The sequence below is a fragment of the Tiliqua scincoides genome, chromosome 5, assembly GCF_035046505.1.
Source record: "Tiliqua scincoides isolate rTilSci1 chromosome 5, rTilSci1.hap2, whole genome shotgun sequence".
Classification (NCBI taxonomy): Eukaryota; Metazoa; Chordata; class Lepidosauria; order Squamata; family Scincidae; genus Tiliqua; species Tiliqua scincoides.
Genome location: NC_089825.1, coordinates 14,279,667 through 14,419,430, shown reverse-complemented (window position 1 = coordinate 14,419,430; position 139,764 = coordinate 14,279,667). Strand labels below are relative to the sequence as shown.

At 43.5% G+C, this 139,764-nt stretch overlaps 2 protein-coding genes across 4 annotated transcripts; both read left to right on the top strand.

The window, feature by feature from the left end:
- The first annotated feature begins 20,861 nt into the window (after window positions 1–20,861).
- Window positions 20,862–126,217, top strand: CCNY (cyclin Y). Of its 3 annotated transcripts, none has more exons than XM_066628646.1 (10): window positions 20,862–21,452; window positions 85,514–85,588; window positions 90,910–90,944; window positions 101,835–101,935; window positions 107,425–107,460; window positions 110,554–110,611; window positions 110,749–110,868; window positions 118,004–118,170; window positions 119,120–119,282; window positions 122,350–126,217. In XM_066628646.1, the coding sequence occupies exons 1-10, from the start codon at window positions 21,299–21,301 to the stop codon at window positions 122,464–122,466; spliced, it is 1,026 nt and encodes a 341-aa protein (XP_066484743.1). In that variant the 5' UTR covers window positions 20,862–21,298; the 3' UTR covers window positions 122,467–126,217. The 3 variants fall into 3 exon arrangements, with proteins under 3 accessions (XP_066484743.1, XP_066484744.1, XP_066484745.1); XM_066628647.1 differs by lacking the exon at window positions 122,350–126,217 and adding an exon at window positions 122,129–122,313; XM_066628648.1 differs by lacking the exon at window positions 20,862–21,452 and adding an exon at window positions 85,330–85,397.
- Window positions 126,218–132,786: 6,569 nt separating this feature from the next.
- On the top strand, window positions 132,787–137,012 carry GJD4 (gap junction protein delta 4). The gene is made up of 2 exons (XM_066627538.1): window positions 132,787–132,850; window positions 135,838–137,012. The coding sequence occupies exons 1-2, from the start codon at window positions 132,787–132,789 to the stop codon at window positions 137,010–137,012; spliced, it is 1,239 nt and encodes a 412-aa protein (XP_066483635.1).
- Window positions 137,013–139,764: the final 2,752 nt, after the last annotated feature.

Sequence of the window (139,764 nt, the reverse complement as noted above, 5' to 3'; positions counted from 1 at the left end):
AACCAGGGATGTGTGTGACAGGTGAGGCAGAACTGCCCTACCAGCGTCCTTCAAAAAGTGCCACTACCGCCATGCAAGGTGTGCAAGCACTCACAACCCTCGTGCTCTGATCAGTGGCTGGGTTGTGAGTGCGGGTTGTGAGTGCTTGCATGTTTACAGCCATGGTGGTGGTGGCACTTTTTGAAAGACTCCAGTGGGGTACTTGTGCCTAACCTACCACCCCCACACTGCATGTCCCCATGTATAACAGTATTTATAGGCTGTTTTTCCCCAGTGTACTTGATCTCTGCTGGTTACAATTCTAAATTGTGTAAAATTATAGCAAGAAACTTCAAAGCAGTGGAGTTCCTGAGGGTCCCGGGGCCACCCCCTGTTTTCCATCCCCCCACACTCCCTTTTCCGCCCCCCGCCCCTGACCTGGAAGTAATTGCGGTGACGTCATTGTTACTGCAATTACTTCCATGCAGCTACCTCCTCCATTCCCCCTTTGGGAAAAACGGGGAACAAATGAGGAAGCCAAGGCCCCAATGGAGACTTCGAGCAGTGCGGAGGTCTCCTTTGGAGCGGTTTGGGGTTGCTGGAAGCTCGCCTGTCTTGGGCACTGCTTCCAGCAGCCCCAGACCGCTTGGGTGGAGATTTCCGCACCATGTACAAGCGGCATGGAAGGCGCTGTTGGGGCCCAGGAAGCGGCATGTGCTTCCTCCGGAGGAGGCGCGCACCGCTTCCCTTCCACCTCAGATGCGGAGGAGGGGTGCCCAGGATTGCTCCTGGAGAGGCAGCGTGAAGTTGCTTCTCCAGCAGCAATCGAACACCGGACTGGTATGGCCCATTTGCCCCTCCTCCTTTATAGGAGGAGAGGAAAGTGGCGCCCTAGAGCATCAGCGTGACGGGAGTACAACCTCCGGATACTGCTGGCACTGTATCACTGCCGGAGAGGTAGCAGCTGGTTGCCTCTCTAGCAGTGATCCTGGGTGCCCCATCTCTGTCGGGAGAAGGCTTTTCTTCAAGGGACAGAAGCCAGCAGAGCTGCCGAATTCTCTCCCTTTAAAGAAAAAGTCATATCGGCGGTGGGGGGGTGAGGCTTGAGGAGGTGCCCCCAGAGGGTCAGCGACCAAAGCATTTGCCCGCCTGCCCCCCTCCAGGTATGCCACTGCTTCAAAGCCTATTAGAAACACCACTGCCCCCGAGAACCTGTATGCTAAGTTGCAAAGGGATTTGGAGACCATGTGTCTTAAACCAAGTGTCTGCTGAAATGGGGTGGCGAAGGCATGTCCAGTCATGCGAGAGGGCAGACAAGCCTCAGTGTGGGAGGGAGGGCCACTGTGGAGAAGGCCCTGTGAGCTGAGCAGGGGGTGGGATAAAGAGCTGCCCCTCCTCTAGATCTACTGCACAGGCAAGTGTATTCAGGAGATGGTCAATGATGTTAGGAGAGCAACTGCATGTGAGCAGAGCCTCCCTGTGTGCTCAGAAAGACCCAACAAAGAGGGTCAAAAGCACTTAGGTGCTTGTGGGTGGCTCTCTCCTGCCTGGATAGACTTCTTTTGGAGGTTTCTTGTGTTGCTCTTTCTGGCTTTATAACAATGACTGCAGTTTTCTCTTTCATTACCAAGGGAATTATTTAATAAACGTTAAATGCCAGAATGGCAGGTTCTGACCCTCCTGAAAAGGAAAAAAAAGCAAAATAGCTCCTGTTGACAGAGGGATCTTTAGCTGGTTGCAAGCTAGCACTGACGCAGAGAGCAGGAACATTCCTTCTTAAAGCATAGCCTGGGAGAGAAGGAGAGCTTCTAATCAGAATAGTGATTTCCTGTACAGACGACCCTCATCATTCATGGGTTTGGCATCTGCAGATTTGATCAACTGTGGGTGTTGTGTTCCACCCCCTCCCCCCAGTGGAGGGCCCACTGGGACCCTTCAAACTCAACTGGGGCTGTGCTCTAGTCAGGTCTGGAGGGTTTTCTGAGGCCCAGAGAGGCAGTGCATGACCATGTGTTGACTCTCCAGGGCTCAGAACACTGCCCAGAGGGGTTTAAAGTGAACTTCCAGTTTTTGTTAAACTCTTCCAGGCAGTATTCTGAGGCCTCTGCAGGCCTCAGAAGGGCTTCAGACACAACCAGAACCTAGTTCCAGTCACATTTGAAGGCTCCAGGTGGCCCCGAAAACCATGGATTTGAACTTCTGCGGTTTTCCTTATGAACGGGAAGAGAACCCCCATGGATGACAACATCTGTGAGCAGACATCACGACAGACAAAACGACATCACATAAATGAGCAGAAATCAAAACTAGTGTAGATCAAAAATACCTTTTCAACAGGGTCAGTGCAAATGCAGTGAGAAATATCAATATTTCTGATTGATATTGTGCTTGTGCTTGTGTCTGGCTTGTGGTGGATGAATGTCTGCAATGTGTGTTTTGCACACTGGGGGGGGGGTGGGACTCTGTTCAGGGAAGGAATTCAAGGAGGGGGAGGGGAGCTGCTGTGGCCCAAAGTGCTTTTATCCCATTTCAGCTGGAATGGTGACTGTGCTTGCTTCTGCCTCAGGAGGACCAGGGCAGGGTGGCCCGTGCCTTACTGCCCAATCCTATCCCCTTCCCCATTAGAGCACACAGCTGTGCCTATAGAGTCTGTGCTTCATGCTGTGGTGGTGGTGGTGGGGGGGAGCAATAAGACAGCCTGCAGGAGCCTGGTAGGCTGCCCATTTGTCCTGAGTCTCCTCAGACATATGCCAGCCATTTTGTATGTCTGAGGAGGGGGAAATGGTGGGGCAGCCTGGGAAAGAGGGGGTAGGAGTCTGATGCAGCAAGCCGTCACTGGGATCCACCCTCTCCATCACCCCCCCTGCTCCCAAACTCCCCCTCCCCTCCCCCTCCCTATGCACAACATGCCTCTGCAGCTAACTGGCACAAGTGGAGACCTCTGGAGCTGCTGCTGCTGCATGCACTGTGCCACTAACCTGCTTGTGGCAGCAGTGGCCAGGCAGCACACAACAGCAGCCTGACTTTCATGCCACTGGAAAGTGCCTTGTGTTGCTGGAACATGTGTTCCAGCAGCAAATGTGAAGTGCTAGGAATCCCCCTTGGCCCCAGCTCTTCTGTGGATTTGTTGATTGAACACTTTATGTTGATTGAACATTTTAATTCCGACAATTCCACTGCTCATTCCTGTGACTTCTCTCTTTCTTAGCAGAGGTTCAGCAGCAGCCAAGTTCCAGCAGTACCAGTGGAGCAAGCAAAGGAGCCTGAGGAAGAGAAGTTTGTGGGCATTTCACCCTGTGGCGTAGCTAAGTCATTTGACACCCAGGGCCCATAAATTTTGGACATCCCCCATACAGCAAACTTGTTTAATCAGTCAATCAATTTATATTTTTCACATTTTTATACCACCCTTCCTCTAAGGCAGCAGTCCTCAAACTCCCTGCAAGTTTGAGAACCGTTGGCCTAACCTATCAAGTTTCATGAACCATCCAAAATTTGGTCATGATCCACTGGTGAGTCTCAGACCCACAGTTTGAGAACCACTGCTCTAAGGAGCTCAGGGTAGTATGCATAGTTCCTCCCCTCCTCTTGTTCTCACAACAATCCTGTGAGGTAAGTGTGCCTGAGAGACAGTAATAGTTATGACATTGAATTAATAATATGAATAAGAAGAATGAAGAAATGAATAATAATAATAATGGCCAGAAAATAAATGCAGTGAATATTTCCCCACAAGCAATGGATGAGCATCAGTGCCCTCCCCTGCTATTGCTCCCCTGGCACATAGTACTCAGTGACATACTTCCTCTACATCTGGAGGTTCAATGTAGCCATCATGGTCAATAACCACTGATAGACTGTAGTCCACTATGAATGTTTGGAATCCACTTTAAAAGTCATCTAAGCCAGTGACTGGCAACACCCAACCTTCCCACCAGTGGCATCGCTAGGGTTGGTGTCACCTGGTTTGGTAACTCATGGTGTCACCCCCATTAACTTTATCTATAGAACCGTACAGGTCACCCAACCAATCAGTAACAAAAAAAAAAAAAGTGGCCTACTTGATGACTCTCACACAACTGAATGAGTTTATTAGCTCTGATGTGTGGAAAAGAGAGCTGACTCATAATAACATCTTATTGGTTCCATACTGTGTCTTAATAACACCTCATTAGCTCTCCGAACACTCAGGCTCACTGGTCGGTTTTGAGTTAAGGAAATCCACTTTTTATGACATAAGGCAACTGTTTCCTTTTCTGGTTATTTGGCTATAGCTTTTCATAGAATTCAGATATTTCAAAGCAGTTTATTTCATTCTGCATTATACATGTTGAATAATATATAACTTGATGGTATTATTCCTAAAAACCATGATTTTGACAATTTTGGTCACTAGTGGGTGTCACCCCCCGAGGCGTCACCTTACTAACACCTTATTGGTTCCATGCTGTCTCATAATAACATCTCATTGGCTCTTTTCTGGTTTTTGGGCCATAACTTTGGATAAAATGGAGCTATTTCACTCTGGATTATTTCATTGCATTCTGCTGTAAATTACACATTGAATGGTATATAACTTAATGATATTATTCGTAACAACCACAATTTTGAAGATTTTGGTCACAAGTGGCGTCATACACCCCCGAGGGTGGTCCACCCCCACACCCCACTAGCTACACCATTGGTAGCCTCTTTTGATGATCATGCAGCCTCTCTCTAGTCCTGCTTGTTTTCTTAACAATTAAGAATCTTAAGGAAGAAAAAAGAGGAAACGTTCAGGGAGTAAGCTGCCTCAAGAAGAGGAAGAATATATGGATTAAAAACAGAATGAACAACAGAATGAAGAAGAAGAAAGAAAAACAGAGAGGGGCCAAGAAATTTGAGAGATTCAGGAAGAAAAAGAAAAAGAAGTGGAAGAAGCAGTGGGAGGAGTAAAAAGGAGCACTGATAAGACAGAGAACAAAACAAGCACTAAGACAGAAAGTTAAAATGGCTGAACAATAAGTAGAAATTTTTTTTAAAATCATATTAAGTCAAAATAGATGTAAATGAAAATTTGAAATATAAATATTGTGAAAATTAAGTGGTATTAAGATAAATAAGGGTTATTTTTTAAAAGAATTGTAATTGGAGATTTTTTTTTTTAGTTGTGATATTAGAAACTAAGAATCAGATAAGAGATTTTATTTTAGATCAGGGGTGCTCACACTTTTTTGGCTCAAGAGCTACTTTGAAACCCAGCAAGGCCCGGAGATCTACCAGAGTATTTTTTACAATGTTCGTGCCATCATAACATATAACATTTATGTGTACAATGTATGTTGGTGTACCTTGAGCCCCACTGAGTATAACAGGACTTACTCCTGAGTAGACATGCCTAGGATTAGGCTGTGAGGCTGCAATCCTAGCCACACTTACCTGGGAGTAAGCCCCATTGAGTACAATGGGCCTTACTCCCAGTGTTTCCTCCCAGAGGCACCTGAAGGGGGGGTCGGCACTCCGCAATCTACTCATTTTGCCTCGCGATCTACCGGTAGATCGCGATCCACCTATTGAGCACCCCTGTTTTAGATGTTAGTTTAGTGGCAAGAAGAGTGTATAAGTAAAAATTTGAAGCCTTTTTATGATTGGATAGATATGGAAAATGATATGGAAAATGATATATAACATGTTACAAGAGACATTGAAGTGTGTAATACCATTGTAATTGAAGGTATTCCTTTTAGATGTGATATTAGATATTAAGAATTAGATAAGAAAGATTTTATTTTAGAGATTAGATCAGTGGTAAGAAGTGCGTATAAGTAAAAATTTGAAGCCTTTTTATGATGAGATAGATACGGTTAGAGAAAAAATATTGATTGTTTAATTAAACTATTAACCAGTGGATTAATCCATATGATAATCTTTTTATTGATGAATAATTTTGTTTGGTTTAATGTAATCGATGGCCACCACCTTGTGTGTAACCTATGTAGTCCTAACCCTAAGTCTATCCAATTTTCCTTACCTGTATCTGTAATAAATAAATAAAACATTATATATTAAAAACAACAACAAAGTACCTTTCAAAAGCTGAAAGCATTTTAGAAAGCAACTTCTTTTCAACATTCAGTATTTTATATTAGCTGAGGCAAGCTAACAGACATAGAGCGCAATCCTAACCCATATCCCAGCACTGACCAACCGCAATGCAGGCCCAAGGTAAGGTAACAAACATGCCCTTACCTTCAGGAGGCGCCCCTTGATTGCCTCCCACTGCAGGATGCAGTGCATGCTACATTGGCACAGCAATGTCAATGCTTGAAAGTTGGTTAGGATTGCGCCCTGACTCTGTGTTGGACAACGTATTCACAGACAGTATTTATTATTCACAGCTTTGGAGCCCAACTTTCCACGACTGTCCCAGCCACCCTGGCTGAGATGAGATGAATCTAGATGCCACAGAGTCAGATGCTGGATGTGCAGCTGGGAGTGCCCTGGAGCCTCTGTCTGCCTTCTGTGCTGCCCTTCTAGGTCCATCTTCTGCAGTCTCTGGAGGGGGGTGCTTCTTCCCAGGGGGAAATGACCCCACAATGTCACTTGGACAAGTATTGGCACTTGTGGAGTTGCTAACTTCCCCACATGCCTTTGAAATCTGTACTTCACATGCAGTCATTTCTAGGACTTTCCTACCCCTGAGCTATGTCCTCTAACTACAAACTCCAGCCCAGGAGAGGGCAAGTGCCCAGTAGGGAAACTTGCCAGGAGATGGTGAGGAGTAGGGGGCCCCGGGTGGTCACTAGCCTGCTTTTCAGTCACCACCCATCACCACAGCAAAGGGAGTCCTGCTTACTGCCCAGTCCCCAGGTACCAGGGGGAGGGAATGGGAGCCACTGCACACACGTTTTCCACAGCATGAAGGAGCACATCATTTTGGGGGCAGGGGCAGGGTCACAGGGCTTTTACCCCCCAAAAGCTGGAGCTAAGACTGCTACTATGGGCTTTTTGGCATCTGCTGCAAGGATCATATCTGTCTGTGCTGCTATGTAGTTGTCTTGAACATATTGTGTTACTTTGTTTTTTGGTTTTCATAATTCTGTCATTAGCCACTTTGCATTATTCATAAGAACAGCAGAATATCATTTTTAAAATAATAAAAACATCTAGTTTGTCCAGACTCTAATTCTGGTGGGAGAGCCTGACTTCCTGTATTGTGAGAGAAGAATATGAACATCAGACCCGTTGGATCAGACCAAAGGCCCATCTAGTCCACTTCCTGTATCCCACAGTGGTCCACTTGAGGAAAGGTTACAGTGTTTGGGCCTCTTCAGCCCAGAAAGGAAGCGCCTGAGGGGGGGACATGGTTTGTATGGGATCTTGGACATCAGGGAGACCCTGTTTCTAGACGAGTGCAGAGAGATTTGCACTTTGCTGACTCTCACCCAGCACTGGATTCTTAGCTCAAAACAAAAGGTGTCTCTAAAATTGGGCCTGCTGTAGATATTGGCTCAGTGGCGTCACTAGGATTCGAGTCACCTGGTGCGGGAGGCCTGTGCGTCACCCCATGTAGTGGGCAGGGCAACGCCCCAGGTGGATGTGGTGATGTACCATTGTCCCACCCCCACTGGGTTTTTGGCTGTACCTTTTGTTATAACATGAATATTTCAATGTGGTTTGTTTCATTGCATTCTGCATGAAATTACGCATTGATTGATATATAACATGATGGGATTATTCCTCCAATCTCTGATTTTAGTGATTTTGAAACTTGTAGAGTCTCTCACCCCCCTCCCCCGTGTCAATTTAGTAACACCTTATTGCAGCAGTTCTCAAACTGTTAGCATTGGGACCCACTTTTTAGAATGACAATCTGTCCAGGACCCATTGGAAGTGATGTTATGGCCAGAAGTGACATCATCAAGCAAATTAAAATAAATAATTATAAATAATTAAATTAAAATAAAAGAAACAATTACATAAGGGGGAAACAATCCCGTTCCACCAAGTGAATCTACTCTGAAGTAAGTTCTATTGTGGTTGATGGGGCTTACTCTCAGGAAAGTGTGGGTAGGATTGCAGCCTGTGAGCCCAATTCTATGCATGTCTACTCAGAAGTAAGTCCCATAGTGGTCAATAGAGCTTACTGTGTAGTCTGCCAGCAATAACCCCCTCCCCCCCCAAGAATCAGTGAGCTCTTCAGCCCTCCCAGTGCCCAGCTTATAGTTCTTTTATTTCAGGCACATCAAGATAAAGAACCTCCTGGCTTTGCAAGTGCAAAATAGAAAACTTTCCCCTTACCAGTTCAAGCCTCTTTTTTGTCCTTTTTAGGGGGGGGGGGAGGCTGCCTTCTGGAGCATTTGTTGCATTCCAGCTCCATCAGATCAGGACCATTCTGGTGTCCTCACATTCCCCTTTGCCTGGCCTGATCACCAGGTGATCTGCCTACTTGCCCAAGTCTGATCACCCAAGTCTGCCTACTCGCAAGTAAACGTGACCGTGAAGCTGCTTCACTTTCCATAGGGCTCAATATACTGCAGCTGGGAAGGAGGGACCTCCTTCTCCCTTTTGTGTTTTTGGGGACTGCATTCATTGGATCAGGACCATTCTGTCGTCCTTGGAGTCCTCTCAACCTGCCCTTTCCGACGGACAATGGCAAGTATGCCTACTCACGTGTAAACGCGCAATATGGCTCACTTTCACATTCCATAGGGCTCCATGCAGTTTTTCTTTCCAATTTTTTGGCCATAGCTTTTGAAGGAAAGGAGCGATTTCAATTCTGTTTTTTGCATTGCACTCCGCTGGCCATTCCACATCCAACAGTGTATGGCATGATGGGGTAGCTCCTGAAGCCGCAATGTTAGCACGTCACCCCCCCAGGCGCGTCACCCCCGGCGTGTCACCCGGTGCGGCCCGCACCCCCCGCACCTCCCTAGTGATGCCAGTGTGGGTGGCCCCCTCCAAATACAGGAGCCTGTCATGCAGGCCCTGCTGGTGGCCCAGGATGGTGGGGGGTCCCGACGCAGCCCCCGGAAGCTGGCATACAGCCAGACACCCATGCCACTACCTGTGGGACAGAGAGAGGACACCGGTTAAGTAGACATCCTGTCATTTGCTCACCGTCCACCCCATTCCCTCTGCACAATTACAAAACAGCTATGCACTGGCCACTCAGAGGTACAAGGGGATGTGTCTGGGTTCATGTCTGGGACCCAGGGCTGTGCAGGGAGACATGGCCTGGAAACAGGGGGCATATGCTGGCCTGGGACGGCACTGCAGGTGCCAGTTGGCGGCGACGGCGGGCTGAGTGCCCCGCTGGTGGCTGCTCTCCCTCTCCTGCAGCTGCTGTGATTGCAGCATCCACCTGTGCCATGGCTCCTGTGAGGGAACACTGCATCTCAGGGGCCTGGTACCACTGCTCCGGCCCTCAATACCCACCCACATCTTGGCCCATCCCACATTGGCGGGGCCTCCCACATGCTGTGGGTGAATCACAGGGGGAGCATGACATGCCTGGACAGCAGGCCTCTTGCAGTACTGGCAGAGCTACCCGGCATGCAGCCAAGCCACCCATGGGGCGGGGCCCTGGCATCCCTGGTATGACCAAGACTACCACCATGCACCCCCACCAACAGTGGGGTGCCCATAGTTACAGTGCCCACATACAGTCCCAACAGTAGCCATGGGTCAGGAAGCACTCTAGGGCACAGGGGTGCCATTTCAGATATTGGGGAGAGATTTCAGTTAGAAACCAAATTATCTGCAAAGCTTAAGATATACTCTTGTTATATTCAAGGCAAAATGAACTTTTATTTTTAATGTTAGACTTGATGCTACCACGGTATGTGACTGTATTTGGGGAAATGTTACAGATCTGTACTTTTAACAGGATACTATGTGTGTGATAATCTACATCAAGCCTTCTCAAACTGGGGTGTCATGACTCCCCAGACTGAGGGGCCTGGCTTCTGCCCCCTTAAGGGGCAGGGGGAGGCAGCGACGAAATCCCCAGGATCGTGTCACTAAGGGGGCTGCAGGGACTGGCATGTACTTACCAGTCCCTGCTGCAGCCCCCCAGGGGTGTGGGGAGCCCTGTGCGACCATCTGCAGGGCTCCCCAGTCTCCAGAAGTGAAAGTGCTCCACTTCTGGTTTTTCCTCATCCAGCATTTAACAACTTGTGTCACTGCAAACAGGCACACCTGGCTAGGAGGACGTAGCTTATGGGCCTATCAGAAGGAGCACTGCATGGCATGAGACTAATGGTGCCCTACTGAGGCAGTCCACCCATCTAACTACACCCACACACCCCCTCATTGCTGTATTGTTTGCACCCACTGATGTGGCTGTTGGTATGCTGCTCCTCTTGTCCCTGCCCACCATATACCATGGCAGCAGGGGACAGGGGGCTCATGATAACTAAGGAGCACCCCCCTCCTTGAAGTTCAAGAAGTCACAGCATGAGGTATCCTCTGCCGTAGGAGATATCCTCTGTATCCTCTGTTCCTTCGTAAGTGGGTGGATGAGGAGGTGCAAGTTGCTGCTGTTTTTCACTTCTCCATTGTTCCCTATGGGGTTATTCTTACCTACACCAGCTCTGTTGTCAGCATAGTGTTTTTCCAGCATCAGGGGCATGTCCATTGTCTGAAGGGAGGTTAGGATAAGGCATGTATCAGCTGGTCCCTTCCATGTTACACCCCATTCTCCTCCATGGGAGCTCTGCAGATGGCTGCAGAGCTGTCATTGCAGCAGCATATGTGGAGATATGCTGGCATGTCTCGAGGTTTGGATTGGGCCATTATTGTGGCATAAGGTTTCACAAGGTGCCACAACTCTCCTTGCTGTTTTTGTTACCACAGCCTTACACAGCTACTTCTCTGAAATTTGTCTTAATGGAAATGGAATCTAGTTTTCTCAGAACCTGATGGCCCCTTCCACCTTCTTCTCTGATATCAGTATATCACCAGTGTCAGGGCAGCAGGGGAGGATAGCCCTTGCTTTCCTGATAGCAGAGTGGCACAGGAGCGAAGGGAGACAGCACAAGAAGCAGGCGATCCCAAACAGAGCCAAAGAAGCAGATATAGGCTTGTTTGTTGAGGAAGCATGTATTGGTAAAGGAGCAGGCAGAAGAGTAGTCAGTCAAACGGTCCAGAAGTCAGGGATAGAGAGAGACACAGTCACGATAAACACAGTCCAAGACACAGAACAAACCAGCAGCACGACACGCAGAAACTCCACCACAGCAACCCACGCCTGGAGTCTGTTCTTGCCCCCATATATACTGGGGCCAGCCATTCAGAGCAGGGCAACCTCATAGTCACAAGACAGTCTTGTGACCCACTCTGATTGGCTGTCCAGTGGTGCATTGCACCTGTCCACCATAGCCTACATGACTCTGCACACATCTTCCCAGGTCACATGGCTCCCACCTAACACAGGTGCAGTTGATTGCTAATCACACACATATACAGTAGGGCTGTTCCTTTACTTGCATTTCATACCAGGCCTGGACACCAAGGCCCCTCCTGCCACATCCTGGCTTACAACAATTCAGGACCTGGGATGCGAAAGGCCTGACAACCAGGCTTATAAATATAACTCTGCTTAATGAAAACTGGTTCACATCTTTTTTATCTGTCTCAAAATATTCCCCACTGAATGCAATATTGCTCAGTTCCTGGCTGTGTGCTTCATTATGAGAATAGGCTGTTTCACAGTGAATTTCTGGGCCCAGTTCAAAGAGCTAGGCAGCTGTTGTACGCCACCTAGTGTTCAGCCTGGCAAAAAGGGATTGCCCAAATAATGAGTCTGATTATCATGCTGTCAAAGTTACTTGCAATCATTAATTAAAACATTGTTGAAGACCAACAAAAATTGCTTTAGGTATTCAAGGCATTAGGACCATTTTAGTTAATAAAAGTATTACCTCAATATTACTTTGGATTTCTTCCAACAGGTCAACATAGGTATCTACATCTTTTTTTACTAAAATGAAACAGTTTGTAAATCATAATATCTTCCTTAAAAAAATGAACACATCAAGAATTAAAAGCAACAGGACAAAATTGAAATGTTATTGTCTAAAGCAGCCATTTTCAACCACTGTGCTGTGGCACACTGGTGTGCCGTGAGTGGTCCACAGGTGTGCCACAGGAATTTGGGGAAAAGTCATTTATTAATAGGGCCAATGGGAGATGTGAGCCCCCACTGACAGCATGGTGTGCCTTGTCAATTGTCAAAAATCTGGTGGTGTGACCATTTTAGCGCCTTGCCAGTGTGCCGTGAGATGGAAAAGGTTGACAAGCACTGGTCTAAAGAATTTCTTGATGGCGTTAGAAACAGCTTAGATAGAAACCACACTAGGCTGATTGGCAATAGGAATTTGGATCTTTTCTGCAGTAGTGATCCAAACTACAATGTTAGTCAGGACCAACTTATTTGATCGTTAACCAAGCATACAATTTATAGCCCTTTTCCCATCCAAAAATCCTTCCTCCGTTTGCTATTGGCTGAGTTACTAAGAGGTTACATCCTTTCCGACCGCCTGTAACATATAGCTCCTTGATATGTCCCCCTCCCCAGTACATACATTGTATGATAATGCAAATGACCTAGGGCCCAATCCTATCCAACTTTCCAGCACTGGTGCAACCGTGATGCAGATCCAAGGTAAGGGAACAAATGTTCCCATACCTTGAGGAGGCATCTGTGACTACCTCCCCACCAAAGGATGCATTGTATGCTCCATTGGCACAGCTGCACCGACACTGGAAAATTGGATAGGCTTGGGTCCCTACTTGGCTAAGCAAGGGTGTAGAAGTACATATTCATTTACTAATTAAGCATGCATATTAAAGGCTTAAACTTTTACTGACCTTCACCACTTTTTTCTTGGATCTAGGGCAGGGGTCTCCAAACCCCGGCCTGGGGGCCAGATGCAGCCCGCAACAAGCCTCTTTCCAGCCCACAGCCAACCTCTTGTCCCCTGAAAGCCTCTGGCCCACTCAACTGAACATGACCAGAACTGTGCTCTGATTGTGTCTGGAGGGCCTTCTGAGGGCCACAGAGGTTGAATAAATGAGCCCATTCATTCATTTAGTCACTCATTTATGTTCCATCTCTAATTTATTTATTTAAATTTTATATTTAAATTTTTTTCTGGCCCTCCACACCACGCCAGATATTTGATGTGGCCCTCTGGCCAAAAAGTTTGGAGACCCCTGATCTAGGGGAAAGCATCTCGTTTTATCTATTACTGTCCTCCAGTTTCTTCCTTTATTTATAGTTTCAGCTGCCTTCAGCTGTCTATCGTCTAATAAATTTTACAAAGCAATCTAACTAACTTGTTGCTCTAAGGTTAGTAGCTTCTGCCCCAAATCATGACCTCTGTCCCTCTCAATCCTTCCTTTTTCTTTTTATCCTGATTTGGGGCATATTGCTGGATTTTCTTTAAACTTAGCTACCGTTAGGGTGGTTGCAGGTACCTGGGGGGGCAATCGAAGTAGAAACAGGGAAGTCCCTTGTACTTTGGAGAGTATGCCTGTCCCATCAATGTCACAGCACCGAATTTGTTGGCGGTGTGCTACTCTGCCACTGGGAGGTTCCTTACAATGTCCTTCAACAGCTGCAAGGCCAGGCTAAAAGTAGGCAGTTGCATAACTGTGCAAAAAGCCTGTGGCATCTGACCATGTTAAGAGTGCATCTTTACTCATTAGCAGGATCTGGGGGTTTTGAAGCCGGCATGCCTTTCCAGATCTTCAGTTGAGAGCTATGAAACCACTTTCTCCAAGGTTGGCCTCCTTTTTCCTCTTGGAGCTCAATTTGATAGACACTGGAGCTGGCTCTATTGATAATAAAACAGGGACCATCCCAAAAGTTTTCTTCTTAGTGGAGAACTTAACGATACATCACTGGTTGTGCTGTCTCCTATACAAATGGATTTTTCATCCATCCGAGACGCTTGTCCATACTTTGCTGAACTACTCCTAGCTGTGTTGCCAGTTGTTTGTTTACTATAGCTATCTGTGCTACTAACTCTTGGACCCATGCATCAGTAACAACTTTATTTTCCCACTGTGAAGGGAGCTCTTCTCCTAACCACCAGCTTTCAGGCATGCGCATCTGCCTACCTGTCATCACTTCAAAGGAGTGAAGCCATGAACTATTTTGGACCCTCTTAAATCTATTAAAATTAAAGGGAGTTTGTCATCCCAGTCCTTTCCACTAGCAGAGATTTGTTTTCTCAGTGCCTCTTTTAAGGTCCTATCAGCTCTCTTAAGCTGACCACTTGATTGAGGATGGCCGGCTATAAGAACAGCCCCACTGGATCCATGCCCACTGGATCAGGCCATGCCATCCAGTCCAGCCTCCTGCATCTCACAGCGGCCCACCAAATGCCTCAGGGAGCACACCTGATAACAAGAGACCTGCATCCTGGTGCCCTCCCTTGCATCTGGCATTCTGACATAGCCCATTTCTAAAATCAGGAGGTTGCACATACACATCATGGCTTGTAACCCATAATGGATTTTTCCTCCAGAAACTTTTCCAACCCCCTTTTAAAGGCATCCAGGTCAGATGCCATCACCACATCCTGCGGAAAGGAGTTCCACAGACCAACAACATGCTGAGTAAAGAAATATTTTCTTTTGTCTGTTCTAACTCTCCCAGCATTCAATTTTAGTGGATGTCCCCTGGTTCTGGTGTTATGTGAGAGTGTAAAGAGCCTCTCCCTATCCACTCTGTCCATCCCCTGCATAATTTTGTATGTTTCAATCATGTCCCCCCTCAGGCGTCTCTTTTCTAGACTGAAGAGGCCCAAACGCCATAGCCTTTCCTCATAAGGAAGGTGCCCCAGCCCCAGTAATCATCTTAGTCACTCTTGTTTGCACCTTTTCCATTTCCACTATGTCCTTTTTGAGATGTGGTGACCAGAACTGAACACAATACTCCAGGTGTGGCCTTACCATCAATTTGTACAATGGCATTACAATATTAGCCATTTTGTTCTCAATACCTTTTCTAATTATCCCAAGCATAGAATTGGCCTTCTTTGCTGCTGCCGCACATTGGGTCGACACTTTTATCGAGCTGTCCACCACCACCCCAAGATCTCTCTCCTGATCTGTCACAGACAGCTCAGAACCCATTAGCCTATATGTGAAGTTTTGATTTTTTTGCCCCAATGTGCATGACTTTACACTTACTTACATTGAAACACATCTGCCATTTTGCTACCCATTCTGCCAGTTTGGAGAGATCCTTCTGGAGCTCCTCACAATCACGTCTGGTCTTCACCACTTGGAAAAGTTTGGTGTTATCTGCAAACTTAGCCACCTCACTGCTCACTCCTGTCTCCAGGTCATTGAAGTCCAGGTCATATACTCCAGGGTATATGAAACTTCTGCTGGATTCCCAAGCCTTTACACATCTCTTGCATTATTTCTCCAACAAAATGACTTCCTACACCTGAGTCAATTATGCGTGGCAATTCATGGCAAGAGAAAACTATTTGGAAGAGTTGTTTTGCTGTCACTGTGGCAGTATTGATTCTTGTGGGGATGGCCTCTAGCCACTTTGAAAAGGAGTCTATAATTGTAAGGTAGTATTTATTTCCACGTTAGTAGTGGGTAAGGGACCAATGTAATCTGTTTGTATTGATACAAATAGACCATGGGCCATCTATTCTCTGCTGCTGTAGTGGGTCTTTTGGCTCTGCCGATCAGCATTTACCATAGCACATGCAAGACAGTTATCGCACCTTCTGTCTATAACTACTCTCGTGTGTGGCCACCATCTGGTGTCCTTTACTTGATCATACGTGGCTGCTTTGCATTTATGGCCTTGCTCATGTACAAAGCAGATCGGTTCATCTTGCACATTAAGTGGGATGATCCAGAATCGGTTCCTAGAGGCATCTATTGCCCACCAGACATTTTCCTTTTCTTCTATTTTGTATTTGCCTGTGAGATTTTTTCCTATTGCAGCTAGGCTCTGAATCCCCCCATCTCTTTCCTGCAACGTACTCAAATCTAAAGTGGGGACTCTAGAACCCAAGGCTTTGGCACCGTGACTATCAGGGCAACTGGTTCTGATGGTTCCAGATAATTAGGTTATCCTAATATCCTGAGGTGATGCAAATCTGAATAGACCCTTTGGGGCCGCTGCAGTGCAACACGGGATAAGGAGAAGTGATTCCCCTTGCCTTCAGCTGTGCTGCTTTTGGCCCAAACTTGTGCTGGATACAGCGCAGGCACGCCAGCCTGCCTGTTTCCAGCAAATCAGGATTGGGCTGTAAGTTTCCAAACTGCTTTCACAGGCTCTCCAGAGGCGACATGTGTGGAGGGCATATGGTGGGGCTGAGGACCTGATCTTCAGGTAAGTGAATCCACGGATACAGCATTGTCTGATGTTGTTGTTGTTGTTGTTGTTGTTGTTGTTATTAACAGTATTTATATACCGCTTTTCAACTAAAAGTTCACAAAGCGGTTTACAGAGAAAAATCAAATAACTAAATGGCTCCCTGTCCCAAAAGGGCTCACAATCTAAAAAGATGCAAAAAGAACACCAGCAGACAGCCACTCGAAAAGACACTGTTGGGGTGAGGTGGGCCAGTTACTCTCCCCCTGCTAAATAAAAGAGGAGCACCCACTTGAAAAAGTGCCTCTTACCCAATTAGCAGGGGACATTTCTATTAATTTGGAAATTTAAAAAAAAGGGAAATAAGAATTTAAAATGATAGTTATTCTATACGAGAGTAGAGTAACAGGGTCCATTTTGTGTAGGGGGCTGGACAAAAATTATGTTTCTGTTTCTACCCATCTCCTTGCCTTTCTAAACTGGGCTGGTTTTCTGCATGCCTCGCATCGGGGAAAGCACCACAGAGTATCTTCTGAGGCCTAAACACTGGCAGAGGCCTGCCAGTACCTGTAGCTTACCCACACCCATGACCTCTAAGGACAATACAAATCAATGTACTTTAGCTCAGGCAGGTGGCCTATGTGCCATGGAGAAGCAAGGCAAGGCACTGCTGAGCTTTACTGAAATCTTGTTGCCTGGTTTTCTTTTTATCCACTGTTCATTTTTGGGTTCCTGCCCCATCATTAGTGAGGAAATTGCCCAGCCATGGTAGCTCAGTAGGTTGCCGCAGAGGTAGATAGAATCAGGCTGGGGTTAATGGGCAGCACCAAGGGGGAGAAAAAGCAACAGCAGTTCTATTACTGGGGTCTCCCTGCGGGACGAATTGGGGTTCCCCAAGGGCCACAAATGGCCCCCAGGCCAGGGTTTGCCCACCCTTGACTTGCTTTCCATCATTTTTGTAGATATGAAAGATCCAGAACAGATTTTTGTGGGACATATACCAAATGCAGAAGGTTGCAATGGAAAAAAGAAATCGTCTGAAGAGGCCGGCAACAGGGTCCGCACCAATAGAATGCGGTGGCTCAAACCAGCCACGCGGTCATTCCAGGAGATTGTGGAACTTGTCCTCCTTGAACACTATCTCTCACCTGCCGCAGGCTGCTCGCACTTCAGTGTGATTTTTGTAGATCCAGAGGATTTTGTAGATTTTTGTGGGATCTTTACCTGATCCAGAAAAAGGCGATGGAAGCGAGAAATCATTGAAACAGGCTTGAAAAGCACTTATTTCATGGAACAGAAAAATAATCAGTTCAAAGCATTATTTTTAATGGTTTCTCTAGGAGTTACTGCATATTCAGAGATTTCCAATCTTATCCAGAGTAAATTTCCCCCCTGTCCATGGATGAATATATTGTGATTTTTTTAAAAAAAATTTTTTCCCTCTGTCCATTGTTGAATATATTATCAATTTACAAACAACACATTTACCAATAAAGTTGAATGTTAATTGAAAATGGTTATATTTGCAACTTAGGGCACAATCCAAACTTGCACTGGAACAGGCAAGCCAGGAGGCTTGCGCTGTATCCAGCGCAGGTTTGTGGCAAGAAGCAGCTCAGCCAGAGGTAAGGTGAAACTCTTCCCCTTACCCCTGGGTAAGGGCTGCTGGCCCCAATGGGTCGCCTTGGACTTACACCACTTCCGGAGGTGCCACAAGTTCGAGGAGAGCGGAGGGGCTTCACACATTTTTTTGACACCTTTTCAGACACATTGGACACTTTCCATTCTAGTGGGAGCCTCAGGATGATGGTGCTCATTTTGTGCCATGATTTCCTATATTTCAAAGGTTTTAGGGAGACTTGGAAGTGTGTTTGGCTTTCTGTATTACTGTCTCCAGCTGCCGATGCTTTGCAGATGGGCAGACCTGGGCTCCAAAGACTTTTCCAGCTGTCTCCACCTTCCCCCACCCTGTTTCGCCTCTCCCTGTCCCCATTCTGCTTGCCCATCACCACCCTCCCCCACTCTGTTTCACCCCTCAGCCTTTGCAAAGAACAGTCCCCTGTGCCTGAGAGGTGCCACTAGTACCACTAAAACTTTTGTGAACCCCCTTGGGGAGGTCGTTAACCCAAAGGAAAAGGCATGGTACTGAAAGTGCAAGGATTTGTAGGAGAACCTCAGGTACCTTCTATGATTTTACAGAATTGGTTCAACCACTTTTGATCTAGGATTCCATGCATCTTTCCATTCCGCTTCAGTACTAGAAAGAACACCGAGTAAACCCTGGTATCTCTCTAGGCAGAGGAAACTGCCTCTATTGCCCCAATATGAAGTAGATGATTTATGGCTGTTAGCATTGCTGCATGTTTGTTTGCATCCTTAAGTTTGGGATCTGCCAGAACCTGTCCCTTTGTTTCCTTACAAATTCCAAGGAATAGTCTTTGGAGACATGTCTGCAGGAACCATGCTGTTGTACCAGTTTCGCACATAATCCTGAAGCCTACCTGCACCCTGTGTGAGGAACCCCCAGGTGTGGCATCATGCCGACCTGTCTCCAGCTCCATTCTCTGCACTGGAAGAATGGGAATGCTGGAACTTTCTGTGGAAGTTGTCAGATTTGTACCACTTGAGTCTGAATTTGGATGGCTCTCTGCTCCTTCTTGCAAGAAGAAAGGGGCGAAAGCTCTGGTGGGCTTCCCTGTCTTGGAAGTTGTGGGAAGTGCTTTGCATTTGTCCTTGTTTCAATAAGAGCAAGGTCTAATGCTTGTCTAAGGGCACAATCCTAACCCCTTATGTCAGTGCTTTCCAGCACTGGCATAGCGGTGCCAATGGGATGTGTGCTGCATCCTGCAGTTGGGTGTCACTCATGGAGGACTCCTCAAAGTAAGGTAAAGTTTGTTCCCTTACCTCAGAGCTGCATTGCCCTTATGTCAGTGCTGGAAAGCACTGGAAAGCAGCAGAGTGCTGGAAAGCAGCAGAGCGGGGGGGAGACTGCTGCTGCAGGGCGCTGCTTCTCCGCCAGCCTCCCAACCCTGTTTCCTTGACCCCTTAAGTTTATTAGCATCTCTAGGCTCTTTGGAATAACTTGGTCTGGCTTGACTCTGAGCTGGCTTCAGAAGACATGTTGGCTCTTTTTTAAAAACAAATTTTTAAAAATATATTACCACACTGAACAGATGAAGAATAATCATCTGGCTGTCCAATGGACCATTTATGAGGGAAAAACAGAGGCTGGGCAAAAAGAGAGGGGAAAAACATACCCCTTACTGAGTTACTCATTGCAAGAGGGATCTGAAGGCCTTAGGAGTGGATCTCAACAAGTGGGAAACCCTGGCCTCTGAGCGGCCCGCTTGGAGGCAGGCTGTGCAACATGGCCTTTCCCAGTTTGAAGAGACACTTGGCCAACAGTCTGAGGCTAAGAGGCAAAGAAGGAAGGCCCATAGCCAGGGAGACAGGCCAGGGACAGACTGCACTTGCTCCCAGTGTGGAAGGGATTGTCACTCCCGAATCGGCCTTTTCAGCCACACTAGACGCTGTTCCAGAACCACCTTTCAGAGCGCGATACCAGAGTCTTTCGAGACTGAAGGTTGCCAACTAGTCATTGCATATGAGATAAATGTTGACCTCTGAGGTACAAAATGGTGCCCACTGAGGTAAAAAACAGAGCCAATGTTTGTGATTGTTGGGCAGGCTGTGGGCGCGCTCATGGAGAGTCCTGCCTGATCCCCCCCCCAATCGTGCCTGGCGGTCCAGCGGTTGGCCTCTGTTTCTCAAACCTGATGCCACCTCAGAGAGGCGCGGAAAAACAGCCCATGCTTGTGAGCGTTGGGCAGGCTCTGGCATGCTAATAGAGAGTCCTGCCTGATTGGCCCTGACACTGCAAGAGTGCCTGGTGATTGAGGGGTCTGCCGCTGACCCCCAAACCTGCCGCCACCCTGATGAGAGTGATCTGGGAGGCTCTGCTGCCAGGGATGGAACCCAAAGGGTCTCTGCATGCAAAACAAATGCTTTAGCACCGAGCCCACCTGTGAGAGCCCACCGCCAGGCAGGCAGTGTGAGAGCCCAATTCTAGGCATGTCTACTCAGAGGTAATGGGGCTTACTCCCAGGAAAGTGTGGACAGGATTGCAGCCTGAGAGCCCAATCCTAGGTACGTCTACTCAAAGGTCAAAGGTAAGTCCTCTTAGAGTCAATGGGGCTTACTCCCAGGAAGTGTGGAGGGAGCCCAATCCTTGGCATGCCTACTCAGAGGTAAGTCCTCTTGGAGTCAGTGTGGCTTACTCCCAGGAAAGTGTGGACAGGATTGCAGCCTGAGAGCCCAGTCCTAGGCATGTCTACTCAAAGGTAAGTCCTCTTGGAGTCAGCGGGGCTTCCTCCCAGGAAAGTGCGGACAGGACTGGGCTGCGAGTCTGCAGCAGAGCGGGGGGAGGCTGCTGCCGCCGGGCGCTGCTTCTCCGCCAGCCTCCCAACCCTGTTTCCTTCCAGGGCGGCAGCAGGAAGAGGAGGCGCCGCCGCCGCCGCCGCCTCCTCCTCCTCCTCCCAGGCAGCGCTGCAAGGGGCGCTGGAGTCCCCGCTCGCACCTCGCCCGCGCAGCCGGGTGCCCTCTTCGGCCCGGCCGCAGCAGGGGCGGCCCGCTCCCACCCACTTGAACCGGAACCGCTCCTGCGAGGGCCGCCTCGGGTGCTGCTCGCTGGGGCAGAGGCTGCGGTGCCGCCGCCTCCTCCTCCTCCTGGGCGCGGGGCGATGGGGCTGCAGCAGGGGCGTTGCAGAGCTGCGTGCCCGGGCAGCAGCGCCAGCCGCAGCCGGGGGATGAGCGAGCCGCGCGGGGGCTTGCAGGAGCAGCTGGGCAGCGGAGGGGCAGCCGGCGAGCGGGCGTAACCGCCGCCCAGCCAGCCAGCCCAGCCCTCCTCCGTGCGCGTCGTTCCCGGCCGGCGATGGCTCCCCTCCGCCTGCGCTGGTGACTGCTGCAGCCGCCCCCCGCCCGGCGATGGGGAACACGACCTCCTGCTGCGTGTCGTCCAGCCCCAAGCTGCGCAGGAATGCCCACTCCCGGCTGGAGTCCTACCGCCCCGACGCCGAGCTCAGCAGGGACGACACCGGCTGCAACCTGCAGCACATCAGCGACCGCGAGAACCTTGAGGGTGAGCGGGGGAGGCGTCGGAACGGGGCCCTTGGCTCGGTTAGGAGCCCAGTCCTGGCATGCCTAAGTCCCATTAGAGTCCATGGGCTTACTCCCAAGTAAGGTGGATAGGACTACACCCTTGGAGCCCATGACTACTCAGAAGTAAGTTCCATTGGAGTCATTGGGGCTTACTTCCAGGTATGTGTGGGTAGGGCTGCACCCTTAGACCTCAAGTCTATGCATGACTACTCAGAAGCAAGTCCTATTAGAGCCAATGGGGCTTACTCCCAGGTATGTGTGGACAGGACTTGTACCCTTAGAGCCCATGCATGTCTAAGTAAGTGCCATTATGGTCAATGAGGCTTACTCCTAGGTAAGTGTGGGTAGGATTGTAGCCTAAAGCCTTCTGAGCATGTTTGCTGGGAAGCCTACCTGGGCTTCCTGGCTGGGTCTTTTCCCTTAGTGCCTTGATAGGGCTGTAGCCAGAGTGTGGCAGAAGGATGTGGAGTGGCAAGAATGCCTCTGAGCATGTGTGGGGTGTGTGTTTTAGTGTCCACACCTTGGACCGGCCCCGCCTTTGAGGCCTAGGGAAGAGGCCTGCGTCATCTGGCTGCTTTTCAGCTTCCATTAGAAGTAAAACATAAAAATAATAATAAAAGAACGATGGAGTCACAAGAGTGCATCTGAGCATGTGGAGCGTGTGTGTTTTGGTGTCCGCATGCCTTGGGCTAGCCCCGTCTTTGAGACGCAGGGACGAGGCCTGCATCAGTTGGCCACTTTTCAGCTTCCGTTAAAGTAAAACACAATAATAATAATAATAATAAAGGATTCACCTTTGGCTTAGTTGAGTCTCAGAGCTTGGGCCACCACCCTCATCTTCTTGGGGACTTTGTCCAGAAGTACATTTTGGTGCCCTTCCACCATGTGTCCCTCTGACTTGATCAGAGGTTGCCATGGAGGCCCAGGGCCTTTTCTTGCTTTCAGGCCTGCCCAGCCAGGAGTTTGCCACCATATGAAACCAAGGCCACCCTTTCACTTTGAGAGCTAGTGGGTTTGTGGCTCTGTTTCCTCTGAGCTGGAAACGTGATTGGCTTCATCCTTAGTTGTGAGTTGTATGGTGGAGCACTGGCTGGGCGAGTAGACTTTCTGAGGCAGTTGCCATCTAGCAGAGCCTATTTATCCTGGGCTTCAACTCTGTAGCACAGTGATTTTCAATTGATGTGCCACAGTGCACTGGCATGCTGCAGGTGTGTCGTGGGAGAAGGGTAGTGAATTAATAGGGCCATTGGCAGTGTGTCTTGTCAATTCTGATGCTGTGCCCTGACAAAAAGAATGATGGAGTCACAAGAGTGCCTCTGAGCATGTGTTTTAGTGCCTTGTCAGTGTGCTGTGAGGTGAAAAAGCCTGAAAATCATTGCTGTAATATGTCAGTCCTACCCTGCTTCATAAAAAGATAAAAATACTATCTTTATACTCATGGCTGCTTAAGGAGTCAAGGGAAGCATCTTCTTTCCCACATAGGCCAAAGGGGAAGAGAAATCTTTTCCAGTATGTGGTTAAGTGGATGGTTATTAGTGGGATTAGACACCCCACAGAAGCACTCCCTGCATACTTGCCTTTCTGTTAGAGAGGGATTCCCCATTCCCAGTAGAATACTTCCTCTCTTAATAGAGTAAGGGAAGGTCTTGCTCTCTGCAGTTCATAAGGAGACACAGTTTAGTATGTGTGCTTTACATGGTGGTAGGAGATGAAGATGAGAGGAATGTTCCTCTTTTGTAGTCTCAAGAGTGGTTCAGCCTTTGTTTTTCTCAAAGAGAACTCCTACATACCTCAGCCAGGTGTTCTACCTGGATGTGGCAATATGCAAAAATAGTTGTTAACCTCCTGCTCTGAGCTCACATACAGGTAACACCAGTGCTATTCTGCTGTAGGAGCTGATGACACTGATGTCCACCTGAAATTCCTGTTTGTGCAGATGCACATATTAAGTGTTTAGATGTTAGCACATCCATGTGGAAGGCCACCTTCCGGGGGTGATCTTGAACACTTTTCCCAAAGAGCTTTTTGGAGGTCACTCTGTTGGGCTATGGAGATGACCACACATACTTAAGAGGGGAAGGCCTCCTCCAGCAATTCCTTGTCTCTGCAAATCATTCACTTTCTTTTTATTCCCAGGCAACAATATTTCTCACAGTCTTGAGTTATGGGGCTTATTCTAACATGAAAATCTAGCTTCTTCTCTTTTTATAATGTGTATATCTGTGGAGTATCTGTATATGATAGAGTCCTTCACTTTTTACAGGTCCCTCTTTTTGTCAGTTCCTTAGCATACTGATATTTGACTTAAATTAAGAATTTATTTCAGATTCAGAAACAACTGATGGTCTGTAAGAGATCTGATTGTTATCATGGAATAATTGTTGTCATGTTAACAGTACAGAACAAAATCTTCCTTACCATAACACTTTGTTAGCAACTTTAGAAAGTCATAGATAATGAGTTGTGTTTCTAGGCTCCGTGGCTCCCAGAGCTGAGAGATGTCATGAAGCCACATTGCACCCCCTGCGCCTATGCTGTCAGCCCCCCCCCAGGTGTGTGTTTAGCCTTTGCAACTGAAAATGGCTCCATTTGGAGCTGTATTATTAATATTAATATTAATATTAATATTAATATTAATATTAATATTAATATTAATATTAACAGTATTTATATACCGCTTTTCAACTAAAAGTTCACAAAGTGGTTTACAGAGAAAAATCAAATAACTAAATGGCTCCCTGTCCCAAAAGGGCTCACAATCTAAAAATGCAAAAGAATACCAGCAGACAGCCACCAGAACAGACACTGCTGGGGTGAGATGGGCCAGTTACTCTCCTCCTGCTAAAAAAAGGAGCACCCACTTGAAAAAGTGCCTCTTACCCAATTAGCAGGGGTTCGAAGCAGGGGTATGAAGACGAATGGTGGCAGGAGGGCCAATTTTGTGGCATTTGTAGTGTGAGCAAGTTCAAGTGTGGTCACCTCCCCTCAGTGGAGCTGGCGGAAAACCACCACCCTGCCGCGAGGCGCAATATACTCCCCTGGCCCCACCTCAGCTATGCCACTCTGATAGGTTTCTCCTGTGAACATTCTGATGCCTTCTGTAATACCAGTTGACAAGACACTAGTGTAATTATATTTATGTTGGAGAGTTCTTTGAAAACTGGAGTTAATCTTGACCCGGCTGTTATGTCAAGTGCTTGTTTTTTGCACTAGCTAGTCGGAAAATTCAGTCCATTCTTTTTAAAAGCATTTCAAAGTGTGTATCTAATACAAATTGTTGCTGAAGTATACCAGAATGAAGCAGCCATCTTTATCGTATGTTATGTTTTATTTTAACATTTTTCCTTATGTGATTATGGAAATACTGAGTGCATTTGTGTTTCTAAATAGTACTGTATATAGCAGGGGTCTCCAAACATTTTGGACAGGGGGCTGCATCAAATATCTGGCATGGTGTGGAGGGCTGGGAAAAAAATTTAAATGTAAAATTTCAATAAATAAATTAGAGAGGGAACATAGATGAGCGACTAAAAGAATGAATGGGCTCATTTATTCAACCTTTCTGGCCCTCAGAAGACCCTCCAGACACAATCAGAGCACAATTCTGGTCATGTTCAGCTGAGTGGGCCAGAGGCTTTCAGAAGACAAGAGGTTGGCCACGGGCTGGAAAGAGGCGGGCTGTGGGCCGCATCTGGCCCCCGGGCCGGGATTTGGAGATCCCTGGTATATATAGACATTAGATAAAGCTTTTTGCTTTTTAATTCTGATTAGTTTTTATAAAAGTAATACTTTTTGGAATTGAGACTTCTGTTTTTAGTAGCCTTTAGGAAAAAATTGTGGTAATACAGCAAGCACATCTAGATTTTGAGGAATATCCATGTCCATGTTGGCAACCTTCAGTCTCGAAAGACTGTGGTATCGCGCTCTGAAAGGTGGTTCTGGAACAGAGTCTAGTGTGGCTGAAAAGGCCGATTCAGGAGTGGCAGTCCCTTCCACACCGGAAGCAAGTGCAGTCTGTCCCTGGTCTGTCTCCCTGGCTATGGGCCTTCCTTCTTTGCCTCTTTGCCTCAGCCTGTTAGCCAAGTGTCTCCTCAAACTGGGAAAGGCCATGCTGCACAGCCTGAATGAACCAATAGTTGACCTTGGAGAAATTAATTCTTATGTTGCAACATCAGAGATATCTAAATTAGCAGTGAGTTCATCTTTAGATATTTTTCCATTACTGTGTCATAGCTATGTTTATATTGATATGTTCAGGGATTTGAAATGTGTATTTATTCTGGATCTATATGCAGTGAAGTGACAGTTCTGAAATTTGTGTGAATCTTGTCTTGTAAAATAACTTACGCAAGTTCCATTTACTATCTTATTAAAAGCATATACATAGTAGCCTGTTAAAAGGACACATCTGTAACATTTCCCCAAATGCAGTCACATACCGTGGTAGCATCAAGTCTAATATATTAATAATAAAATGAATGGGGACCCACCTGAAATTGGCTTGCAACCCACAGCTTGAGAAACACTGTTCTAGATTGTTTCTGTGCGAGATTATTCACCCCAGTGGACAAGCAATGTAAAATTTAAAAAAAAAGTGGAAAAAACAGATAGAAAGCAATGTTGATTTTTGTTTCACTTGAATGGCACAATATCACAGGAAGATTTCCTGGTTATGTAATAAGGTTTTAAAGATGTCACTGTTTCTTTTGTTTTGCTAATGCAGTGCATTTTTTCAGTATATCTGGTACAAATAGACTTGTTTGGGTACAGCACCAAAATGCTTGATGATTGTAAAATAAACTGAAAGAAAAGTTAATCTTTGATTGTGAAACAGGTATTTGAAGTGTGTACTGCTGAGCATCTGTTGTTCTGAGAACCATTGGCTATTCCCTGGTTTGGGGATGAAAGACTGGTAATAGAATACAGTAACATAATTCCTCTTCTTTAGACAGTCACTTGAAAGGATTGTTGAGGGATGGGGAATGTTCTATATTGCAATTGTTAGATTTCCTTAAGAGGAGCTGAATCATAGCATAGATTCCTACACAATCCCATAAAGGAGGAATTTGTCAAACAGTGTCTGAGAGTGATAGACTGCTTGACTAGAGCAGTCCAAGTTCAGGAAATGGAAAATTTACTACATTTTCTCTCTTACACTGAAGTGATGCTTCCCATAATTAAGACCTGTAGTGTTGAGTCTAACGAATGGTTGTGCTGGACAAATGCAAGCATGCTATGCCTTTTGCTAATGGCCACTATTATATAAATTCCCTTAATTAGGGGATGAATGCTTTTAAAAACTGACTAAAGCATCCTCTGATCCTTCAGAATGCTTTCACTGCATGATCCTATCAGTTGCAGCACTGGTAAATTAGCATTTAAGGTCAGAAACAGTGATTCCTGCACTACTGTGATGTCATTACCTGTGGTGCTAACACTGATATCAGAAGTGTATCCAGGAAGTTGTAACCATAAGCAGTGCCAGATGTGTTGCTTGTGGTGTCAGCTGGAAACCTTTCTTAGCACTAGAATTTGAACTTTCAGATTCCTTCTCCTTCACTCTGTTGTGATGATGTATTAATGCTGCTAGAGCTTTCACTTCAATTCCAGATCAGAAAACCATATCTCATACAAATGTGCCGCTAATAAAATTTGTTCCACCCTTCTTTTTTATGGCATGTCAGTCTTGTGCTAAGTTTTCTGTACATATTAGATGGACCCTTTACAATGGATTGTTATTCAAAATTATTTATTTGCTAGACCAGACAGTTTATTTTCTTTTACCTGGGAACCTTTTTAGATCAAGGGCAGAATTGTATAGGTATGTTTAGATGTACCGGACTGGATGCAAAAATATGTTTTAAAGTAGCAGGCATATAATTAATAATCCCCATGCAAGCTTTTTTTAGTCCTTGCAGGGTATACCTAAAGCACAAAAAAAAAAAAAGTCAGATTGTATTGGAACGTATGCAGTTGCCTCATATTTTAGGAGCAGTTGACTTGCACTCATTCTACTTCATGTGGTTGGCCAATCAAACCAAAAAACAAACAAAAAATTCAGCAGTTTAAATAGTGCAAGTGGTTCCTCCTGCCATTCCACTTACTAAATATGTGTATGAGTGTGAATGTATGATAGCAGAATGAAGCTGCTGTACCCTCCATCAATCTCATTTCCCGCCTGTGTCTTGTAATTTTTTAAGGAGACATTATTTCCTAGATGTAAGGGATTTTCAAGAGAATTCTGAGTATACACAATTTTAGCTTTATACACCTACTCTAGACCTAACCCTGGTGTAAGGTGAGGGGTGACTGCATTTCATATTGTTGTTAAGGGCATAACATATTGCCAGTCAAGATTTTTGTAGTCTTTGGAAGTGCTGATACAGTGGTTATAAAATATTAACCTTTAGACATGGAAGAAAAACTGATTAAGGGAGTGACTTCCTCTTCTGCAAATCTGAGTCATTTTATTGTCTGGTATTTGTTTCTTTGGAGGTGACTTAATTGATGATTTCCAGCCATAATAAAAAATACTGTCAGGGATTCTGTCAGAGATCTGGACTGGACACAAGAAAGAGTAAAGTTGTTAACCTATATGCATACATGGAGAACATGGTAAAATATTTGGAAATGTATAGTTCAAACTTGTTTCATACAGCAGGCTAAATAGCTGAGGGCTGGAAGTGGTGTCATTAAACAGGAAGAGAAATTTTTAAGTTGGTGATGGCCAGAAATAAGCACTTTGTTCTCACGTAGCTTCAAATGACAGAAGAGAAAATATGCAAATCGTGATCATTTTTCAACATATGGGAGATTATCTCATGCTTAATTATCTCACTGGCTGCCCTTTCAGCTTCACCTCTTCAGCTCAGATGTTCCTTCACAGCTCAGCAGCTGAGAGATGCTTTATGAAATGACGCCTTGGCAAAAGCAGCACTGCTGAAAAAGTGGCCCGTGCGATAATTGGGCCCTTCCAGCACCTCAGCAGCATCTCCATTTGTCACACTTCTTGGTCGGTTCCTTTATCCAAAGCATTCCTTGCCTTTTGAGGTCGCCTGCTGTCTCTCCCTTGCACAGCCACAGCAGAAGTGGCGCTGCGGAAAGGATGGCGCTGGGAGAGCCCGATTATCTCGTGGGCTGGATAGAGAGCTTCTGTGGACTGTATTTAGCCTGCAGGCTTTATGTTTGACATCCCTGGTAAAGTTAATCTTGCTTTGGTTATGCCCATGTTGAGGTTTACAACTGTTATTAGGCAGAGCATCCTGCCTATGATGGGCCTGCAGGTCCTGCAACAATGGCACTGCCTGAACAGTAGTTTTGCTGGACATATCATGTTTCCTTCTGAATGTTGTAACCAGTTTCAGAAACATTTTGCACATTTTTGGGGGTAATAATATGTTTTTGAAACTGTTGGATTCAGTACTTGCTGTGATAGATTGGTGCTGCCTGCTAATATCACCACTCTCTTTTCCTCTATAAAAGACCAAGGAAAATTCTGTGTGTCCATTATATGTAGATGTGCTATTAACTGTTTATTGGCTTGTTGGAAAAGGTACAAACTGCATCTTTGAGTGTTCTGAGCAGTGAAAATGGTGTTGTTTATTGGCATATTGTGTTACAGTACAGTTGTAATCGAGGTACTTAAATACACATGATGTTTCAAATGCATAATAAAGTCTTTAAAAGAAACTGCTACTGTGGAAACTCCTGTAACTTTCACATTTTGATTAGCATATATTGCAGCTTACATCTGAACACCAGTGCAAAGTAACTTCATGGGCTACTGATGATCTTGATTGTAGCAATGTTTACACAACCCTTGCTAGAAGGTTGAAAGCCCTTCTCCAGCCTAAATTTTGCTGGCACTTGTATTGGGAGCAGCAATAAAGGGAAACATGATTGAAATACTGCTCTGTTTAAAAAGAGGATTACAGACCTCTAGCTCTTGTTCACCAAGTGTGTGTGTGAGAATAAGTGAGCCACTAAATGATTACTTAATGAGTTATGCCCCTGTTTACACTGATGTAGATGGTGCAAAACAGATTATGGTGGCATGAAATTGCACCTGCCAGTTAGTGGGAGTTTGCAGTGAACAGGGAAGTTGAAGGGGGTAGCAAATTAATACCAGACCAAAGTTCATGGTTTCCCCTTGTGTATTACTGACTCAGCAATTCATAAGTCTGGTTTCTGTTAGCAAATTATTGTTGCATTCCTGAGACCCCTTTGCAGTTTCCATGTCATGAGTAACAGAATGTGCATTGCCACTTTCTGCTCTTATGTGTCAGTACTGGAAAAGTTTACTGTAGATCAGGGGTGTGCAAAGTTTTTGGCAGGAGGGCTGCATCATCCCTCTGACACTGTGTCGGGGGCCAGGGGAAAAAGAATTAATTTACATTTAAAATTTGAATAAATTTACATAAGTTTACACAAATGAATATATTAAAGATTAACTTATATGAATGAATGAAGGTCTTGCAATAGCTCAAGGCTTGTAAACGGCCTGGCCCAAAGCAAAGCCAGCCTTTCCTTTGCTGCCACTGCTGCACCACAGACATGAAACAGCAAGCAGTGGAGGGAGCTCTCATCCCACAGCTCACGTGAGAGGTCAAACAGTTTCCCTCAAGGTGAAAGCAGCTGAAAGCCCGGGCCAGTGCAGGCTCCAACAAATCTCCAGAGGGCCAGAGGCTCATTGGAGACTGGGGGCTCCCTGAGGGCCGCATTGGGAGTCCTCGAGGGCTGCAAGTGGCCCCAGGGCCGGGGTTTGGGCACCCCTGCTGTAAATGCTTGTGCACACAACTCTGTGTTGCTGCATCAAACTTCCTTGGTAAGTCAGAGTAAAATGCTAGCAGGATTCTGTGACTTGAAAGGCCCATTTTAAATTTGAAATCAAATAGCTAATTCAGTTTCTGGATAACTTCTTCTGTTAGAGAATGGCGATGCCTTCACCTGGCTGTTGTGTTTGTGGGTGGATGTGTAGAGAAAGAAAATCACAGTAGATTCTCCTTGATTTGTGTTAATATGTGAGCTTGCAGACATAGATTAAAGTGTATAGTATTCAATTTGCAGTGTTGAACATTTGCATTTTGCTCTGAGCAAGGTTATTGGCAATGAGAATGTAAAGAAAGCTAAACTGACATTTCGTTTCCTTTATGTTGGAATATTTTTTTAAAGTAGGAATAACTATCCTTTGAGAGTTCCAGTGGCAGATCCAGTGTTCTTCTCCTTTTTCTCTCCCCCCCCCCCCACAACTGAGAGCTGATAGAGACAGATGGCTGTAACCTAGCAACTCTAGTTTTGATGGTGGCTTTAATTGACCAAGATGAGGGATTTTTGCATTTATTGCAGCTCCCTATCTTTCTACATGGCCTCTGGTTCCAGTCTTTCTTGCACAGTGATTTATTATGTCCCATTCAGTGCTGTCCTTCACTCTCCCAGTTCTCCATTAACCATTTCATATACTTCACATTTTTTTTTACCAAACTTGCTAAATTAATGAACCCAAATTCACTCTACTGGGCACATTATATTCCTGGTGCAAGGATTACATGAAAGGAACTCGGTTTTCTTTTTCTTTGCTTGTTCTTCTTGTGCTGGTGTTCAATTTGGTCTAGACATGCCATGGATGTGACATTGAAGGGTCATTTTGCTGTTGTCCATATGTGGGCAGTTTCACTTTTACTTGTGGTGTTCTGCTAAATTGAACTGTCTAATATTGTGGAAGATTGTGCTGGTACTGATGTCTCTCTAATGTATATATTGGAAGCTGCTTTATATTGCACGATATCATTGTTCGGTTCAGAGAGGAATACCAACGGTGGCTGTCCATGGTTTTTCCTCGATTGTCTTCTCCTATGTGAACCTGTCTCTGCTAAAGAGACTTTACATTCTGCCAACATCTGATGTGTGTGTGATGGGAATGCGAGAGAGGACTTTCCTCATGGTCGTGCCCAGGTCATGGAATTCCCATCTGTGGGAAGCACACCTCACTCTTTGTTGACTTTTCTCCATCATTAAGACCTTTAAGTTCTAGTGTATCTGCTGTGTAACTGCTTTTATGAGCTTTCCAGTACCAGCAGTTAATCCTTATAGTACTCCTGTAATGCTCCTGTGCATTTAAAAAAAGGCCTCTGTTAATGTATGCAGTGGTGACTAATAGATAGTAGAGAGCAATCGTTTTTAGTACATTTTATGAAAAAATTTTTAAAAGTTGCAGTGTATGAGTTTCCTTTTCTGCTCTTGCTGTGCTAAGGCCTTTTAGAATGGCATTTGTGGCCTTTTCTCTTTCATCTTTGAGCATCTCACTATATGCACATGTGCTTTCCCTTTCTTGTTTAAATGAAAATGAGATAACTGGGGTACCTGCAAGATGGAAATTTTTGTCAGTTATACAGCATCAGGAATTGCATAGTGAAATAAAGACTGACTTCCCTGAGCACCAGCTCTCTGTTTGCTAAATGTGGTAGTCTGTCCTTTGGCCCTAATGGTAATTTCTATTTCTCCCTTTACTACAGAATGGTGTTTAGCACACATGGGCACTAAATAGATGTTCAATAACAATAGTCTCAAGGCCCAAAGTACAGATATGTCCCATAATGTGAACAATTGGTTGTTACAAGGACAGAGAAAAACTTTAGTTTTATGGAGATATTTGTTCAGTGTGGGAATGCACAAAGTTACTGCATTATGTGTTTCTGATTTAACACTTCTACAGCAAAGCATCACTTTTAGTTACATGTTGCTTTTGGCAGGAGATGTTTTTGTTTGTTGGGTTACTCTGGTCAGCCAGGACTAAAATAAATACATGACTCTGTTTGTCTTCATAGTACTTAATTGTACTAAGACGAAAGAACATTGTCTCTATTCAAAAGAGAGGCTTTCTGTCTTGGGCACATTCAAGGAATTGTGTATTTATTTAGACTTTAGGGTAGTTCTTGTAAACTGACCATTTTTTCCCTTCTGTTCCAGGGTGACACTACCTGGGACTTTTCATTCTTATGAATTTTTCCTTCTAATATGTGAAATAGTGTTGTTTAAAACACAGTATCTACTTTCAGAAAGCTGAATGCAATTCTTTGCTTTATACAAGGCTGCATACTGTTTGGATGGTAGCTTTTGGAACCAGTGTTATTTCACACCACAAGTGAGAACTCTACTTGTGCAATCCACTTAGTTTTACTGTACATTCGTTTCAGTGAAGATTGCCTCGTGAATTATATCTTTTAATCTGAGTGTGCCGGCACAACTTCAAGTCTTGCTGGAGATGATTGCTGACCTCCTTTAATGTTTTCAGTCAGTGAGGCACGTTAAAATTGAGACTTCCCATCTGCTCATTTAGTCTTAATTTTTCCTTAGAGGTATGTTAAGTGTATGATAAGACTTTTATGTTCATGCTTTGATGTTTTTCTTCTGTATGATTCTGACTAAAGCAAGAAATAACTAACAATAAATAAACCTTATCGGTCAATTATACTAAGTGGGCTTGAGGGAAATAAGTTTTTGTTTTGTATTTGATTGGGATCATGGAGTTTTGATTAAACATTTTCCTTGCTGTAGTTTTGTCCTTGCATTTTAAGAGAATGATCAAGAGTGTGATGCTTGATAGTGTCCTTCAGTGTATTCTGGGAGAAATCCAGAGGGATATCACCTTTGCAAGCCCATTTGAAATGTATAGGATTGTGCCAAATAGGGTGTTGTCAGTGCATGGCTCCACTTCCTAACTGTTCCTTAGAGATACTGTTTGTTCTGGTTTCTTTTTGGTGCACCAAATAATACTAAGGCTGCCCTAACTCAGCAGATTCTATATGATATGCATAAGTTCTAGTTCTGCATTGTTCAAGATTCTGTGCCTTGACAGTTCATAGTTGTTAGGTGCTGGTTCTCAAGAGCAGGAATTACCTTGAGGCAGGAAGGATGGTTGTTTTGCATTACAGTCGGGAGCCTGGTACCTGCCTTTAAGCAACAAGTTGCCCGCAATGAGAAAAAGTAGCAGAAATGTGAGCCTGATATTGGTCAGTGTTGTGGGATTGCCCCTCTTATGTCACTTGATCACCTGGTCCGAAGTATTCTGGGCTGTTGTGCAAGTGGCCCAGCTTGATACATCTGCCGTTCTCTCCTCCTGCAAACCCAGTCGACAGGGCATCAGTGCATAATCTGCAGAGCCCCAGGTGCAGCATCTGATGGCAATATTGTTCTGTGATACTTGCAGCAAGCATGAGGGTTGGTTCTGGCCCTGCTACCTGCTGCTAACAGCTGCAGTTCTCCATAAGTTTTATTTTATTTATTTGTTCAGCCAAAGGGGAAAAAATCAACTGTGGCATGGAGAAAATGGCAGAATTTTGTTCTCGCTGTGCTACATGCTTTTTCTTCTCTTCTGTGTCAAGAGGCATAACTTTGTATGACTGTCAAAACAAGCCTCTTGTGGAAAATTGCCCAAGTAGCCTGTGCTTCTTCCTGTGTTTACCTGCTGTTAAGAAAGTCCGTCCTTCCCCTTGCAGCCGTTCCAACAAACAGCTCCCTGTAAATCATGCTGTATTAATTCAGCCTCACTTGGTCTACCTGCTAAAAGGTGTTCAAGTGTAGCCAGATGAATAACTTGCCTTTGCTTGACAGGAGCTGGTAGAAATTGCTTCCACTACCAAAGAAGTAGTGTGAACCTTAGTTGACCCCTTCTTGGTGCTAGAAATGGAGATTGCAATGCCTTTATCTTGTTGAAGCAGTTGCGGAAGGTATAGGCAGGAGAATTAAAACATTTAGGCAATGTCTACTACCTCATGACTGTAGTTGCCATCTAAGCCTCTAGCAAAAACCACAGCAATGAACGGGTTCTCAACAAGTATTTGATTTCTGTGAAATTGTTAGGGCTTCAGTCTGGTATCAAACTAAACCATGTGTTTTTAAATACTGGTTTATAAAGAGTGATTAGCCGGGGGGGGGGGGGCGGAGAGCACGGAATGTGTGGATAGCAAGTGTGGAAACTGTTCTTTTATTAATGGGTTGCTTCTCAACAGTTGGTCTCCTGACAAGAAGTTCCCCATGGTCCCCCTCCCACCAACCAGGTTCTGATACTGGCAGTGTGCCTGGGTGGGGGCAGGCTTCAAGGCGGCAAGCCACAGGTAGAAGATAATTGACTGTCCCATCCCCCCTCCACTTTTGCTCATTTGGACAGAACACATTGTGTATGATTGTGGCAGTTGCCACAAAGACTTACGGCTGTCTTTGTCATGTCTCATGTGGCCCTGACTTTGAGCCCATGTTGAAGTAAAATGAACTTAGCATGCACAATTCTTTTTGTGAAATAAGAGGACTGATTTTTCTCCTTAGTACTATTGTGGCGTTAGCCTTGATTCAGCATTGGTAGCTGGGTAATTCTACAAGGTGTAGAGCAGTGATTTTCAACCTTTTTCATCGCAGGGCACACTGACAAGGCACTAAAATGGTCAAGGCACACCACCAGGTTTTTGACAATTGACAAGGCACACCGTGTTGCCAGTGGGGGTTCACATCTCCCATTGGTTCTATTAATAAATTACCTTCCCCAAATTCCTGTGGCACACCTGTGGACCACTCATGGCACACCAGTGTGCCACAGCACAGTGGTTGAAAATGGCTGGTGTAGAGGCTTGTGCTACTTGCATGCAAAAAGCCTGTTTATTGGAGAATGGTCCTAGCTGAGATGTAGAACACATGCTTTGCATCTATACATTTCCACATTAAATTCCATTTCAAGGATCTTATGTGGCAGAATTTGGAGACCTCCGACCATGACCCAGGAGAGTTGCTGCCAGAGTAAACAAAGTTAGGTTAGGTTAGGTTCATGTTCTGATTCTGCATCAGGGAACTTCATAGTTGATTCAGTTTTCCCAATTGCAGTCCCTTTCCCTAATTCTGGGCTGTGTCTGGTCAGTTTCACTATGAAGAAAAAAAGTAGGAAGAGGGAAAAGAAGAAAATATTGCTGAATGGTAGTTAATTTTTAACCAAGAAGGGTATTCTTAATCTTTGTCCTGAAGAAGTGCAACATATTTTCTTTTCAATATCATTTTTGTGCTGCTGCAGCTAAATAGCTTTTGCTGTGTTTTAATCCTGTAAAAGCTACAGACTGGTTCATTCATGTGTGTTCGTTGTTTGAGGACCACAGCATTAAGTGATGCACGTATGAAGGGGCCAGAGCAGGTCCAATACCACAGGTTGACATGTTCATATTGCATTTCCTCTCACACAGTGCTTCTGAATGGAGTGAGTTCATGTATTCAGTTGCAAGACATTGTGTATAGTACTTAAGCATTGCACATACACATGTAAACCAGGCCAAGACCCTATTTGAGGATATACTGTAAATAAAGTCAAATATAAAATCCTTTCCTCCCTCCTAGGCATACCCCACTCCTGCCCAAAAAAACCAACATTTTGTTCATAGAAAGTTAGGAAATGGAAACTTATGTATGCAGTAATGCTGTGGTATGTTGGTAGCGTTTCCCTCACTATTTCCAGTTGCTTAAGCAAGAAAGAATCACTTTGATCATCTTAACTTGGAGGATGTTGGCCCAGGAGACCTTTTCAGGGCTGGGAATTTCCTGCAGATGAAAATGTTAGGCTAATGCCATTGTGAATCAACTTCTTTGGCAGATAAATCTGTCATTGAGTGAAATTGCACATTTTTTTTAAAGATCACGGGGCAGCAAGGATGCTGATAAAGATAAATATGCAGCCCTTTCTCTTTTTGCTGGTTATTAGATGGAAGGCAAAGCAAAACTGAAAACAAGATTTTTTTGGCTGAAAGATGTGGGTTGGTTTGGTAATAGTTTATCATCTACTGTACCTGAATCTTAGAAGCACGACACATTTTGAGGTGGTCAGGCAGGGTCATCCTGTAGAACCCTCTCTTGTTTCTTACCATGTGGTGACTTTTTAAAGTAGCACCTCCTCGTGTAAAGGTAGAGCACATGTTCCACTCCCTTAACATTGTTTTTACTTGGTTTTTTATGCATATTTTTTTTATTGTGTTGATATTTTTGCAAGCTGCCTTGTGGTGTTTTGTTAAATATGTGGGTCATAAATTAGTAAAAATACTCCAGCCCCGGAGTCATTATCTTTGCTATTCTTGCAGGGCAGCCTGTACAACTTACCAGCCACCCAGCTTAGTGTGGCAGTGCATCGGGAAGGGGGCAGGCTTGCTGGACTTGTCACAAGAATAAGAGCTATGAGTTGCACTGTGGTTAGCATGTGTGAATTCTCCTTCCTCTCTGGCTGTTCCAGTATTTGTTCTTTTGTTCTTATTTGTAGTTTGAAAAGTACTGAGAGCTACTATGTGCATGCTTTATTTGCTGATTTTTAAAAAATGTATGCTGGGAATTAATGGATTCAGTCAGGTGAAGCTCCCAAACATGCGCCTGCATGTTTGATACTCCTCTTGCATTCTCCAATTTTCCTTTCTCATGTCTGGTCTCCTGGTACGGCACAGTTTGTCATTAAGTCCGAACTGGGAAATAGATGATTTGCCATTAAAGTGTCAGAAGGGATATCTGAGTACAGTGGGGGTGAGAGAGTTGATGGGCTCACATCTTGTTTATGTAGTGTGAAACCTTGGTTATATTCCCTTCCACAGGTTCAGTTAGGGTTTCCAGTGCACTAGAGTGGAAGGAAGTGGAGGAAATCACGCAAGGCTCAGGGAAAAACAATGAGAATGTCAAGGAATCGGTACCAAACATTTTTAGGAGCCAGACCAACCAAGGACGGAATACTTTGGCACCATAACTTCCTTGGTGCTTATTTTTATTTTTTATTTTTTTGTGGGAAGACAACATTCATGGAGGTTATGTACATCTGCCCATCTTGCTTGCTTAAGTGGAATGGGTGTTTGGCAGGACAAATGGTGGAGAGGGGCTGGGCTTTCAAGCTGAACCACATACTACTTCTAAGATTTAGAAAAGTGCTGATGATACATTTCATATGTGGAGAATGAAATTGTCAGGTATTTCCTTCTAAGTCATGGAATAACTGTCACATGAGAGCAGCAAATGAATAATGTTTAAAGAGCACTCTTCACTTTTTTTCCATTGTAATGTGGTTTTTTAATCTTCAGAATGACCTTGAGCTTAAAACCCCCTTCTTCTGATGAGAACAGTTTCAATTATCTAATGATTCTGTGCCAAGGAGAAAAAGCACTGTATGCAAAGGGCTTTAAGATGTGTCTTTACTGTGCTGTTAAGGGTGCTATAAATGTGTGCAAGTTAGGTTAGTAAATATAGTCTTCAGGGAAAGAAGATCTTAGCCAATAACAGCCAGCTATGGTAGTGGTGTACACCCTGCTGGTTCTTCATACATGATGCACAATCCAACCCTTTTGCAGCTGGTGCCAGTAAGCTACGATTTCTGTACAGAGTTCTCACCTATCAAATGTTTATGCCTAATAAAGGTTTTGTTGACTGTTGACTGGTGCCAGTAACGGTAAAGACATTGCTTGTTATGCAGTACATAAGATCTGGCACAGTCATACCAAGCACTGAAAAATGCATTAATATTGAAGTGAAACTGTGGGCAGCGTTGTTTCCCATGCCTTGATTCAGAAAATATATATATGGTCACCAGGGGTGGGATAAAATTGCTTTGATGGACTGCAGCCAAATATTCAGTAATTTAGGCTGCAATCCTATGCATGTTTACCTGAGAATAAGCTGCGCTCGGAGGACTTACTTCCTAGTATAAATATGGGAAGACAGAGGAATGTGAGAATAAAATGGAGACATAGAAATATCAGTTACTAGAATTTGTTAATTTTTCAGCTTATTTATTGCTCCGTTGCCAGCTTTGATAACATCCACTAGCCCAGTGGTTCTCACACACTTAGCACCGGGACCAACTTTTTAGAATGAGAATCTGTCAGGACCCACTGGAAGTGATGTCATGACTGGAAGTGACATCATCAAGTAGGAAAATTTTAACAATCCTAGGCTGCAAGCCTGCTCACACTTATCCCATTTATTATCATTGTTAAATAATAATAATAATAACAGTATTTATATACCGCTTTTCAACTAAATGTTCACAAAGCGGTTTACAGAGAAAAATCAAATAACTAAATGGCTCCCTGTCCCAAAAGGGCTCACAATCTAAAAAGATGCAAAAAGAATACCAGCAGACAGCCACTAAAACCGACAGTGCTGGGGTGAGGTGGGCCAGTTACTCTCCCCCTGCTAAAAAAAGGAGCACCCACTTGAAAAAGAATATACATAGTAGCCTGTTAAAAGTACAGATCTGTAACATTTTCCCAAATGCAGTCACAGACCATGGTAGCATCAAGTCTAATATATTAGAAATAAAATATTGAAATGAATGGGGACCCATCTGAAATGGCTCACGACCCACCTAGTGGGTCCTGACCACAATTTGAGAAACACTGCACTAGCCTAAAAGTGTCAGGCATTTGTGGCAGATTGTCGACCCAAAATCAGAGTGACATCACCTCTCTTCTGCTTTACAAAAACATTTTTGTGTGATCACTTGGAAGTGAGTCTTCTCTTAAATTTTAAGCTGTATCCCAGCTTCCTTCAGTATGGCTCACTAGCACAATTTGATCTCCAGCCAGTCATCCTATCCAGGGTGACCAGCCCAGCTTAGCCAACATGATTGCTGTTTCATGTGCAGATTGCAGCACATTGTTTGCCTTATGTGGTGTGATGAGTGGGCAGTTTACAAGCTTGCATTAAGTAAGCTATTCTCTGTTTCAGCAGGGCGTAGAACCTGGAATTGTTAAACAAAGCTTCAGGATCAGCAATTGCCTCTGCGTATCTGGTTGTGATTGTTACTTTTTGGCTTAGGTTTAGGATTTACATAAATCATTTGCTTAATCAAATAAGTTCACTTGCTTGCCTGTATTCAGAACTTCACATACTCCAACTGCTGGAAAAAACACAAGGAATAATGTGTTCATCTGTCTGGATGTTCGCATCCTCATTAAGGGCTTGAGCATATTGCCTCTTTCTTTTCATGCAGTCTGTATTAGCTGATTCCATAGATAACCACAGATAATGTTTAATTCTCCAGCAGGATAGATTTGCTTATTTCATTTTCTGTTCTGCATGTGTCAGTCTGTATAGATATTTGCATGATTTATGTACTCTACTATTTTTGTGCTGAGAAAAGAAACTTTTTCACAAGTTTTTTTAAAAAACTTTCTGGCATCCATGCTGAATAACAACATGTAGAATTCACAGATATTTCATTAAGGAATTTAGTGCACAGTTATTGAGACCAAGACACATCCTAAAACAGCCTGATTAGTCTCTACATGTGTACAGTTTTGGAGTTGGTTGCCATTCACAATGTGTAAGCTGATAAGATTTATCTATCATGTCCAGGCTGGCTGTGCAAAAGTGGTAAGTACTGGATACAAGAAGGCAGATTATGAGCAAAACTTTCTGGGAAGCTGAGCAAGCTTTCCAGCATTAGATAGGAATATATGTGGTGCACCTCTATTTGAGATTTGGTATAGCACACTTGGACTGGAATCCTATTTTTCTTTCCTCCTCCATGAAAACACAGTTAAATATGATCAGTTTCACACATTACATGGTATCAGTCCTCAACAGGGAGCTTTAGTCAGTCCAAGTTCCATGGCCAGTGAATAGCACTAAGAACCTGGACGTGGAGGGTAGCAGGATCATGTGTTAGCTTCTTTGTTGCTTATTCCTCTCATGATCAGAGGAGCCAATTGTTTCCCATGTGTAGAAACACCCACTCTCTAAGTGCAGTGCATTACCAGTGTGTGTGTATTCACCCATTCCTATTTTTGACTCCCTGTCTTTCTTTTTGTTTAAATTTGTAAGTTTCACAAACATATATTTTGAATGCTGTGATCTCCAAGTCCTTAGAATGCTCTAAGGCAGGGGTCTCCAAACCCCAGCCTGGGGGCCAAATGCGGCCTGCAGCAAGCCTCTTTCCAGCCCGCTGCCAACCTCTTTTCCCCTGAAAGCCTCTGGCCCACTCGACTGAACATGACCGGAACTGTGCTCTGATTGTGTCTGGAGGGTGTTCTGAGGGCCAGAGAGGTTGAATGAATGAGCCAGTTCATTCAGTTGTTCACTCATCTAAGTTCCATCTCTAATTTATTTATTTAAATTTTATATTTAAATTTTTTTTCCGGCCCTCCACACCATGCCAGATATTTGATGCGGCCCTGTGGCCAAAAAGTTTGGAGATCCCTGTTCTAAGGAATTGTGGTCCGGTGGTTGAGCTGTTGCACTCGCTGGATAGCTAAGCAGGAACAACTTGGTCATGCCTTTGGATGGGAGTCTGGAAGCCAAGTTGACAAGTTGCTATAACCGGTTGTGAGACAATGGAGTCGCTGATATGCTGCCCCAGTGAAAGACAGGTTAGCTGGCAAGAATGGATAACAGCTTGTGAACCTGCTTGGGCTTGATCTGTAGTTGGCTGTGGAAGCTTGATGGCATGAAACCAGAATAGATAACTACACCATGAAGAGAAACATCTGAAGGGTTCTATGTGAATAGAACCCCATTTGAAAAAAAAGGGGGTTTAGGCCAGCCTGCTGATGTAAGCCACCTTGCATATATGAGAGTGTCAGTGTACAAATACTGTACATATTGCAGGCATAGGCTTACTATTCATGCTATGCATTTGTAGGATTAGACCAAAAGCATTTTACATGAGCATCTGCAAATATACATCCTAGTATATAGGTATGAAAGAAACTTCAGAAGAGACACTGTGAATCAGAAAAAAAGATCATAAAGTTGGAGAGAAGCACTGTGATATTTAACTTAACAAAGCAAACTTATAAAACCAGTGATACTGTGGATTGTGATCCATTAGGACTGTGGCTCTCAAACTTTTTAGCACCGGGACCCACTTCTTAAAATAATAATCTATCAGACCCACTGGAAGTGATATCATTAAGTTGAAACTGATGTCACTTCTGGCCATGACATCATCAATTTAGGCTTTAAACCAAAGCCGTGATCTCCCATTACTCTTCATTAGATGAAGGTCCCATTACCCAGTGCGCTCGTGTTATTTTGCACAGCTTGGAATTCAGACATTCCAGCTCAAAAGTCAAAGCAGAAAACAGATTTGGATCCTTCTCCAACCATACAGCCCTCCCCCCTTTCCAGCATCCCATCTTCTTAATGGTTCAGAACAAAGCACCATAACTCTCTCCTACCGGGAGCCCACCCTGCCCAACAGCTCTGTACCCTGTATTTTCAGTTTTTTATTTTCAATGGTGGCTGAGCTAGTGCTACGTGACCCACAGTCTGAGAAGTACTCTTGGATAAGGAACACCCCCCCCCATTTCCTTTGTTACATAGACTGCTTTGTGAACTTTGTTGTTGTGTTGAAAAGTGATATATAAATATTCTTTAATAACATTTGTATGTGGGGTAGACAGAGTTGCATCGCAGAGACCTGGGTCTGAACTCCCTCTCATGTATGAGGCTCACTGGGTAGCCATGGGTCAGCCACATTTAACATTCAGCCTAGTGAATCTCATGTATAGGATGAACAGGATAAGCCTGACCTACTGTCCTGTGATTCTAAGAGGAAGCAGGGTGCTTACGTTCATGAATGTAATTCTATTATAGATATTCATTAGGTATCAGACGGTTCACCTATACTGTCTAATGTATGCTGTACAAGGTGTATTTGATCATGTTTGTTTACAGTAAGCTTCAGATTGGAAACTTAGATTCTGTTATCTTCTGTGCAATGTTCTTTCGTCATTGGGAAATATCGTGTGTGATCGCTGGTGTATAAAAGGCATTTAGGAAATTTGCCAGTCTGGTGCCCTTTCAAAGGGGGAAATATGCTGTGAACATTAGGCAGTGCCAGCCTTCTGAAGAGGGCTGCTGGTCTTTAGATGTTCAGGGAACAAATTTTAACTGTTTTGCTGCTGTGCCATACTAGTGAAACATGCGACAGTTTCTTGCCTGTAAATGGTTGTTCCTGTAATGTGGTTTCTGTGTCTGCTGGTACTTCATTTTTCATTGCAGGCTGGAATGTGGCCAAGGCTCTCTGGATATATCTTAGTTGCTGCTGGCTTTTCCTTCTCTCCCTCCCTCCTCCTCCAGTTTGTGTTGGCTTCTGAATTTCCATTTATGCTGCAGTCTCGCCACACCCTCAAAACTCATTAACTTCTGTTTAACAGTGTTTGGTTTTTAATTCCTCACCTGAGAGAAGTTAAAGTGGGGAGGCAGCAGCTGTGTGCACTCTTATTATGAGTACAAGTTAGTTAATGACAGTATTGAAGCATTGTATTTTTAATTGTGTTTTACTTGTTACACCAACTCCTGGATGTTGCTATGAGGAGCTTAGTTGTGGATCCCAGGAATATAGTTGAAATTCCTTGTTGTGCATTAAAAACAAAGCATTTAAATATTCTTGAAGATGAGTGGTAGAATGTATGGAGTGCATTGCCTGAAATGAAATAACTGAATGTAAAGCTGCTCCCCTTTTTCTATAATCTGGTTTGTGAAACTAGATGCATGCTGTGCTGCTTTTGCTCTCAGAAAACATCCCCCTTTGTTACCCTCTGGCTTCTGGAGAATTTGCTTTCGTCAATAACAGGAAGTGTGTTTCCCTTCTACTTTGCAAAGATGATAGCAGGACAGGAGGTGGCTTAATAGGGCATGGTTCAGTAAAGCATCAATTGGTACTATATTTCTTATTTTAATAGGGGAGTGCTGTGAATAGGCTTTTATAATTCAGTTCCTCTATTGGTTGAGCTTTTGTTTATGATCCTAATGTTTTAAGTGATTTATTTAATAGTGGTTCTGCAGTTCAAATAGTGTATGTAATGTGTTTTAGTGGACAAACTAGAATGTACGCTCAAATTCTTATTAAGATACAGGACACGTTTTTCCCCTGCAACCCTTATTCTCCGTCTATCAAATGTAAGTAGTAGTGAACCGGATGACCTTGTGTTTTCTGAAGGACTGTGTTTCTCTACTTCCTTAAATCTTAATAGCCCACCAGTTGCTTTCTTTGCCTTGGAAGATGCCTAAAATACAGACAGGGTCCTGTATCCATGGATTCATTTATCCACAAATTGGGTCTGCGTGCAGTCCACGTGTGCCCCCTCCAGAGACAAGGGGAGCTCTGTTCCCCTCTCCTTCAGAGGGTCCTCTGAGCCCACCAGAGGCCACAGGCAGACCTCTGGCGGATTCAGACTGGGTCCAACAGTTTAAAAAACTCAACTTCCAGTTTCCTCCATGAAACCAAAAGTAACGTCTTTAATGCCTTATAAGGTATTAAAAATGTCACTTCCAGTTTTACAGAGAAATCGGAAGTGACATCTTTCCCTGTTCTCTTTTCTGCTCACTTTGGTGGACAGTGCTGTTGAGTCACCGGAGCCTTTCAACCTTGACCTTGTGTGAGAGTCCCAATGAATGCTCTCATGCAAGGAGCTTTTTAACAGTTGTTAGGGATGTGCTGGAACCACAGCGCTGAGTTACAAGTTGAGTCCCAAGTCTACTCCCTGCTTGACTTGAGTTGTAGACAAGACATAACAGGCAGCTGTTGCAACTTGTCCAGAAGCATTTTAGAGTCATTTTGTTTTGAGTCCGAGTCTTTTCAAAAAGCAAGTCTATCTGTGAGTCAGGTGCAACTCTGCAGAAAAAACAGAGATGCTGGTGGGGGGGGTGTCAGAGTTCTCATTTAACACTGCCCTGATGTGCCATCTTATCTGCCATCAGTGATGTGCTGAAATCCTTCACTTCAACCACCCTTTGCATTTCATTGATGTAACTCAGGGGTCTCCAAACCCTGGCCTGGCGACCAGATGCAGCCTGCAGCCAGCCTCTATCCGGCCCGCGGCCAGCCTCTTGTCCCCTAAAAACCTCTGGCCCACTTGGCTGAACATGATTGGAGCTGTGCCCTGGTAGCATCCGGAAGATGTTCTAAGGGCCAGAGAGGTTGAACGAATGAGTCCATTCATTTATTCACTCAACTAAGTTCCATCTCTAATTTATTTATATAAATTGTATATTTAAATTTTTTTCCCGGCCCTCTACACCAGGGGTGTCCAAAGTTTTTGACAGGAGGGCCACATCAGCTCTCTGACACTGTGTTGGGGGCCAGGGGGAAAAATAATTAATTACATTGAAAATTTGAATAAATTTACATAAGTTTTCATAAATGAATATATTAAAGATGAACTTATATGAATGAATGAAGGTCTTGCAATAGCTCAAGGCCTATAAAAGGCCTTGCACAAAGCAAGACTGACCTTTCCTTTGCTGCCGCTGCTGCATCACAGATGTGAAAGAGCAAGCAGTGGAGGGAGCTCTCATCCCACAGCTCACATGAGAGGTCAAACAGTCGCCCTCACGCTAAGAGAAGTTGCATTGGGCCAGTGCGGGCTTCAACAAATCTCCGGAGGGCCAGAGGCTCATTGGAGACGGGGGGCTCCCTGAGGGCCGCATTGAGAGGCCACGAGGGCTGCAAGTGGCCCCCGGGCCCGGGTTTGGGCACCCCTGCTCTACACCATGCCAGATATTTGAGGCGGCCCTCTGGCCAAAAAGTTTGGAGACCCCTGATGTAACTAAACAAAAGCTCTGCTGTTTTTTTGTTTTTTTTTTGAGTAGGTGCAGCAGTGCCAAAAGTGACCAGTTCCTTACAAACCCTAGCGATGCCCGTCATTCACATCACAACACCTAATCTCACCCTCAGAAGGAGTGCTAAGCAACACATCACACAGCCCTTCCCCCTTTCCAGCATCCCGTCTTCCCACCTGTTCAGAGCAAAGCACCATGCCTCTCTCCCACTGGGAGCCCGCTTTACCCAGCGGCTCTGTACCCTGTATTTTCAATGGCAGCTGAGCTAGATACTATGCAACCCTCTGAAATTGACTTGTGACCCAGTTTGAGAAATGCTGATGTAAGCATGTAAACTTCCACTGAGCTGTGGACCCTATTTGACCTCTGGCCTCATTCTGTACTATCTGCCAGCCTCTGAATCCATACAGGTTTCACATCCCCTTCCTTCTGGAGGGAATCTGGGCTGAATTACAAGTGCCAGGGACTAAAAGAGACTGCCATAAAGACTCCTTCACTATGCGACCCTCTTTGTATCCCTCTTTGAAGGATTCCATCAAACTAATGGAGTTTCTGCTAGATCAAGAGTGTGCAAAATTTTTGGCAGGAGGGCCACATCATCTCTGACACTGTGTCGGGGGGGCGGGGAAAAAGAATTAATTTACATTTCAGATTTGAATAAATTTACATAAATGAATATATTAGAGATAGAACTTATGTGAATGAATGAAGGTCTTGGAATAGCTCAAGGACTATAAAAGGCCTTGCACAAAGCATGACCAGCCTTTCTTTTGCTGCTGCAAAACAGCAAGCAGTGGAGGGAGCCCTTGTCCTACAGCTCAGGTTGAGAGGTTGAACAGTTGGCCGTCATGCTAAGAGCAGTTGCATCAGGCCAGTGCAGGCTCTAGCAAGTCTCTGCAGAGGCTCATTGGAGACTGGGGGCTCCCTGAGGGCTGGACTAGGAGTCCTCGAGGGCCACAAGTGGCCCCAGGGCAGGGGTTTGGGCACCTCTGCATGCATGTGTAGCAGGCTAGTGAAGATGATATTGTTGGCCTAGTTATTTTCATGAAATTCAGAAAAATTCACGCTCTCATGTGCACGCAGGGTGGAGAATGGGAAGGAAATGTGGCAACAGAGCAAAGTATGGTCAGTGAACCCTGGGTTGGGTACAGGACTGCAACAGGGGCGTTTACTAGTAGAGAGAGGCTGTAGGCTGTTATGCGACAAGCAGCTGACTTGCAGCCTCAGGTCCCCATCTGTACTATGGAGATAACGGTGATATACTCCTACAGGTTTCTTGTAAAGTTTACTGAATGAATGTATATGATGCACTTTTAAACGCTCCCTCTAAACAATTTATATATACGTTGCTGCTGGGATTAGATTTTAAACATTTTGTTTTACATATTGCATACTTTATTATACGCATAGTATAGTGTGACATGGGACTACTGATGCTCTCCTATCTAGATTGCTGGTCAGGGCTGTACTTGTTTAGTTTCAGTAATGCAGTATTAGTTGTTAGATCATTCATTGGGCTTGGATCTTAGAATGCCAGGATAACTTGGTATTGGATTTCAAAAGTGGAGATTTGGGTGAGACCTGTCAACCTATTGGAGCTCCTGCTGTTTGAATCAATAATGTTTAAGTTTCTCAATAAGTTACATATGTAGAAAATAAACCATAAATTGAGTCACTTTGCAGAGGTTATTCTGGGCACCTTATTTTAGTCCTTTTGGCACTGAATTAGGATTTTATTTAGTGCTGAGATGAGCTTCCTGGTGTGCCTTTGAAATTGCTCTAGTGATTTTTAAAAAATAAGCATTCTAACTGTAATTTTAAGTACTTAGGCTTGAAGTTCTAAGAGTCTTTTTTTCAGAACTGTGATGATTCAACTTCCCTTGAATGGTTTACTGAGGTTGGCTAGGCATTGATTTAAACGCTTGAGTGTCACAATTTGAAAAATTGACCCCATTTTTGTTTCTAGATTTAATTAGGATGTCAGCTGTGCATAGCTGTTATGTCCACTGACAAAGTACATGAGGAATCATTGAAAGTGCTGGTTGGGTATCCAGCATGTCCTAAATAGATTTGCACTCCCTCTGAAGACGTAGGTGATCTGATTGGGAGTTCCCTTGGATTCTGCTTTGCTCATGGATAGAAAGGCCACAGCTGTAGCCAGGGATACTTTTGCCTAACTTTAGCTGATGTGCCTGTTGGAGAAATCATGTCATAGTAATACAGTTCCAGGTGAAACTGTAGCATGAATTTTGCTTGAAGATGCTTTTTTTTTGTAGTAGTGGGTGTGGTTTTGTGCTTTGTTCCCTGTTTTTATTTGTTCTCTGCTGCTTTTCTGTTGGTAACTTGTTTATCTGATTGTTTTATATGAATTTTATCTTGTTAGCTACTCTGATAATCTGATAAACACAGCAGAATACAAATTAGTTTGTAAATAAATTATCACATATTCCAATATGAATTTCAAAAAGTAATCCCTATTGTCCATGTGTGTAGATCCTCCTTGTTGTCTGGGTGAGGCAGTATCTGGCAGCACTCCCAGCAGAGGAGAAAGGGAAAGGTCTTTCGAAGCGTGATTGTCCAAATGGCAGGCAGTAGTTATACAAGAAGGGAACAACATAGCTGTGAGGTGTGTGAGTCAAATTTTGGCCAATGAAAGTTTTGCATTGTGTTCCTTAAACTCAGGAACTTTGGCTATCTCAGATCTATGAAAATGCAGAAGACTCTTTTCTATGCAGCTTAAATGCGGACATCGAAAAGAGTTGTTGAGGATTGTGAAGGGCCTATCTGCCTATTATAGCCACTGTGTGAATTATCTCCAGGAATCCCTTAATTTGTTCTCCACAACCTGTCACACCAAATTAATCCTGGGTTCCTTTTCATGATGGATGAATAGCAGGTGACTTCTACAAACAGTCAAATGCCAGCAATGTGCCATTGTAATCTGCCCCTAGCGCATAATACATGTTGTTGGACAGGGATGAAAGTTTTTCCTAAAACAATTCCTAACCAGTTGGCCTTTAGTAATTATCAAAAGCATTGTGTTCAGTATATGTATAACACACAACCTATTAAGATGTGTGTGTGTTTAGCAGCTGCATGGTTTTTGCCTGAGGAATTTTCCTGTCTTTTTGGCTGGGCAAGAAGATGCCAACAGAGCGTATGGGACATACAACCCCACCCCAAAAGGAGAAACAGATGCTTCTTGTCTCTTTTGACTGGTGAGTTTTCTAGAGTAACATAGAGACTTGTTCATTGCCTTATATTTGTTTTGAAGGCAACAGAAATGAGATTTACTCACTTACTGGGTAAGTGTGTAAAGGCTTGCTGCCTAAGTCTACTCACTTTACTCCTGTTTCTGTGGTGCTTATCAATATCTTGCTGAAACGTTATTTATCGGTCGTTACCATATTAAATCTGACCTTCATTATTTATGTTGTCTGCCTGTAAAGCATGATTTGAAGGTAAGATTCTGCCGCTGGTGTATAAGCTTAGTCCTCAAAATATTGAAACTGACTTGAGCTGCTCTGCGTTGCTGAGGCCTGGTCTGTTTGGCCCCCTCAGGAGGGGATGAGGACAACTCCGTTGCTCACTATGACCAGTTTGCTAGGTACTTTGGAGATAAATTTGTTTGCTTCCAGTACTACTTAGGTGGCATGTTTGCAGATCAGATTGTTGTAACCCTCACACCTACTGCTTCTAATGTTATAGATTCTTTTATCTTGTACAACCTGAAGATATGGACTGGATCCTGTGGAATATGAGGCCATCTGTGTGCCTGCTTGACTTTTGCCCAACATGGCTTATTAATTGGCCTGGGGAGAGGCTGGCCAAGTGGACAAGTAGGGTTCTAAATTCATCTTTGAAGATTATCCATGTTGCTTCTGCTGGATGTCTCAGCAATGTTGGATACTTTTGACTATGGTGCCCTCCTAGTCAGGTTGGGACTTGGATGCACTGTCCTCTGGTCCTTTCTGGCTGGCAGATTCCAGAAGGTGGTATTAGGGGACTCCTGTTCCATGGCCTGACCAGGGAATTTGTTGTCATCAATATGTGGATGACACTTAGCTCTATCTCTTTCATTTCATCAAATGATGGGGAAGCTGTAGAAGTCCTTGCTTGTGGTCAGTGGGGGACCAAGCTGAGATTAAGTTGGGACTAAACAGAGGGCCTCTTGATTTGGAGACCTGTGGTGCCGGTATTGGGCCAGCAACCAGCCGAAGCCCCACTGCAGGAACAAGTTTGCAGTTTGGGGATCCTTCTGAAATCCTCACTGCTCCTGGATGTCTAGGTGGCAGCAGTGGCCAGAGGGGCCTTTGCCAAGCTTAGGCTGGTGGCCAGCTTTGATCAGATCTAATACAGAGATCCATGCATTAGTGACATCAGGGCTTGATTACTGTAATGGACTCTATGTGAGGTTGCCCTTGAAGAGACTGCAGTTAGTGCAGAACATGAAGTCTATGTGGTCTTGGTGGCTAGGAGGTTTGACTCTGCCAGGCCTCTGTTCCTTCAGCTGCACTGGTTGCTGATTTCTTTCTGAGCCCCTTGGTGATCTGGTGCTGCTGGTAATCTTTACAGCCCTTCATGTCTTGGGATAGGGAGATGACCTGTCTCTGGAGGTCATCTAAGAGGACCCTCATGTGCTGCCATTATCTGATGGCATTGGTGGCATTAAGGGAAAGAAACTTCTCTTTTATGTACAGTTATGGAACTCCTTCCCTACTGAAGTAAGAACTTTGTTGGTCTTCTGGCAGGCACTCAAAGGTATTTTTATTCTCTACTGCTTTTACTGTGCTTTGAATGCTGAGTTTTGCTTGCAGTTTTTATGTTGATTTATTTTATACTGTTGTTGCATGCCTTGGGCCTTTTATTATAAAAGGGAAAGGTGGGAAAAAATATAGTGGTATGTTTGGAATGATCCCTTCCCTCGGATGAATAGGGTATTCTTTTTGTAGACAAACCAGAGCAATTGCATTCATGCTTCTTCCTGTGCATTCAAGAAGACTAGACATTTGCCTTCTTTTTCCCATTCTCATTTGTGCAGAAAGTAGCATTTTTACTTTAGCAACCTGAACTGGAAAGTCTGTTACAGTGCGAAAGTGTTGATCATTGGCAACAACCAATATTGCAAAAACCTGTATTTTGCTGTCATGGCTTCTGTCCAACATTGCCAGAGTATCTGATGCTGATTGGTATTTGTAGCTATGTAGCTTGATGTTTCATAAGCGATTGTTAGCACAGCTTGCTATCTTTTTTTGGGTCTGCCATATTACTGATGAGTTACTGGTATAATAATAGAATAAAGCTGTAACATTGCTATAAAACTTCAAGTGTTTATAAAGCTCTGGAAGGCAATTATGTCAGAATCTTATTAAGGAGAAAATGTAACAACTTCATAACAGAGTTAATTTGTAGTTCATAAAATACACACACACATACTTTTCCATAGGTCCTTACAAACTAATGTAACAAATTTTAAGCTATTTTTAGTAGAAAATCATGATGGTATTTTGGGGGGAGCATATAGGAGTAAGGTAATAAAGAATAATTATAACCCCCTAAAATATAATTATATGCTAGTAATATTAGGGGAATTATAATAATATGGGGTAGTGCCAAAGAGCTTCTGTAGTACTGTAGCCGATGCATAAGTATTGCTTAATCAGTGTTAAACACTTTGGGAACAAGCCACAGGATTGCACTCTCCCTCCTGTAGCCCCTGTTGGTCTCTCACCACTCTTAACTGCTATATAATACTGACACTCTTAGGGCCCAATCCTATCCAATTTTCCAGTGCCAGTGCAACCACAATGCAGCCCCAAGATAACAGAACAAACACACCCTTACCTTGAGGAGGCCTCTGTGACTGCCTCCTCACCACAGGAAGCAGTGCGTGCCCCATTGTTACAGCTGTACCGGCACTGGAAAATTGGTTAGGATTGGGCCCTAAGTCATAGTATGTAGTCATATTCAACTCTTGGCTTGGAATTCTTGCTAAAACTGATGTAATTTAACTTTGGTTAATGCCAGCAAAAGAAGGAGATGCGTTAGGTGTTGTGGAGGGGAAACCTGCAGTCCCATGACCCACTTGTAATTGGGAGTTTTGTATGTCAACCATTTCATTTGTTGCTCTCATGTTTACTGGAACCAAAAGCAAGTGATACCAGTATCTTTTGAATGTAGCCTTTAGCCTCTGTCTTTGTCTTGTTCCTAGTCTATGCCCCGTGGGTGGCATCTAGTTCACCAACACATTTTGCCGGCCCTCTGAGCTCTGTGGCATTATAACTAGATGAGCCCCTCCTCTCCTTCCTCATCTCTTCCATCCACCTACCGCTGAATGAAGCAACTGCTGAGAGAGAGAGAGAGAGAGTGCGCGCGCGCGCGCGCACACACACACACACACACACACGTTGAACCAGAGTCACACTTAAGGAAACATGACTGTGTTTCTTATTGTTCTTTTATTTAGCTTTTACAGGTCATATTTGATATGACCTGTAAAATTAGCGGCCGTATTAATGAGATTTTTTTTTCTGTCCGCCGAATGGTATTTTACTTCCCTAGAGTTTCGTTTTTAAAGGAGGTGCTGATAGAGCAACATGCTACCCCACATGAAGCAATTTCCATAGAGAAACTGTTTTCCAGTTTTGTGTGTTTGCTCCCTGAATTTGAAGCAAGAGGCTTCTTTCCCTATTACCATTTTTATTAATGTTTGCAATTCACATATTTCATCCCAGATCTCTACATAATTAGAAGCTGCAAACTTGTAGGGATTTCTGCCACTGTTAGCTGTATAAAAAACTGAGATGCTTGGCTGGAAACCACTGGCTGCTATAATATCAGTACAGATGCATTTATTGTTGTTGCTACTTTCTTTTTGTAATCTAGGGATTCAGTAAACAGCCTCTTGGTAGGAAGGGTGAAGCATCAAAATAGTTCTTAATTTGAATACTTTGTTTAATTCAAAGCACTTAATTGGTTGCCATTTTTAGGCCACTCTGGCTTTCTCTTATCCTCATAATCAGTTGGGCTGCTACAAAGCAGGTTGAAGTTGTGGAATCCATGGTGCTTTGCCAAAAGCAAATGTGCATAATGGCATTCAGGAAGGCATTATGTAGGCCAGTGTTTCTCAAACTGTGGGTCGGGACCCACTAGGTGGGTCACAAGCCAATTTCAGGTGAGTTCCCATTCATGTCAATATTTTATTTTTAATATATTAGACAATGGTACCATGGTCTGTGACTGCATTTGGGGAAATGTCACAGATCTGTACTTTTAACAGGCTGCTGTGAAGATGCTTTTAACAATGATAGTAAATGGGACCTACTCCTGGGTAAGAGAGGATAGGATTGTAGCCTAAGATTGTTAAAAATTTTCCTGCTTGAAGATGTCGCTTCTGGTCATGACATCCCTTCTGGTGGTTCCTGACAGATTCTCATTCTAAAAAGTGGGTCCTGGTGCTAATTGAGTGAGAACCACTGATGTAGGCAGATCCAGTCAAAACTGTAGAAAACTTTATCAGAATTCCAGTGGAAAATTAAGAGGCCATTCTTTGCCAGATGCCTGTTTAAAAAAAAAAGATGCTGGAAGAGAGAGGTGACAGGTTTGTTTATGGAGAAACTTGATTGTTCACACCCACGACAATTCAAAAGCAAAGAGACATTGAGGACTTTTGTAGTGATGGTTATGCCTGAGCTGTGCAGTTAGCATAATTAAGCCTTAAACTGGGTAACTGAGCCAGAAGTACAGTAAGTTCAGTACTGGGACCTGCCCCCAGGCCAAATGCGTATAGGTTTGAGCCTGAAAGGTGTTCTCAGTGTTGCTTATGAAAATATCCTCAAATATTGTATTATGAAACGTTTTTCATTTTATGGTTGATAGATCTCATGTCCAGAGATGTAATGCCTTTCCCAGATGCATTGCTTAGATCAAATAGCCTCTCCATTTTTCCCACCTCACCTCCAAAGGTGAGGCAAGTGGAGGCTGGGGAATTGGACCTTCTTTGTAGTGACACCACGATGACTTTAGAGCACTTTCCCCAAGTGCATTGAACTGGTTCCTAGGCTTTTGTTTATGTGCCAGGAGAATACTATTTTTATCTTGTGCTTCTGAATTCAATTGTCTAAAGACTGAATTTTACTCCTTTTATCTTTGTTTAATATTTTGCTGTGTTATTTCTTGCTGCTTGCTAGATTGATTAATAAGGTTTTATTTTCTAATGAAGTTTTTAAATTGCTTTTGTGAACCATTTTGAGTACCAAAATGGAAAAAGCAGGAATAGATACTTTAAGTAAATACTTGGGGTTAGACCTGGCTTCTGTGCAGTCGAGTACAAGGCAAGGCAGGAGTGGGTGGTCTGCGTACAGCAAGAGCAAGTCAGACTAACAATCGAACTGTACCTTGAAGCCTATGTACTGGTTAGAGACTGCTGCTTGACTTGCTGTGGCATATTTGCTCAAGGAGTGTCCCTTGACTGGTGTGGGTGATCTCCTTTGTTTGGCCAAAATGGATGGTGGCTCATGGGCTGCATTCCTGCTGCACATCCTTCAGGTCAGCAGTTCAAGGCCTGGAATGGGCTGGAGTTCAGATACAGGGCAGCTAAAACTACAGCAGTCTTAAAAAGGTCAATTATTGTGAGCAGTGACTTCATAAATGCAATCAGTCTCGTATTTCTATTAGGATAGAGCAGAGGTGCCCAAACCCCGGCCCGGGGGCCACTTGCAGCCCTCAGGGGGCTCCCAGTCAGGCCCGCAGAGAGCCCTCAGTCTCCAATGAGCCTCTGGCCCTCCAGAGACTTGCTGGAGCCCATGCTGGCCCAATGCAACTGCTCTCAGCATGAGGACGACTGTTCGACCTCTCACTTGAGCTGTGGGACAAGGGCTCCCTCCACTACTTGCTGTTTCACATCTGTGATGCAGCAGTGGCAGAGAAGAAAAGGCTGGCCTTGCTTTGTGCAAGGCCTTTTATTGGCCTTGAGCTACTGCAAGACCTTAATTCATTCATATAAGTTCATTACTAATAAATTCATTTATGTAAATTTATTCAAATTTTAAATGTAAATTAATTCTTTTTTTCCCCGGCCCCCGACACAGTTTCAGAGAGATGATGTGGCCCTCCTGCCAAAATGTTTGGACACCCTGGGATAGAGCAAAATAAAATGGATTACTGCGCTCCTACATGCTTCCTATTGGTTATAGTAAAACTTGCAGAGAAGAATGTTCCACAGGATTGTGCCATAAATGTTTAATAGTTTAATAAACCATAGTTTCCAATCTGTCAAGAAGGAGCAATATTAGAATGATGTAAGACCCAGTCCCTAAAGCCTTACCAGTGTATTGGGAGTGTACTCCATAACCTTCTCAAGTTACATTGCTTTCTCTCCAAGGGTAGTGATTGGCTGAGTTTCAGTGGTCATGACAATGTTTGACTTTCAGTGCACTAACTTCTATTTTCTAGGAGTAAATTGTCCTAGAATTTTGGGTTTGACTTCAGGGCTGGAACCAGTGTTTGGGGGGGGGCATGAGGAAGAGCAGCAAGCAGGCCTCCCCAGGTTGCCTCCTTGGAGCTCCCAATGAAGCAGCCTTCCTCCTCGGCAGCCCGGTCTGGCCACCAGTTGGGGAACCCTGCCCCTTCTGACCACATGGCCCGCCGTGGTCTTGCGAGACCTCGGGCAGCCAGAGTATCAGCTGGGTATGATCTCACCACCAATGCCCCACCCAGAGGGCGTTTCCCTGGTCCCCAACTTAGCTCCCCATCCCATCCCAATTTTCCAGTGCTGGTGCAGCCCTGCCAATGGGGCATGCACTGCATCCTGTGGTGGGGAGGCATTTATTGACTTTAAGAACTACAGAGTTGCTTTCAGGCATGAGTTGACCACATAATGGGGGGCTCCATCATATCAGCATTTGAACTTGCTTTCTTTTTTGAATAGCTATTGGTTCTTAATACAACAAAATGGAAAGGATTTAATGATGGTGAATTGGCTTGTCTAAAATATCAGAGCCTTGGAGGTACTTTTAGGGCTCCTTATGGCTGCTTTTAGGACTCCTTGCCTGCTCAGTCTTTCAAGCTGGAGTGCTTTGATTCATGCGTGCTCTTTTTCTGCAGAGCTCCCAGTTGGAATGCTTAAATTGTTATTGCCTCTTTGACATTTTTTCCCCACATGCTTTTGAGAATGAATCTTCTCATTAGAGACCTTTCTTGGTCATTTTGCATTAGTTAACAGCAATAAGAACACTGATGTTTCATAAGATGCATTTAATGGGAAATGATACATACAAAAAGAACTTGCTCTTACAATAATCTTAGTCATTGCTTTTTGTTTACTTATTATTCAGTACTTTTAGGCTTGTATACTGCATTTCTTCTTATAGGAAATAATAAGGATAAATCCTAGGCATTTCTTAATCAACATAATGTACAAAATTAAATTACAATTAAAAAATCAGCAGGAAGAGTTGAAAGAGATCCTTGGTGTCAGAAACCTGTTAAAGTACTATGCGCCACACTCCCCCCTGGCTTGGTAAAACTCTCTTCCTATTACCACATGTGCTCAGGCATGTGTATTATTATTATTATTATTAACAGTGTTTATATACCGCTTTTCAACTAAAAGTTCACAAAGTGGTTTACAGAGAAAAATCAAATAACTAAAGGGCTCCCTGTCCCAAAAGGGCTCACAATCTAAAAAGATGCAAATGAACACCAGCAGACAGCCACTAGAACAGACAGTGCTGGGGTGAGGTGGGCCAGTTACTCTCCCCCTGCTAAAATGTGTATGTTCTCATACATATGTAACTCAGTAGGCTTGTTTCATGAATCCTTGGACTGTTGCCTTGTGGCATAACCCAGAGGTAACTGTTAATGCAAGAGAGTCAGATGCAGGTTCAAATGCAGTAATGTTCATTGGGTGGATGAATGTACTGTAAGGAGGAGAAGCAAAATAAGAGTGAAATCAAATAATATGCTCCGTGAGTTTAAAAGTTTTGGTGCAATACACGCGCTTGCATACTGCTAAATCTAAGGGGTATTGGTACACAGGAAAAGCAGTAATATGGAGAAAACCTAACTTCCTGAAACAGAAGAAGGAAAATGGAGATTAAAAACAGAGAAGGGGGGAAGGGCAAAGAAGAAAGTGGTATGTAAATATTATATGTGGGAGTGAGGGAGTTACTCAGAGGGCAAAAGGATTGGGGGGGAAACAAAAAGGAGAAGTGGGAGGTGAAGCTTGGAGAAGGTGGAAACTTGAGTCAAGATACAAAGACATGTGACTTGACTCTAATGTGGTGGCAAGTCATGAAGAATGGCCCAGTCTCTATTTAATGAGCCAAAAATCAATTCATTTGTGGTGAATGAGCTTACTCCCTGCTCTCTAACCAATATTCCATTACCTCTGAGTGTTGCTGTTTGCCTACCACTGGTAGCATTCAAATACTCTGGAATATTTAAAACAAACATTTGAGCAAGGTTTCTTTGTTTTCAAGCATAGCCATAGGCTTGGAGCTCTGATGACCAGGAGAAATGTTATCTGCTCAGAGCTAGTCAGTATTTTTGGCTCTTAGATGAGGCTATCAGACTGGCTCTTACAGGGAAATGATGATGGGAATGATGATGGGTACTGTATTAAAAGAAGTAATGAAGAGGAACAGTTGTTGGGATTAAATTACAGCCTTGTGAAACATCAATATTAATAGAAATTATACCAAGTGACAAATGACCCAAATTTAGGAGGCAACTTTTTTTTTTTTAAGCTGCCTCTCCTTCTGCATCTTGAACTTTTCAGTGTTAGCCGTGGGTTGTATAGGGCAGGAGATGAGCTGACAGAAGGGGAGATGAGACCGAGAGAGTAGCAGTGCAGAAAAGCCAGGACTGATAAGACCAAGTTGGAGTCTAGTAATGTTACCTGAGAAAAATAAAAGTAGTTCTTTATGGTGCTGCAGTTCCACGATAAAAAGTGCACATATGCAGGCCACACTATAATACTATCCAAATCTATTAAAGTAGCACTAAGTGCTCCTTCGCCTTCCTAATAGCTAACATTGTTCTCTATTTTTCTCTTAGGCCAGGGGTCTCCAAACCCTGGCCCGGGGGCCAGATGCGGCCCGCAGCAAGTCTCTTTCCGGCCTGCAGCCAACTTCTTGTCCCCTGAAAGCCTCTGGCCCACTCAACTGAACATGACCAGAACTGTGCTGTGATTGTGTCTGGAGGGCCTTCTGAGGGCCAGAGAGGTTGAATGAATGAGCCCATTCATTTGTTTATTCATTCATCTAAGTTCCATCTCTTATTTATTTAAATTTTATATTTGAATTTTTTTTCCGGCCCTTCACACCACGCCAGATATTTGATACATGAAGTTTTAATCCCTCTGTCTTGCTGATGGGTCATGGTATGGGTCGTGCATGAGAAAGGTGCCAGAAACCAGGCTTGAATCCTTTGCTTTGGTGTTGTCTTGTGCATTCTGAACCCTGTTTTCTGCTTGAGGAAGAGTCTAGCATTTGCCCTGGACCCCTTGATTCACAGCTGGTACCGCAGTTTTCTCATTTGACTTATTTTTAAACTGTAGTTTTAATTAGCATTTATATACAGCGTTCTCTGCTGCAGCGGCATCCAAAATGTGTTGGCAAATGAGTGTATTGACAGTTAACCATTAGAAGCTTACCAAAGAAACACTTTTTCTGTCCTTAGCAGAATAATTTACTTTGTAATAAAAGTGACAGCTTCAAATGCCCAATGTTGAAGAACAATTCTGTTTTCAAACAAATGATACCTTGCCAAATGCTTTGCCAGAATTGGCTACTGCTTCCCAAAGTCAGTGCAGCGACCCCCCACTCATTCATCTCATAAGCAAACTACAGAAAGGGATGAACTATTTTACAAAGGCAAAGATAAACAGTTTGAGGCAGTGATTTTCAAGCTTTTTCATGCTACAACCCCAATAAACAAATGAAGTATGAAACTGGAGGCCCACCACTGATCCTGCCCTGTTCCTGGGACCCAATTCGCCTGCCTGCACTTACTCTGTTTCCCCCCACCTCTCGTGTCTTCACAACAACCCTGTGAGGTAGTGGCCTGAGCAGGGTCAGCCTTAGGAACTGTGGGCCAAGACAGCGAAAAGAAGCTGTGCAGGATTATATCAAGGACTCAGTTTCGATAAGGCAGTACCATTGTTGGATTGGATCCAAGCCCTTTTTTGCACAGGCTTTGAAAGGTTGCCATGGCCCCAAATGAGGCTTTGTAAAAGTATTGGGGTCACAACAAATAGGTTGAAGAACACTGGTTTAAGGAATCTACAAAAACATTTGTAAACAAAAAAAATTCAGTTGAATTGATTATTATGAAGTACTTTGAATATAGTCAGATAAGTCAGTTTGCTTATCTGCAAGGGGCAGAATTGCCCCCTACCTCTTGTTATCTGCTGCTCTGTTCTTGTTATCTGCTAATACTGTGTGGGTGCACTTGGGGTGGAGTGGGGGCTTGACAGAGCTACAAGCAGACAGGTGGATGGGGGCAAAAGAGGTTGTAGGAAGAGAAGGGGACGAAACAGTGGCCTCCTTGCGAACAGAAGGCAGTGCTGGCACTGTGCAGGGAGGAGAGGAAGAGACGCCTCTACTGTATATGACCATTGGGGGAGGGGGTTGAGGTAATCGCATCCAGCCAATTATACTCCTATTTTTTAAAATGTTGCCTGGATTGGGTTGATTTTCCACATCTAATAGGCATTGGAGGCTTCCCATTGGAGCCCGTGGAGGATCATCAGAAACATTTTGTGTCCGCTTCCAGACTTGTCCCAACTTCTTGGTCATCATCTTGAGGATTCCAGCTGAACTTTCACAACTCTCATGATAATAGGCCACTGCAAGCTCTGGGGCAGTGGCAAACCCAGGGAAGGAGCCAAGAGCCAAGGAGAAGGAAGGGTGAAGCAACCCTTTCCCCTTTATTGAACGCTGAGGCTTGTGGTTGGGCCAGCAACCTTCAAAGAGTTGAGGGATAGCCAGCGCAGGGGATGAAGAATCAGATGCTGGAGATGTCAATGAGCCCTTGCGATCTCCCAGCCCCATAGATGTCAATTTAAGATTCAGGTTCACAAAGTTCATATAGTGTTTGGTAAAGAGGGTCCCCTGGAACTTGACCCCATTTTTCCTCATAGGCTCAATGATTCAGTATCCACTAACTGGGTATCCACTGAATTTTTCAGGAACCTAACCCTAGTGGATAATGAGACCTGGCCGTACTTCTGTGTGTGCCAACAAAGTGACTGAAAGGAAATATATGCATATGGGTTAAAAGGCAAGCATTACAGTGAGGAGATTTTGAAAATAGGACAGCTTTGCAGCAGTGCGCATCAACCTTGCTGATAAAATGCCTGCTTTTTGTCTTTTCTATTTAATTTGTTGGCAGTTCCATATATATCGCACTGTGCCCTGAAAAGCACCAGAATTGTTGAAAACATCCTGTACATAATTTCCATCGGCCAGGAAGATGGCGTCCATCTGTTGTGCAGCTGTTAAGAATTCTACTTGCCATTTTCATTTTGCAAGTCTGAAATCTGCAAAATGTTGTTGCCTCATTTTTAGCAAGGCAGCATTTCTGAAGACTAGCATTTTCCCCAGAACATTTTCATGCAGAAAAATGGAGGTCTTCTCTAGTCCAGAAACCAGATAGATGTGGAGTATTTTCCTTAGTTTGTTGTTCTGTTGTGTTTCTTGGGCTGTATATTGTTAAACATGCTTTATTGTGTTTTTGTACTATGTTGACCACCTTGCATGCTTCCGAAATATACCACAAAAACCATGAGTGCTGCCTCTCCATGTGTCTGTTAATGGCCTGTTGAATAACTATCTATCCTCTTTTGACATGCCTTTCTCACCAAGGATATATTGTATTCTCTGTGCCTTTTCAGTACTGCTCAAACTTCCGACAGGTTGTAAAGATAGTTTTAATACACGTCATTTGCACTTAGAAAGGGAGGACTGTGATTTCTCACTTCTTCTTTTGTGAAGGTGTAATATTGATTCTAATCCAGAACTCTTAGCCCTTCCTCTCTCAACATACAAATCTGGAAATTTCAGTTTTGCATCCGTTGCTGTTGCTAGTTCATTTCATGCCACAATTGAATAGTTCTTGGAATGTGAGCACTTATGGTCGTTGCTGTACTCAGTGAGGTGTATCTTGGAACACTTCAAGTATGTCTTCTACATGCAGTGTTAAGAACATTTGGGCAACACACTACCAAAGTTTAGCTCCAGTGTCTATCAATCCATTATTTTGACACAAGAGCTGTGTGAATGCCTCATGTAGCATTTTGAACAGCTAGATTTCTACTTTGCCTGTAAAAAAGAAGGAATTTTCTGAATGGATGCTGGAGCTAAGCTTGTTGCAGGCTTCAGACTTCCTTCGTACTAAACGTTTTAAAAAAGTTAGTTTTTAGAGATGCAACCTCTACTTCATTTATAGAGATGCAACAGTTAAAAAATGGTTCATTTATGTTTAATAAAGCGGCCCAAGTTAAACCCAAGTGCAGTCTGGTGTCTTCGTTGGGGGGTGTAAAGGTATATAGAATGCTGGATGCAGGGGAGTGGCAGCAAGATACATGTATCTTGTGGTCTTGTGTGCTCCCTGAGGCATCTGGTGGGCCACTGTGAGATACAGGAAGCTGGACTAGATGGACCCTGGGTCTAATCTAGCAGGGGTGGTCTTATGTTCCTATGTTAATCTTTAATTAGTTATGTTCAATGATTAAAAAAGCTCTTGATTTGATTAAAAATATTTTTTGTTTTTTAAAAACTTTTAAAAAAATGTAAATATGCCTTCTAAAGATGGCAGGTGACAGACATCCCCTTCCCTCTTCTGCAGGAAGAATTGCTTTCTAAGATGCGGTCTGGTGCGATATTCATGTGCTTCATCTAAAAACAAAACATTTTGTCCTTTAAAACTCTTGTGTTAGGTCATATGCAGACTTAGGGTCCAGTCCTATCCTGTGGTCCAGCACTGATGCAGCCATGCCAATGGGGAGTGCTCTGCATCCTGCTATGGGGGGGGGAGGGGACAGTCATGGAGGCTTCTTCAAGGTAAAGGAACATTTGTTTCCTTATCTTGGACCTGCATTGTTGCTGGAAAGTTGGTTAGGATTGAGCCCTTAATTAATTGGTTAAGATGAATTTGATACTCAATCAAATAAATCTTAGGGTATGTCTTTACACCATTTATTTTGAAGAGTAAAATGAACACATCCTAGTAGAGGTCACTGGTGCAAGTTAATCTAGTGAGTCTAATGCACGCTGACCTGGGAATATTGCTCTTTGGACTTAGTGGGACTTTTCAGCAAACATGCATAGGATTAATTTATAAGAGATCTAGTAAAATAAAGAAAATGCTGCCTTACCCCATAATCCTCAAGTTTCTCTCCCCTCCCCAAGCAATCTGGGGAACCCTCCCCCCCCCATCCAAGGTCTTATTTTCCTATATGTGAAAAGCAGCAGAGTACTTCTCAAATTAGAAATACTCTTCAGGTACATATTGATTATAAATGATAAAGTGTTTCTGTATTGGAAAATGAAGGCAGGAGTGTTCTTGAAAGGGACTCTCTAATTTAGTAAAGGCCCCAAGCATATCCTCAAGCTTTCTTTGCTTACATTCAGTAACACCTTCCTTAATAGCAGGATAGCTACAGATAACAAATGCATTGCTGAGCTGGCTCTGATAACAAGCTCCTCCATGTAAACAGGTGTGTGTATTGATTAATCACAGTTTTATCAATTCACTTTTTTTCTGTGTTAGCCTGTTGTTTTTTGTAGTTGGTCTGTGCTCAGCATTGTGTAAGTAAAGGGTGCGGTCATATGACTGAGCAGAATGATCCTGCCAATGTACAAAGGGCTGTTTTACCATGGAGCCTGCATGTGACTCCATGGGTCTCATGAACAGTGCTGTCTTGCAGCTGTTTTCAGTGAGGATGAGCTGACAACAGAACACTCGTTTTTCATCTGCCTCTGATATATGAAATGGCCTGATTGCACAGTTTTGTTTGCATTCCTTTGAGGCTCGTGACCCAAAACAGGGCAGGCAAGAATCTTCTGTGGATCAGCCCTGACCCAAACTGACAAGGAGTCCCATTTTAAACACAAACCTTTCCATCCCCCTTTGTATTAGTCAGCAACTATAAAGGAGCACGTGCCAGGGGTCTTGGCCTCCTGGAGTAAAATGGACCCCACTATTATGGCAGAAGGGGGTGAGAATCCAAAAGTAAGCAAAGCATTTGGAGTGACTGTGTAGCAAAAGTAATAGTCGCTACCCTTGCAAATGCCTGCTGATAGCAAACTTCTTTAAGATGAAGCAGTTTCAGATATGTGGGCATCCCACTCCGTAAAAGATATGTGGGCTGTGCTCCCTGGCTCCAGCTTCTTGTTAAATGGAACAGTGACTGCCTTTCCACTGATCACTCATTCTCCATTGAACAGGCTGCTTTCTGGCCTAGTTACTCTGGTTTTGCCCAGGTGACTATCCTACTTTCCTGATAGTGGTACAACCTGACAGGGGAGAAAGAAAGAAAAAACGTGTGTGAATTTTCTGATAAATCTCTGTGGTTATTCGTTCGTAAAAGGATCTAGCCCATTTAACAGCAATATTGCATGGAAAGTAACCTGGTGTTTGATAGCCTTGTTAGAACCTTGTGCTGTTTGATGGCCCTATTAAAATGAGCCTTTACCAGAAAAATGTGCATCCTTCATGGCTGTTTATGAAACTGTCAAACATTGCAGAATAGATACTGAAGGAAAGCGTGCAACGATAATTCTTGCTTTTGGTCAAGCACTTGAGATTAAAGCTATTATTATTATTAACAGTATTTATATACCTTTTTTCAACAAAAGCTCACAAAGCGGTTTACAGAGAAAAATCAAATAACTAATGGCTCCCTGTCCCAAAAGGGGTCACAATCTAAAAAAATACAAAAGAGCATCAGCAGACAGCCACTAGAAAAGACACTGCTGGGGTGAGGAGGGCCAGTTACTCTTCCCTTGCTAAATAAAAAAGGAGCACCCACTTGAAAATTTGCTATTGTTTTCTAGCAGTGTTTTCTAGCTCCTTATTACAGGACTGGGCCATGCTCTTTTGTCAGGGTCCTGTCACCACTCACCCTTGTGAATGTTTGCAGAATCCAGAATAACTGGGCACAAGGAGATGAAGTAAAATGAGATTAAGAGTGTGGCTAAAGTACTTTGACGGTTCCTGCCCAGGTAAACAGCTGTTACTGACTGTGGAGAATAACCCTGAATTCGTTATTTCTATTGTAGCTTCAGTGACTGGCTTATGTTATCTGAATATCAGAGCTGTGTGTGTGGCGGGAGATAAATCAAGGTCTCTGATATCTGGCTTGCATGGTTGTGATTTAATTTGTTTTGCCCTGCTGAGTCAAGTGATCAGACACTGAATGATGTCTCTGTGTGAGAATTCCCTGCAAATTGGTCCACAGCCCTGGAAGCACACCATACTGCTAGTGGGAGGCTCACATCCCCCAATGGCCCTACTAATAAATGACCCGCCCCAAACTCCTACTCCACACCTGTGGACCATTCGTGGTACACCAGTGTGCCATGGCACCCTAGTTGAAAATTGCTGGATTACATGTTATAAACTTCCTTTGTTATAGAACGCTTATTTTCGGACCAATGTTAAGGAAGAATGATTCCTTTTTTTAGCAATGATGCACCCCACCCCTACAAACCATGACAATGTCAAAGACGTGTGCCTGTTGGGGGAGTGAGGTTAGGGAGCTTGCAGCCAGATTGTGGTTTGATGCAGTTTGTTTCTGCATGTTGCTTGCCCCCATTTTACATGAAGCTGTATCCTTTCTGGAGAAGTCTCTCAGTTTGAGTTGCTGTTTACTGTAAAATCCTTCCAAAAACAGCAAAGATGATTGGCATGAATAAGTACTCAGCTGTCGCTGAATGCTTGTGAATGGCAAAGAGATTTATCACTTCTTGACATTTAATTCTTAAGTCGTTTGATCTTCTCAGGATTAGGCTGTCATATCATGATGGTATAAAATCTGGGCCAACTCCCCTGAAGTTTTAAGTTAAAATGTGGATTCAGGTCTCTGATATCTGCATACCTTTTAGCATCCTTCTGAGGGAAGTGGTGGAGAGGAGGTACAGCAAAAGAATATGCTTATCAGCCTGCAGTCTCAAAGCTTGAATGCTGAATTGCATTCTGGGCAGAGCTATATCGTGGCGCAATATGAGGTGACATGACTGCATTCTTTCCTAATGATGGGTCAGACTCTTCAGAAGCACTTCAGGGTCAGTATGGTTTGAACAGTGAATATAGTGTTCGTTTATATAGAAACTTCCATGCATGTGCGTGGCATTTTACACTGTGGAAATAAAAAAGCCCCTAGTCTAAATTATGTGCCAAATACAGGAAAATTTGAGCTTAAAGTTAACTTATGTTCCCTCTAGCATTTCTAAATATATATGGCTCATATAACTTCTCATTGGGGTGGTAGATGGAGAATAAGCAGTGTTATGCAAGCTGCTTTTTATAGTTTGCTTTTACTCCCACTCATAAAACTGGAAGTAGGGTGTGCACTTTCCCCTCTACTGATGAGATGCATGACAAATCCCTGATGTTTAATGGATTGCTGTTGGGCCCAGAATTTATACTCTTCCTACCATTTTCTTATATAAGCATGGTAAAACTGTGTTCTTTTCCCCCCATCCACATTAGACAGCTTTTCAAACATCAGTAGTAAGCGGTTGAACTTCTCACAGATGAATCTGACAGCACATCCTCCTTGTAAGATTTTTGATACATTAACCTTCAGAATACTGTATGCGGTTTTTGGGAGTCACTCACCTAGAATATGAATCCGTAACATTGCAGGCCCCTTGTGGAATTGCTTCCGCTTCTTGGGGAATGTAATGTGTGAGAGGGACTGTATGTTTGAACTGAATTAGATTGCTTATCTGTGGTTTTAGCTGTCAATGCAGATTCCCAAATGTTTGAACTGAATTAGATTGCTTATCTGTGGTTTTTAGCTGTCAATACAGATTCCCAAACTCATTTGAACATCATTGGAATAGCTCACTAATACTAAATGAATGAGTGTCCTCTACAGATAGACTAATAAGTATTTTTTATTAGCTTTGTTTACCAAGAGGAAAGAAAAATAAAACACTCAAGGGTAGATAGATTCATTGTGATTTTTTTTCTTCCCTTATTTTGGGATAATATCCACCCTTTTAAAAAAACATAACAACAAAAACCACCAACCCCACTGAGTATCAGTAATCAACAATGCATCTATTGTCCATCCTGCTGACATGCATCTAATCTTACCAGAATTAGACAGTGATCAAGAAGAACAATAAAATCCCAGCAGTACTAGACTATTGGCAGCCAATAGTCCGACTTCAGCCCCTTTTATGCCAGCCGTTCTGATCTCATGATGGGAGTAGCTGCAGGACTGCAGTGGCTAGCAGTTTCTGAAGTCTGTAGCAGACAAGAGGTGATGGTGCAGACGGGCACTTGACTTTGTTTCCTAGAGATATAAAATGACACTTTGCAATTCCATTCTCCTCAACTGTCTGAAGTAAGGAGTTTGAGAATGAGGGTGTGTGTGTGATTCTCAGGCAATATCGTTCAGGTTTCAGCATGGATGCTCCTCTGCGTCCGCTCCTGAACTTCATTCTACTTTCTGGCTGCTCCCAGCTTAGTGGCAAACATCGTATACACATTACAGGTGAACTCTCGTTATTCATGGGGATCTGGTCCCACAACCTCTGCACCATCTTATGTACCGTGGGTACATAAGAACAGCCCCACTGCATCAGGTCATAGGCCCATCCAGTCCAGCTTTCTGTATCTCACAGCGGCCCACCAAATGCCCCAGGGAGCATACCAGATAACAAGAGACCTGCATCCTGGTGCCCTCCCTTGCACTGGCATTCTGACATAGCCCATTTCTAAAATCAAGAGGTTGCACATACACATCATGGCTTGTAACCCATAATGGATTTTTCATCCAGAAACTTGTCCAACCCCCTTCTAAAGGCATCCAGGCCAGATGCCGTCACCACATCCTGCGGCAAGGAGTTCCACAGACCGACCACATGCTGTCTGTTCTAACTCTCCCAACACTCAATTTGAGTGGATGTCCCCTGGTTCTGGTGTTATGTGAGAGTGTAAAGAGCATCTCTCTATCCAATTTATCCTTCCCATGCATAATTTTATATGTCTCAATCATGTCCCCCCTCAGGTGTCTCTTTTCTAGGCTGAAGAGGCCCAAATGCCATAGCCTTTCCTCATCAGGAAGGTGCCCCAGCCCAGTAATCATCTTAGTCGCTCTTGTTTGCACCTTTTCCATTTCCACTATGTCCTTTTTGAGATGTGGCGACCAGAACTGAACACAATACTCCAGGTGTGGCCTTACCATAGATTTGTACAACGGCATTATAATTTTAGCCGTTTTGTTCTCATTACCTTTTCTAATAATCACAAGCATAGAATTGACCTTCTTTACTGCCGCCGCACATTGGGTCGACACTTTCATCGACCTGTCCACCACCACCCCAAGATCTCTCTCCTGATCTGTCACAGACAGCCCAGAACCCATTAGTCTATATGTGAAGTTTTGATTTTTTGCCCCAATGTGCATGACTTTACACTTACTTACATTGAAACGCATCTGCCATTTTGCTGCCCACTCTGCCAGTTTGGAGAGATCCTTCTGGAGCTCCTCACAAGCACTTCTGGTCTTTGGAAAAGTTTGGTGTCGTCTGCAAACTTAGCCACCTCACTGCTCAACCCTGTCTCCAGGTCATTTATGAAGAGGTTGAAGAGCACTGGTCCCAGGACATATCCTTAGGGCACACTGCTTTTCACCTCTCTCCATTGTGAAAATTGCCCATTGACACCCACTCTTTTTCCTGGTCTTCAACCAGGTCTTAGTCCAGGAGAGGACCTGCCCTCTAATTCCCTGACTGTGGAGTTTTTTCAGTAGCCTTTGATGAGGGACTGTGTCGAACACCTTCTGAAAATCCAGATATATAATGTCCACGGATTCTCCCGCATCCACATGCCTGTTGACCTTTTCAAAGAATTCTATAAGGTTTGTGAGGCAAGACTTACCCTTACAGAAGCCATGCTGATTCTCCCTCAGCAAGGCCTGTTCGTCTGTGTGTTTTGAGATTCTATCTTTGATGAGGCATTCAACCATCTTACCCGGTATAGATGTCAGGCTGAGCGGCCTATAGTTTCCCGGGTTCCCCCTTTCCCTTTTTAAAGATTGGTATGACATTTGTTATCCTCCAGTCCTCTGGCACCGTGGCTGTTTTGAGGGACAAGTTGCATATTTTAGTCAAGAGATCTGCAACTTCATTCTTCAATTCCTTAATAACTCTTGGGTGGATGCCATCAGGGCCCGGTTACTTATTGATCTTTAATTTATCAATGAGGTCTGAAACATCTTTTTTTTCAACCTCTATCTGACTTAATTCCTTGGGTAATGAAACCTGTGGTTTAAAGCACCTTTAACCCTCTTTAGGCGAGGGGAGCATAGGTCCTCGTGCTTCCGGAGGGTCCAGGTTGAGCCATGTCTGGCTCAATATGGGTCCAGGGGATGAAAAACAGGCTCAACCTGATTGTGCAGAGATTCATGCATACAAGCGTGTGCTTGCATCCAGCTGCCCTGTGTGGAGATTGTGTAGAATAGTTCTGTGGGTCCTAATGCAACCCAGACATTATAAAGGGAATGGACCAAGGCATCTTTTACCTCATTCTCAAACTGTGCACTGGGAAATGTCACTAGAACAGTGCATGTTCTTGGAAAAACCACACTTGCCACATTGTAAAGATGATGGTGGGTGCCTACTAACTAGTAAAGCTGTTTGGGTTCACTAAGATGGGAAAATGGGTGCCCAGCAGAACCCTCAAATAGTCTCACTTCCATTTTTTTAGACTGTTAAAATAGTTGCTTTCCCTATTACGGATCTTTCAAAGCATGTAAACAAGTTGTTTTGAAGTGCTGTGGAGAACGGGGTGTTCAGTTACTTGTGAAAGCAGCCTTCTGTTCATACTCCCCTTGAAAAGTTCATTTCCGAGTTACCTTGCTAAGTACTGACTTATATAAAAGCCTCATGTCAATGACATTTATAAAAGAGACTTTAGAGAAGATTATGGATAAAGGTAAAGCATTTTTAAAAAATCAAATAAATCAGTTTTGCATAGATACGAGAAGACACGCACTGTTTCCTGCATCTGTATTTCAATATTGCTTTTGCTCAAAGAATTAAACATCTTCAAGGAAGAAAATTCTACGACAGCTATAAACAACTTCTAAGCAGCTCTTGTAAACTGCAGCTCTCAGGATTTGGTTTCACCCGTTCTGTGGACCATGAATAATTCATGTGGATGTTAAAAATACATGCTGACTGTTGGATCTGCAGTACCTTAGCCTGTTTCCAGGCTTACAGACACATGGCTAATTTATGGGTTTATTTCCTGAAGGGATGATTTGTGTTTGGCTGACAAATCGCTAGGTGCTTTGAAGATAATAAAGCTAGGAGAATGAAAGGGTACGTTACCAACTCTAATCTTTTTTCCGCAATTTTATTTTTAAAATCTTAGTTTCAGTGATTCCAGGGTATCAATTGAGTTTTTGAAATGCAAGAGAGAGTAACAGTAACACTAACAACCCCCCCCCCCAAGCTGGCACAGGCCTCACTGTGCTGGCTTTGGGTGTCAAAAATGTGCCATAATCCATGTGACATTCTCTTCAATCTCTTAAAGAAATGGTGTTGGATTTTCAGGCTTTCATCAAGAGGTCACTGAAAATGGCAATTTAAGCCAGATTGACAGAGACAAATGCGGATTTTCTTTTCTTAAGGATTTTGAGTATGGTTAACTTTCTTGCATCTTTCTAAGCCGTTCTACTGTCTTAACAGCCCTGGCTGAATGAGTGATTTTCAACATGTTTTGCTGACAATGTACCATCACACCTGACAGGAAGCATTGTCAAATCATTACCTAATGAAGATATTGAAAAGGTGATAACAGTCTATGGCAGTGATTTCCAGAGTTTTTCACTTCGAAACCCATTTCTATAAATTGTACCCCTCATATTAGCAAGATGTTTATGATTAATATAGTTGCTGCTATTTCAAATTTATAGTTTATCAACTATTGGTCCATATCTGATAATACACATTTTGCTGACCAAAAGCTAGCAGTTGGTGGGGCTTTCACAGCCAGCAAGCTGCCTGTCTTGCTGGGCTGGCAAGGCATTCTACGACAGACCTGCCTTTTCCCACTGTTATTCAATTCTTTCTCAAGTACCCCTAATGGTCCAAGTATCCCTGGGGGTATATGTACCCCAGTTTGGGAACAGCTCGTCTATGGAATTGCGCATGCCAAAAAAACAAAGTTGCAGTAGCTGAAAATGATGTGATATATTCTGCATTGATAGAAAAACGTGTGCCCAGATTTTTTCCTCTTCTGTTTTTAGGATTTTTTTTTTTGGTGAAATTCCTATATGTATTTTTCAGGCAAAACCTGTTTTTCTGTTGGAATGAAACCACAAATAGTGTCACAAAGAGAACTTTTTAAAATGGGAACCCAAGTAGTTTTGTTTCTCATTCATTTAAAAACACATGGAGGTAGTTTCTTTATAATAGGTGTGTGTAGGGACAGCACAACCTAATCTGCTGCTGGAAGTGGGGGACGGAGACAGATCAGTCACTGAGGCTAAGCACAGAACTCTTTGATTCATTAAGTGTTTATATATAGAAATATATTATATAGTCGTGCGCCACTTAACGACAGGGATGTGGACTGACATCTGTCATCAAGCGGGGCTTGATGCTATGTGAAGCCTCCAAAGGCGAGGGAAAGCTCTTCTCTCCTTGCCTCCAGAGGCTTTTCTGAGCCTCCCAGAGGCAGTGCTGGAATTGCGCAAGAGACGCGACTTCTGTTTTCCTCTGGGAAATCAGAAATCACATCTATTGTGTGATTGGGGCATTCTGAGCCTCTGGGAGCCTCAGCAAAGCCTTCTGAAGGGAGCAGAGCTCACCTTAGGTTTGGAGACTTGGGGAGGGTGTGACCTCCTGATCAGCAGCAGCCCTCACATAAAGGGCCTGTCACTGACCACAAGGTTGTTAAGGGGTGCAACCTGTACAAATTTGTATATTTGAAAAGCAATATATTAATATTTATGAATACATAGATAAATAAGGTGTTTCTGTTTGTGAATTCGTAATTGATTTAGATATTGTCAAGAGAGGAGCTTCTCTTAGCACAGATTCTCTTGGTTTAGTTGGTTGTGTTTTTTATCTTTTTTTTTCTATACTGTCAACTGCTAGCCTGGTAATTTTTGTCCTGTTGCCATGTGAGTGTATTTTGGGGGTAGGGAAGGAAAGGATGGTATTGCCCTTTCTCTAAGCATCATTTACTAATGTCCTTTTTGTGTTCTCCAGAAAAGATTGCAAATTATATTCTTGCATATTAAAGAAGCAGCTGTGTCACCATTGATATTTCCAATTCAGCTGTGCAAGTACTTTATAATTATGTTCCATGTAAGGAGTTGAAAGTGATAATCTGAACAAGGTTTGTTTTCATGTTCTGTCCTAGTTTCATAGGATAGTTTGAGTTCATAAACTCGGGTTAGAACAAGCTGTGATTGCACATTTCTACAAAATCCCCAGGTTTTCTAAACCACGGCTCACTTGCCCACTTAGCCGCACCTCCTGCCCAGCCCCTGAGGTACATTGGATGTTGTCAGTGGTACTGAGGATTCATTAAGTAGCCTGACCAGATTGAACTTCTAATGGGCATAGGACACTGGCTGCTGGCCAACCACTTGATACTGTCCATGTCAGGACTGGAAGTTTACACCATCCCTCCCTCACTTAAGAAGGGAGAGAGGGAATGCATGAGACTGAGTTTCATTAATGTTATGTGAAATAATGATTAACTTATGTCACTAGGTACACAGATGAACCAGGCACATAGATGTTTACCAAGGAAAGAAGCTCCTCACTGAACATTTAATACATGAAAGGGGTTGGAGAAATCTGCCATTGATTTCCATATTTATTTGGACTGTAGACTGCTTCGTACAGTGTCAGCACCTAAGTGCACCTAAAAAAGTGTGACTATGACAAGTTTAGCGAAAACACATACAGGTATATTTCTTGGTAGGCTGCAGTCTGTCGTGTATTGACACCCTGGGGCATCGTGAGGCACTCACTGGGGTGTCCCGGGATCACTGAATCAAGACAGCATGTTCTTCAGGAGCAACATGAAATAATAAGTTTCACCTTCCTCCATCAGAGGATGGAATTAAGCATCCTGGTAATTTTGTAGTCTTTGGTCTGTCATGTATTCACCGACCATAAAAATGCTTCCCTCCCTCTCTTGCAGGCTTGCCTAATATGTGAGTGGATTTTTCTTCTTAATTCTCTGCTTGGTAGTTTTCCACAAGGACAAATAGTGTTCTTTTGACATGTGAATGTTTCCAGGAGCAGAGTATATCCTTAAGTTAATATACTTGCCACTGCAGTACCACTGATTGGTTCTTTCCTGTTAACTTGGAATGGTTCACTTGACATTTTTCTCTGAGAGATTGACTTTCCTCATTTTAGCAGAACAGGAAAGGAATTTGCAGGCACTAGCCTTTCATTGTGCTTTCCTTGTTTTGAGCGTCGCCTATGCAGATGAATGTCTGTGGTTTGTAGGAACTAAAGTGGTATCTTGAACCAGATCGGGGGTGCTATGGTAAGCTTAGCCAAAGAACCAGTGCAATGTGTCCTGTCAGTTCACATCTGTAAGAAACCTGGTCCCTGTAAACAGTGGACAGTCGCCACTTCTCTTTTTTTGGAACTTAGTAGAATCAAGTAGCTCTTCCCCCCCCATCTGCCTAAGAATCTGCTCACCCAGTAGCTAATTCCTATGACCCTCAGTTGTGTTGTCCCTCAGCTTTTTCCCCTGACGAAACCTGTATCCTTTCTGCCTACAGAAGAAGAAAAAAGTAGTTGTGGATGTGATTTTTAGCAGAAAAACTACTGGAAAGGATGCTTTATTGGGCAAATGTAACCGATAAAACAAGAACTTATATACCATCATCCATGTACATTGTGGTTTACAAAGAATGGAGCACAGGTCACTGTCCCAAGGGACTCACACTGTTGATATTGCCACAAGGGAGAGAATTGAGCATGGGATATGGAAACAGGTGAACAGTAATGATCTTAGTCACATGTTCTAAAACTTTGTTAGGGCAGGGCATAAGGATTAAGTTGAAGGCAGGGCAGAGACTGTCTATAGTCAACCAGACCTGACTATAGTTGCTGAGACTGATAAGAATTCTGAGTGGAAGCCCCGTCCCTATCTCTGATGGCAGGAGCACCCAAGGAAAGGCCATGGATGACCTTCACAGGCTGGCAGGTTCCTTAGGATGTCCTAGGTCAGGGCAAACCTTTGGTGTGTGCTGTGAACCTTGCCCCAAGACCTGAAATGGCATTCCCTTTTTTCCATTTGAAAAGTGCCTCATTTGTTACAGGAACTTAGAAGCTGCTAGACAGCCTAATCAAATAATCTCTTCTTCCAAAACGAGTGTACATATTCTTGCCCCCTCCTTTTTTGAAACTCATTTTGTATCATTTTTAAATAAATGATGCCTAAACAAATGACAACAAACACTTGCACTTCCTATTACACACCCAGGAAAGCTCTGATGAGAATTCCTCAGAAACAGCTAGTTGCTAGGATACCCAACCGTCATTGTTTTTGTGAAGTCTTCCTCCTGTTTTTAAGGAATCTCTTCTTCCTACCTCCTTAAAAGTTACATCAAAATACCTTCCCTTCCCTCTCATTTGTTTTCCTTTGCTGCATATTTATCTTTCTACCTGCCTTTTCTGAAAACCTTGGATTGCTCAGAATTTGGCAAAGTTGGCAAAGAACTGGAGGTTATCAAGAGGCAGTTCTCCTCCTTTAAAGCCTTGGGGGCAGATTATAGAACTGGACTGTGCTGTAACCAAGTATGTTCTGTGGTTACCGAACTGAAGAAGTCCAACCAGGAAGGTTTCCTTGACAGAATTTTCCTAAAAGCAGTGTGTTTTTAAATGGGCTTAAACTTGTGCCAGTTTTGTCCAAACAAGATGAATGGTTTCTGCTTGGGCCTTAGACATGAACTTAAGGGCACAGCTGGCAGTTGGATTTGTATGCCTGTAAATTCCTTTTTTTTAAAGTTGAAACTACTTTTAATGTTCTTTATCATACTGACTCTTCTTGATATACAAGAACACTGAACATGCCTTGTGCTTCATGGCTGTCAGTGCCTAAGTAACTTACAAGGTGTCATCCCTGCCATTGTGGCCAAATAGGTTTGCCGGCTCTGTTCTACTCAATTTGCAGGTGATGATACCCCTCTCTCTATTTTGTGAAACACTTTTCCTGCCAGTTCCTTCAGATTAAGCTGTTAAGTTTCAGGAGCAGGCTTGGTTGTTTTCCAGCTATCTGGTTAGCATGTGGAGCTGACTTTCTGAATCAGACCCTTGGCCCATTTAGTCCAATATGGACTACAAGGTTTTTCTCAGGCAGAGATCTCTCATCACCTGCTATCACCTGCTACATGATCTTTTTGGCTAGGGATGCTGGTGACCAAATCTGATACCTTCTGCATTCAAAACCTGTGCTCTGCCACTGAGCTATGGTTCTGTCTTAGTTGCCTGCCCTATTAACGAGATTGGCTGTATTCCTCGTGATAATCCAGGTTTGCTATAGAGCACTTTCAACAGGGTAATGTGGCCAATTCCGGCCCTTTGATGAGTGTACCTGTGTTTGAAAGAGTTGTTTGCAACAAGTTTGAAAGAGTTTGAAAGAGTTGTTTGCAATATTTTAGATTTTACTTTTTCAGGTGTGTACTTGTAACATCTAAAGTGCACATTGGAAAAAGTACTGTGTGAGCAGGCCTTGCATCTCTGCAGAATAATTCAGCCAAGTAAAGTGGATTCTGCCCAAGCTAGAGATTCCCTTAAAGAATCTTCCCCACTCATATCCTGTTCCTTGGAGGGTTTCAGCAGCGCATTGGAGATCCTTATGAAATACATCTTTCTCCATTTTACGAACAACTTGTATGAGAGAGATTTATCACCGAGTTTAAAATGTATTGATTGCTCCTTGTCATGGAATGCATCCTTTGCTTAGATTAATGGGATATGATGCAGGAGACCTCTGCACAACTTACACTGTTCTCTCTCTGCAAAGTAGATATAGGGAACTGTGGTCTGCAGATGGGTGGGCTCTATTCACATGATATCAGGTACCACTTCAGTGTACAGCAGCGTTTCTCAAACTGAGGGTCATGAGCCACTAGGTGAGTCGTGAGCCAATTTCAGATGGGTCCCCATTCATTTTGACTTGTATTTTATTTTTAATATCTTAGACAGGGTGCTACCATGGTATGTGACTGCATTTGGAGAAATGTTGCAGATCTGTACTTTTAATTAACAATGATAGTCAATGGGGTTTATTCCCAGGTAGGTATAGATAGTGTGGGGTGTTTGGGATGTTTTTAAACAGCTCTTCTTTATTTTAAATAATTTTTTATAATTATACTTATTGTAAACTTTTAGTTTACTTAATTTGGTTTGATTTTGCTGTATAGGAGTGATAAAAATTTTCTTGCTTGATGTTGCTTCTGTCCACGACATCACTTCCAGGTTATTAATATCACTTTCATGAGTCTTGACAGATTGTCATTCTAAAAAGTGGGTCCTGGTGTTAAAAAGTTTGAGAACTACCGGTCTTACAGTGTTTTGAGTAGGGCTGGTGAAATGTGACTTCGGAACCTCACTGCTGTGGAGCCAACTGGACAAGTCACCATATGTCACTGTAGCTTGCCTTACAGGGGTGGTTGTGAGAATAAAATGAGGGGAGCCATGTGTGCTGCTTAGGGCAGGGGTGCTCACACTTTTTTGGCTCGAGAGCTACTTTGAAACCCAGCAAGGCCCGGAGATCTACCAGAGTTTTTTTTACAATGTTCGCGCCATCATAACATATAACATTTATGTGTACAATGTATGTTGGTGTACCTTGAGCCCCACTGAGTATAACAGGACTTACTCCTGAGTAAACATGCCTAGGATTAGGCTGTGAGGCTGCAATCCTAGCCACACTTACCTGGGAGTAAGCCCCATTGAGTACAATGGGCCTTACTCCCGGCGTTTCCTCCCAGAGGCACCTGAAGGGGGGGGGGTTCGGCACTCCGCGATCTACTCATTTTGCCTCACGATCTACCGGTAGATCGCGATCCACCTATTGAGCACCCCTGGCTTAGGGGAAAGGTGGGATAAGGATGAAATAAACAAGCAAACCTTATTGTATTTTCTTTGCCCTTTCTGCTCAGAGGTTGCTATGTCTGTTCAAAAGAATCATGAGATACAGTGCCTCCCACCCCAGCTTGTACCATTTCAGACTGCATCTGGGGGGCCATATGTTTGAATGCTCTTATGTTTTTAAAAAAGGAAAGTAAGTTGACTTGGCTGTAGGCTATATCTACCGAAGAAGGCAAGATTATGAAGCTTCGGTCACTTGACATTTCATAAGCAGCAATAGGGAAATGCTGAATGCAGTGACATTGTGTTATGTATCCTTCACTATGTTACCAAGGAGATGTTGGTCATGAGATGTTGGGTCATCAGCAGCCACTGCTCTGTCTATCATGGACTGTAAAACAACATAGATAATGTGAAGTCAATACCTTGTTACTGTGAAGGGAGCCTGCTGAGATCTCCAACAGTTTCAACTTTAAGTGTTCCCTTCTTAGAGAAAATATGTGGGATGGGTCTCTCTTGCATACCTCGACTGTAAGCACAAACCACTCACTGTGGATATTAAGAAGGATATGAATTTGGTAAACTGCTTGATGTATCATATCATCTCTGTGGTAGTCAGGAAGCAACTACCATCTTGGGGATCTTGGGGATCTTGGGGAGAGAGGTGGCCATAGCTGCTCAGCTCAGGTCAGCTGCATGTGCTGCCTCCCGACTTGCTGCTTTTCTTCGGCTGTGAATGAGGTGGGTGAGGCAGTGTGAGGTGGGGAGGGCTGTGAAACATGGTAGGGGGAGGTGGTGGAGCCTCCCAGCCAAACCGAGAGAAGTCTGGCTGGGAGGTGCACAGCGGAGGGAAGGCTGGCTGGAAGGTGCAGAGAGAAGGTTGACTGGGAGAAGCTGAGAGGTGTGCAGCGCTTTCCTCCGCTTGGCAAGGAGGGAGTCCAGCCTGCTCTTAGTGGGGGAGGGGTGTCCAAATGTCCCAGCCCGCATTCCTCCATCTTACCTGGGGGGAATAAGGGTGGCAGCTGCATGTTGGGGTGTATGTGTGTGAGCATGCCCCCATCTACTTTGGGGGTGAGTTGTAATCTTGCTCTGTGTGGCTGCAATCCTATCCACACTTTCCTGGGACTAAGCCCCATTGACTCAAATGGGACTTCCTTCTGAGTAGACCTACATAGACTTGGGGTCTGTGTCAGCTTAACCAAGGATCTTCACCTTTCTTCTTTTCGTCCCCCTTCAAAAAAGAAAAAAAGCCGCTCTTGATCAGTCAAGCTGACTCCAAAATTGATTAAAAAATAAACATACCCATTCCTTTTCAGCCATCCCCCTTTTTCCTCCTGCCTCCTTTTTTTTTTTTTTGGGAGGGGGGTATTTTCCACATTAGCTGTTATTATAAGACAAAAGGCACATTCCTAGCTAGGTCTGCTCAGAAGTAAGTCCTATTGTGTTCAATGGGATTTATTCCCAGGAAAGTGATTTTAGGATTGCAGCCAAACAGTCTCTGGGTCTCAGTTTGCATCAGTTTGTAGTTAGCAGATACACACAAAACAAAGTCTTCCCCTCCCCCAGCAAATTCATCACTCCCCCCCCCTTTTCCAAAACCTTCCAGGTGTGCTGCTAACAAACTCAAGACACAATCCTAACCAGGTCTACTCAGAAGTAAGTCCTATTTTGTTCAGTGGGGCTTACTCTCAGGTAAGTGTGGTTAGGATTGCAGCCTCAGAGTGCTGGCAGCTGTTTTTTGTTTCTAGTGTATAATTATAACACCTTCATCCCCATTTAGGGTTGAGCCTCCATTTGCCTGAAGATAACATCCAAAGGTCGCCAGTTCGAGGCCACCAGCACTATGCGACCTCGAAGCAGCTGACAAGCCGAGCTGAGCTATTCCATCTGCTCTGAGCTTGGGAGGATGGAGGCCAGAATGTGTGACCAGATCAAGAAAGAAACATCTGAATGTTGTGGTTTCTTGAAAGATAGAAACCTTCTTTCAAATTGTAAAAATCCCTACGGGGATTTAAATTGCCTGCCTATGTAAACCGCCTTGAATAAAGTCTAAGCAGAAATCTGAGGACCAAGAAAGGTGCTATAGAAATACCTTTATTATTATTATTATTATTATTATTATTATTATTATTATTATTATTATTATTATTATTATTATTATTATTTTGTTGTTGTTGTTGTTTGTTGTAGTAGTAGCAGTAGCAGTAGCAGTAGCAGTAGCAGTAGCAGTAGCAGTAGTAGTAGTAGTAGTAGTAATGGGGAGCCGTGGCCAATGGCCACAAGGATCAGGGGAGCTGCGGTCTGGAAAAGTTCGAGAACCACTGTTTAAAGAGAATCAAGAGACTGTCAAGTGTGTGGTCATCATAATCATCTGTAATAAGATAGTTACTGAAGAAACCGAATTAGCCTGAAAGCCCTCTGTTTGGCACTAAACTGTTGGGCTTGTCGAGGATAAATGGCATAGCTTGATCTGTGGCCTGGTGTGTAAGTGGGCAGGTACGTAAGTGGGCAGGAGCACAACTAGAACAGACATAGAACAAGCAAACAAGTGGGACCAGGACATATCCGGAGCAGAAGGGAGTGTGGGAAAGGGATTAACTGAAGGGGCAGGAGAAAGGAGAATTCAAGAAAGAGATTGTGGAGCTTAGCCTGGGAATCTGTAGTCCTTGTGTCTGAACTTTCCAGCTAAAAGTGAAGAGCTGTATCAGCTGTCCCCAGAACTAGCTCTATAAAGCTGAGAAGAACTGGGGTTGGAAAGATAACCCTCTTCTCCTCTGCAAACTTTTTTTATAGGACCCCATTAGTAATTTTACTAGAAATAGTAATATAGCCTTGCAAATGGTTGTAGCTCAGTGGTTCTGCATTTGAAAGGCCTTCAGTACAGTTCCTGGCAGCATCAACAGAAAGGGTTTGTAAAGACTCCACCTGAAACTTTGGAGAGCTGATGCTCGTCAGCATGCTGAGCTTGGTGGACCAGTGGAGTGACCCTGGTATTAAGCAGCTTCATGTGTTCAAAATACAATAAATTTAGTAGCCTACAAAAAAATCTGATTAGCTTACCATTCTTATGTTAGTACTAAAATGGCCTAAATTACAGCCCAATCCTGAGCTGCCCGGTGCATGGGGCTGCTGCAGTGCCAAAATGGCTGCCCCAGTATCTAGTGTGCAACCAGGCAGCCACTGGCAGCTCTTTGGGGGAAGGGGACTGTCATCCGCTTCCCCTGCGTAAGGGAAGCAACCTCGCAATAGGGCTACTCAATTCTGTGTCACTTCTGGAGCTGCCGCAGAGTCAATGTTGGACTGCGTGGCCTGACATGGGGCTCAGGATCTGCCCTGGAATTTCTCCTCCCCCCACACCCCCACTCATCTTTGCTGTCAGGCGGTCTGGGTAATTGCCGGCTGGCGGAATGTGGGCCCAGCACCGGCCGCTCTGGGCTAGTTCTGGTGCTGGGCCTATGGTAGGGACTCGCATACATGCCTCATGGCACCGGCAGTGAGCCAGCGCACAGGACTCTGGATCGGGCCCTAAGTGAAGCGTTTTCAGTAATGTTTTTCTAGCTAGTTTGCCAAAGCAGTTCTAACCTGTCCTACAGTGCAATCCTATGCATGTTTGTTCAGAAGTAAATCCCACTGTGTTCAGGGGGACATACTTCCAAGCATGGTATAGCAGGAGCCTCCAAACTTTTCAGTAGGAGATCCCAATGGTATACATTACACATTTTTGTGGGCAGAAAAATTCAATTTATATAGGGTGGAGCATTATCAGCATTGTTGAAAAGTCAAAATGTGGAAACCCAATTTGTTTTGCTGGTCTGGGTGAGGTTAACATTGAGTTATTTGAGGATCTAAAAGTTGCCCAGGTGGCTGAAAATTTGGGTTTTAATAATAATAATAATAATAATAATAATACAGGTATTTATATACCGCCTTTCTTGGTCGTCAGATTTCTCCTCAGACTTTAATTCAAGGCAGTTTACATAGGCAGGCTATACTAAATCCCAATAAGGATTTTTACAATTGAAGAAGGTTCTGTCTTTCAAGAACCACAACATTTCAGATGGATCTTTTATGATCTGGTATCACATTCTGGCCTCCATTTTCCTCCCACACAGGCTGACAGCTGCCAAAGAGCAGGTGGAATAACTCGGCTTGGCTGGTCAGCTGCTTCAAGGTCTCGCCATTCACGGTGCCGGTGGCCTCGAACTGGCGACCTTCGGATGTTATCTTCAGGCAAACGGAGGCTCTACCCTCTAGACCAGACCTCCTACCTCCTGTCCTGTTTTAGCGAGGCTGATACCACCCTGGCCATATGGAAAGGAGTGCAGTGGACAGAACTGCACGCGTTAACTGTCCAACTTCATGGTTGGGGAAAAAACATTTATTTTGCTGAGGGCCAGATAAAATCTTGTGGTTGGCTGGATGTGGCCCCTGGGCCATAGTTTGCAGGCCCCTAGTGTATAGGATTATATCCCTAGGTGACTAAACACTGAGTTATGTTCAAGCCTGTAAATAGTACATTTATTTTCTGCACTCAGAGCAGTGTATATGTTTTCCCCCACCCTACATTATTCTTGCGCCACCATGCGGTAGCTAAGCTGAGAGGTGTCATGGTTGTTGCTAAGTCAGTCATTCAACTTCATGACTGAGTGGGGGATTTGACCTTAGGGTCCCTGTCAAAATCTGTAACAGTTGGTCTGCAGTGGCTCTCAGAAGTGAACATTGAAGTTGCCCACAGATCAAGTTCAATCGTAGACTGAATTGCCTGGATCTGAAGGCAGCTGGTGCCTCTTTATCAGCTACTAGCACATTATGTTGTTTGTGTCCTTTCAAAGGCACATAAAATCCACTTAAAATAACAGTTGCAAAAACCTACTTAAAATAATATGTGAATACACTTAGTTCCAGGCTTAGGGATGTCCAGTTTATGGATGCCTGAATTAGAGATGGCCACATCTGTGCTTTTGCGCAACTTATCCATTCTGGTACTTTTTGCAGAGGCGCAATCGTGCTGAGCTGGGTGTTCCAACTTCCATACTTCCGACTTCAGGGCAAACCTCTGGAACAGAACCAAGATGTAACCTGGAAATTTAGTGTCAACTATTTTCTTCTTTAGAACACATAGCTGAGGGAGTGAGGCCATATCCATACCATAAACTTTTATTGGCATTAAAACAATAAATAACAATAGCAATAGCCAACACAGTGGCTGTGTTGCCGAGAGGGAAAGTCACAACAGGGACTGGTAAGGGAAGAAGGGAGGGAAACAAGGGGGGGTATAGGGTCAGGGTGGGGGTTTAGCTTGAAAACTGCGGAAAGAAATTCTGCTACTGCATTGGTAATGACCACAGAGTTGTCACCCAGGAGGACAAGTAAGGGGTCTGTAAAAATACCAGAAAAGGAAAACAGCAGAGGTTTCAAGTGTGTATCTCGGAGAGATTGGTGGGCTGGGCAACGGAATAATATATGGTCCACTGTGTCCGGTTCTAAGGAACAAAAAAGACATAATCTGCGATTGCGCGGGATGTTGGAGAATCTGCCAGAGTGAACAGCTGAGGGGAAGATATTAAATCTCGCGAGCATGAACGCTCTCCTCTTAATAGGGTTAATCAGCTTACTGAAATAGTTGAAAGGGCGACCAAGTGAGGGGAGGAGGCCAAAAAACTGGGGGGAACAGGTGGGGTTGAGATTTGAAGAGAGTTGGTTGAATTCGGATTCCCAAAGTTTAGAATTGATAATTGAGTGGGCCCTGTGGAGGTTGATGTCTGCAACGGATTCGGGGGGACAGGTCTAGCGATAAATTTGAACCACTTAGAGAGGTAAGAGTCCTTTAGTAGATCTTTTAAAAGTGACTCAGAATGAATACTTAAGTGTAGGCGGAGCCAGAACTTAAAAGTGAGGGACAATGCGGTGGTAGAGGGGAGGTGGATCCCTAGTTTGAGCATAAGGGTGGATAGTCTGATTAAGTTGGGAACCCCCAGAATTCGTCTGAGGAAGGAGGCTGCCACTTGGTCCAGATCTTGGTTCGCAGCCTCTATCCAAATGGGGGCACTGTACAGCAGTTGGGAGAGAAATAAATTGAACAAGAGAACAGCCTTGGCTGTTCAACAACTCCTTTGTTGATGGGAATTTTGTCAGATATGGTACCCAGGCCATTAAGACGAACCCTGCAAAAATTAGATGAATGGAGGTGGCGAATTAGAAAAAGAAGACGGGGATCTATCCCACAGCTGGCCAGTTTGCTCCACAGCATGGCCCTGTTAATAGAATCAGACGCTCCGCGGAGGTCTATAAAGGCCACGAAGAGTTTGGCACCATGGTGGACAGAATACTTCTCGGCCAAGTAGGAAAGCAGAAAGGCATGATTGACAGTGGGAGCACCTGGGCGGAAGCCAATTTGTTCTCTACCCGGTAGGGCTTTTGAAAAAGCCCAAGATGATAGTCTGGTGAGTAGATATTTAGAATAGAGCTTCCCTATAAAGGAAAGAAGGCTAATTGGTCTATAATTGCCCGGATGGGCAGGATCACCTTTCTTAAAGATAGGGATGAGAGTTGAGGAGAGCCAGGAATATGGGAAAAGGCCAGTTTGATTAATTAGGGTAAAAAGGTTAGATAGGGGTTCCAACCACCAAGAAGGGTTGCTGGTTAAGATTTTGCTCAGGATGTCATTGGGACTGGGAGCTTTCCTGGGTTTCAAGGTGTTAATCAACGCTGCCACCTCATCTGGGGTAACGGGTGGCCATTTTGGGAAATTTAGGGGGGTAAGGATAGAGGGTTCTCAAAAGTCAGTAGCAGAAAAAATTCCCGAGAAATAAGTTACCCAGGCGGGCGGGGGAATAGGGGGAGGAGCGTTGCTGAAGGGAGGCGAGTTGGTAAGGGTAACTAGAGACCAAAATGATTTATGATTGTTGGATAAGATTGCATCGTAAAGTCGTCACCAATTGTACTGGGCAAAAGAGTTTTTTTTCTTTTCCAGGAGAATCTGACAACGTTTCCTCAGGTGGAAATAAGATCTTAAAGAGGCAAGGGAGGGGTTATGACATACTAAAAGAAAAGACTGTCTGACTCGAGTCTTGGCTAACCAGCACTCCGAATCAAACCAAGTGGGGGCACGGTTATCAGAGTGGGAGGGAAGAGAGGTTCTGAGAAACTGGGTTAATGATTCAGAGAGGGAGTCGTAGGTTAGAATGGCCGTAGAAGGCGAGTCAGTCTCTGCCAGCATACGACTTAAATTAATAGACTCTTCCAGTCTGGTCCAGTGGTGGTAGGCATCCTCTGTCCTAAGGGACCATTTAAGACGGGGTAAGGACTGTGGTGAAGGTTTCTTGGGCGAAGTCTTAAAGAGGGGTGGGGCAAGGGATAGTTGAATGGGCAAGTGATCACTGTCAGAACGGGGGTTAACAAAGAAATCGGGGAAAAGTGGAAGGAGAGCCGGAGAGGCAAGTGTGTAATCTATAACACTTGTCCCCCTAGGTGCGAAGTGAGTAAATTCGCCTGGAATATCCCTTCCGGTAGAACCGTTGAGGATGACTGGGTTGAACTCGAGGCACAAATCAATAAGATAGGGGGCATAACTACTAATAACAAGATATTTGGAAGACCTAGAGCCCTGGAACCAGGGGGGGGGGATTTGTTCATCTAGGTCCCAGTTCATGGAGTGGGCCAGGGCAAGATTATTTGGTTCCAATCTAGTGTTAAGGTCACCCATAATTAGAAGGAAAGCTGTAGGCGTAAAGGCCAAGTATTTTTCGGCAGAGGTCTTAACCTCATTCCAAAAGACATAAGGGGAAGGGTCAGAGGGAGAAATATATATATATATATATTGAACATTACAATATTGAGCTTGCATTGGAATAAGAAGGCTTGAAAAAACTGAGATTGAGAGGGGAGGGGAGATAAGGAAAATCGAGAGGAGGAACTAATCAAGCAACATAGGCCTACACAGGGGCGACCCATTTGCTTGCATTTAAAAGCAGGGAGATGATGAGAGGTGAACCCAGGGATGGTTGGCGGGGTCAGAAACCAAGTCTCTTGCAGGAAGATAATGTCAAAGAGGGAGAGAGAGTTGATGAAATCTTGATCAAATTTCTTTTTCTCCCAGCCCGTGATGTTCCATGATACCAGCTTGAGGATAGACGTCGAGTCTAGGGAGGTCTGGGAAGTATCTAATAGTCAACAAGTAGGGTCAGCGATGGTTATGCAGTTGGTAGAGCCAAAAGGGATTCTTTCCATTGCAGAGGGGTGCGCTCTTGCAGGGGCTTCAGCTGGCGATAGAGGGGAAGAATTGGCAGAGATAAGTGACTGGCTGTAGGCTGGGAGCATCAAAGGAGGCTCCATAGAAGTGAGCAATCTTCCCCCCTAGGATTTGGAGCCTATGAGATCATAGTTCAGGGGGGGTTCAGGTTGGGTTGAGGCATCAACAAGAAGAAAAGAAACACCTTGAGAGCGCCTATCCACAATACAAGTAGGAGATAAAGGGATGCTCGGGTGAGGAGCAACAGGGGAGGAGGGAAGAGCACTCTTGTTGAAAGCAGGTTGAAAGCAGGTTATCGCAGTCAGGTGAAGTCCTCAAAGGATGACTGGAGACCACAGAGTCGAGAGTTGGCTTCGAGGTAAAAGAGCAGAGGTTAGAAGGTGGACCAGCCAGGCAGTCTGAAGAGTTCATTTGAGAGTCATTCAAGGCACCAGAATTGATGGATGCAGCCATCGGAGGGGAGGAGAAGTTGAGCAGAAGTAATCGATCCAAAGGGTGGTCATGTGGGATGGTTTTAGACGGGAGAAGGCTCACAATAGCAGTGTTCCTAAAATATCTGTGAGGAAAGATGCCTGCTCCTTCCAGTCTTCTAGCGTGTGAAAACAGCAATCTTGGAATATGGTTGGAAGTGAAATGCAACAAGAAGCAGTCTGAACGCGAGGAAGAAGCCAGTCTCTCAATCCTGAAAAGATTAATAGTAGATGGAGATTCATTCAGGAGGGTGGCCATATGGCTCTTGGCCAGCTTGATTGGGGACCAGTTAGGAATTCTTCCTTTGAAGGTAGATACTGTGATTGCTGCGCATTTGGGTTCATATATTAGCTGAGAAGTAATTTTGGGAGGAGCAGGGACATGGGGATCCTCAGATAAGGAGGTAGTAGGAATCTGGGGGGCACGAGGCTTGGGGTCAGCAAGGGTATTAGAATAAGCAGAAAGCATCATGGAAACAGTTTGGTGCAGCCCCTTTAAGAGATCGATAACATGACCGAGTTGGGAAAATATTTGAAGCATAGTTTTGGCAGTCAATAGTGAGTGCTTTGTTAACAGGTCAGATGGTTCATGGGTATTCCGTCCTCAGGAGTTCCATCGCCAGGCGATTGTAGATGTTGCTGGTTCCCCTGATGTATGTTGAAGGAAGTATTGAGCTCCAAATGAGCAGAATCAGGAAAGGGGGTGGATGGGCTCTGAGGTAGAGCAGCAGGTGATGAGGGTTGAAAAGGGGGGGGGAAGCCTCAAGTCTTAACTGCTTGATATTAGGGTAAAGCACGCCGGTGTCAGGGTTCCCACGGGAGAGTGTTCTTCCCCCCCATTAGAATAGAGAGGGTAACGCTAGGTAGTAAACAAGGAGCACCCACTCACAGTTCAGAAGTATGGCGTCTGATAAGAGCAGTCCAGCTGGCAGAAATAATGAGGCTCCCTTTTAGTTCTTATAAACAAGACAAAGTTGGTTGCAGCAGGTTCGGGAGTCGTTCCCATAATCTGATAATGTAACGGGGAAAAAATAAAACTGCGAAAGGCTTGAAAAGCAAAAGAAGGGCAATAAGGGTAGCAGAGCTCCCACTCTGGCGTCTTCTCGTCTAGGACTCCCCACATCTACTTTATTATTAAAATCTACATTTACTGAGAGAGGGGAACAAACCAAACAGAATTTAAGGGCTCAGAAGGCACCAAATGTTTTCAGGAAGAAACAGAGGGTGGAACCAGCCGAAGTAGATGTGTAAGAACAATGTGGAGTAACCTGACAACTGGAGGCAATCGAGGGAGTGAGGCTATAATTCAGTGTCTCAAGGTGATGCATTTAAATGGTTACTTAATGGATTAATGTGTTGTAAATGAAGCAGAAAATCTTTTTACTCTAAGCAGTCCTCTCTTTAATGTTCTCTACTTTCTCCCTATTCTTTCAAGATTGGAACATGGAGTTCAACCCTTCAGATCACCCACGGGCCAGCACAATATTCCTCAGCAAATCTCAAACAGATGGTATGTTGCCTGTTTTCATCTAATGTTGAAGGGAAGATTATTGGTGAAAAATAAAATGCTGTTGCATGTGTGCTTCTTACTATACCTGTGGCCCAATTGTAAGAATGTATCTGACAGCAAATAGAACGGAGGCACCTGCACTATTCCCCATCAGCTCAATATTAAAATGCATCAAAGAGTTATTCTGACACTTGTAGAGCAAACTGTCTGACATAAATGGATAGAATCAGGCTGCCTTTGACTTTATTGGAACTTATTCATGAATGCATTGGGAGTTTTTAGTTGCTGGATTTATTTCTGTTTTTTGTGGCATTAAGAAAATAATCTGCCGCTAAAGAATAGTCTTGTTTTTAAAAGTTGTGCTCCAGCAATTCAAAATGCAAGTTCCACCAAAGGGTTTGATACAATTTGATTGAAGAGAGCTCCAAACACACTTGTTCCATTTTTCAAGACGATCTGTGCAGTTGTGCACTATTGGTTCTGGGTCAGGTGATTTTACATGGTAAATGAATCACTAAATTTATTCTGCTGGATTATTTATTAGAAAATTTTACTCCAAATCTGTGTTTATCCACAATTCATCCATTTCCATTATAAAGACACAATTGACTAGTTGAGTGTTTTGTAAATGATGTACTGTATAGAATTCCCATCTATCATGATAGGATATTCTTTTATATTGACTGTGGGTTAAGTGGTCAGAATATAAGAGCCAAGATAATTGATGGAGGATGGTGTTCTCTTTAAAATGCCTATATTGATACCAAACAGTGAAATCAACTGTGGTTAGCCAATTATATATTCATGAAGGTGTTGGGGAAAAGGAGGGGAGAGAGTAGCAGAAGTACCTAATGGTTAGCATGCAAACACCCCTCCCTGCTCCCCATGTTCCCCAGCAGCTGAATGTGGCAAGAACCTTGGTAATTTCATCTGCTGCCTCCATCACAGGCTACAGAGAACAGGCAGAGGAAGACAAAACATCCCTCCCAGGATAAAACATCCCTCTGGGATTAAACATCCCTCCCAGGTTAACACTGAACTGCAGAAATTCTTATTAAAAATCAATCTGCAATAAGATGTGACAGTTCACTGACTAACCTGTGAACATGCATTAGGCAGACAGCATCAAAGTATAACTAGTTTATTAAGTCAAATGTAAAGCGGAATAACCAATATGGAGAAAGGAAGGTTGGTAGTAAATGTATATGCAGGAAATGCTCATACATGAGAAGTGCCTGAGCATAGCTGGAAAGCACAAAGAAAAGTTCTCATCAAATGGATTCATTAAGTACTCAGTAATTCCCAGCTGAAGAAGTTGGGTTAGTATTCAAAATTCTCAGCCCCCAGGCCGCCCGCCACCTGGCATCTTCAGAAGATTGCATGCTATCTCAAGTTGGGGAGTAACTAGGAAAACAGCATAGTGGTCTAGCTGGTTCAGCATTTCTCAGTGTTTGTTCTGTGCTGTACCACTTTGCATGGTTCACCCATTTGAAGTACCGCTGGAAGTAACTAGTAACTGATCATCACTTCTGGGTTGGGAGGCCAGGTGTGACATGACAAACACTAGTAAGAGGTTAAGGGCAGATGGGAGTGCTTTTGTTTTTTTGCACACAAAAAGCACACTTTAGAACTCTGCCTGCTGAGCCAAGCCTCTTACTGCTGTTTGTTGCATCACATCACTGGTCTTGCTGTCAGGTGTCTGGGCACAATTAGCCACGCGTAGCACGATTCACCTCCTCAATTACCGCTGGTGGTACCCATACCATTTGTTGAGAAACACTGAACTAGATGATCCTTAGCTTAAACTACTTGTATGGCTCAAGAAAGCCCCAGTTCTTGCCCTTGCAGGTGGGCAAGTGGGCGCTCCTCTCTGAGTCCCCAGTGAATGGGCCACTCAGGCAGCTGGCAGAGAATAAAGTCCTGTCCACTGGGAAATATGTTTCTTTGTGTTGATGATGTCATCAAGTTACAGTACCTGACTGGAGAAGTGGAATCCACCTGGCTTCTTCATCCCATCCTTTGAACTTAGACCAACACTTGCTACTCACTTGCTATCTAGTGGGCAATACAACACTATTGCTGAGCAGATTAGCTGTCCTAGATGGATGGGGAATAATGGAGTTTCCAAATGAAGAATGCTGCAGGAGGATTCCCCAGCATCTTTAGGACTTCTAACCCTGCATGGGAGCTTCTGCTGAGTTGAAAGCATCCAAAAATGCAGAATGATTGGCAAATAAATTGTTTTTTTGGGGGGAAAACAAAAAAGGGAAAAATATTCATCCCATAACACATGGAGACTATTTTAGCCAGTCTTTTAAAAATAGTGAGAGAGCACATTCTCATAGGTGAATAAGGCCTTTAACAGACAAGTGTGTGAGTGACTAAGTAAGAACTTGAATCAAGGTGCAAACATTCTTTCCGCTGGACCACACAAGCTCGTGTTATAAACAATGTCTTTAAAAAAAACCAGAGGATTCATTATCAGAAAAATTTGGAGGAATTATTCTGGTGGTACCAGTTAGTTGAATTGGAGTTATTTGCAGTCCACTGATGCTCTATCCAAATACATTTATTCCCCAAAGTTGTGGTTGATTTTCTATATCTTCATTCTTGTAGATGACATACTTTAAAAGCACAGACATCCTTCTTGTACTCATTGATCAATGGAGCTCATCATCATCGTGGTGATATATTAGTCTGGATTTTCACCTCCCTAGGAAATTAATGGTGTTTGCTTTAGAGTATCTCTTGATGAAATCAGAGGAGGGAGATTCATTTACTGTCAGTTTATTCAATTTGGAGTGTTGGGCTTGATTGATGACAGCATTCCTCCCCCCAGCTATCATGTATAAGTAGCAATCATGTTATTTCTATTAAAAGCCTTAAACAAAATGGCAACCCCATGTTGAGTTCCCTCTTGCCCCTTCATAAGGTCTAATTAGTACAATTACTTGACATCACTAAGCTTTATGTTTTTCTGACCATGTTCTGCACAATTTAAGAACTACCCCCTCCCTCATGGTCTTTCGATGAGGGCTCAAAACTTTCCTGTTTTGTCTAGCATTTGAGTGATGTTTTGTTGTCTGTCCATCTTCTGATGTCTGTAATAATACTGTAATACTAATACTAATTAATACGAATATTAATATTAATACTAATAATACTGTAATAATACTAAATAGTTGCCCCCAATTGTTCTTATTATGACTTTATTTATTGTTCCATGTACTGTACATTTTAATGTATTTGTAAGCCTTCCTGGGCACTTGCTTTGGCATGGAAAAGGCGAGATATAATTTTTTAAAATAAACGCCACTTGCATGGACAGGCATACCTGCAACAGAATGGTATCAGGACGTGAGATAAATTGTGCAAAACATTCAGGATGGAACTCAGAATGGGACTACCTTTCTGGTAGCAGTCCTGTATTTTATGTAAATACTTAGTTCTGGTCTAAAGCACACATGGAAAAAATTGTTAACACTATTTTTCAGCAACAGTTCCCTAAACTTCCTTGGAACCTGAAACCAGAGATCAGATGAAATGGGGACGACGACTTCTCCCCCGCCTGATAGTTTTTGCACACACTTCCCCCCTTCCCCTTTTAGCAATTTGTGTGAGGGAAGGAGCACAAAAATGTTCACAGAGAGTGAAAAGAATGACAACAGCATTGGGTTGCATTACCAGTTAGATTTGGCCACCTGGTGATGCAAGTAAAGCCCTTCACGTTGCCCTCAGTCTTGAAGAGGGAATTGGGGACCACAGGTGGTCAAGGGAATTAAACCTCGATAGTGTGACACAATAGGGAGCATTGGTGCATTCCCCCTTGTGTTAAATATTCCATATTAATGGAATGGGCAGGAGGTCTGGTCTAGAGGGTAGAGCCTCCATTGCCTGAAGATTAACATCCACAAGGTCGCCAGTTTGAGGCCACCGGCACCGTGCGACCTTGAAGCAGCTGGCAAGCTGCAGCTGAGCTGTTCCATATGCTCGGAGCGTGGGAGGATGGAGGCCAGAATGTTAAACCAGATCGGAGTGTAACACCTTGAATGTAGTGGTTCTTGAAAGAAAGAACCTTCTTTCAATTTGTAAAAATCCCTGCATGGATTTAATAAGCCTGCCTATGTAAACTGCCTTGAATAAAGTCTTGAATAAAGACCAAGAAAGGCGGTATATAAATACTGTATATTATTATATTATTATATTAAATATTCAGGCTAAAGGGAGGCAGTTTTTCTCTCCTGGGGACCATGTGTTTGTTGTGAGGAGACAGCTTTATAGCTAGATCTTTGCTGGTTCTTGACAGTTGTGTGAATCTCTGCAAACAAGAGTTGACTGAAATATTCCAGCTACCATAATTAGGAGTCCTGAAGAACCAAGTGTCTGACAATTCTAAAGGGCAAGACAAAGATAGGTAGCATCAGGTGGCACCCATGCTGTTGAGGTCAATTTTATTTGCCTGAACTTTTTAATGTTCTTTTAAATTACATTTCTATCCTGCCCGTCATCTGAGTTGCTTAGGATAGTGTACACGGTCCTCTCCCCTGGCTCCTTTTATTCTTACAACCCTCTAAGATAGATTGGCCTGAGGGATACTAAGATCACTGGCCCAAGATCACTGAGGGCCCAATCCTATCCAGCTTTCCTGTGCTGATGTACGTAGCTGTGCCAACAGGGTGTGTGCTACATCCTACTGTGGACAGTCCCAGAGGCCTCCTAAAGGTTAAGGTCACATTTGTTCCCTTACCTCAGGGCTATATTGCAGCTGCATCAGCACTGGAAAGTTGGATAGGCTTGGACCATGTGAAGTGGTACGGCAAAGGACAAACCTTGAGAAGTGTACACCATGCCCAAAGCTCTGGAGGCAATTTTGTGCTTTTGTTTTGGAAACCAATATTTTAATATATCTACAAAAATTATTTTACCCCTAATATGTGAAAATTAATCCATACTATTGCAGGCAGATACCTGTAGAAATCTTAATCGTGTTAAAATGGTTTTCCCTGGTCATGCTGTTCAGCTGCGTTGAAAGTTTTCTGGGTATTGGCAGCTGGCATCCAATCCAACTGAGCAGGAAGTGGGACTATCTAACTGATAAACAAGATGTATTGACATTTTGCTTCATCTTGCAAGAGTTAGCATTCCATTATTCATAAGCTGATGTATCAGCAAATGTAAACAAACAGGTTGGAGAGACTTCTTCCTTTCTCTTTGTTTCACAAAGGTGTTGTTCTGTTTCTGATGGTAGATGCTGCAAAAAATGACTTGAGATCAAATTAAATCATTTGTGACTTTTCTATATGTCTTTGTGTTTTTTGCAGTGAGAGAAAAACGCAAGAGCCTCTATATAAACCACGTAAGTGAAAAAGCTCTTTCTGGCTGCAACACGTGTGAATACACATTATAAGGCTAAAGGTCTGTTTTGCTAGGAAAGTGGTTATATCAAAGGCACTTCATTGAATTTTGGAAGTCTGTTGAATAAGCCAGAACCTGTGGTTCTTTCAGACTTAGGTAATGAGATTTGAATTCTACACTGACTTCAAGGTAGTGAATGAAACTTGTTGCATTAGACTAGGAATGCAGTATGTTTGTCCTTCCCTGTTCTTCTTTTTAGCCACATACAGGAATGGGTGACAAGGAAGAGATGACATGCCTGAAACCATACTGGACTTTATGGATTAATGGGAATTGAAATGGGTTTTCCTGTGGTCAAACTAAATCCATAGCTTTTCTTTCAGTCATTAATTCCTTTTATACCAATGATTTTTCCTGAAGATTTACACTTTTTCTGCAGTCTTTGGGCAGATATGTAGTAGTCTGTGAAAACCATTTAAAGAAACACTATACACCAGCCCTGTTGTAAACTTATGATCTTGTCATGAGAAGAGTATTGAAGGAAGACATAGCTGGAAAATGCTGACTTTTCTAGTAATTTTTCTAGGTAGAATGAAATTCTGTAACTCTGAATGAAGATGGAAATCTGTGTAAACTTTGTAACATGGGAAAACATTCTTATAAACATGTGTATATGACAAAACATGAAATAATTCATTGAATGAATACCACATTGAATGAATGAATTATACTGTACAACACTTTCTTCATTTTGTCATGCTACAGATGGGTTTTCAGAAAGACATTATAACACAGGGCTTCTACTTATCATAATTTTTCCAACTACAAAATACCAGGGATGGGAACTCGAGTCAGGTGACTTGAACTCTGACACACCCACCCACACACTGGCAGCAACCCCATTTTTTTTCCACAGCTGGCTTTTTAAAGGGGGCGACTCAAGTTCTTTAGAGTCACGTAAAGGTAACTCGGAAACTGCCCCGTTAGGACTCATTTTTGAGTCAAGTCACAGAGTGCTGTTACTCTAGGCTCAGCTTGAGTCAAGCCATGCTGGTTTTGCCCATCCCTGCAAAATACAGGTGTGCCCCTGTATCTGCAGGGGTTCCATTCTGGAAACCCCCCCCCAACAATTAAGTGAAACCACGGATATGAGTGAATGCCTCCCCCTCATCCTCCAGAGCGTAGGGGAGCTCCCCTGGAGGGCTTCCCTGGGCCTCCGAATGGCTTATAAGGCATTAAAAAGTCACTTCCGTTTTCACAGAGAAACCAAGTGATTTTTTATTTTTTTTACTGTCAGGCTTAAGCTGAGCCCAGCAGAAGACGTGGACAGATGTCCATGGCCTGGGCTCGGGATTCTCTGGAGGCTAGGGGAACAGAGCTCCCGGACTGAATCCACGAATATGGGATCAGTGGATATGGGAGCCTCCCTGTAATGTGCAAATGGAGGATAGAATTACAGTGCAATCCTCACCTGTGCTGGAACAGCCAGGCCACACTAGTCTGCACTGCATTCAGTGCAGGTTAGGTGCAGTCTGGAGGTCACCTTGAGGTAAGGGGATATTTTCCCCTTTACCATGTTTCAAGCCCCAGCCTGCCTTATGGGGCTATTTGGCTAATCCTAACAGTCAGCGTAAGGCTACAAGACCCAGAAGTGGAGGTTAGGATCTAGTGTGTGCTTCTGCTGCCAGTCCCTCCCCCTTTTCTGGGCCCGATCCGCCTCCCATTCAACTCTCCTCCACCCAAAAATGCCTCCTCCCCACTCCCTCCCGCCACCCTCTCCCACTGCTCAGCGCAAACCTACCCCGGCTGGTGCAGGGACTGAATCTGGCCCTCCCAAGCTGGTTCCCACAATGGCCCGTCTGGTTCTCAAGTTGGAGCAAATGTGCTGTAAGGCACGTTTACAACACTTGTAGCATAGGAGGCCTGCACTAGCTCAAAGCATTGGTTGGATTTCGCTGGTAGTTGTAAACAATGCCCATGTTTCTAAATTCCACTTTTCTCAGTCAAATGATGCAAGCTTAAACCTGATCTTTTGCAGTCCCCATTTCTTGTATACATTATGCAATTCCAGCAAGTGAAAATCAACTTTTTTGACAATAATGTGTGTGTTTCCTGATGTAAGATGTGGATAGTTTTGTAGATCCAGAAAAAAAGCAAATCCTTTCATATCTAAAATATTGTAAATTGAAAATCACATCTATTTTCTTTTGTCTATGTTGGAAAAAAGTCATCCCATAATGTGCATATTGTTGCATTTGTTTTTTCCCCACCCTATACATGTGTGAGGAAGCTGCTCCTTCCTCTTAAGAAAGAGAGAACTTCCTTATCATTGCATCCCCAGCCTTGACCATCTAAGGTTGACAGGTGAAAGTTAATTCTGCCTTGTGCAAGATCCATTGCTGTTTTTTTTCCAAGGAGCAGAGTTGCTCATTAAGTGGTGAATAAATAAATACCAGACCCTGCTGATGTGGGGGGTGGGGGCGGTGGGGGGAGAAGAAGCCTGAAACAAATCAAGGTAGCTGATTCAGAGAGTTGAAAGACTTAACTCAGGTTTTCTCACTGGAGCCAGAGGTGTATGACTTTTTTCTTCTCCTAGACATTTTTTTGTTTGTGGTGGTGCTTGCTTGTTATGTATGAATGTTTCTATTACTAAAGGCCCCTTTCTACCTTAAATGAGCTCAGTCTTGCACAGATATTGCTGGATCAAGCTATTCTTCTAGGTTTCAGATGGGCTAATAACAGGTATACATTAGGACATATGACACTGTTCCTATCTTTGTTACTGCGTGTAGATTCCCATCTTACATTGTGTTAACATGGGCCATGTACTCATTTAACATGTCAACCAGGTATCTGTTTCCTATAGGTAACTACTATATGAAATAATCAACTTGATTGATGCTGCTTCCAAACTAGAATTCCAATCTTTTTTGTTCTGGGGACTGATTCTGGGCCCAGTCCTATCCACCTTTCCAGTGCTGATGCAGCCGTGTCAACACGGGATATGCTCTGCATCCTGCAGTGGAGAGACAGTCACAGTCACAGCCCCCTCAGGATAAGAGAATGTTTGTTCCCTTACCTCTGGGCTACTTGTGGCTGCATCGGGGCTGGAAATTTGGATAGGATTGGGTCCTCGGTCTGTAAAAAGTTAATTTAAGCATCTTATGCATTAGGAAGTTTTATAGTCGAAACTGATACAGTGGTGTTGTTAACTGCATGGATTTTAAACACATAATCAGCAAATTAGATAGAAAGGTCACAGAATATCAATACGTCTTTGCACACGACAATGACTTTTGCTGCTAGTTTTAGGATTTTTATGGCTGCATTTATTTGTTTGACATTGGTAGTCTATTTTCAGCTGCGATTAGTGTAATAATATTGATTCAGTCAATATGTGTAACTCCATTTCAATGAATGTGAGTTGGGTTGTTCAAATGCAAATCCTTCCATTTTGAGGTATTAAACTTAGAAAACCTTGCTATACAGGTGTACCCTGGTATCAGCGGAGTCAGTATCTGTGGTTTCAGTTATCTGCAGATATTGGGGATGCCCTTTAAAACAATGGGGAAAGTGAAGGCGAGTGCTAAAAATAGCTCTGTTTACTGTAGCACAGCAAAACCGCTGTGTGTTCAGGGCTGCAGGCAGTCTTCCAAGCTGTCTGCATCCTCTTCCTCGTCAGGAAGGTTCCTCCTTTCCCCCAGTATCTCCCCAGAATGAATTGCGACCAGGAAGAGAATGCATTGCGATGCATTTTGGGGTGACATTGAGTGAAAGGAGGGTCCTCAGCATTCCTGAACATGCAGGTATTTGCTGTACCATGGTAAACAGAGGCATTTCTAGCATTTTCCTTCACTTTCCCCAGTATCCGGGTGTGTGTCCCCAGAATGGAACCCCAGTGGGTATCGGGGAATGCCCATATAGTGAAATGCTAAATATTGGTTAGCCAAATCAGAAACAATAGCTTCCTTTTCCTTAATACTGAATTCTAAGCCCCCTGAGTTGTATCCCAAGGTGGAAGGACTACTTTCCCAGGAGGGGGGAAAGAAACTTTAGGATTCAGCCCCATAAATTGCAAGTAAGAAAATGTAACCTATAAAAATCCTCCCCAAAATTTATTCACCTAATTTCTGTACAGCTGTGGGGGGATCAGGAGCATGATGCTTCCATGTACTTGCCCCTGTCATTTTGGCTCCTCTTATTTATCATGAATATAATTTATATAATCCACTTAAAACTGCACAAAGTGATTTCCAGTCCTTAACCTTGTTCAGAGAGAACCGGAAAGCATAAACAGGCATATCTAGAGGTAGTCTAATGACTCTTGGCATCACAGCCTGGGTGCTGAAGTAACTACACACAATTTGTGTGTTGGACTTCTTCCCAAACAACTAATTTTGTTTTTCTTTTCTTTTTTTTACCTTTTACCCCAAACCTGCGTACTGTCATTTAGAACTGTCCCAAGCTACTACCATTCCTTTAACTTGGCTTGCTGCAACTGTACTAACTATGTCAGCCAACTTGAGCCATTGTCCACCTTTGCTATTGTACAGAAGAAGGAAGCCTCTCCTTCCAGGTGTAGCAAGATGATTGTTTAATATGAGTATCTGTCATTTCACACCACTGTCTTCTAATGCAACAAGGGATTTTGGCAGAAAGGAGGAATTTTTCTAAATCACATTATACTGTAGATCATGTTTTCCTTGCACCTGTTTTTTAATCCTGAAGTGTTAGAAATGAGTTTCATTTTTCTTTCATACAGAGCTGACAATAGAGCTTTCAGTAAAGTACTTCTTACCATTCGCTTGCTGCTTCTTTTGATCTGTGCCTTTATTTCCACTTATTCTTTCTTTCAGTCACACTGAGAGTGAGATGTAGTCCTTTCATTGACTAAAAGATACCAGAGTGCTGGCCTTCTCAAGGAAGGCTCTCTGTGTTTCTTCCCCCCCCCCTTCACATGGACTGAACCTTTGGTTTAGTTAAGATGGGTACAACTACACTGGAGGCTGCACTGTGTCAGAAGAACTCCTTTGTATCCTGTGCACCTCGACAGCAATGTCAAAAATGCCATACAAGCCGTGGAGGAAAAATACTTCATGTTGCAGTGACAACATCCACAGAGCCCCCTGAAAGTATATTGCCAACCACCAGTCACAATGATACTCACTGCAATGTGCAATTATAACCCAGTGGATGTCTCTTCTTCAGTTCTATCTCTAACAGGGCAATAAACCAATTGCCCTGCTAAGCAGGTAATGATTCTATAACACCAATGTAACATACTAAACTGACATCCTAATAACACAAGGGGATTCTTAACTCCAAGCAAACGTCTGACCCAACCTGGTGCTTGGTTCTGGCCAGAGGCGCCCGGGTCAAACAATAGCTTATCATGGCATCTATGTTGTAGCAGTTAAATGGCCAAGACTGAATTTAGATACATCCCCAACCCCCTCTTATACTCAGTAAAACACCTCTGTAGATATGGGTAGTTTTATTTAGGAATTTAACTTGGGTAGGAGGTCTGGCTCAGTTGGTAGAGCTGACGCCTTGTATGCCTGAAGATCTGAGGCTGCCAGTTCGAAACAACCAGAAGTACCCGAGAACTGACGACACGCTGATATACTGATGAGCTGACCCTAAGTGGCAGAGAGGAGTTGCCGTCAAGTGGAGCGTGGGAGGCGAAGGGCCAGAGAGAGGCCAGACCGGGAAGGAATCCAGCTGGAAGGAGGAGTTCTATGAAAGACGAGAACTATTCAATTGTAAAAATCCCTACGGGGGTTTAGAACAGCCTGCCGATGTAAACCGCCTTGGATTAAAGTCTGAGGAGAAATCTGACGACCAAAGAAAGGCGGTATATAAATACCTGTATAAATAAAATAAATAAATAGAGATAAATAAACAGGTATTTAGACAGGTATTTAGACAGAACTCCAACAAAGCACAGACAATACACAGCAGTCTTAAAAATAATTAAAAGCTAACTCCTAACTCTCACTCATAGGTTTGCAAGGAGGAGGGAAGGCAGGCATAAGACCAATGAAGAGGACAAACCGCAGTGCAATCTCAAAGGGGCAACAGTGGGGTTTTGCTGGTACTTCAGTGCAAAAGAACAAGGCAGTGAGGAAAATGGGTTCAGTTTCAACCCATTCAAAAGCCTGTATTTGTGGGCACTGCCAGCAACACTAATTTTGGATGGGAAAGAGTTGAGGCACAAGGAGCGCAACTTGAAAATCACCACAGAACCAGAGGAGCAGACAAAACACACACCTACATGGGGTAGTTGTAGTCTTCTAGCAGCTAGCCATTCCCCATTCCCCCCCCATTCCCACACAGCCTCCTGTAGTGGGACCCAAAGATTCCAGATAGACCAGAACTGGATAGGTCCCATAGATTGGCGAGGAGTACACGTTGTGATTTCTTTTTTTTCTTAAGATAAAGTATTGTTCTGTAGCGCAGAACAAAATATCAATGCATAGTTTCACTAAAACTGTGGAAACAGGAGAGTCTTGTGGTACCTTAAAGCCTGAGAAATGTTTTGGGCCACAAGTTATTATGGACCAAAGCTGGCCTCAAACATGGTTGCTTCCTTGCATAAAGTAGATCATATTTGTGAATGACGCTGTGGCCAACAACTTGCTGCTTTGCATGTGAGCTTGTTCAGTCTCCAAGCCTTTCACATACTTCCCCCCCCCCCAAACTTACGGGTTTCGTGATACTGTCATCCGTTTCTACTCAACTTCTAGAGTTCCACATTTAGAAAGCAAAGTCTTGTCACTTACCTTGTTGTCGTTGGCATCCTTCAGTCTCGGAAGACTATGGTATCGCGCTCTGAATGATGGTTTTGGAACAGTGTCCTTTTCAGTGTGCGAAGCCTGGGTAAAGTAGGTATGGAGGATAGGCTGTTTCCCATGCAGCAAATCCCCCCTCTCCACGTCGCTGAAATGGTCCAATGGAAAGGCAGAGGCCAATACGGTTGGTTCCAGCGGCGTCGCAGGAGTTGCCAGAACGTGACTGTGTTCAGCCATGAACTGCCTCAGGGACTCCGGCTCTGGATTTTGCCTCGAGGTGGACTCCTGAAGCCTTTCCATAACGGAATGTAGCCACAAGCCAGTGAAGGTTTGGGATCAGTCTTCCTTCTCTCAGATGATCTGCCTTCCCAGGCTATGGAGTCCCATCTACCCGGTGGCTGTTTAGTCGCCTCTTACAAGTACAACCAAACTGAGGGCCTATTCTTATCCCCAGCCCCCAGGGGATTGTCCTATACCTAAAATAATGATAATCTCCTCTTAACATTAGGATAAAACTGTCAGTGGCACAGGAATTAATAATAAATAACAAACTGAGCTTCTGAACGTGTTCATCAATTCTCAATGACACTCGGGCTAACAAGCTGTTCTGATTTTGATAAGAGGCATTCTCTTGAAGATTAGAGCTGCTCAAGCATTTTAAAAAAATTGAAATGAAAGGCAGCAACAGAACAAAGCAGCAGGGGTTTGAAAGTTCAGGAAAGAGGCAGAGGTGAAACTGTGTGCCATATACCAGCAGCAGTATTCAGAGCTCCAAATTTGCTGTGGCAGAAAAGGACAGAGCACAAAATGCCCCTAGGCAGGGGTTTAAGGATTTAAGAATTTAAGTTCCTGGTCCTTTCCTTTGTGATTTGAAAGCTATCTGAAGAGGGATTGCTCCATTTTCCAAACAAGACCTTTCTCAATTTCTGTTTCATGCAACTTGATCCTCAAAAAACATCACTAATAAAAAGAAGGATGGGGTGTTTTCACCATCAGTTTATACAAGGCTTGCTGCAGTTATTGCTTGGGATTCTAAGACCCTGCCAGGCAGTAGTCTCAACCAAGAAAGCATGCCTGCTCACAAGTGTCTCCCCAGCCCCTTATTAAACTGAGAGTCACAAAGTGACTTTTGTTCAGGTTTGCTGGGTGTGGGTATCCTATGTGGTAGCAGGATCACAGCCCTGACACCTGGAGGGAGAAAGTTGTTGGCCAGGTAGAAGCTGGAAGCAAGCACCCTAATTCAGTTGGTCAAGACAGTTGGTCTTGCTTCACCCAGATGATGAAGGGTGGCCACCACTCAGGCCGGCAGAATCTTTTACTAAGAGACAAGCTGTTCAAATGGAAACAGCAGCCCTTTATGCAGAAGGCTTTATGCAGCCAGGTTGGAACTGCATTGGTCCCCTGGGTCACCCGACAGGTGCTGAGTCAGCTGGTGGGCTTGCAATACTGTCTTCACTATGCCTCTGGGGGACAAAGCAACTAAAAAGGGAAAGGTGGGGCCAGAGCCAGCCTTTAATGCTGAGACTCAGACTAGAGGGTGAGTCAAGAAGGAGGTTAGAAGGGACTTAGGGGAAGAAAGCCAGGAGGAAGAGATGGGTCAGTCCTGGTCCTCCCAGTAGTCTGAGAGAGATCAAGTAAAGATGTGGCCAGGGGTGTCAGAGGGAGCTACTCACCAGAGCCATGTTCTAACTTGTTGCGACGCTCCAGTTTGAATAGCACTGTTATATTGAATCAGAGTGTTGTCTATTTTGATCAGTATTGGCAGCACAGAATGGCAGGGTCTTTCCAGGGTTTCAGACAGTAGTGTTTACCTGAAGCCAGTGGTCTGAAACTGGTAGGGAGGGCATGAAATCCCAGGGAGAAGCATAGGATCCTACAAGGTTGGTAGGGTAGCAGGAAGTCTATTTCATTCAGCTGTGACTTGCATGGGTTGATGACTCTGAATTTTGTCCTGATAATCAGTTTTATCCAGGAGAAAATTTTACTGGGCTGTCACCACATGCTCTAGCATTTTGCCTTATAAAGAGCTGCTTAACAACTATCACCCTGTGTCAAAGTCAGAAATTAAATGGTAACATTTCTAACAAAGGATGTTCCACTGTCTCCTTTCACACAGCTGGTGCATACGTGTTCTTTCAGGAGGCATTAATCACCTCTGTTGCCCATATACCACTCACTGTATCAGTCACTGAAATAACCAGCCATGGTGGGCAAGGATAGTGTCTGCATTTTCATACCTTCTAAGGTTTGCTTAGCACTTGATGAATGTACAGCTCTGCAACTGGATCTGGTTCACAACTTGCACGTTTATCAACTGCAGCATTTGGAGAACTGTTTAGGTATGGAGAGTGCTGCCTTGGGGAATGAATTGGAGTAGATCACCTTGGTATGTTCTTACTGTTAATATGCCTGTTCTTCATCCTACTCTGTCAGTTGCTTGGTGGCTTGTTGCAATAAATGGTGTGGTGTAGTGGCAGTGAGAGCACACCTTTCTGCTTCTCATAGCCGTTCATTTCCAGGGGGGGAAAAGTCATTGGTAACAGAGAGCTGCTTTTGCCCTCTCTGAGTGTATCTGTTTCTTGTGGGGTGGGTGGGGCTGAGGATATATAGTGTGAACCTTAACTGGTAATAAATTGGACCTATGTCAGTATTCTCTCATTGATCTTTCCATACCCTTTGTGAGTTTTAAAGGAGAGAAACCCAAGAAAATCCCATGAAGAAGTCATTCCATGAAGTTGTTTAAATTTTATTTTCTAGATCAGTGGTTCCCAAAGTTCTTAGCCCCAGAACCCAGTTTTTAAAAATATGACACTCTATTAGGACCCATCTAGCTTCTGGAAACAAAAACAAAAGTTTGCAACTTACCAGCTGCTCAAGCCTTCGTTTTACCCTTCTGGAATGTTTGTTGAGTTCCACATTCATCTGACTGGGACCATTCTGGTGGCCTTGTGTTCCCCTTTGCCTGGCCTTTGAGGCATGGTTGCCTGCTCATGAGTAAACATGCACGTTGTCTTATTTTCACTTTCTATAGGGCTCAATATATTTTCCATGTAGTCAAAGCACATGGTCCATATGTAATTTGCAAATGTGACTATTGCAGTGTAAGGCTTGGCAGCTCTTCTTAGCAGTAAGTTTCATTGAGTTCAACAGGATTTACTCGTAAATAACTGTAGGTTTGCAACCTTAATGTATTAAAATTGTTTGGGGAGGAGCTGCAGCATGCAGAAGGTCCTGGATTCAACCCATGATACCTCCAGGTAGGGTAGGAAATGAATGGGGTCTGAAGCTGTGGGGGGCTATTGCTGGTCATTGTGGACCATACAGAGCTAAATGGACCAAGGCACTGACATGGTATAGGGCAGCTTCATATACTGAGATGTTTGGAATCTTTGCATTTGAGCCACTAGCAAAGTGTCATTTTGATGTTGTTCAAATGACCCCAAAGTCTAGGGTTACCAGATACAAAGGGGGACAGAGTGGGGGGACAGACAGGAAATTTTGGCAGGTGAAGCTTTTTAAACATTTGAATTCCCTCTTCTATATGGTAGTTAAAGGTATAGGCCAGTGTTTCTCAAACTGTGGGTCAGGACCCACTAGGTGGGTTGCAAGCCAATTTCAGATGGGTCCCTATTCATTTCAATATTTTAATTTTTAATATGTTAGACTTGATGCTACCGTGGTATGTAACATTTGGGAAACGTTACACATCTGTACTTTTAACAGGCTACTATGTATATGCTTTTAACAATGATATTAAATGGGACTTACTCCTGGGAAAGTGTGGGTAGGATTGCAGTCTAGGTTTGTTAAAAATTTTCCTGCTTGATGATGTGACTTCCAGTCATGACATCACTTCTGTTGGGTCCTGACAGATTCTCATTCTTAAAAGTTTGAGAACCACTGGTGTAGGCACTCTGTTCCCCCTTTGTATCTGGTAACCCTACCAAAACCCTCCCTTTTTTCCAGACTCCTGTTGAGTGTTGGGTGTGTGTATGTGCTGGAGACAGAAAGGAACTGTTTTCTCAATTGTGTTGTCTGAAAAAGAAAAATACTTTTGTTTTATGTGACTGTCATTGTTCTCTTGTATGCTGTTTTTCTAGCATCCTCCTGGTCAATTGAGAAGGAAATACAGTTCCTGTTCTACTATTTTCCTGGATGACAGCACAGTCAGTCAGCCCAACCTCAAGTATACTATTAAATGGTGGGTATGGCTACATTCTTTTGTGCACGATTTTGTTGTCTTTCCAGATGATTGCTTTTTAAAAAGCTCTCCAAAGAAGGAGGGAGAATCTAATTGGGTGCTCAGATCTTCTGGGATTTTTGCATGGGATCTACAGAAATGCTGAGAATTACACCTCAGATTTCATGGATAAGAACCAGAAGAACAATTCTGATTGTCAGCTGAGAGAAAAGGAGCATAAAATTAGACTTTCCCATGGCCTTCTTCAGGCAAGTTTTTGAATGGTTCCAGGATAGGGTAGTTTTGCTTTTGGGGTTTAGAAAAGCAATTCATGTCAAGAGTATATTTATATTCTCATTTCCTCGAACAACATTTGATGGCGTATAAACCAAAGGCAGCATTAGAGGAGACAAATCTATCAGTGCAGTAATGCCTAGTGAATGGGTGATCTTGAGAAAATGCTTATCTCCCAGCCTAACTCCCAGCCCTTGAGTTACAGGGATGCAAATATGTTAAATAACTTAATCCTAAAAATCATAGTATTCTCTAACCTTCTGATGGATGCTATAGAGGCTGCACTTGCTAAGGACATGGTTGCCTCCAAAGGGAGAGGGGCTCTCAGCATTACTTGAAATCACCTTCTCCCTAGTTTCCACTAGAACTGTTTTCTTGTACATCATAACCCTGCCAAAATACAAAGAAGGGATAAGAGTCTTCAGCAACACAAAATCTCTAATGTCTTTAAGGGAAATATTCATTCTGTTGTAAGAAAGCTGACTTAATGTATATTTTCTATTTATTAGCATGACTGCATTAGTACATATCTATTCATCTGTCACAGAAAAAAGAAACAACACTCAAATATTCAGTATAATGCCTAACTGTGAAATGATTTTTTTTTTTGATACATTGAACCTCAAACAGTTTCTGGCACCTCCCAAAAACAAGTTTCTGTATCACTCAAAGGATAGATTTTGTTGAATTAAGAGTGAGGTTTGAATTTCTAAGAATGAGACATTCATTTGTTGGACTCCAAGATAAGGTACCCCAGAGAAGTGATTTTTTTGGTGGAACCCTGAAAAATGGCAACTTCACCCCTTAGTGGTTTTAGAAATTCCTCTGCATGAGTAATGAATTGCTGCAGCTTTTCTGTCTTTAAGTGAGAGTAAGCAAAAACGGTATCCAGATCTCAGCTATAGATCCTTCAAAAATGTATCTCCACAAATGTTTTCTTTATAAAAGGTTTGCGATTAAACATGCTGAGGGCTTCTTGTAGACTTCATGAAACACCCTGGTCTGCAAGAAGCAAGTCATTTTCCTCCCTGGATAATTTGTTCCTTATACCCTGTGGAGGGGAAGGGGGGGGATTCAGTATTTCTCACCTGCCTCAGAGACTATTCCATTTTCAATCTAATGAAGAACTGTCTTCGTCCCTTGTGGAGGGTAGAGATGCGAGATTTGTAACAAAATGCTAATGACAACATCCAAGACTTAGGCACTGATCTGTACTTGGGCGTTGGTGACCTTTTTGGTGCTAGATCAATCACTCCTAGCAAGAAATATTTTTCATCCTAATAGCTGCTCCAGGGATTCCTTCTTTCTTCCTGCTTGAGACTGTACAGCAATTCACCTCCAGAGTGAGTTGTGGAAGATGTTTGGGTATCACTAAGTTGGTATCTTTCCAGCCACGTTCAGCAAAGGGATACCTACAGTCACAGTGTGCCTACCTTTTGCTTTTTAAACTAAAGACTCCACGTTCAGACCTGAGTTTCTTAGAGGGCCTGATCTTCCACTGTGGCCAAAAGGGCTTCAACCAGCATTGATGGCAAATAGGTTAATTACTCTTGGCCTTCCAAAGCCATTTCAAGAGACTAATAGCTCTTGCCCGTTTGGCCAGCATGCCTGCAAATGCTTGTGTTAAGTCCCCAGAGAAAGAGATTGTCAAGGTCATTGTAAAGAAGGAAATGCATTTTTGTTTTTTGTTTTTTTGCCAAACCAACAGTCTAGTATTAGATTACCGTGGTCCCTCAGACCCCTGCCAGCTCCTAGTGTTCAGACAGGTAGCATTAAGCTTCTGGTAGTCAATAAGCCGACAAAAGAAACCATCAGCCTTATCAGCCATTTTGGTATGCAGTAGGTAAGGGGGAACTTTTTTCTGTGTGTCATCAAATACGTCCCTTTTATTTCCAAATTCAGTCCTGTATTTCTTAAGTCTGAAGCAAGTGCACTAACTTTTTCGAGTATGGGGTCATTCCCCACTGCTTAGGCTGGTTTCTGGCTATCTCTCTGCATATTAATATTGTGGAATAAGATTTTCATGCAGTTCATTGCTGTTTTTCTTTGGAAGTACAGAAACAAATGTTTTCTTTTTTCCTGCTGTTGGCAGTGCCGAAATTTAGACACACTTCTGTGTGCTTACACAAATATAAGTGTGTAATATTGTCCACACTTGGGCATTTGTTGATATGTTCTTTGCCAAGAATGCGGTTCTAGACCAATACCAAGTTATCTTAGGGCCCAATCCTATGCTTTTCCCTGCTGTAGCATGCAGCCACTCTAAAATGGGTTGCTCTGCATGCTGTGGTGGTAGTGGTGGAAGGATGCGATTGGAAGGTTTGGAAGGTAAAGGGAAAATATTTTCCCTTATCCCTCGGTAAGCTCCTTGACCAGCAATGTGTCTCCTTGGACCTGTGGCTCTCCTAGGAGACAAATGGGACATGTCACCTTGCTCCAGAGGGGATAGCATCCAGTGCAAATAGGGTGCCACTCCCTCCTACCTCTGCTATGCTCCCGACCCACCCCGGTTCTGCTCCATTATGCCCTCTCCGCACCACATGATGCCCACCTTGCCGACTCACCAGCGTTGGTGAGTCTTCCTCTCCCTGCCGTTGCTCTGCAGCATCTCCAGTGGTGGCCTGGAAGCGTGGGGTTTTGGGCACTTCTGCATCACCATTTATGATGGCTGTAAAGCACATTCTGCCAGTGTGGTAATGCAGCACACGGTTGGACTGCAAGTGTACTAATTTAGGCACAGATTGAAGTGACATGTCACCCATTATGATGGTTGTGTTCTGCATTTCTTCCCAATTTCTGGGTCACACTTATATTTATGTGAGAAGATGCAGATAGATAGAAAGTGTGATAGTCACCTATATAAAATTGCTGTTGCATGTGCTCCAGATCCCAATATCATGGCATGAAAACTGTAACCACAAAATAATGCGGACTTTTTTCTAAAAGAAATCTGGCTTTTGCTTCACGATAAGACTTTTAGCATGTATATGACAACAAGAATATCATAAATCAAAGCCTCTAAACTACACAGGTATTCAATGCACTTTTTACTTCTGAAAGCTTGCAGTTCATTCTTGCATCTGCCATAGCTTTGAGATGCTAGCAAAGTTCTTCGTAAAACAATGTGAACTTTTGGAAGAGTCACAATGAATCCTATATCTTTCCATTGTTTTGTTTTTTTTTAATCCCAGCAGCCTTTGAAATCCCATAAGCATAGAATAAATTGTAGCATAATTGCATCATGCTGTCTATCTTAGTTTGTGAGGTATCAAGAGAGACCGTAGTCGTCTTGTAAAAAGTTTTCTGAGATGAAAGTCTAGAACCACATTTATTATAATGTGCATTCTTGTGATGCACAAATGCAAAGTCACAAGTTCAGACAGCAATGAATGATAATCAAATAGTACAGACAATAAGATCCTTTCCCCACCACTTCCAGTTTAAAATGTTTCTCAATCACCATTAGAATATATGGCTAGATGGTGTTCTTACTTCATTTGTGTCTCTGTCCCTGTTGAGTTCTGCCATTCCCCACCCCCTCCAACTTGGTTACCTTTCAGTTCTACTACTTCTTTTCTAGTCAAACCCCTATTCTAGTTCCTACATTCAAGGTTTCCAATTTTTGTCATATCTTATGATAGCTCCTCTGGCTTCTCCATGTTCCTCTCCTTAGTTGGATTCACACAATTTGCTGTTAGCTCATTTTGTTCTTGCCCACTTCACTTTTGTGCCTCCTGCTTGTATCTCCAGGCTTGATGCAAGACACTGCTAATATAAAAAACTGCATTTGGTATGGAGTGTTGCAAAGTGTTTACTGTATCTGTAAACACACTTACACTCATACATTTTGTGGGTACTGGTATGCTACTATCTAAATGTGCTAGATTTCATTCATGCCCTTAAAATTGCTGTCCTAGGACACCATTTAGATTGCTTAGCTATCTCTTCCTCTGTACTTTCTTAAAAACTCCTTTCACAGCTGGGCCACTCTGAAAAAGCATATTATCAAAAGCTATGTAGATAATGGTATTCAGCTTTGTTTGTAATGGACAAACCATCGTTTCTTGTTATGGATCCTCGTCCTTACTAATAAGGTGTTCTTGGTGCCTGGCTGAAATATAGGTGAACGTCACTTAGTGATGTTTCTATCTGTGATGGACTGCATGTACAATGGTCTGTTGCTGATCTTTTGTGTTCCCTGAAGCATTTGGTGGGCAACTGTGAGATACAGGAAACTGGATTAGATGGACCATTGGTCTGATCCACCAGGGCTGCTCTTATGATGATTCCTGTTTCCTAAACCTGAAACCTATGGAGCAAAGGGAGCTGTGCTCCCCTCACCTCAGGAGGTTTTTCTGAGCCCAGTAGAGGCTGCATGCGTCTGCCTATAGCAGGGGTGCTCAATAGGTGGATTGCGATCTACCGGTAGATTGCGAGGCAAAATGAGTAGATCATGGAGTGCCGACCCCCCCTTCAGGTGCCTCTGGGAGGAAACGCCGGGAGTAAGGCCCATTGTACTCAATGGGGCTTACTTCCAGGTAAGTGTGGCTAGGATTGCAGCCTCACAGCCTAATCCTAGGCATGTCTACTCAGGGGTAAGTCCTGTTATACTCAGTGGGGTTCAAGGTACACCAACATACATTGTACACATAAATGTTATATGTTATGATGGCGCGAACATTGTAAAAAAAACTCTGGTAGATCTCCGGGCCTTGCTGGGTTTCAAAGTAGCTCTCGAGCCAAAAAAGTGTGAGCACCCCTGGCCTATAGCCTCTGCTGGGCTCAGAATGGCTGATATGGCCAAAAAACCTGCAACTTCCAGTTTCTGAAGGGTAACAGGAAGTGCCATTTTTATGCCTTATAAGGCATTATGAAGTCAGTGGGGTGTTTTTTTTTTTTTTTGCTGAATTGGCCATTTTGAGCCCTGCTGAGGTTACTGGTGAACACACATGGCCTCTGTGGGGCTTAGAAAAGCCTCCAGAGGTGAGGGGAGCACAGCTCCCCTCAGCTATGTTGGCTTTTAAAAGGTGATGTCATTTAACAGTGGTGTCACAATGCTGTAACGATGGCGTCACATCCCTGGGATCCCTGGGATCAGGGAATGCATGCCAGTCATTAAGCGACACTCACCTCTATTTGTAAAGCTTGTATATGGTGAATTCGTAGAATATCTTCAATTGCCTCCCAAGACACTAACTTCATATTTTGTTTTACAGTGTAGCCCTTGCAATATATTACCACATCAAGAACAGGTATGTAAATGTTGGGATAACCCACTTCATTGTGTCTTTTTTTATTAAGTAGTTATGTTTTGTTCCTGCTTATTATACATTTAATAGACTGCAGCAGTGGTTTCCAAACTGTGGGTTGCAACCTGATTTTTGGTGGGTCCCCAAAGGATGATGGAAAAATTAGATAACTAATTGCCTCAGGCCCTGAAGCTGTTCAAAAATCAGATGCTGTAGCTGTTAATTACCCTATAAAGAGGTCAGCTCTTGCAGTTTGCAAGTAAATATAGGGAGATAAATGTTTGAGGGTCCTTTTTCTCGTTATTCTAAGTTAAGAAATTATTTCTATATCTCCTTTTCTTAAGTCTAGTAAACCTAGGTGGGATCTGATAGAGCAGCATTTAAAACATGGGTCCTACTGCTGAAAAGTTTGAGAACCACAGGACAGGAGCGATCAAATTTAAATGATTTTACTTGGGGCCATCTTATGTTCCATCTGAGGTGTCAAAGTCATTTCAGTTTTTGTGGGGCTAACAGCGGTGGTCCTTCTCATTTTATTGTTGCCCTCCTAGGTGATATACCTCCTCTTAAACTTAATTCTGAAGAAGTAAGTTGCTAGTAGGACTAAGTTTCTAATAACCATGCTTTGGGTTATATCTTAATTGCTGTGGGAAGGGGCAAGAAACGAAAGCCATTAAAGTCCTGTTTCCTAGAAAATGGAGACCTTGCCTATGGCTCACTTTAGTTTCTTAGTTCTTCTGCAGACTCTTTATTAGCTGCCCCTTAACTGTGTTTTATGAATCAATAGCAGGCTTATAGGATCCTGCTCTCTGCCTCCCTTCCTCTTCAGTTTTCTTTGCCCTGTTTATTCTGGCTTGATGTAATATCTGACTTTCTTTAATATAGTTATCACTGACCTGGGGTCACTGGCAGTAGCTGGGAATCTTCCCTAGTCATCTATGCACAGCACATTGTACATGTGCCCTCTGCTGTATTTGGGAGGTACTGTTCCCTGGCTGAAGAAGTTTGTTTATATGAAACTTCATACTGTTTATATGAAATAATAACTTGCAATACAAAATAAATGGTTTGAGTTTCCATTTTAAAAAAAATTGTCTAAGGCATGAAAAGGAAAAATGAGTTGAACCATAAAAAATGGAAAGGTTATGCTTCCACAAACAAAATAAATGCAGTTTCTGCATCTTCTCCCATTACTGTTGTGCCATGTATCTGCAGTTACGTCCTATAGTGGTATTCCTCTAAGTGAATGCAGTAGCCTTGAAAAGTAGGGGAACAAAGCTTAATGATTCTGAATCCCAACCTCCGCAGTTTGAAAAATGACACTACTTTTCCATACAGTGTTGCCTAGTGCTAAGACCTGGGCCTGTTCAGATTAGACTTGGTGGAAGGTTCTGAGCAAATCGTTTCCATTCATCCTCTGTTTCTGTGCATGTGGAATGAAGTCAGCAGTGAGCTCCTTCTCAAGTGTGTACATGATTGAGAAGTAAATGTCATATTGACCCTTCTGGATAAAGTGGGCTAAAAGACTGAATGCATATGTGACTAAGCAAAGACAGGAAAAGCCTGCGTTTGGTTGAACCAAGAGGCTTTTAGGGCACACAGAAGCTTGCCCTTTCCATTTTGTTATCTGCATACCCTTTAAAAACCAAAGGTTTTCTGGAACACAGTATATTCTGAAGAAGAAGCTTTGTGGAATTATAAAGGATATATGTTTTTCTCTATAATTGTAAAAATATTTATTCCAAATTACTCCTCCCAAGACCCCCATAACAGGATCCAGGAAAAATTTCAGAATGTGCTCATTTTTTTTGCTGATTTAGCCAATATTCATAGGCAGCACAAGACAGCAGAATCAATCAATCAATCAATCAATCAATCAATCAATCAATCAATCAATCAATCAATCAATCAATCAATTTGTTTCCTGCCTATCCTCAGTGGTGCTCAGTGTAGTAACATTAACTAGTTTATGTAGTTGACCTTATAAGTAGTACATTATTTTGTTCTGTTTACATGTCTTTTGAAAAGACTATTTATGTAGTGTATATAGACTATTGCAGTGGTTCTCAAACTTTTTAGCACTGGGACCCACTTTTTAGAAGGACGATCTGTTGGAATCCACCAGAAGTGATGTCATTAACCTGGAAGTGAGTGGAAGTGACATCAAACCGGGAGATTTTTAACATCCCCATATGACAAAATCAAATCAAATTAAGTAAATAAATGTTTACAATAAGTAGAAGTTTAAAAATATATTTAAAATAAAGAAGAACCCTCATAAACTTTCCAAGTAGTTGCTGGTCTGTTTTTAAAAAAATTACCCAAACATCCCAAAGGCTGCAGTCCTATCCACACTTATCTGGGAGTAAGTCCTGTTGACTATCATTGTTAAAAGGATATCATCGTAGCCTTTTGAAAGTACACATTTCCCCAAATGCAGTCACAATCCGTGGTTACATCAAGTATATTAAAAATAAAATGCACACTGAAATGAATGGGGACTCACCTGAAATTGGCTTGTGACCCACCTAGTGGGTCCTGACCCATAGTTTGAGAAGCACTGGACTGGAAGTATTTAAAGTCCATGTACTGCTGGTAGATTATAATTGATCTTTGGCTTTGCTTTTTTTTAAGATAGTTTGAGTCTGAATTCTTTTGCAGCAGTAAAATGTTTTCCTATCTTTTATTGTTGCATGTTCAATTTCTAATGGTCTCTGCCCAATCATCTTTCAAATGACTTACTGCCTGTTATGTCTCATTAATCACCTTTCTTTGTATCATAGTTTTCCAAGGTCAAAATTGTTTTTAAATACTTTAAGACTGATTTCCGCTTGGATCCCCAACATGGGAGCCCGTCTTGGGTGTCTTTTCACTCCTGTAACGTGTGTATGAAGGCATGCCTTGGCAGGGAGGGCAACCATTGGGCAAGATTTGTATGGTGAGGATCCGCATCATTGGCCATGCCTGTGCATTCTTTTCCTGGGAATAAGCCATGCTGCCAATAATGAATCCTTCCATCATATGCATTTTTTATCCCTTTCATGGTCTAAGTGTTGGTTGTCATCTTTTTCTTTTTTTTTCTCCCTTTATTTCTAGGGACACAGATGGAAGGATGCTTCTAGATATTTTTGATGAAAACCTCCACCCCCTTTCGGTAAAGCTCATTTGACTCCCTCATTATTTTGTTTTTTTTAAGGGGTGGACTCTGCCACTTCTCCCTTGCCTTTATAGTATTGCTTTCTCTCCCTTCCTTTTTTGTAGTTCATCATTTCAACAATGTTTTTCCCCCAGAAATCCGAAGTGCCACCAGATTACGACAAACACGACCCGGAGCAGAAGCAGATTTACCGCTTTGTGCGGACGTTGTTCAGTGCTGCTCAACTGACTGCCGAATGTGCCATTGTCACCCTGGTGAGTATCCCAACTATTTACCATCCAGTAAGTTGAACCATATCCAGTTCTTGGATCATTAAAACTTGTGCCTGAGGACAAGTCACATATCCATGTTTGGCCCTCCATGACTGCATGTGGGAAATAGTCATCACCAACTAAATATTGAAAACTTAAACGTCCATATACTTTCTTGTGCTTTAACCTCATTGCTTTTTGCAGGTATCTTGTCTTGTGTACTCCCTGGGGCATCTGTTGGGCCACTGTCAGATATAGGAAGCTACTAGATTGGCTTTTATCCTCATCCTGCAGTGCTCTTCTTATGTTCTTCTTTTCCTTCCTTGGTGAATAAGAGAACCGCTTTTCCTCTTCTTTCTGACCTTTATTTAAATATTTGAACAGTACTTCCCTCCTGGCTAAACATATCCGAGCTTTGTGGGTACTGCATATGACTTGCTTTCTAAAATGCCTTCACCTTTTCTCATTCCAATATGTGCTGCTTGAACTGTGGTGCCAAAACTCATAAGATTTAGGGTATTTGGGAGTTTTTTCTCCCCTTCACTGTTCCTCTAATTTATCAGTAATGATCATATCTGGAAGACAATTTGGTTTTGCAAGTCTAAAAAGAAAAGCTATCTTTAGAAAGGCTCAGTTTAGGTTGCAGATCTCATTCACGTAGTCCATTTCCATGGTAATATTCCCTTGCAGACTAGCATTCTCCTACTGAGGGCCAAACTAGGTGTGATGTTAATCATGGTGGGTGAGTGTGATGTTAATAGTTGTGACGTATGATGGGTAAATTTTTTTCATTGCCTTTCCCACGTAATTTATACTCAAATTAGTTCCCACAGAAATCTGAATAAGCATGAACTAAATTTCTGACTTGTAAACAATGTTCTTCAACCTAAAGCCCCATTTGTACTTCATCTGGTGCCGCAATGTTACTGTCACTTCAGTGTTTATCCCACACTGCTCCAGGTAAATGCCCTGCTTGAATATCATAGGGTGGAATAGTAAGAGGGAGTCCAGTCTCCTTACTTTTTGTGATGCCCCCTTTAGCTACTGCTTTTAGACCATTACCTGGGGTGTTATGCTTTGGTGAACGTTGGGGAATGGGGCTTGTGGATTTAATTAAAGACTTCCCTATCTTTTCACCATAACTTGAGCACCAAGATAATGTCTGCCTCTTCCAGCCATAAGGTTAGAATGTCTTAAGGACATAAGAAAAACCCGGCTGGATCAGGCCAGAAGCCCATCTAGTCCAGCCTCCTGTATCTCACAGTGGCCCACCAGATGCCTCAGGGACCACACAAGACAACAGGAGACCTGCATCCTGGTGCCCTCCCTTGCATCTGGCATTCTGAGGTAATCTGAATTTTTTCCTGAATATATTTACCCTTCCAAGATAGTCTTGGAAGGGTAAATAACCACACTGATGTTGCATGTATGCCTCAGTCACGTGGGCAGAAAGCACAGTCATTACCTGGAACAAAATCACAGGCAATGGAAAGCAGTCAGTTCTCACTGGCCCTGTGAATAGTGATCTTCCCGCCCCGCCCCACCTGTATTGTGTAGGGGTTGACGCCTACAGCTCGGTTGCTACATATTTAAAATGTTTGCATTTTTTCCTTCCCCTGTTGCAATAATTCCACAATGGAATGCTTTCCTTATAAAGATACCAGATGCCTTGTGCAGTATGGCTCACAGAAGTGTAAAGAGGGTTGGGGAGAAGAACAGCAGAGTGTAACCATTGTTGTATACAGTAATCTATTTAAAGAAGGCTTAGCCTAGCTTTATATTTTGGCCTTGCACAAGGGATAGTGTTACAGGCTGCCATGCTGTTTGATTAATATAACACAGAGATTTTGGGGTGTGGGGGAAGGGCTGGAGGCATGGCTGGCATTCTGAGGATGTCAAAGGCTGGAACCTTTCCATTTTTGTCAGGCTGGTTGTAAATCATTGATGCTTCAAGCAAACAATCTTGGACAACTGTCAGAAACCGACAAGGGCATTAATAAGAGCTGATGGATGCACTTGGGGTTGTGTGAGTGACCGGCACACGTTTGAGACTGATGTGAAGTGAAGCTGTGTTTTGTATTTTTTTTAATATCTATAATCCACTGTACGTGTCTTGCTGGGGCATGCCAGACCAGTGAACCATTTGAATAGCTTAGGGCGAAGGTTACTTGCCTAAAAATAAGGCTTAATGCGTAAAGGCTAGATATTCAGAAAGTAGAGATGGGAGTTTGGATTCAGTCCATTGCAGCTCTATGACTCCCACCTGGTTTTTGAGGTTGATTTTTTTTTTTTTGTGGGGTGATGGGTTGGTTTGCATAAAATGTTTAAGTCATTTTTTCCTATAACTGTGCAATTGCCTCAAGCCAATCCATATTGTACAGGCTGACATTTCACTCTTGTTTGCTTTTGGCAACCAGTGCTACTGTTCTGTATTGTGGGAAAAGAGACCATGCTGTGTTGATGGGGGAAATTTTATTTAAATTATACTTTACCTTTTGGAAACACCTCCTAAGGCAGCATATGTACATAAAAAGCGCATACTGACCAAAGAGTTTTCTAAAAAGCACCAAAGAGTAGTTCACTGGGAGTTCATCAGGTGGACCTCCTCAGGAAGTGAGTTCAAGAGGCATCGCAGAAAAGGTTTCCTGGTCTCTCTTCCTGCCAACTCTCTTCCTGCAGTCTTGTACCCCTGTGTAAATTGAAGAGCCATTTAAATTACACAGGAGAATCAAATGTGGCAATATTACAAAATATTGGTAAAAAAAAGTTTTTTCATTCTTTTGCCCTATAAGAAGAATAATTCAATGGGAACAGACAACGTTCTGACCAAGGTCTCCTCCTTGCTTGCTGATGTTAAATCTTAGGCATGATAATACTAAGTGACTCTTATCACAGCTTATAGTTGGACTGTGTCTTGGGTTTTAATACAGCAAAACATTTTGGAACAGCTGACAAGTGACTTTTTTCTTTAAAACCTGCGGTTACATATTAAACGTTTGCCTTTGTCACATACTTTTAAAATGAATGAGCTAATTGTGCCTTCGGTTTCCTCTGCCCTAGTTGCAGAGGTATAAATGTTTTGCTGTGTAATCGCTAGGTGTTATTAGGTTGTGAAACTTTAAATCCAAGTTAGAAAAACATTTCTGTGAATTTATTCAGCATGTATGAATGATTCTTCTGGGCAGTTGCTCACTTTGCAGCAAACTTTTTATTAGATGTAATAATCAAATTGCTCTTATTACTACTTTGCTGTTCCACATAGTCCCACTTTCCACTGTCTTCCCTCAAGGCTTCCTGCCTGTGCCGCCTGTAGAAGTTCATTTGTGACTTGAAAAATGAAAAGACCTCAGAAAAACTTTTCTTTTTTTTCTACCAGATGGCTCAGATTTGAACATGTATAATGTTGGAAGCTCCCCTAATTGTATTCTTAACCATAATTCCTGAAGCTGTATTATCACACTAGTATTGGTGATAATTGTCTCTGTGTGGGTGAGTCTGGAAAAACCAGCAGAGGAGGAATGCAAAAGTGCTGTTTGGTTGGGAATTTTTCTTTTTTTTTTTTCTTGAATCTGGTTCCAGGAATATTTAATCAAGGAAGTACAAGAAGCTTTGAACCGTAGTTCAGATGACAAGTCTCTAGGGATCAATTACGTGGCAGTAAAATGCTATTGACAGAATCCTTGCAATCTGGTTTTTAGGCTATGTTTCTAAAGATGGAGCAAGCTATCATATGGAGAATGGAGGCAGTTAATTTGATTCAACTCATGTAGTGTCTGGTTACAAAAGTCAGTAATAGTTTATATTTGTAGTTAGTGGGGTAGGGAGAAGGGCTCCTACTAAAATAAGTATATGGTTAATGGATTTTTAGAATATATATCTCGGTTTGCAGTGGGATTAGCAGAGGGCTCTGCTTGTTTATCTGTCCATTACTCCTTTTCTCTGATGTATATGCACCATAGTATGTTACATACTTATTGTGAATGGATTGCTTCTACAGTGCTAATACCCCATACAACTTTCTCTTTCTCCTGAGGCAAGAATGCCTAGTGGACACGACTGGAGCACAGCTCCGGTCGTGTTCGGAGGGTCTGGTGTGCCTGACCCAGGGATTTCATTATCTGTGAGTTTTGGCATCCACAGGGGTTCTGAGAACAGAATCCCTGTTGATAATGAGGCAAGACTGTAGGCGGAGGAGGAGTGAGGGTACATGGTGTAATGCTTGTCCTTACTAAGGTTAGGTACCTCTGTGCAGCCATAGATCATGCCCTTAGATTTTTCAGTAATAATTTTATATTGCTTTATTGAATTTTGAATGGAAATGTAAAAGTAACATGTCTATTGACTTTTTACAAATTGATTGATTTTTATTGGTTCTGATTGATTGAATTGATTGATATTAATTTATTGATTTTTAAGAAATGGATTGTACCTCACACATATAAATCGGTTTTCCAAGTTTTGTACCCAAGCATAGGAAAATTGGAAGGTGATGTTGGTGAAAAGTGATGTTTTGTTTTGACCCTGAATATATTGATCATCACTATAATGTTGTGAAAAATTGATTAAAATTTTGGTTTTCTAGACATACGTCGTTCGTTTAGTTTAAGAAGTTGTATGACTTTTGGGACCGGTAAAGTGACCCTCTCACTCTCACTTATTCAAAATCCGTATAGCTTATCAACCATTATTATAGCACTTTGGGCCTAATCCTGTTTAACTTTCCAGCATTGATGCAGCCCCTTTCCCTCACCTTAAGGAGGCCTCCATGACTGCTCTACCACCACAAGATGCAGTGCACACCCCACTGGCACTGCTGCATCAGCACTGGAAAATTGGATGGGATTGGGCCCTTTGTCTTTAAATTGGGGTTGTCCAATGTTTGGATCAATTTTAATGTATTTGCATTTCTACTTCATATTTAGTTAAAGTTCCTCTGCTGTATTAGACCATTGGTGTCAATATTGTGTAAGTTACTGTGTGTATACATATGATGATAATGTTTTAAAATATTCATATATTGTTAATGAACAAAAAAGTTCACAAAGCCGTTTATGTAGCAAAACTAATGAAAGGACGATTCCCTGCCCCAGAAAACTCACAGTATTTCAGGGAAAACAAAACAGAGAGATGACCCCTGGATAGCAAATGACCCTGGACAAATGCATTATTCTGGGCTGAACTGGGGCAGATGCCTGCTCCCTACTAAATACAAGACAACCACCACTTAAAAGGTGAACAGGGGTAATGCATCTATGTATGTATGTATGTATGTGTATATAATGTGTGTGTATGTATGTACATAATCACTCCATCTATCCTTCTGCCTCATAATGGGTACTATGATTATTACACAGGGAAAAAACATCTCTGGTTATGTTCCAGACAAAGTTAAGCACTTTTTAATTATCACTGATTTAATGGGAGAAAATGAATCTAGTTCATAGCTCTCCCATTAATATAAATGGAACTTAAAGTGCTGAACTTTGGCAGGATTGTAGCCATTCTTTGCACATGCACATCTGTGACGTTGACATAGAATCTCCAAATTGTACTTCCCAGTTACTAATAAGAATGATTTGACCATGATATCTTTGTGTAAGAATGAGAAATGGCTTATTTAAATTTACAGGTGGGGCCTTGGTATCTGCCGGGGATCCGTTTTTAGACCCCCTGCAAATGCAAAAATTTGCGAATAATCAAATCTGTGATCAGCCCATTTAAGCCCTTGGAAGGGGACCGGAGTTGCGTTCCTGTCACCTCTAGAGGGCTTTCTGAAGCTCGCAGAGGCAGCTGGCGGACTTCAGAATGGCCCTTTTGGCCAAAAGAATGCAGCTTCCAGGAAACCAGAAGTGATGTTTTTCTGCCACATAAGGCATTCTGAAGCCCGAGGAAGTCTTGGAGCAGCAGTCGCCTCTGGAACGGTCAGGTGGGGCCAAGTTTAGCTCCACGTGGGTCCGGGGAACCCACGTTGAGTCAGATCCGTGTATATTTGGATATATCACTTTGTAACCACCCTAAGTTTTGAATATCTTCCTGATACAGCAGCTGGGTTTTCTGGAAGACTGTACTGAGAATAGATTCTTGTATGGTGGGGCGAGGTCCCATATCCTTCATAGTCTCAGTGTCTGAGCTGGCACCTGAGGCACCAGTCTGCATCTTTCCAGGAGCTAAAATTATAGCCCAAGACCTACAGTTCCTAGTATAACTAATCACACAATAATGCCATGGATTATTGAACCCTTTCTCACGACCTTGATGCCTACCACTTGCTGACTGCCAATATCACCCACTTTTAATCTATCTTCCCTGTCTCTCTCTTAACCTCCCTACAATCTTGTATAACAAGGTGCATGTAGGCAGTCACCTTCTGTGCCAAGTGGAGTGATCAGAAGCAGCTGTGAGGAAGTGGGTGACCAGAAGCCCATGTCAATTATGATGTTAGAGGATAGGGTTAATGTGAATGCAAGTCTTGCACAATTATATATACCAGGGGTGCTCAAACTTTCAACTTTAGGGATGCTGGACCTTTAACAAGTGTATAGAAGAGAGAATTTCAGCAGGTGCAGCTTGTCATCTATGCTGCACCTGCTGAAATTCTCTCTTCTATACACTTGTTAAAGGTCCAGCATCCCTAAAGTTGAAAGTTTGAGCACCCCTGATATATACATATATATTTTTAAAACCCTCTTGTTTCTGTTGAGCCATTTAAACTCTGTCCATTAAAATTTGCTGATTTCCAGATGTTTTCAGTGTAGATGTTTGCATTTCAGCTTCTGGTCGAATTGACTTCATTCAAAACTTGACCCATGTTAAACTCATGATATAGCCAAACCTTTAGACAGCCCTTTTTAAAAACCATTAAGCTAATCAGATTTTTAATTACTACTGGCACTGCATTGGCTCTGTTAAGATTAATTACAGGCATTAGTGTAGTTTTCTTTTCCTTTTGAGAAAATGGCAACTGAATATGATTGGGAGCCAAAATAGAAATGTCTGACCATTTGCCGAGTCATACTGTCTGCAGCACTAAACCATCGCAACTTTGTCCATTCTAAGGTCAATTAAATGGGCTTCCTCCTTATTTCTATTAGCTACAGAAATATGATTATCTTTATCAATCACAATGTGTCTTTTTCAGGTATACCTTGAAAGACTTTTAACATACGCAGAAATAGATATTTGTCCAGCAAACTGGAAGCGAATTGTACTGGGTGCGATCCTACTTGCATCAAAAGTTTGGGATGACCAGGCTGTGTGGAATGTGGACTACTGTCAGATTCTTAAAGATATCACAGTTGAGGACATGTGAGTACGCTATACGCTCTCTCTCTCTCTCTCTCTCTCTCTCTCAGTTGTATGAATGTCAAGATAGGTGTGATTTCTTTTTAACTAATATGAAGATGTCTATAAATTCTGATGTTTTCACAGTTCTCATGATTTGATTAGAATGCTCCAACATTTTTGTTGTTCGTTAGGGTTATGATCTAATGCAGGCTTACCTGGGAGTAAGCTTCATTAGACACAGTGGGACTTATTTCCAAGTAAACATGCATAGGATTGTGTTGTGGGTTTCTCTGCCACTTACCTGTTGGCATGCATGCTTAAGGTGACTGACAAAACCACTATTGCAAAAGGGTTTAGCTACATTTTTGTATCTGAATCATCAAACAACATGATTCTCATGTAAAATTGGACATCTAGGCCTTGACTTGCAACAGATAATCTGTGGCAGTGCTGAAGATGGAAAATTACTAATGGCCATAAAATCTCAAGGGATTATACTGTGTAGTTCTGAGGTTGCTGCCCAAACTTCCTTTTGCAAGCCAATGCAAGACTTGCCTAGCCAGGCCACAAGCAACCGAGGCATGAATCTGATTTAATAAACTTAAAAGCTCATCTTGTACTGGCTGTTGAGCATCTGCTGTTCAATCTGTGTTTGACAGCTGCTGCACTGTGAGGTACAAGCATGCAGTGGAAATGCATTTAATGTTCTATGTGAAATATAAGGTAAAAGTTCAAGTGTGGAACACAGCTATGGCATCTAAGCATTTGGAGGGATTCGGAGGAGAAACTTTCACCAAACTGAAAATAACTTGGCTCTCCAGGAGATGCCTGTGATCAGTTTGAGGCATTTTGTTTCCCTGGTCTTCGCATAAATCAACCTGTTACCAGCTGGAGTACATTAAAATCCTGTATGGTGAGAGTTCAAGAGCAGGCTCAAAATGTATCTTTGCATTTGTCATTTATTTTTCAGGAATGAACTGGAGCGGCAGTTTCTTGAGTTGCTGCAGTTTAACATCAATGTTCCTTCTAGTGTTTATGCCAAGTATTATTTTGATTTGCGATCCTTGGCAGAAGCAAACAACCTGAGCTTTCCCTTGGAGCCCCTCAGCAGGGAAAGGGCATATAAACTTGAGGTGAGACTCTGATCTCTTTACTTCGTGGAGACTGCAGACTGTCCTTCCTTTATTCTGCACTGTCCCTGAAAAATATTGAATGAAATGCAATATAATTTCTGCCCACTAGAGATGATTGGTCTTAGGCATTTTGTTGACTGTGACCAATTCTGAAGCCAATTACTCTCTACCTTTTGGGTGCCCCAATGACATTGACAGCCAAAGACTGTGGCATTCCTGAGCAGGAGAGGGTGGAGCCATGGGCCTAGCTGTGACTTAATCAGGTCCACCTTTCCTGTGCTGTGCCACTGCTACTTACTGGGCTCAGCAGATGAGAGTCAAACAGTTCAAGTCAAACTCATCCCACTAATCATCACGTATTGGGTTCTCCCAGGTCAGGGGTCGGCAACCTGCGTTTCTAGAGCCGCATGCGGCTCTTTCAGCTGTCTTCTGCGGCTCCTCCAGGTGAAAGTGGCAAAGTGTGACAGGAGGCACCTGTGTTGGGAGGGCGGGCTGCTTCCCTCCACCCCCTGAGCTCACTGCCCTCCTCTCCCTTCAGCCCCACCTGCCCCGCATTGGTTTCCCTTTTCAATTTTGCCCGCTCTGCAGGCTTAAGGTCCCTGTTTTTCCCTTCCCCAACTCTCCAGCAGGCTCAGCCAATCAGCATCCAGCAGGCTCCTGGCTTTTTCTGTTGGAATGGCTCAGGGCCCTTCACTGGCTGACCACCAGCCAATCCTGAGCCGCCCTCCTCCTCAGCCATTTCGAGCCCTTGCAGCCTGCCTTTCCCTGAGTAGGTCCCCACGCAGTGCAAGGAGATGGCCTGATCCAGTGGGGCTGTTCTTATGTTCTTATGAGAGGCTTTTCCTCCACAGCAGAGGAGACATCCTGTGTGTCTACTCAGTAGTAAGCCCCATTACAGTGGATGAAGCTTGCTCCCAGGAAAGGGTGCCTGGGATTGCAGCTGTGGAGCCTGCTCCTATGCATGTCTACTCAGTTGTAAGCCCCATTACAGAGGATGAAGCTTACTCCCAGGAAAAGGCGCCTGGGATGGCAGCCTTGAAGCCTGCTCAAGGCCAAGCGAAAGGACGGGTGAGTGGGAGACCGCGCAAGTCTGTTCCAGAGTAAGCCCTGATGTAGTCCCTGGGCTACTCCCAGGAAGGTGTGGAGGGCTGTATCCTCAGCCTCCTCCTGTGCAGGTCTACTCACAAGTAAGCCCCACTGTAGTCAGTGGGGCTTCCTCCCAGGAAGGTGTTGAGGGCTGCAGCCTCAGCCCCCTCCTATGCAGGTCTACTCACAAGTAGTCAGTGAGGCTTCCTCCCAGGAAAGTGTGGAGAGGACTGCAGCCTGAGAGTTCCAACCAATTTGTCTGCTCAGAAGCCCCATTGTAGCCAATGGGGCTTACTCCCAGGATAGTGTGGAGAGGGTTGCAACCTGAGTGAGGGAGGGCAGGCAGGCAGGCAGGGCAGAAGCTGGCCTGTGGTTCCCCCCCAGGTCTGTTTGACCTTTAAGCCAATGGGGCTTACTCCCAGGATAGTGTGGAGAGGGTTGCAGCCTGAGGGAGGGAGGGTGGGCAGGCAGGCAGGCAGGGCAGAAGCTGGCCTGTGGTTCCCCCCTTCCCCCCCCCCCCGGTCTGTTTGACCTTTAAGCCAATGGGGCTCACTCCCAGGATAGTGTGGAGAGGGTTGCAACCTGAGTGACGGCAGGCAGGGCAGAAGCTGGCCTGTGGCTGCCCCCCCTTCTTCTCTTCCCCACCTCTGGAGTCTGTGTCCTTTTTTCCTTCCAGCAGGATGCCTCTGGAAGGTGGGGGGAGTTCTTTAGTATCCATGTAAGATAAGCAGATGTCATAACCGCCATATGTATTGGAATCCTGGAAGATCTGGTGAGGAGCTAGATGTGGTGTCAGCAGTGGCCCCTTTAAGGGTAAGGCCTGGGCATCCAGCAGAGTGTGCTGCACAGCTGCAGCCACTTGAAGGCAATAGGGCCCTCAGGGATATAAGGAGCACCTGAGGAAAGGGGGTGTGGGTTTGTTGAAGGAGTGCAGGTTGGAGGTAGGAGAGGAGAGGAGAGGAGAGGAGACTGACTGACTGACTGACTGACTGGGCTTATTGACTTTGACTTGGATACTCTGACTGATTTGACTGACTTACTTTGGAATCTGATCTTGGACTATGACTTGGCTTATTGACTTTGGACTCTGCCCTGGATGCTCTGACTGACTTTGTGACTAATGGATTGCTGGAGACACTGGTGTGTGGCTGCTGTGCCCAAGACCTGCTGAGGACCCAGGGTCTGCTGTAGTGGTGGGAGGCTGCTGGCAAGAGAGAGGACCTCTGCAGGTTGAACAGGCGAGCTACCCTGGAGGTGGGGTCCAGCAGGACTGCAGGGCAGAACCAGGGTCATTTGTTGGGGGAAAGAAGGGGAGCTAATTTGCTTAAAGTGGGCCTAATTTTCCAGGCAGAGAATGGCCTTGGAATCAGGCAAAACACCATAGAGGACCAGGCGTCTGAAAACACAGGACAAGAATGTATGACAAAATTAACTAAAAGCTACAAGAGGGGGCTACATTATAAAAATGGGACCTATAAGAGCATAAAGGTAAAAAAAAAAAAACTATATATGCAGTATTATCTTCATTTTAGATGTCAAAAGGGTTTTGTGGCTCCTGAGGTTTTTTTTCCTCCGGAAAATGAGTCCAAATGGCTCTTTGAGTGTTTAAGGTTGCTGACCCCTGTCCCAGGTGCTTAATAACTGCCCCATATTCCACGGTCCCAGTTTTGCAGTCCAAGCAGACAATAAACAGAGCCGTTCTGCTCTTGGTGACTTGGAGGCCTCTGGAATGATCTCTCATTTCCATTTTCTGTCTGCAGGTTGGACTTTCTCTAGTCAAGTTGCTGAGGCTTGGTGATGACATCATCATTAAGGGGCTCTTGGCCTTCAAGCAGCTTGGCTGGGAAGAATCTGCTTTTTCCAAATGAGTCTCGAGTTATGCAAGCCTGACATACAAAGAATGCCCACTTTTTTTTTGTTTAGCTGTTCAGTTTGTGTTCTTGCATGTGCCTGAGCTTTCCACTTCATCCTTTTTCTGCAGGCCATCTCTCGCTTGTGCGAAGACAAGTATAAGGACTTCAGGAAATCTGCAAAGAAACGCTCGGTCAGTTCGGACAATCTGACTGTTGTCAGGTGGTCTCCTGCTATTCTGTCCTAACGGTGAAGCCTGAGAGATTCCTCCAAAAGTACTCTTTCTATCATCAACTTTGGGTGGGAGGGGTGATGTTTATTTAGTTTCCCTCCTCCTTGGTTTTTCTTATTTTTAGATCTGCCTTTACAGTGCCTCCCTGTTGTGTAGCACACAAGAATAAATATAGGACTGGAGAGAAACATCAGAATATTTAAAAAGAACTTTAGAAGGAAATCAGTTTTGTTACTAATTGCAGACTGTTCTTTTTGTGAAGAAAAGGAAGTACATGCACTTGAGAGAGTAGAAAACAGGAGGAACCAAACAGAAACTGAGTGTAGGCCATTCAAAAAAAATAACTTCAGCAGAAACAATGGCATGAAAATAAAAACCACAAGATAAGCTTGGAAGAGCACTGGAAGAAAAGAGTTGGAAGTATTTCATGTTCTCTTCGGTATCTTCTATCAGTTTTTCTGGGTTTTTGCATCCCTCCTTGCTGTTTGCCTGAGTTGCTTTTCCTTCTGCAAAGCAGCAAGTACGAAGGCTGTATCTACAGTAGCACAAGCCTCTGGATCAGACAGCACTGGTTGTTTTTCTTCCTCTTGCACTGCGCTTTTCTTTATAATCTGTTTTATTAGCGTTTCTCCACATAATTTGTTATGCATATTCTGTTTCTTGTATGACTTTATTGTATTTTTTTGAAAACAAAATTTGACTTGATTTAATAGTACTGAACCAAAAGTATACAAGAAGATCAGGTGACCATTCATAATTTCATTTATTATTATTTTCTAATTTATGGCAGCCATTTCCTCGATGCCGCCCGCAAACTGCATCATAAATACTGGCTGTTTTATTGTGTATGTGGCTGCATGTGCCTTTCTACATTTTTTGAGTTAGTTTAATTTTTCCTTACTATAAAATGATTGTTGGAAGGATACAGGCAACAGTGAAACTTGGGCCAAGGAGGCGAAATTTACATTGGATACGGCAGTCCTTTCTGCAAGTTTTTCATAGCATTTATTTAGCAAAATTTGAGAGAGTGAGAACATGCGCGCATCTCCTTTTATATGGTCCAGTCATTGTTTCCCTTCACTTCCTGGTTCAATGTTGCAAGCAATAGCCTCAAGTTTTTTATATGTTTACTTTAAATGGAAACCAATCTGTTTGTATAAAATAGAAAAATAACTAAAAAAAAAAGTTTTTGTTCTTGTGAAAAAGGGTCCATGGAAGAAGAAAACTCAATATTAATTTTACCAAGTGTTTGTCACAGGTTAGATTTCAAAATTTTAAACTGTTTAAAAAAAAATACATTTTTTTCAGTGTAGGTGCTCATAGAAATTTAAACAAAATGCAAACTGTGAACAAAATTTTGTTGCTTTCGTTGATTATACTGTACTTTTTGTTGTTGTTGTTTGCTGGTTCCCACCTTTGCTTTCCATAACAAGATATACAAGTTAAAAATCTTTTTGTAAAAAAACAACACAGTAAATCACGGTATCTCTCTAAAGATACTTGTGCTCTATACGAGCATCTTTGAATCATTTTGCACATTTCAGAAAGATGCTGTTTTACGTAACAAACAAACCACCAAACTCAGTTCTACATTCACAAGTCTCTGAATTCCATGAATTCTCTCCCTGTGCAAGGAACAGTAAAATATAGGCATTCAGCTTTTCTGTGTTCGACTTGCTTTATTTGTCCTACTTGAGCCAAAACATATGATGCACATTCCCCAGGAACATCTCCTGCATAAGCCCCCCATTGCAGCTGCGCTGTTAATCTTCCTTCCCCAAATTAATTTTATTGGGGGGTTTGCACATGAGAAGTTCCCGGCAGCATGCTCCTGAGGGACTCCCCATTGGTTTTAGCAAGTGCAATTGCAGGAAATGTGAACATTCCTTTCTATGGTCTCCATTGAGCCTTAAGAAGCCCCAATTATAAATTATTGACTTGATTGCAAGTTACCAACATTACTTTTTTTCCATGCAAGTGCACATCCACACAGTCTAATTGAGAGGAGTGGGAGAGCTTCCTTACCACTGGCAACGGCTGCAGTCAGAGGCCAGAAAGGCCTCAAAAGAGGGACATGTCTGTGAACCTGCAACTCTGCTCTTGGTCATTTCTGTAACAGTTCCTGTGGCCAAAGAGGCAGGCTGTGTTTTAAACTGAACAGCTGATTATTTACTCTCTGTTGGAGTGGGTTGCTGTGTCAGAAACAGAAAATGAATGTTCTTTTCTGTGAGCACATGTCCCTTCTTGGGGTCTCCACTAAGGTGTTCTATAGGGTGGTTTAGACATGCATGGGAACGAGTTATATTCCCATTATGTACTCCAGGGTGTTCTGGGTACATAGCAGGAGTACCTTTCTTTCCCTGGGAAACCTTCCATGCTTCTGAAGGAGTTCTAGGGTGACAAATTCAGGCGTGCAGAAATCTGTTGGCTGAACGTACTCCAGATGTGTCTTCAAACCAGCACACTAATGAACATCAGACCACCGTGTCCCTGATTATGCTATTTGCCTTACAGCCCAATCCTATACTTCCTTAGTGCCCAGGGCTACAGCAGCAACAAAATGGCAACCACTGTATCCTATGGGGCCAGGGAAGTAGTGCCAGGTCTCCTGAGGGTAAGGGAACAAAATGTTCCCTGGCCTGGGAGGGGGGCTATTAAGCGAGCACAGAACCTAGGAGACCAGTGTCAGGTTTCCCGGCCTGGGAGTGGGGGGTTAGGATATGGTGGCAGAGCCTGCTGCCATCTCCCCCCCCCCCAACCAGGTCCACTTGTCTCCTGTCCAGTTCTGCAGTCTTCCCACCCGCCCCCAAAAACCCTGCTGTCAGCCATACTCACTAGAGGGAGCTCTCGGTGTCTGTCTTTGGACACTGAGGCCCATTGCTGACTGACACTGGACTCCGCACCTGTGGTGCTTCATTAGTGCTGGTGCAAAAGTGCCTTATGGCACTCTTGCGACAGCCCAGGGTCAATGGCACCAAACAGAGCACCAGCACTGCAGCCCATAGGTTTGGGCCCTTAGAAGGATAAAGTAGTTAAAGTACTTAAAAACTAAGCAGAGTATTCTACTGGCTTTCTGATTTGTACTACATGATATGAAGTTTTGACCCCAGGTTTTGTTTTAATTCTCATTCCTTTTTAAAAAAATTATTGTGCCAATATTTCAAAACTCTGATTTCATCAGGCCAGGGTTTTGAGCTTTTTTCTCCCTCCTTGCCTTGTTGTTGTTCTGTAATAGAATGTTGTTTTTTTTTAAAGTATCTTCTTTTTTTGCTGTTTTTAAGAATGAACAGTTAGCAGGAAAAAAAGTGGGATTTTGATAGAACTGAACTGCAGCTCCTCTCCCAAATATAAGTATGATTTTTACAGTGAATTGTAAAAATCAATTACAATTAGCAGAACAGATTTTGGGAGTTTACTTCCTAGCAAGAACTTTGTTGTTCTGCAGTTTGGGGTGGGATAAAGGAAGACAGAAAAAAGGTTTGCATTATGTAAAGTTCTCAATGCATCTACTATTAATTTTGTGAGGTTTATTAAACAACTTTAAAGATTGTATAGTATATTTATTGTATGTATGTACATACAGTCTGATACTTAAAAATTTCAAGTGGATTCCGTAAAACCTGGCTCAGTCTTGTTTAGACTATTGAATATCGTTTTAGCCTTGTGCACTGGACTCTACCTCTGTATAGGAGAATTTTCCATATTCTTCGATTAGTACTGATTCTGTGATTTAACTTGGTTATGTTTCTTGCACTAAAAATTAAAAAAAAAGGAAGAAATCTGCTTATGTGGGATTTTCTTTTTTTAGTGTATGTTTTTGCCTTATAAATTACCTTAAACATATAAAAAAGAACAAAAAAAAAGTAACACATTTTCCATATATGATTCAAAAAGCCTTTTCTCAGTTTTGTCTTAAGTTTGGAAAAACTACAGAAAAATTCTGGTCTGTTTTTATATTCCTGGATATTTTCAAGTTGGCTCAATACTGGGAGGGCAAAGCTTTATGGCCTCATACGTCAAATAACCACATACAATTCTTGACCCAATAAGACCTGACTTTGCACAGTAGCCTTACTTAGACTAAGGGTCCAATCCTATCCAACTTTCCAGTGCTGATATAGCCATGCCAACAGGGCATGCGCCACATCTTGTAGTGGGGAGGCAGGCACAGAGGCCCTGTCAAGTTAAAGGAATGTTTGTTCCCCTATCTTGTTGTTATCTGATATCCCCTATCTGATATTGTTCCCCTATCCCCTAATAGAGGCCAATTCTATGCTTGGGATCATTAGGAAGGGTATTGAGAACAAAACGGCTAATATTATAATGCCGTTGTACAAATCTATGGTAAGGCCACACATGGAGTATTGTGTCCAGTTCTGGTCATTGCATCTCAAAAAAGACATAGTGGAAATGGAAAAGGTGCAAAAGAGAGCGACTAAGATGATTACGGGGCTGGGGCACCTTCCTTATGAGGAAAGGCTACGGCGTTTAGGCCTCTTCAGCCTAGAAAAGAGACGCCTGAAGGGGGACGTGATTGAGACATACAAAATTATGCAGGGGATGGACAAAGTGGGTAGGGAGATGCTCTTTACACTCTCACATAACACCAGAACCAGGGGACATCCACTAAAATTGAGTGTTGGGAGAGTTAGGACAGACAAAAGAAAGTATTTCTTTACTCAGCATGTGGTTGGTCTGTGGAACTCCTTGCCACAGGATGTGGTGATGGTGTCTGGCCTGGACGCCTTTAAAAGGGGATTGGACAGGTTTCTGGAGGAAAAATCCATTATGGGGTACAAGCCATGATGTGTATGCGCAACCTCCTGATTTTAGAAATGGGTTATGTCAGAATGCCAGATGCAAGGGAGGGCACCAGGATGAGGTCTCTTGTTATCTGGTGTGCTCCCTGGGGCATTTGGTGGGCCACTGTGAGATACAGGAAGCTGGACTAGATGGGCCTATGGCCTGATCCAGTGGGGCTGTTCTTATGTTCTTATGTTCTTATCTTGGGGCTGCATCGGCACTAGAAACTTGGATAGAATTGGGCTGTTAGTAGGATTTGAGCCTTTTCTCAGAAGAAAAATTAACAGTCTTGATGGAGCAGGTGTTGATGCAGCAACCTTTCCTTATCTAATGCTCTCTGGACTCTCTGTATATGACATGATTCTTTAAAAGTGCAAAAAAAGTGCCACAGCAACTACTGAGGAAGTGCAAAGTGCTTGATTTTTGGGCTGTAAGGATATTTGAAAATATGTAGACAAAGCTTGATGTAACTATGGATGGAAACCTTAGGGGTGACTGTCAGACCTGAGTTGTAGACAGCATTGAATGGGAGTTGGGCCCACAGCCATGAAAGAACAGTGTTTGCCCAGGCACAGTAGGTGACTTTCCTGTTGAAGACAGCTTGATGGTCAGCCTGTGTGGGTATTCGGTATCTGGGAACGTCTAACCCAAAGCCCTAGTGGGGCTGCCACATGAGGCAGCTGTGTACAGAGCGGGTGGTCCTGACAGGAACTGAACAAAACTTCTGGAGGCAGGGCCTATACAGCTCTGTGACCCATTCCACAACTAGCAGAACCCAAATGAATTATGCAAAATAGCACTAATGCAAAAGTATGTGCATGTGATGTATAAATTGGCGTAATTTATGCAGATTACAGAATCCAGCTCTTGACAAATAATTTGAAATATCTTGTTGCAAATATTTTTTTCTTCTACATTTTAAGTAGAAGCATTAAGCATTATACTTAAGCATTTTAAGTATATAGGACACACAGCCTTGCCTGTACTTTCCAACTTGTACAGTTTTTCACAGAGCACAGAATCTTCACCTCTCTTCTGATATTGTGCAGGATTTTGTTGGTGAGGCTAGTAGAGAGATTTGTTTCAAATTTACAAGGACCTTATTACTCTCCCAAATGTAGCTTTTAGTACTCTTTCTCTCCCCCACTATTCCCATTTCTTTCAACCTGGTTTGCTCTATGCTCCATGGTAAAACAAAGGCCCAGGTTCGGTTCCCAGGATCTCCATTTAAAAGGATCTCAGATAGCAGGGCTGCAAAAGATTTCTCAGGACCCAATCCTATCCAACTTTCCAGTACCAATGCAGCAGCAATGTAGCCCCAAGGTAAGGGAACAAACTTTCCCTTACCTTGAGGAAGCCTCAATGACTACCCTACCTTCTGTTGGCCCATGTGCATTAGTGCTAGAAAGTTGAATAGCCTCTTTGAAAGTCAGTTGGAATAAAGAATGCTGGGCTAGTTGGGCTAATAAATAGTCTACTGGTAAAAGGCAGCTTTATATTTTCAACCTTTGGAGGGTAGATAGCCATAGAGCAGTGGTTCTCAAACTTTGTGGGAGCTTTACTCCCTCAGTAAGTTCCTGCTGGGGAGGGGCTAGGGCAGCGACACAATCCCCAGTATCACTTCGCTAAGGGGGGGCGAGAGGGGGTGCTTTGCACTTTCAAAAGGCAGGGCTGCAGCAGGCTACAGGAGGTGCGGGGAGCCCTGCGCAGCACTCCCCGAGGCTTGGAACGTTTGCTAAAAACGGGTGCAAAGCACCCCCTGCAAAATAGAACTGCTTTGCGCCCGCTTTTAGTGAAAGTTCCAAGCCTTGGGGAGCACTGTGCAGGGCTGTGCATCTCCTGTAGCCTGCTGCAGCCCTGCCTTCGGAAAGTAAGTGCAAAGTACCCCCCCTCGCTTCCCTTAATGACGCGATCCTGGGGATTGCGTCGCTGCCTCGCTCTTCTTCCCTGCCCCTTAAAGGGATGGGGGAAGTTTTACATGAACTGGTGGGTCTCAACCCACCGGTTTGAGAACCACTGCCATAGAGATTTTGGAGAAAGGATGGAGAGACTCTGTATCCACAAAGCTCCCCTGTGACTTCATTAAAAGATGGATAACATACAAAGATGTACCAGAAAGGTAAACCTTCTATACTCTTCGTCTGAATGTTTTCATGTCCTTAATATTCTTTGGTGGGGTTGCTTCACTGCTACTCTTGTGCTTGTCAGAAGAGAATTGAGTAAAAAAGCATTTGCTGCCACCCCGTTGGCAAGTGACCCCATTTCTTAGCACTCCATCCCTCCATTATCATTTCTCTGGTCTCTATGGCTGAGCTGACATTCAGCCTCTCTATTCAGTGAGCTCTGCTTTTCTTGCCAGCTTTTTAAGTGGTCATCTTGCTTCTATCGCTCTGTCTCCAACAGATGAAAAACAAAACTGCCTCCTCATTCAGTAGCTGTGAATAAACAGTTTGAGCTTTGTCTTTTGACCCGGCCAATGGAGAAACTCAAGAATGTGTAAAGGACTCTTACGTTATCTTTGTAGGGTCTTAACCTGCTCCTTCAACCTGTTCAATAACATAAGAGCCCAATCCTATGCATGTCTACTTAGAAGTCTCATTAGAGTCAGTAGGGCTTACTCTCAGGTACGTGGGGCTAGGATTGCAGCCATAGTTTCTGATACATACCACCAAAATAATGAAAGCAGACATGTGTTGGCTTTCCTGATCTAGCTATTCCACAGTGAAATATCATTACTATATACAGACTGAATTATGAATGTTGTTCAGAGGAGGTATTACTCAAAAAACTTTTGAGATGCATAATGCCTACCCCATTCCTTTAAATTTTATCACTGCATAAATAGTAACAAAAAACAGTTTTACATTAGTTACCCCTTAGTGTATTAACTAACAGGAATGTCTGATGTAAATCAGGAGCAAATATTAGAATGAAAAACTTTTTTCTTCTTTTTATAAATAAGCTTTTGGCATTCTTCTGTTCTGCTTCATAATTCCAAGGAACTAAGCTGGAATCCTCCCTGAAGTTCTACTTTTCTGAGTATAGGGGATTTTAATTTAGGGGAAACACTCAAATGTGCCCTCTCCACTACTACCTATTGCCTCTTTGGTCTGTGAAGCCCCATACCTTCATCTTTAAAGGCTCCCCAGAAATGGAATGAGCCCTGAAATTTTGCTGCAACTTGAATTGTGACCAGCCCACTGAGTCTTGTTCAAAAGGCAGAACTTGTGTCAGAACAGTGCCAATCATAAAGAAGAGTAGAAGGTCCATGAAGTTGCAACAGGAACTATTCTCCCAACATGCTAAAATGTTGTTAAGCCAGGGAGCTTCCAGGCTCACTTCAGCAGGCATTTCAAGATAGATGCTGATTCCGGGAGACTCTAGGCCAGGGGTGCTCAATAGGTGGATCGCGATCTACTGGTAGATCGCGAGGCAAAATGAGTAGATCGCGGAGTGCCGACCCCCCCCTTCAGGTGCCTCTGGGAGGAAACGCCGGGAGTAAGGCCCATTGTACTCAATGGGGCTTACTCCCAGGTAAGTGTGGCTAGGATTGCAGCCTCACAGCCTAATCCTAGGCATGTCTACTCAGGAGTAAGTCCTGTTATACTCAGTGGGGCTCAAGGTACACCAACATACATTGTACACATAAATGTTATATGTTATGATGGTGCGAACACTGTAAAAAAAACTCTGGTAGATCTCCGGGCCTTGCTGGGTTTCAAAGTAGCTCTCGAGCCAAAAAAGTGTGAGCACCCCTGCTCTAGGCTTATCCTGCATAGTAGGCAGCCCCTAGGACGGAGGGAAGTCTTGTATATGTGAAAGATGCCTGGAGTGGGGATGTAGTGTATGTGTTCCACATAGAGTTCAGGGTGGTATGCATGGTTCCTCCCCTTCTTTTGTCCTCACAACAACCCTGTGAGGCTGAGAGATAGTAACTCCTACCCTCCTGGAAGAGTTGGCTTCAGAAGGCAGCCTCAGAATGGGAGCCCAGGTCTACCCTGCAGGTAGATCTGAGCTTCAAGTTAAGGCAGAAGCCCAACTCTACTTACCTGAATCAGGTAGCTCCAGTCTCAGAATAGGAGCCCAGGTCTACTGGGCAGGTAGATCTGGGCTTCAAGTTCAGGCAGGAGCCCAGGTCTACCTATGAGGTTGACTTGGGCTCTGAAGTTAAGGTAGTACTCAAGGTGTCCCGTCCCCCCCCGCAAACACAAACATTTCGCCCTTGTGTCACTGCCCCAGGGTGTCACCTTCCTAACACCTTATTGGTTCCATGCTGTGTCATAACAGCACTTCATTGGCTCTTTGAATAATGCAGGCCAACACACATTTTGCTTCTTTAAATGTTACACCAATTCCTGGGTATATTTGGGATGCAGATTCCAAAAATGGCATCCGTTTTGCCCTATCACATCTAGTTTTGGAGACATGGCATAACCTCTTTAGTGAATGGTTCAAGCAGCTTCCTCATGAGGCAAAACGGATGCCATTTTTGGAATCAGAACCCCAAATTCATATCAAACCACCATGAAGTTTGGGAAAAACTTTTCTGAACCTCAATTTTGTAGGCCTGTGTAATCAGTCTCATCGTTCTGTTTTGAATTAAGGAAATCTTACATAAGGAAGTTGTATTTTGTTTTTGTTTTTTGGTAACTTTTGATATAGAATGCAGATATTTCACTCTGGTTTTTTTTATTTATTGCATTCTGCTGTAAAATACACATTCAGTAGTATATAGCATGATAGTATTATTCCTAACAGCTGCAATTTTTGCAATTTTGGTCCCTTGTGGTGTCACCCCACCCCAGGGTGGTACCTGGAGTGGACCACCACTCACTAGCTACACCACTGGGCAAGGCCACAAAACAAGGTGAAGGGCAAGTTCTATACCCCCAAGTGCAGTGTTTTACTTTGCGTCCTAGGAGTGAATAGTAACCATTCACACATGTAGGAGAAAGTAAATAAATGCATGCAAATACACCCCTGAGTTCTGTCTCTTGGTTACACTACAGTATGATGGGATTGTTGGGACCTGATATATCTATTTCACAGGCGCTTGCAGACAGGACTACTGTGGAGAAGCTATCACAAGACGTGGTACTTGGTGTTTCAGTATCGTCTTTCCTGGTGTTATCCATTTTTATCACTCGGGGAAAACAAAGCTGCTACTATTATTTCTTCAACTCCTCAATTTCTCTTTCACCACTGAACTATCCCAGCAATTTCAGGAGGCTGGAATGCCCCGAGAGGGTAAGAATAGCCAACAATGGCACAGATTATTCATGTTGCCTTTTGTCTTCTTGCAGTTGTCGGGGCAGAGGTAAGAGCAGTGAATAGGTTTGTGAGGCATTCATTGCTTGCCTTCTCTCCGGCCATTAGCAGCTATATTTCCTTGCTCCTTTTTCTGGCTGCATTTTTAAAATATATTTTTTCCTAGTGTTTTTTGCCTTCTCCATTTAGATTACTGTTATTGTGAACATGCTTGATGTCTCCTTATGCCTTCAGTAAGTGGAGACTCTGCAACTGATTTCAAACATGGAATGCTGGGATTTGATTGGTTTTTTCATCATTACTCTCAACTACAATGTGACAATCATAGGTGAGTATCTAGAAACACAGATCTTCATTTTGTCAAGGCTAGCATCATTCCTAAAAACTATGTTTGTTTCCGGGAGCCTTTGATTTCTATTTAACAACATTTTCTTGTAAATGAAAAATGTGTTGATTGATGTGGGATTTTGTTTATAATTTCATGTACAGGGTTGTATTTGTCTTCTCCATCACGTATTTAAGGCAATACCCTAAATGCTAGGCTATAGCAAATGTAAGAACATGAGCTGCTTGTGCTACACAAGAGCTCAATCAGAATTTGAACAGCATTGGATCACTTGCCAGCCCTGGGCTTTTTGGTACTTAAGTTTTTCAAGAGTGTGCTCAGACTTTAAAATGCATTTTATAGGGTAACAAGGGGCATCATATTCTTCCAGTTAAACTACTGTTTCTGACTTGATTCCCCTGTTCAGTTCATGAGGTAAACTGCTGGGATGTGCTTACCTTTTTTAAAAATTAGACTGAGCTCTAATTTTGGACTAGTCCCAAACGTTTACTAATGGCAGTTGTCATCTGTTAAATCCAGATCATTCAGTAGTAACCATTGTTATTACTGCCCATCCTGTGTACTGCAATGTGGGGTAATATCTATGCTCTTTCTGGGTTTATGGGATTATAAGGCCAGATCACCCTCAAGGATAGAGAATACCAATATCCCCAGATTTGCTTGCCAAGAAGCAAAAGGTTGATCTAGACTCAATTGTCCCAGTTTCTCTATGCCCAGGTTCCCTGCGTATAGTCTTGTGATGGAGAATTGAACCTGATGACCAGCCATTTTAGGGCTATACAAAAATCTCCCTGAAAAATGTCGCCAGGCTGACCAAATTTCATTTTTGCTTTTCTGAGAATTCTTTTAAGTGTTTCATACAAGGAAGGATATTTGCTTTAAATATTGTTTGTGCAAATTCTGGTGGCATGAGCTAAAGATAGGTGGAAGTCCCCTGAGTGATGTTGATAGATATACAGAAATGTTAGGGTTTTCCTTCAATATCTGTAGATCACTGGTTTCCAGCCCACGCTCTGTGAACCACAGGTGGTCCGTGGGGCCCTGAGAAGTGGTCCGTGAGGTCTCAGAAAAAAATAGATGATTGTGTTCAATCACTTCCAGCATCTCACTGAGTGAGCACTCCCCCACGGACCACCAGAGAGTGTGGAGAATGAACTGCCTGCTACTGCTGCCTGCACTGAAGTGTCAGCTGTGGTTGTCGGTGGTCCGTTCTCTGCCTGCATTGGCAGCCTGTGGGAGGACCACTTGCTTGGAGTGATACTTCCCCATGGATCCCCAGAGAGGGCAGAGGAATGGACCATCCAAAGCCGCAGCTGCCACTTCCGGCATCTTGCTGAGAGCATTCTCTCCCAACTATCAAATTTAATTGTATTTTTGTGTGTGTGTGTGCAGGGGGTGGGATGGTGGGTAGGTGGTTGCTTGCCTTGGTGCTTAGCAGGCTCCTAAAAGTTGGGAGCGGCTACTGTAGATGGAGGATCTGTTTCTACCTCCCTGCCCCCCATTCACTTCAAATTTTATTTTAGAAAAAATTATACACTTCCACATTCAGATACAATTCTGTGTGTGTTTTTTGCATATCTGAAATATATCTGTTCATGTGGACAAAGCTGTTAATGGGATAGAGTCAAGGCCGCTAATATATAGCTATCTCAAAGGCATATTTGGTATTAACTAAATACACATAAGAAAAAGCTAATAACAAATAACCTCAACATTTTCTAAGTTTTTGGTAACAGTACACTGTGAATTTCTGTGTATGGTTTGTGTGCAGTTTCCTTAGCTACCAGAGCCAAGGGGAATTCTTCTTTTTATTCTACTTGATTCTCTGTATTATTGTGGCCATATTCTCATCATACAAGCATTGGAGGAAGGGCTTGGTGTTGACCATGGGAACAAAGGGGTGGTTAAACATGTTAAGTCTCTGTTTTAGGCTTCTTTCAATTGATGCAGGCAACAGATTTCTCCTGCATTACTGAATATGTATGTGCCTGTATATAATTAGAATTGGAGTGGACCATATGGAGACAAGGCACTTACAAATTCACTTGTGCACCAAAAAAGTACTGACCCGTTGAGACACCCACCTTAGCATCTGAAGGTAGTAAACATGTTACACATTCAAGTAGTGTGCTTGTTTACAACCTGGCCTCTGCACATATTTTTCCTTGATCTTTCAGCCACATGTAGGGATAGCCAAGGGTCAGTGTGCCACTCGATCACCATCACCCAATAATGTCCTATGTTTCAGTGTTCCTTCAGCCTATAGAGGAAGAAGACTGGGGCTGAAATAAAAGTACTTTCAACTGTTGTAACAGTACTATACTGTTCTGAATTATCCATGTTAATTATCTACAGCAGTGGTTCTCAAACTTTGAGGGAGCTTTACTCCCTCAGTAAGTCTTTGCAGGGAAGGGACTAGGGAAGTGATGCAATCCCCAGGATTACGCCATTAAGGGGGGCGAGGAGAGGCTTTCACTTACTTTTAAGTAGGCAGGGCTGCTGGAGGCTGCAGGAGGTGCGGTGAGCCCTGCGCAGCCCTTTGGAGCACTCTCCGAGGCTTGGAGCACCTCCTGCAAAACAAGAAGTGCTTTGCACCCGCTTTTACCGAACTTTCCAAGTCTTGGAGAGCGCTGTGGAGGGCTGCGCAGGGCTCCCCACACCTCCAGCAGCCCTTCCTACTTAAAAGTGAGTGAAAGCACCCGCCCCTTTGCTCCCCATAGTGATGCAATCCTGGGGGTCGCTTCCGTGCCTCTCCTCGCCCCCCGTCCCTTAAAGGGACAGAGGAACCTTTACACGAACTAGTGGGCACGACCCATCAGTTTGAGAACCATTGATCTACAGCATTTACGCACACATATAATAGCCCCAGTAAAAATGATTTATTGACCAGACTCATGCAAACTATGAGGTTCTATGGTACGATGCTTTCCTTTATTGATGATGTGTCCACCCTTGTTCTTCCTTTCCAGGGAAGATTTGGTTAACTCTTGTGATTCTGCTGAGATTGATAGTGATATTCTTAGCGGCATATCCTCTCTACCAAGATGAGCAGGAACGCTTCATCTGCAACACCTTGCAACCAGGATGCTCCAACGTGTGTTATGATCTTTTTGCTCCAGTATCCCACTTCCGGTTCTGGCTCGTTCAGACCATGTCTGTCCTGCTCCCATATACTGTGTTTGGTGTCTATATATTGCACCATGTGGCCAGGAAGGCTGTGAAGTCGCATTCCTTGCCTTACCGTCGGTACAAAGAGATCAAAGATGCAACAGGCTACAAAGTTCCAAAGAAACCCTCCAAAGGTACAGTAAAGAAAAAAGTCACCTATGAATCAAATGACCTGGATGTTCCTGATTTTTCTGGGGCATATACAGTGCAGCTTCTTCTGAGAGTACTGATAGAGGCCAGTTTTGGAGTTGGCCATTACTATCTCTTTGGCTTCTTTGTCCCAAGACGTTTCTCCTGTTACCAGTCCCCTTGTACAAGTATTGTTGACTGCTACATCTCCAGGCCCACAGAGAAAACCATCATGATGCTTTTCATCTGGGGACTTAGTGGATGCTCATTTCTCCTTAGCCTTGTTGACCTGATCTTTGCCTTCCGAACCAATGCTGTAAGAAATGGCAGAAATAAGCTACTCTTGGAAAAGCTCAGGGTTGAGGAGAAATGTGGTCCTGGTTTGCACTGTGGTGACAAGTCAAGCCTGTTTGACTACAGAAGAGGAAGCCAAGGCACTGTCACTGATAACTATAGCAATGGGCATGCCTGTTTGCTTGGCTGTGAGGTCAAGGAAGGTCCTTCCTTTCAATCCAAGTTAACTTCCCAGCAAGCTGTCGGGTCTAACCTCAACAGTAACAAGTCATATGCTGCAGTTGTGAATCAAGACGGCAAAGGGGGGCCTCTTCATGGGAGTGAACAGCAAGAGATTTCATGTGAGCAATCGAAATATGATCAACAGCCTTGCTCTCTCAAAGGAACCTTGACTTTTAAATCCCAGAATGAGTGTCATCATGGAATTCATTCATGTGCCATTTGCAGCAAGCCCTCTGTTCATTATTCTACTCTTGAGAGGAAGGCTTCTGACATTCAGTCTGTCTGCAGCAGTGCTGGGTGCTCGAAAACGAAAAAATCTGAATGGGTGTAATGAATAATCATAGAGCATGGTTTGTTAGATAGGCACATCTATTATGAGGTTGCTGCTGATACCCATTTTGAAGGGAACTGCAACATAGGAAGAGTCATGTTTCTTGTGTCTGAAATATTATCGCTGTACTTAAGTTGCCATTTAGCACTGGGCAGTTTTTTTGTTATTAGGGAGGCTGACTAGTCCCAGAAATAAGTATAAACCTTTTACAAGAAGTGCATCTGAAGGTGCTCATTCTACTCTTATGCATGAGCACAAAGTATCTAAAGGAAAGGGGAAAATAACTGAGACTGAGGTTATTTTATGCATCCAAGACAGCTATTTTCAATCACTGTGCCATGGCACATTGGTGTGCCCCAAATGAAAATAAGAACTTAAGAACAGCCCCACTAGATCAGGCCATAGGCCCATCTAGTCCAGCTTCCTGTATCTCACAGCGGCCCACCAAATGCCCCAGGGAGCACACCAGATAACAAGAGACCTCATCCTGGTGCCCTCCCCTGCATCTGGCATTCTGATATAACCCATTTCTAAAATCAGGAGGTTGCGCATACACATCATGGCTTGTACCCCATAATGGATTTTTCCTCCAGAAACTTGTCCAATCCCCTTTTAAAGGCGTCTAGGCTAGACGCCAGCACCACATCCTGTGGCAAGGAGTTCCACAGACCGACCACACGCTGAGTAAAGAAATATTTTCTTTTGTCTGTCCTAACCCGCCCAACACTCAATTTTAGTGGATGTCCCCTGGTTCTGGTATTATGTGAGAGTGTAAAGAGCATCTCCCTATCCACTCTGTCCATTCCCTGCATAATTTTGTATGTCTCAATCATGTCCCCCCTCAAGCATCTCTTTTCTAGGCTGAAGAGGCACAAACGCCGTAGCCTTTCCTCATAAGGAAGGTGCCCCAGCCCCGTAATCATCTTAGTCGCTCTCTTTTGCACCTTTTCCATTTCCACTATGTCTTTTTTGAGAGGCGGCGACCAGAACTGGACACAATACTCCAGGTGTGGCCTTACCATAGATTTGTACAACGGCATTATAATACTAGCCGTTTTGTTCTCAATACCCTTCCTAATGATCCCAAGCATAGAATTGGCCTTCTTCACTGCCGCCGCACATTGGGTCGACACTTTCATCGACCTGTCCACCACCACCCCAAGATCTCTCTCCTGATCTGTCACAGACAGCTCAGAACCCATCAGCCTATATCTAAAGTTTTGATTTTTTGCCCCAATGTGCATGACTTTACACTTACTGACATTGAAGCGCATCTGCCATTTTGCTGCCCATTCTGCCAGTCTGGAGAGATCCTTCTGGAGCTCCTCACAATCACTTCTGGTCTTACCACTCGGAAAAGTTTGGTGTCGTCTGCAAACTTAGCCACTTCACTGCTCAACCCTGTCTCCAGGTCATTTATGAAGAGGTTGAAAAGCACCGGTCCCAGGACAGATCCTTGGGGCACACCGCTTTTCACCTCTCTCCATTGTGAAAATTGCCCATTGACACCCACTCTCTGCTTCCTGGCCTCCAACCAGTTCTCAATCCACGAGAGGACCTGTCCTCTAATTCCCTGACTGTGGAGTTTTTTCAGTAGCCTTTGGTGAGGGACCGTGTCAAACGCCTTCTGAAAGTCCAGATATATAATGTCCACGGGTTCTCCCACATCCACATGCCTGTTGACCTTTTCAAAGAATTCTATAAGATTCGTGAGGCAAGACTTACCCTTACAGAAGCCATGCTGACTCTCCCTCAGCAAGGCCTGTTCGTCTATGTGTTTTGAGATCCTATCTTTGATGAGGCATTCCACCATCTTACCCGGTATGGATGTTAGGCTGACCGGCCTATAGTTTCCAGGGTCCCCCCTCTTTCCCTTTTTAAAAATAGGCATGACATTTGCTATCCTCCAATCTTCTGGCACCGTGGCCGTTTTGAGGGACAAGTTGCATAACTTAGTCAAGAGATCTGCAACTTCATTCTTCAATTCCTTAATAACCCTTGGGTGGATGCCATCAGGGCCCGGTGACTTATTGATCTTTAATTTATCAATGAGGTCTGAAACATCTTCTCTTTTAACCTCTATCTAACTTAACTCCTCGGTTAGGAGGGGCCGTTCAGGCAGCGGTATCTGCCCGAGGTCTTCTGCCGTGAAGACAGATGCAAAGAACTCATTTAATTTCTCTGCCATCTGTAAGTCTCCTTTTATCTCCCCTTTCCCTCCCTCACCATCCAGAGGGCCAACCGCTTCTCTGGCGGGTTTCCTGCTTCTAACATATTTGAAGAAGCTTTTATTATTCCCCTTAATGTTGCTGGCCATGCGTTCCTCATAGTCTCTCTTGGCCTCCCCTATCACCTTCTTACATTTCTTTTGCCAAAGTTTATGTTCCTTTTTATTCTCCTCATTAGGGCAAGACTTCCATTTACGGAAGGAAGCTTCCTTGCCCTTCACAGCCTCTCTAACTTGGCTGGTTAGCCATGCGGGCACCCTCCTGGATTTAGTGGAACCCTTCTTTCTTTGCGGTATACACCTCTGCTGGGCCTCTATTACTGTTGTTTTAAGCAGCCTCCATGCACTCTGGAGAGATTGGACTCTTTTTACCCTCCCTTTCAACCTCCTTCTAACCAGCCTCCTCATTTGAGGGAAGTCCGCCCGTCGGAAGTCAAGGGTTTTTGTTAGAGATTTGCCTGGTATTCTTCCCCCAGCGTGCACGTCAAAACGGATGGCAGCATGATCACTGTTCCCCAATGGCTC

What these genes read in the sequence shown, in the direction of transcription:
- CCNY (XM_066628646.1), top strand. Translation starts at nt 21,299, where the DNA reads ATGGGGAACACGACCTCCTGCTGCGTGTCGTCCAGCCCCAAGCTGCGC. An exon ending in CTCAAGTATACTATTAAATG is followed by an intron (nt 101,936 to 107,424) that starts GTGGGTATGGCT and finishes TTTGTTTTACAG; the next exon opens with TGTAGCCCTTGCAATATATT. An exon ending in AAAGGGCATATAAACTTGAG is followed by an intron (nt 119,283 to 122,349) that starts GTGAGACTCTGA and finishes CTTTTTCTGCAG; the next exon opens with GCCATCTCTCGCTTGTGCGA.
- GJD4 (XM_066627538.1), top strand. Translation starts at nt 132,787, where the DNA reads ATGGAATGCTGGGATTTGATTGGTTTTTTCATCATTACTCTCAACTAC. An exon ending in CTACAATGTGACAATCATAG is followed by an intron (nt 132,851 to 135,837) that starts GTGAGTATCTAG and finishes CTTCCTTTCCAG; the next exon opens with GGAAGATTTGGTTAACTCTT.